General features: G+C 41.8%; 3 protein-coding genes and 2 long non-coding RNA genes across 5 annotated transcripts; 2 read left to right on the top strand and 3 right to left on the bottom strand.

The window, feature by feature from the left end:
- Positions 1 to 1300: 1300 nt before the first annotated feature.
- On the bottom strand, positions 1301 to 8409 carry LOC117491181 (cytochrome c oxidase assembly protein COX20, mitochondrial; the record flags this gene model as incomplete). The annotated part of the gene is given in 3 exon segments (XM_034141044.1): positions 1301 to 1364; positions 3127 to 3241; positions 8261 to 8409. Coding segments are annotated over 3 exon segments (209 nt in total), but the record flags the coding sequence as incomplete, so codon positions are not given.
- Positions 8410 to 9945: 1536 nt separating this feature from the next.
- lhb (luteinizing hormone subunit beta) lies at positions 9946 to 16336 on the top strand. Its single transcript, XM_034141042.1, has 4 exons — positions 9946 to 9962; positions 10448 to 10546; positions 14605 to 14723; positions 15906 to 16336. Exons 2-4 carry the CDS (start codon positions 10462 to 10464, stop codon positions 16137 to 16139), a joined length of 438 nt encoding a protein of 145 aa, XP_033996933.1. The 5' UTR covers positions 9946 to 9962; positions 10448 to 10461; the 3' UTR covers positions 16140 to 16336.
- A 32143-nt stretch (positions 16337 to 48479) lies between these two features.
- LOC117491184 (NLR family CARD domain-containing protein 3-like) lies at positions 48480 to 71273 on the top strand. Its single transcript, XM_034141046.1, has 8 exons — positions 48480 to 48494; positions 48552 to 48650; positions 49398 to 49677; positions 59628 to 61392; positions 61479 to 61652; positions 64809 to 64982; positions 70271 to 70317; positions 70483 to 71273. Exons 1-8 carry the CDS (start codon positions 48480 to 48482, stop codon positions 71040 to 71042), a joined length of 3114 nt encoding a protein of 1037 aa, XP_033996937.1. The 3' UTR covers positions 71043 to 71273.
- Positions 71274 to 93131: 21858 nt separating this feature from the next.
- Positions 93132 to 94058, bottom strand: LOC117491178. Its single transcript, XR_004556745.1, has 2 exons — positions 93884 to 94058; positions 93132 to 93487 (listed from the first exon to the last, which is right to left on the bottom strand). It is a non-coding gene; the product is annotated as an uncharacterized LOC117491178 (long non-coding RNA).
- Positions 94059 to 140759: 46701 nt separating this feature from the next.
- LOC117491177 lies at positions 140760 to 141642 on the bottom strand. Its single transcript, XR_004556744.1, has 2 exons — positions 141509 to 141642; positions 140760 to 141115 (listed from the first exon to the last, which is right to left on the bottom strand). It is a non-coding gene; the product is annotated as an uncharacterized LOC117491177 (long non-coding RNA).
- Between the last annotated feature and the right edge of the window lie 2537 nt (positions 141643 to 144179).

Raw genomic sequence — 144179 nt, 5'->3', positions numbered from 1 at the left:
ACTTCTTACATGTTGAACACAAATACCTGTACTTTCTACTTCTTACATGTTGAACACAAATACCTGTACTTTCTACTTCTTACATGTTGAACACAAATACCTGTACTTTCTACTTCTTACATGTTGAACTCAAATACCTGTACTTTCTACTTCTTACACGTTGAACACAAATACCTGTACTTTCTACTTCTTACACTTTGAACACAAATACCTGTACTTTCTACTTCTTACATGTTGAACTCAAATACCTGTACTTTCTACTTCTTACATGTTGAACCCAAATACCTGTACTTTCTACTTCTTACATGTTGAACACAAATACCTGTACTTTCTACTTCTTACATGTTGAACCCAAATACCTGTACTTTCTACTTCTTACATGTTGAACACAAATACCTGTACTTTCTACTTCTTACATGTTGAACACAAATACCTGTACTTTCTACTTCTTACATGTTGAACACAAATACCTGTACTTTCTACTTCTTACATTTCCCAAACAGGCTGGTTCCTTTAGTTTGAATGTGTGTTTGGTGGCGTGATCATTATTATTTAGAGTCATTGCGTGCCTATTGATTTGAACACGATCCGTGTATCCATCATTTCCTGGTCTTCTCTAAAGAAGAGGGACCAATGAAAACGTTGTCATGTTGCCGTTGTTCAGCATGGAAACATTCATTAGCTAACAATGACATTATTGTTCTATTAATATAAAGGGAGGTCAGGTACTCTTTAAAACAGCTGCTAGTTATGGGTACTTTTTACTGAAGTACATTTCAAAGCCTCTTTACTTTGACTTGAGTAAAGAAGTTTAGTCAGAACTTCTACTTTCACCAGAGTATTTTTAAAAACGAGTATCTGTACATCTACTTGAGTAAAGGATGTGTGTACTTTTGCCATCTCTGAGTATAGCACCTTTCACAGAAACATGAATACAACAACAACAACATGAGGCAGGAATGAAGGTTAACATGAAAACAAAACAGAGAGCACTTAGAAACAAAAGCCAATGTATAAAGATGGGTCTTCAGTTGTTTTTTAAAAGACCCAAGTGACCTACTGGCGATGTAAGGATGGAGAAGGTCACATATGATATACTCCGGTGCATTGTGTAACTAGGATGCAAAAATAAGTATTCCCTTAGAGTTAGGTACAAAGAAGTGGTGGATGCTTCATGAAAGGCAGGGTTTTCTATCAGTAAACAGGTTGTTTGTTACGGTAGGTATACAAGGGAAAACAAGCAATAGTTACATCTGATTTAAAGGGTATAGATGAAGGATGAGTCATCATGAAGACCTACCAGGACCCGAGGGTGGTGAACATGAATCCTGCAAATCCAACGTCAAACGACCTCTTGACCCGACCTGAAGACACAAAGAAAAACTGAGAGACCAACGAGGACAGACTACTTTAAAGAGTCCTCTCCTGCTGATGTTCAGGTGTATATCAGTATGTAGTGTCTCTACTTTAAAGAGTCCTCTCCTGCTGATGTTCAGGTGTATATCAGTATGTAGTGTCTCTACTTTAAAGAGTCCTCTCCTGCTGATATTCAGGTGTATATCAGTATGTAGTGTCTCTACTTTAAAGAGTCCTCTCCTGCTGATGTTCAGGTGTATATCAGTATGTAGTGTCTCTACTTTAAAGAGTCCTCTCCTGCTGATGTTCAGGTGTATATCAGTATGTAGAGTCTCTACTTTAAAGAGTCCTCTCCTGCTGATATTCAGGTGTATATCAGTATGTAGTGTCTCTACTTTAAAGAGTCCTCTCCTGCTGATGTTCAGGTGTATATCAGTATGTAGTGTCTCTACTTTAAAGAGTCCTCTCCTGCTGATGTTCAGGTGTATATCAGTATGTAGTGTCTCTACTTTAAAGAGTCCTCTCCTGCTGATGTTCAGGTGTATATCAGTATGTAGTGTCTCTACTTTAAAGAGTCCTCTCCTGCTGATGTTCAGGTGTATATCAGTATGTAGTGTCTCTACTTTAAAGAGTCCTCTCCTGCTGATGTTCAGGTGTATATCAGTATGTAGTGTCTCTACTTTAAAGAGTCCTCTCCTGCTGATGTTCAGGTGTATATCAGTATGTAGTGTCTCTGCTTTAAAGAGTCCTCTCCTGCTGATGTTCAGGTGTATATCAGTATGTAGTGTCTCTACTTTAAAGAGTCCTCTCCTGCTGATGTTCAGGTGTATATCAGTATGTAGTGTCTCTACTTTAAAGAGTCCTCTCCTGCTGATGTGCAGGTGTATATCAGTATGTAGTGTCTCTACTTTAAAGAGTCCTCTCCTGCTGATGTTCAGGTGTATATCAGTATGTAGTGTCTCTACTTTAAAGAGTCCTCTCCTGCTGATGTTCAGGTGTATATCAGTATTTGGTGTCTCTACTTTAAAGAGTCCTCTCCTGCTGATGTTCAGGTGTATATCAGTATGTAGTGTCTCTACTTTAAAGAGTCCTCTCCTGCTGATGTTCAGGTGTATATCAGTGTGTAGTGTCTCTACTTTAAAGAGTCCTCTCCTGCTGATGTTCAGGTGTATATCAGTATGTAATGTCTCTACTTTAAAGAGTCCTCTCCTGCTGATGTTCAGGTGTATATCAGTATGTAGTGTCTCTGCTTTAAAGAGTCCTCTCCTGCTGATGTGCAGGTGTATATCAGTATGTAGTGTCTCTACTTTAAAGAGTCCTCTCCTGCTGATGTTCAGGTGTATATCAGTATGTAGTGTCTCTACTTTAAAGAGTCCTCTCCTGCTGATGTTCAGGTGTATATCAGTATGTAGTGTCTCTACTTTAAAGAGTCCTCTCCTGCTGATGTTCAGGTGTATATCAGTATGTAGTGTCTCTACTTTAAAGAGTCCTCTCCTGCTGATGTGCAGGTGTATATCAGTATGTAGTGTCTCTTCTTTAAAGAGTCCTCTCCTGCTGATGTTCAGGTGTATATCAGTATGTAGTGTCTCTACTTTAAAGAGTCCTCTCCTGCTGATGTGCAGGTGTCTCTACTTTAAAACCTATAGAACTAAAGGAGAGGGAAAAACACCACAAATCAGAATAGGGCCTCTTTAAAGTTGAGTGCAATAAAATGCCCTACATTTGCAGAGAAAAAAACCACACACAGTTCAGACTAAAAATAAGCCTCACTGGTGGTCAGGAAGTGGATCAGGCCGGCACCGACTGCCCCCCCCGCTCCGTGCAGGATGGCCTCTCTGGCGCACGGCGTGTTTTTAACATCCAGGATCCCCAGCAGCCGGAAACCCTGAGGACAGAAACAGACCGTCAAAGTGACCCCTTTAAAAGGTCCCCTATTATACTGTTTCTCATCAATATATCACAGGTCTCAGATATATCCAGAACCTGTCTCTGATTGGCTGAAACACCAAACAGATCATTGCAGCATCCCAGAATCCCCTCTGTTTCAGCCCTGTTTCCAAAGTGCTGATTCTCTGTCTTGTTACTTTAGATGAAAATAAGGAGCCCCTCCCCACGCCCCTCTGAGAGAGATTTGGTTAAAAAGAAGTCAATGGTGCTCTAGGAGGAGATTCAGGTGATAAGGGGGGGGGGGTTACCTTGGTTGCTGATTGGCTAATGGTTACACAAGCCAAAACACCGTTATGACATCATAAAGTGGCCAAAATCTGATCAGCTCATTTTCAGACAGGTTTTTATAGAAATGGATCAGGACAAAAAGAGAGAGAATGTTTTTTCCTGAAACTTTCAGAGTCTCTTTCCACAGAGGGGACACATGTTGATGTAGAAGAGACATGAAGAAGAGGGGACACATGTTGATGTAGAAGAGACATGAAGAAGAGGGGACACATGGTGATGTAGAAGAGACATGAAGAAGAGGGGACACATGTTGATGTAGAAGAGACATGAAGAAGAGGGGACACATGTTGATGTAGAAGAGACATGAAGAAGAGGGGACACATGTTGATGTAGAAGAGACATGAAGAAGAGGGGACACATGTTGATGTAGAAGAGACATGAAGAAGAGGGGACACATGTTGATGTAGAAGAGACATGAAGAAGAGGGGACACATGTTGATGTAGAAGAGACATGAAGAAGAGGGGACACATGTTGATGTAGAAGAGACATGGAGAAGAGGGGACACATGTTGATGTAGAAGAGACATGAAGAAGAGGGGACACATGTTGATGTAGAAGAGACATGAAGAAGAGGGGACACATGTTGATGTAGAAGAGACATGAAGAAGAGGGGACACATGTTGATGTAGAAGAGACATGGAGAAGAGGGGACACATGTTGATGAAGAAGAGACATGAAGAAGAGGGGACACATGTTGATGTAGAAGAGACATGAAGAAGAGGGGACACATGTTGATGTAGAAGAGACATGTAGAAGAGGGGACACATGTTGATGTCGAAGAGACATGAAGAAGAGGAGACACATGTTGATGTAGAAGAGACATGAAGAAGAGGGGACACATGTTGATGTAGAAGAGACATGAAGAAGAGGGGACACATGTTGATGTAGAAGAGACATGAAGAAGAGGGGACACATGTTGATGTAGAAGAGACATGAAGAAGAGGGGACACATGTTGATGTAGAAGAGACATGAAGAAGAGGGGACACATGTTGATGTAGAAGAGACATGAAGAAGAGGGGACACATGTTGATGTAGAAGAGACATGAAGAAGAGGGGACACATGTTGATGTAGAAGAGACATGAAGAAGAGGGGACACATGTTGATGTAGAAGAGACATGAAGAAGAGGGGACACATGTTGATGAAGAAGAGACATGAAGTGGATTTTACAGAATAGGTGACCTTTAAATCATATCAACTCTGGAACTCCAGTCACATCCGAAAGGTCAACACTCTTGAATCCTTCAACTCACTTATTCACTGACCTCTATATGTTTATATAAGTGTATTAGTATTCTGGGTGTCAGTGATCTATTCCTGGTGTTTGTGACCCAGATACAAGAGTGCATTGATTTGGAGTCATTGGGTCACATGACATGGAAACTATTGATGTCATAGGTCTATGGAAGCTATTGAAAATAACTAATTGTTATCCATTGAAAAAAACATCACATTTTTTGCTTCAGGTTCAAATAAAAACAAGCGGCAAACTCTGGGGCAGAGCCGGGAAGCCCATAAGGACGTGCCACAAACTGCAGTTCATCTAGTGGCCAATAGGGGATGGCTGCAGAAAGGAGCTATTTCCATAGACCCCCATGTTAACATGCCCAACTTTACAGCAGAAATAAACACGTTTCTACCCCTGGGTGCCATAACAATTATTCTGGATATAGTTAGATTCCACCTTCATGACTATGGATTGGGGAGTGAATTGTTTTATAACGCACCCCTTTTAGTTATATTAGGTCTTAATGTTTTTGCATAAATTAGGGCGTGGTCCCTTTGATGGACGGGTGACTGCGGCTTCTAGCTTTCTGTCCCTCTGCTAGCTCCGTTAGCTCTGTTAGCTACAGGGGCTCGGCTGCGAGGCTGATCTGGGGAACACAACTTGAACTCGGACGTGTTTGTTGTGTTGGTGCCTGGTGGAGTATTCTTCATTTAAATATCGGAGTTATCTTATGCCGCCTCGGCTCCGCCTCTTTGCCCTTATTTGGATCAGGCTGGAGTTAGGCTCTGACGTCACTGTCGAGACGGCAGCGGCCGACTCCGCCTACTAAGGGCTTCTCAGCAACTCTGCAGAAACCTATGGGTTACGTCACGGACACTATGTCCATTTATATATACAGTCTATGGATACAAATAGACGAGGGACTAAAATCCAATAAACTGAGGTTTGTCCCACTTGTCAAGAGAATAGAAAAATACAAAAAACACTTGATTTTGCTGAAATATATTTATACTATGCAATGCACATCATGAGAACATCTTGTTAAAATTATAAATCCTACACATGTTGAACATTTCCTCTCCATGCTACCTCTTTTTAAATCAGCACAGCTCTCTCTTTAAATACAGTATATAGTATTTATCATATTTAAATATTGTTATAATAGTTTTTTAAATAGCTGTCATAACATGTATTTAATTTAATTTTGCTACCTATTCTTCTAGCTGTGTCTCTGTAAGCACCTCATGTAGCAAAGCAAATTAATTATGTGTACTTGGTGATAAAAAACATTTTGATTCTGATGTAATGGTCTCACTAAGAGATAGAGCCAGTCATAATAATTATAAAGAGGTATCACGTGTAAGTGTCTGCATTTATGTGTTTGTATATGTGTGTGTGTGTGTGTGTGTGTGTGTGTGTGTGTGTGTGTGTGTTAATATTGCACAACAAGAGTGTTATTTAAAATGCAGAATTTACTGTATTCGCAGCGACTGGTTCACATGAACAAATAAGACTATTACATATGATGAAAGTGTGGGATTCCCATGTCAATATTCATATAAAATAGATTGTTTTTCTGCCATTTGGTGAATAATTACCAAGTAACAGTGACTCAGTTGTTTCACTACAACCTTAAATCAACACATATTTGAGTGTGATTTGGTTCACTTGTGATGGCTTTGCTCAACGTTAATACACACTAATATCTCGAATTAGCTAAGACAGCTAGAAATCTGTTAAATCTCATACTTTCTTGTATTTGTTCTCTAAAAGTGGGGGAAATATTGAAAAGTGGAGTCTTGTTGAGCACCAGTGTGACAAGGGGAATTCAATTAGTCCCAAAAGAACCCGGACCCATTTCTACTTTTGGGGAAATTAAGGGGAACATCATTTAGACTAAATAGACCACATTTCTGACAAGTAACCCCCCCCTAGTGTCACATATCTGAAAAGTGACGTACAGTATGTGTCACATTGGGCTTTAATGGTAAAATAACTCTTATTTATAACTTCATTAATGAGGATGATTTTTTGGTTTAAATTTGTTTGAATTGAAGAATAAGAAGATATCAACTCAATATAATTGAATCAGCTAAATTAACGGAGCAGATCATAATCATATTTCTAATTGTGCATATAGGTCACTCCGGGTTTACTGTAAAAGTGTAGGGTTAAAGTCCCGGGTTGCGGTCCAGTAGTCCATTTAGCTTAGGAACCTTCATAACCGAGTGAAATGACCCGGAAGTCCCTCAGTGGCAGCCATGATAAGTGCCGTTAGAATTGTCTAGATGATAGGAAAGGAGGTTTCAAACTTCCTTTATAACCTCCTTTAGCTTAGGAACTACTGGACCTCCCTCACCGAAAGGAGAGGAGAAAATGCTGCCCCACAATGCCTTGCGGCCGCAGCATTTACCGTCACACAACAGTCGGCCGTTCAAGGAGACAATCGATTATGACCGAGAAATGATATCATGAAAGTTACGGTGCTTATTAAGCTTTTTAAAAACGTATGTGGTAACTTGCCAAAGTGCCGGTGTCACAGCGATGTTTGTCTCATTTGTTTCATATCAATTTGATCAAGAAATGTTTCCACAACAGGTTCAATGTAATAAAGGACATGTTACGTAAGCATTTTAATTCTTAAATGGCTTGAATTTTGTAGCTCGTTCGGTCACATGTGTTAGTCTGGCACATGGACATCTTGGACATGTTGTCATGGGAACACAAAGTCACATGACCAGGACCCCCCAGACTGTTCAGTGTGGGTCACTGAGGGACTTCATGAGATAACAACAAGGCTTAAGCTGTATAAGGAACCTTCCAGAACATTTAAAGTTCATGTGACACCCAATGGGTCCTTATGGGTTAAGTTAAGTTTAGGTGTGAAACTAGAATAAGAAGTACTTAAGTAAAAGTAATCAGGCACAAACAGGAAAATGTAATTAAAGTATTAGGTGGAAAAGTGCTTATTGCGGAGGAAAAACTTTTGAATTGTAGTGAAGTAAAAGTATGACATTTCATTCACATTTCTTTCCACCTCTGTACATCACCAAGACTGCCTTTTGTTCAAGACCAGAATACACGTATTACTGCATGTAGTTTCTTTGATAACCAAATGAACTTCCTTCGTGTATATTACAAATATTTAACATTGAAGTTGTTTTAAGTTAACATGAGCTGTGCTTCTGTTATCTCTGAACACAGAAGACAGACACACAGATGGTAAACCAGATCTGTTTGAATGAGCTTTAGGTTATACATATCAACTTTTATATTAAGGTGATGTTAAACTACTAAACCCTGAACAACGAGGTGATCTGTATGAATGTTTTGATCCGTTTCTGGACGTTTTCCGGTGTTTTTGACCTTCTAGAATCGCCTCTATATTCTAAAACACTTCCTTAAATCATGAATAAAACAACAGCTGAATGAGACACTCACCTTCTTGCTCTCCTGCTCTTCTTCCGCCATTACCCCCGCTGTGTTTGTATTATTTTAATACGTTTACAATAAATGTTTATCCAGCAAAGCTCAGAAAACCTTCAGGTAAAAAGCATTTTTCGTAACACATTGGTCACCACGCATGCGCAGTGCATGCCACATCGGTCCGTCCGCTTTTATGTCCGACTCAAAATGACGAATGATTAGTTCCGGATTTGAAAGCTTCGTCGAAACTTTGAATTTCTTTAAGAGAAATGTATATTAAATAACAGAAATATGTTAGTTATTATGTTTGCTAGACGGTAGTGACGTCCTATGTCTGTATTGTGTACTTTGTTCCCATTTATTTCGTGTTTTGTGTGTGTGTATTTCTTATTTGTATGTTTGTTGTCTGGATTTTAAAGGGTTATTCTAATCTTACATAAAAATAAACTAAATAACAAACAATAAAAGCAGTTTAGCTTTTGCCAGACAGCAATAGTTTCCTTGTGTCTGTATACCTTATTCATTTTCCATTTGTTTTAGTTTTTTGGTGTGTAAATGTCATATCTTTCATTTTTTTTAAACTTTTTTTTGTTATTCTTATTTAATTCAAACAGTTTGATTCAGTTTCACAGCTTGCATTTCCACCTTGGGAAGTGAAACACTGTGATCGAGACAATACACATGGTAAACACGCAGTTAAATGGCCAGCAGGAGCATGTAGCAAGTACTCAGTGAGGTAAAGTGGAGGTTAAGATATATCAAACTAACTTTAATCAATTGCAGGTAAATATGAAATATAGTCGTATATTTTTCTTAATAGTGAAATAAATAGCTGTTGTTGACAAAGAATTACTAACAAAGCACTTATATACTAATAAAGGACTGGCTTATCTAAAGCTAGTTGAGTACCACTTGAAATGTGTTGGCTCTATGAAACCTGATGTACTTATATGATTCTTCTTATGATACTTAGTTTTCTTCAAGTTTGTATCTTCTTGGTCGAATGCACGTATTGTAAGTCGCTTTGGATAAAGCGTCAGCTAAATGCAATGTAATGTAATGTACAAGAGAGGGAGTTACACAGTCACAAGATGGAGGAATAGAAAGCAGTATTCAATGTTTACTTCAGATTAGCTCCACGTCAGAAATGATCATGCTTGTCATATGTCTATCTCCATAGAGGCTGAATCATCATGTTAATCACATAGCTATCATATGCCTCAAACAGTCCTGATGCTCTTCTAGGTAATCATACATCCTGTCATGTACACAGCTACAGTTGGGATACCTTTGTTATCATGTATTTTCATATTGGAAGAGGACATTCAGTATTTTCCCGACATGAAGTAAAAAACGACAACCTTGATCCTCTGAACAACAGGATCAAATCCACTAATAATGAACAGGAGGAAGTGAGTGTGTCACGTTGACCATCCGCAGCAGATTAAACCTGACATCCTGAACACAGGTAACCAGGTGATGACGTCCGATATGATCCACTTTCATCCTGGATACAGAGTCTTTTCTGTGGTATAAAAACCCAGCAGGAGAGCCAGCATCAGAACCGCCTGCAGACACACACAGGTGAGTCTTTGACAACAAGAACCAGCTTTTAATACATAGATCTGGATTTGGATTTATCTGGATGATATTTTATGTATTTCTCTTTGATTTAGAAGTGGAGAAAGTGGGATAAATCCTGCAGGCAATAGTAAGAGTAATTAATCTTTATTTAAATGATTACAGTGTTGAGAAATAGTCGTTATAGCAGGTATTGCATAGGATATACTTAAAAACGTCGATACTGAAACTTAATTAGTGAGTTACTTCAGGTGAACAAGGTACATTATGTTATGACTTAAACTAAGGCTAATATATTTTTGTTTTAAATGTTATTAATATGTTATGTTTAAATGTGAAAGTGGGTAATTCTGTGATGCCTTTTATGGTGAATTCAGGAGAAATCTACAGAAACAAAGTTAGTAAAATAAACATCTAAGCGTTTATATTGACGTTTTCTTTCCCCTGTTCTGATAGAAGATATTAAATGGATGCACAAGAGCCCAAACTCTCAAAATGTAGAAGTGCATCTCGTCTAGTAGACACTTTAATAATGCTTTAAGGATGCCAGGTTGTTATTTTTATGGATGCCAGGTTGTGTGTTTTCACCCTTAACAGACTGCAGTTTTGTGTTTGATGAAGTCTCCTGCAGGACGATGGCTGTTCAGCTCCGAGGAGTGAAGTTCTCCTTCTTGCTGAGTCTGTTTTTGGGAGCTTACATTTGGCCCCCGGCTCCTGCAGGTAACTACAACTCATTTGAATTACATTTATAATATTATATTATACTGTGAGTGTCTTTTGAAAGTCCCTCTGAGTTGTTCACTCTGGGCTTTGAGCAGATTCAATGTTCTATAAAAGAAAATAGCACGAACAATAGTTTGTGAAATACATTTTTATTTTTCATTTTGTTCTTTAGGACTTATCGCTCTTTGTAAGTCGCTTTGGATAGAAGCGCCAGTTCAATGCAAAGTACTATAATGTCATAATGATATGGATAATGATAGGAACATTTAGCAGGTACAGGCCCGGCTCCAGGATGAAATGACTGAGGGGGCTGTTAAAGAATCCGAGGGGGCGATTCTTTTTTTCACAACAACGAAAAATACTGGCAATGTAATGAATACATTAATAGATGGCTGCACTTTGGTTAACAGACTAACATTGATTTCCTCAATTTATACATTGACAGGCTCTGTAACAGATTTACTTACTTGCTATCTACTCTAGTCCTGTCAGGATTGATTTTTTATTTTCAGGGTTGAATGTTCAAACCAAGGCCTAAAACCTGGCATTTCATAGCCCTGACCCTAACCCTAACCCTGACCCTAAGCCTGACCCTAACCCTAACCATAACATAACCCTAACCCCCCTACCCAGGAAGAGTAAACAGTTATGGGTTAGATAAAATGCATTGGGCAGAACTACTTATATTCCCAAATCCCCTAGCTATCCAGCTAGCCGACAAGGCCTCCCCACCCCCAGTACCTGCTGTTCTAGTAAATGGTGGTTATGACTGTCCCCCCTTACCCTCACTTACCCCACCCCCCCAAACTACCCAGGAACAGTAAACTGGTATGGCTCTAACCTTTCCTTCCCCTCTCACCTAATCCTAATTTTCCAAATTTTAAATCCCTCCAACCTAACCCCTCCCCCTTCTCTCTATCCTAACCCTAACCCCTCCCCCGTCTCTCTATCCTAACCCTACTCCCTACCTCAAACCCCTTTAACTTCACTCCTATCTTCTTTCCTAACCATAATCTATTCCCTTCCCTTGTATCTAAACCTTCACTCTTCCCTCCCTTCAATGTAACCCTTCCCTTCCCCCCATCCTAACCATAACCACTCCCCACCTTCTTACCTAATCCGAACCTTCTTCCCTCCTGAATTTAAACCCTAAAAACCTCTCCTACCCCTTAGTATTATTTTTGTCACTTACAATCAGTACTCTCTTTTTCTCCATTTCCTTATTGAATCCCCATCTTTTCCTTCCCTACCTTATGATATAGTTGTTGTATCCACGTGTCCATAACCATGCCACAGACATTACCCTAAATAAGGTGAAATACTCTCTAAGAACAGCATTGGTTTTATTAAATTAACCGAGATATGAAACATGTGCCCGTGCCTCTCCCCTGCCACCACAAGATGGTGACAGGTGACCTCTATGTGGGGGAAACGCGCAATGAGATCAGCCTCATAATAAAACAACACCGATACAGAATTAGAGACGGGGACTGCACGAGCGTTTTATACAACCATTTTAAACTCCATGGCCTCCAGAATGTGCAGTCTATGGGCCTGGAGAGCAGCAGCGGCTGGAGCACGGCTCAGAGGCGAGCGGCGGAGCGGAGGTGGATCCATCGCCTGGGCACCATTGACCCGGGCGGATTAAACGAAAAGTACAACTGATGGGTCCACCTCCCACCACTCAAACATGTTTTAATAACCTCAACAACCTGTATGATCTCCTCTCCCCCCAGTTTCTCTCCCCTGCAGATCGGTGATTTTAATCTCCTTCACCCTCCACGTATTTGATCAAATAGAGATTTTTATATTTATTCCAAAACAATTAATTTTAGTGATCCTCCTCATCTGGACTTTTTTTACTGGTGTGCTCCATTTTTAACGCATGTTTTTAGCACTATCTTATTTATCTTAATGGTGTTCATATTTATGTTTTTATCACTTATTACATGTTTTATCCCTTTAAAGGTGGGGTAGGTAATTTTGGAGAAACCAGCTCGAGATCGCTCAAATTTGAAAATACACAGCCGGAACAAATCTGCCTCTTCCTTACAGAGCCCCTCCTCCAACACCCACGAACGCGCACATGACCAATGAGGGCACGAGATAAGTTTGTGCACAGATGGAAGGCTGACAGGCAGGTAGGCCATCCAGTTATTTTAGCCGGGCCGGCTAAAATGATTGGTCGTGCTTTTTACAGTAGGCTTCCACAGATGATATTTCTTTATGGATTTTTTGTCAAAGCACTTCAGATATTCATTGCTATCGGGATGTTAAGAGCATTCCATGGAATATAACAAAAAGTGTATCTCGAGCCGGTTTCTCAAACTTACCTACCCCACCTTTAAAGTATATATGTGCATGTTTTTACCTTATGATTGTAATCAAAGCCAATGAGGAGTGATCCTTTTATTTATTTATTTATATTTATTTTAATTAATTTTATTACCTGGAGGCCAGAAAAACCACCCGCAGAGAGAAACTCTTCACCGACCTGCCACCTTTTTAAATAAACAGAGCAATCTAAACACCTGTCCTATGGAATCTTTTAAACTTACCCGACCTTGCTCTTAGTGGTTTTTATTTTCCAGTGACATCTAGTTCATTTTTATACCATTTTACTAACCCGGTGTGCCCCCCTTCCCTCTTTTACTTATTATCATTCTTATTATTATTAGTTTAATTATAACACTCCTTTTACTTTTAAAATGATTAATAATCAATTAATTAGTTTCAATTATTGGGGAGATTGTTTTAATTCTACTTATTTTATTATTGCACTTGTGTTTTAATACTTGCACTTTCACTTTTAAATGTATTTTATTCATGGTTTTAACTAACAGAACTAGAATCACTTTGAATCAACCATTTTAGATCCCCTTCTCATTTAAGGTCTTTTACTGATTCCATTGGGACGAGCTCCGCGCACGCGCACACGTGCACACACACACACACACACACACACACACACACACACACACACACACACACACACACACACACACACACACACACACACACACACACACACACACACACACACACACACACACACACCCCCCTCCAGAGACCCTGGGTTGGCGAGATCTGCTTTTTAACAGAAACAGGCTTTTAGTAGGGCTATGTTTATGGAGTCTTTTAATGTTTTTTTTAAACACTCATTTACCGAGAGCCAGTGCACCACGCAGGCCCTACGCTCTTCCACAACCTAACCCCTAAGTGAGTAATATATAAACCAAATGTAATATTGGATAAAATACTACACCAAATGGACAGACACAGATTAAAAATAAAAAGAAAGTCCCCTGGTTTGTCTCTAGAGTCTAACTGCCATGAGAAAAATCAAATCAATGTTCCAAAATCTGTCACTAGATGTCGCTCATTGTACCTATACAGTTTATTTAATACATAACATATTATTATTATAGTAAAAGGGCTCGCTTCAGCAAAAACCTGATCCATACAGGCAGCCCTAAATAACAACAAGTAACCATCATGTGTGGTGCTATCTGTAGTTGTCTGTCTTGTGTTTTGTTGATTTCTCAAAATCTCAGAATTCTGACTTTTTCTCAAAAAATCTGACTTTTTTCTCAGAATTCTGACTTTTTCTGAATACTTAAACATTTTAATAATCACTCGTCACCGGCTTGAGCTTCAATCTCAGGATCCATGTATCTGTGATCCTCTCCAGAATGGAAGTAGTCATCACATACAGAGCATCAACTAGTTCCTGAACAGTGTCCTTCACATGCTGATATCCAAGAGAGGGAGTTACACAGTCACAAGATGGAGGAATAGAAAGCAGTATTCAATGTTTACTTCAGATTAGCTCCACGTCAGAAATGATCATGCTTGTCATATGTCTATCTCCATAGAGGCTGAATCATCATGTTAATCACATAGCTATCATATGCCTCAAACAGTCCTGATGCTCTTCTAGGTAATCATACATCCTGTCATGTTCTCAGCTACAGTTGGGATACCTTTGTTATCATGTTACTCTCATGTTGGAAGAGGACATTCAGTATTTTCCCAACAACCCTCTCCCTCCTCAGTTGCCTTCCAGCTGCCTCTCTGTCAGCTGGTGAACCAGACGGTTTCTCTGGAGAAGGACGGCTGTCCGAAGTGTCATCAAGTGGAGACGACCATCTGCAGCGGACACTGCCCCACCAAGGTACTGTGGGGAATAGTGGGATAAAGTCGCTCTATGCAAGTCAATGGGACTCCCTGATAGTTGAAAATCGACGCTAAAGGGCCCCCACTGCGTTGATAGTGACGCCAAGGGATCCTGACACATAGGACGAGTTGGGAGTGACAATGTGTAATACATATACATTTGCTTGACAAGAACTGAAAAAATCTTCGTATTCTCCACAAAAATGTGTGTTATAGTGAAGTAAAAGTCGTGATAGAGGCTTGCTTGTCAACATCCGGGTATTTCTGCACTGGTGGGCCATGTTAACAATACAGTGTCACAATATCAATCGATCCAGCAGAGCAATAGCCTAGGCAAAACACAGAAGATCAACAAAAGATATGACATAAAATGAACTTACCAAAGCTGAAGTCAACTTCATTCATTTTCTTTCCGTTTTACTGATTTTAATCGCTATACGCTGCTCTCTCTCGTCTCCTCTTTACACACTACACTTTTCGTGGCACACGTACTTACAGCCAATCAGCTCTCTGAATTATGTGAGATGACGTTTGATGGGTATGGCAGCACAGTGCCCCTATAGTGATTATTTTATTGAATAGAAAAATACTCTGAGCATGCGCAGTGTAGTTTTTACAGCACCCATTCACTTAGACAGTGAGAGAGAGGGGCTGGATCGGGGCTTGACCCACGTCGCTCAAAACGGCTCAATAGGCACAATGTGGACACTGATTAGAAGAACACAGACTAAAACAGCAATGTACAGACGAATCAGATGACTAAACATGATCTTAATATATATTTTAAGATGTATATGTATATATTTTTTAAATTATTATTTTAACTACTTACTGCTGACACTAGGTGGGGCTGTGCCATTGAGTTTGACACCCCTGCATTAGAGGCTCTATTGAAACCAATGAAGATATACATATCAGCAGAAGAAGATAAACAACACGTGCAAAACAGTGAATATATTCGGAAAATGTTCGGATGTGTAATAGATCATTTGTTTATATATAATTTGTAAGTCAATAATATTTGTGTTTATCAATTTGATACTGCTTAAGTTTGCACAGTATCATAATTCTCTTGTTTCATGTCATTATTATTATAATTTTTTGTATTATTGTTTTACAAATCAAATCAAAGAATTCAATCAAAAATATGTAATGATTTAATATCTGCCCCCCCCCCCAGGACTCTGTCATCAAGTCCCTGTTCAGCAAAGTGTACCAGCATGTGTGCACGTACGAGGACTACCACTACATGACCTTTGACCTCCCTGACTGCCCCCTCGGCATCGACCCGACCGTCTCCTACCCGGTCGCTCTGAGCTGCCACTGCGGCCGCTGCAGCATGGAGACGTCCGACTGCACCTTCGAGGGTCTGAGGCCCAACTTCTGCATGAACGACATCCCTTTCTACTACTAGAGTCACAAGAACTGCATGAACGACGTCCCTTTCTACTACTAGAGTCACAAGAACTGCATGAACGACGTCCCTTTCTACTACTAGAGTCACAAGAACTGCATGAACGACGTCCCTTTCTACTACTAGAGACATCAAAACCTGTAATAAGCTGAGGAAGAACTGTGTGAGTGTTCAGCATCAGCTGAGGTGAATAAAGAGTGTTACGTGTATCAGTGGAAATGTGTATTTCCTGTTTCAAGTTTCGAGGATTTATTGTCATGTGCACATTAGCAACAGAGTAGATATGACTCCTCCAACAGAGCAACATGAATATATATAGGATATAAAATTAATAAAACTGATAAAATAGTGCATGAACGACATCCCTTTCTGAATCATTAGTTGCAGCATTTAATAACTGGAACATGCACACACTGAATGACATTTAGCTGCATCATAAAACGATTAAAAATGATTCTACTGACACCAAAAACCTGCATGAACGACGTCCCTTTCTACTACTAGTGTCACAAAAAACCTGCAAAACGCTGATGAAAAACGTTATGTGATGACTTTCAAAGAGAAAAGCAAGAACACTCGGAATAAAGTATTATTATTATTTTTTTTAATGTTTTCGGATTTCACATCGCATAAACACCATATCCCAACGTGCATTGCGGCTAAAACATCCAATCAGCGAGCTGAGGATCTTTCCTACGTCTGTTTCCGGTATTGTTCCTGTAATGAAAGTTCACATTTATGCTACATTGAAGGGTGGAATTGACTACACATCTTCAGAAACATAATTTGCTTCAGATATATACTGTAACTCATAGCAATATTGTAACCATTAAGAAAAGCCAACTGCATTAAAAACCCAGTTAACAAACACAAAGTTTTTTCCTTCAGTAATGAAGATGTAATTCCAATGAAGACACACCTGGGGTCGCTGTTCAGTCTGTTACGCTGAGCCATGCATTGTCTGGAACGTAAAAGGGACGAAGAAGACAAAGTGAAGTGACGTACTTCCGGTTCAATGTGAAAACATTCCCAGTTAAACCATAGATATATATAAAAGCATATGTTTATATATATCTATGAGTTAAACAACATAAACAAATCGCTTAATAAAAAGATAAAACACTGGCATGTAATTGACGTTTGGATTAAATAGAATGGTTTTGAATAATAGATGAGAGTAAAATCTACGTCACAGCCCCACCCACTTTTGGGGAAACCAACGCTGTCATTTGAACGGCGATCAAGCCTGAAGCCACAGAGCTCTTCTGCTGTCCTTAGAGGAAGTTTGAGGTGTTTGAGGTGCAATAAACGACACAGCAGCTTTTTGGCATGTTAAAACTCTGCCTCGCAGCTGGCGAAATTACAGCCTCGCCTACTGATTTTAATTTAACCATAGGATATCAAGCCCGATCGTCGATTTCAAATGTGTGCTCTAAAATGATATTAATAAATGACTATTATCATTATTATAAGCTAGAAAAGAAATGTCAAAGATAGGTAGAAAGCAAACGTATTTAAGATATGTTCAGAACAAACGTAACGTGGGACAAAAGACGTTTCTTGTTAAACGTAATTGAGAATGCTGTATGAAACGACTACAAACAATATTGTGATTATTAAGCATTAACCAGCATAATAACGGATTTGGTCAACTGAAAAGTCAGCCGCCAGCCAGCGCGAAAATAAGTTTGCTCTAAAATGATATTAATAAATGACTATTATCATTATTATAAGCTAGAAAAGAAATGGCAAATATAGGTAGAAAGCAAACGTATTTAAGATACGTTCATAACAAACGTCATGTGAGAGAAAATAGGTTTCTAGAAGATATGTAGAAAATAAACGTATTTAAGATATGTTCATAACAAACGTAACGTGGAAGGAAATACGTTTCTTGCGAAACGTATTTGAGAATGCAGTTTAGTTTTGCGGGAACGTAATTTCTAGGAGACAGGGTTGCACAGTTTGTTCAGAATATCAGTATGAGAAAACGACACCCTCTGACCTTAGACCCTCACATCGTACAAGGAAAAACTTCCAGAGAAAAACCCACATTTCAAAGGGAAAAATGGGAGAAACCTCGGGGAGAGCAACAGAGGAGGGATCCCTCTCCCAGGATGGACAGAAGTGCAATAGATGCCGGTGTCAGTACCATATGTGTTCGCCCTACCATCAAGCCCCCAGGAAGTGCGCCGGACTCTGATGAAAATATTCGTGCTGGCCAAACGGCGGTACTACACTTCCTTTTGGTTGCCAGGCCCGGAAACACTTTTTCCCATTGACTTACATGGGGAAAGAGTGGTCTGTAAATCGTTGGATAATTTTTTTTAAACTAAATAAACTACCCAGTATGAACACTTGTATAGCCCTTATTAAAAACATTCGTTCCTCAAGTTGTAAAATGTGCTAATAACGTTATTCTGAGAGTTATTTCCCTCTGCATTATGAACGCGCATCTAACCCACGGGACCGCGCCGCCCGGCACGTTCATGTTACGTGTTCAGCACTACATGAGTTTATCTTTACCCATGGATGCACAATAAGAACGGACCCATATCGCCTTACTGCCAGCCCACGGAGCTGTAATAATGGATATATTGCACATGTTTGCTGTAATTCATCATTTGTAAAATATTATACTACATGGGCTGTATGATTAAATCTTGTACCGTAAATGTTGTATTAAATAAAGTTAATATTACCGACGTAGATTAACGTCCCTGTAGCTTCTTATTGCACTAAGAAGCTTATTGCACTGTGTGTGTATGTGTGTATATATATATATATATATATATATACAGTGCAATAATTATTTCATGCTAAATGAAGCTCTGTTGCTTGGATATCACTAGATCCTGTTACAGCGTAATATAAAAGTACATAACGATTGATGTGTAAATTAGCATAATTACTAGCTACCCGCTAGCTGCTAACTGCAGCCTCGTTAATATCAAATCTATCATAACAAACATTACCATGCTGTCATGAACGTGCGGTGCTGTTACGTGTACGCAAATTGACGTGCTTGATGTGAACGAGCATTTTGGGGGGCATGGTTAAAGTTGCGCATGCGCTATGAGCGCACATACGGGTACTTCTCAGGCATGCCGGGTAATCTGTGACGTTTCGCTCTCTCAAAAGTTGGGCCATTTTATCATCATGCGCGAATGAGCAACTCTCATAGGAATGAATGAGGCCCCGCCTCCCACGCTGTATCCAGTTCTTATTATACATCCATGCCTACCATATGTGTTCGGGGTCCGTCGCTTACCAATGACGTCACCCATTGTGATTGGCTGTACGGAATCGTAGTAATCAGCAGCGAACCGCTTCAACACGTGTATTTCAGTGTATTCACGGCATTCATTTTGTTATTCTACAGTATTGTTGTTTTATAGTTATTTGTTAATGTAACCCAATTTGTGTTCTTTGAAATTGAAAAGGATATCGCATTGTGTTTGTTACATTCATTGCAGTTGTATAGGCTATGTGTTAAGTGTAATTTGGCATGTCCTATTTATGGACATGCTTTTATTTTGAAGGAGAGTTAGCGCAGTTGACAGGAAGTTGTTGTTGCTTTGGAAACAACGTGACAGAGATTAACGGAGAAAAGTAATATCTACATATAAAGACGGAGAAAGTAAACGATAACGTTTATGGTTAAGTGTTAGCACCCCCCGAAGAGGCACAAGCTCTTACGTTGATATTGGAGATTTCAATAAATTCAATTTGAAAAAAAAACGGGGAAAAAAAAACAAAAACGAATATCTGAATAACGAAATTGAAACCCGAATAGTACTCCAACGAACGAATATTCGGATATTTTGGTACAGTAGGGCTGTACCCGAATAATATAATAAAGTTATAGTAAATAATAACAAATTCCAGTGTTAGAATTCCATAATTCCATATTCATAAATAAAATGATATGCAAATAACATTTTCTTGGCTGTGGACTTGTACTCTACATAATTATGTTGAGCTCATGGTAATCTAATTCAATAAACAATAACTGCAATGAACAGATAGCATTTTCTGACTCGTAAAATGATTGGATATGGTGTAATTTGGCAAATGATTCTGTGTTGAAAAATGTATATCTTTAAAAACTGCGTTGGTGTATTAGGGCGGGCCATACTAATTTTTCTTGTAAATCGATCGAGAGGGGTGTTCAAATAACGTATTTTGGTGTGTAGAACACAAATCTATTTAGATGCTTTTATTTTGAAGTTGTTGCTATGGAAACAACATGACGGAGAAAAAAGTAATATCTTCTACATATAATAACGGACAAAGTAAAGAATGAAGTGTATGTTTAAATGTTAGCACCCCCCGAAGAGGCTCAAGCTCTTACGTTGAGTCTGGAGTTTCAATACATTCGGAATTTGACCGTGTAAAATGTCCTCTTGGGTTACCGTACAGCCAATGCGTGACGTCATTGGTAAGCGTAACGGACCCCGAACACATCTGGTAGGCCGAACACATATGGTACCTACACCGTGTGTAAATCGAAGAGATAATACATTTTACAGCGTAGGTAGACCGCATGACAAATAAAGAAGTGTAATGTAAACATTTACATTATTATTATGATTATTTAATATATAAAGACTATATATTATTGAATTACAAGATTAGATATACTTTATTTGATCTAAAATATTGAAGTGTTCAAATGCTCTTCTAAACAAAACTGAAAGTCCATGAAAAGTTGTCTTTCTGTATTTGTGAATGAAGCGCCATCTCCTGGTTAAATCCTGAAATTGAAAATCTGGCAACGCCCTCTTGGAAAATAGTGGGAGGGCTTAACATTCCCAGATGCTGGTCTTAGGCAGGTAGCAGGCAGGTAGCAGGCAGGTAGCAGGCAGGAAGCTGTAAACTGGAGTCTGAAATAAGCTGCTACATCTGTATATAGAGTCGTTATTCATTTGTTTTAAAGCTCAATAAATAACAAAGAAGACCTTTGACCGGCAGTTTTCTAATTTTGTCCGGAAGATTTAAACTTTAACGGACATCTTGACCGGCGAAAGAAACTGAAACTGAAACTCTGCCTTACGGTCCCCTCGTTCCTTGGAAGAGGCGGAGAGGTGGGTGTTTGTCATCTGCTGGTGGACTAACCGGAGAGAATTACAGTGCTTGCCTCGACGGGAAGGGATTGCATTGAATTAAAGCAGCGGGAGCAAACGCTTGCCTCGGGGAGGGAGAAAAAAAGCCACAGCGGAGAATAAACAGAAGGGTAACCATGGTAACCATGCGCGGGAAGTCTTCTTCGCTGCTTTTGTGGCAGACTACAGCGCCACTTACAGGACTGGCATATGTACTACAGCGTCTCCAGCACTTTCGAGCGGCAATGGCCGTGGCTGTCTCCTCCTGATTGGTGGAGTTGGCCCAATAGCCGTAGCGCCACCGTCCTGACGTCAGGACAGTGTTCAAATCTGGATCCGTTTTTATCAGATCCGTTGCAGCCCCTTTTTTTAGAGATTTGGGTATGGAGGATAATAGAGAGGGTTGTGTTTTTTGACACTTGGTGAGTTCCCTGGAACACCGGGGACACATATTCATGTATAAAAGACGTACAAAAGTGCATTTTGCATGATAGGTCCCGTTTAAAATAAGTGCTTAAACATAGTTAACATTGCAGGAAAGCAATATATTAGACGTTAAGTACTTTGTCAGGCTTAATATTTATCTGTAGTTACAAATTTCACTGTGTGTGTGCTGTGTGCTCTGCATGTGTGACCATCAAAGAGGGTTTCCTCCCTCCATATTCATCTTCTATACCCCCAAAGCTTTTTTCTTATTCAAAAGAAGACCTTAACCTAAAGTATTCTTTAATGTGTAAATAAAGCCTTATTAGTTTGTCTGTTTTGCACATCCTCCTATTAATATCTAATAGTAAAATTATAAAATGCAATAACGTGCTTTAACCAGTAGGTGTCCCTTTCTATCAGCTGTGCACCGTTATGGCGTAAATACAGCCTATCTACCAATTGGATCAAATATAAAAGTCAGCCGAATTAGTGTTGATACTGCAAGGAGACGTATTGTGTGAAAAGAAATGTAAGATGTTGTTTAATTGCTTATATATTTAAGATCCACGTCAAGTTTTCAGTTTTGGCTGCAGTTCCTGTTTGTCTAGAAGTCTTGTCATCAGGGCTCTATACATAGAGTTAACTACGGCAGATATATAATATTTAATGCAGCCGAAACGTGTATTACAATGCCGTTATGTGATGACTTTCAAAGAGAAAAGCAAGCACACTCGGAATAATGTATTATTATTATTTTTTTAAATGTTTTCGGAATTCACATCGCATAAACACCAAATCCCAGCGTGCATAGCGGAATATCAGTATGAGAAAAACGGCATCATCTGTCCTTTGACCCTCACATCGTACATGGAAAAACTTCCAGAGAAAAACCCACAGTTAATATACACACATTCCTTCACATTTAAATTTAAATTTACATTAAAGTATTTTGTGAGGCCTTCTAACATGTTTTTAAATATAACTACGGTTGTAGTTGAAGAGTTTGTAAATTAACATGAACCGAAGCTGTTGCCTGTTGCAATATACAGTCTATGGTTGCTACAGAGGATTGTGGGTAATGTAATGTCTTCGGCCATCCAAAACTCATAGAAAACGACTTGTTTCTCAGAATTGAAGGGGAAAACGTGACAAAATCATTGTACACTAAAACCTATCAATGTCGTTTAATTAACAAGGATAATCTGGTGTTTTTGAGTTGATGAGTAGTGCAGATATCACTGTCAAATCAATCGACAGTAAGGGGAATACTTACTTCCAGGTGTACAATTCTCCGTTATCCAATGGGAATGGACGCTCACATTGCCTTTAACAGCCTCCGACACAAACGAATGCCGTGCTTCCATGAGCGTCAAATCCCGCCGCAGATGGGAATACATTGCAATCAGTTGAAAGCTCTTTGCGTCCGTTTATGAAGCTGAAGGAGCCTCGGAGCGTCCCAACTGCACGCCTCGGGACCCTGACCAAGCGTCGCTCCTGGACGTTTATGGAGTGAGAGTGTCTTGCCAGAGTGGGTTTCTCCCCTGGTAAGTTCTCTCAAATTGGTTTTGTTTTGACTGTCTTTTACTAAAACCAGCTGGAGTGGGCCAGTTGAGGTTAGATTTAAATGTCACAACTGAAGTGGGCCAGTTGAAGTTAGATTTAAATGTCACAACTGAAGTGGGCCAGTTGAGGTTAGATTTAAATGTCACAACTGAAGTGGGCCAGTTGAGGTTAGATTTAAATGTCACAACTGAAGTGGGCGAGTTGAAGAGATTCTAATGTATTTGATTTCACACCCGGTAATCCATGAGGATTTTCCTCTGAATTCCACCGGAAGAGGTTTTTAATACAACTCAAGAGGGACAGTTGAAGAGAGTGTGACAAAATAAAATAAGAAATGTAAAACTGTGAATTTAGGTTTCATATTAGTAATCAACCACAGCATGATATGTTTTGTATGATTGTCATATTGTAACGAGAGAAGGTAAAAACCCTGTACAAGTGTGGACCATTTTCTTCAAATAAAATCATCCTACCTTTTTGGATTGGGATAACTTAAAGAAATCTGCGCTCTCCTCTCCTGCTTAAAAAGTAGGATTGCACAACTGCCACACTCACCCTTAGGTAGGGCCACACCTCATTACTGATACCAAAATCCTTCGGGATTGCTTAAACAGATTTAGCGTGTCGTCTGAATTGAAACAGCAGTTATTTGAACCTGGTTCTTCAGGAGCAACACACTCTCACTCCCTAAACGTCCAGGAGCGACGCTTGGTCAGAGTTTGTAAATTAACATGAACCGAAGCTGTTGCCTGTTGCAATATACAGTCTATGGTTGCTACAGAGGATTGTGGGTAATGTAATGTCTTCGGCCATCCAAAACTCATAGAAAACGACTTGTTTCTCAGAATTGAAGGGGAAAACGTGACGAAAGCATTGTACACACACTAAAACCTATCAATGTCGTTTAATTAACAAGGATAATCTGGTGTTTTTGAGTTGATGAGTAGTGCAGATATCACTGTCAAATCAATCGACAGTAAGGGGAATACTTACTTCCGGGTGTACAATTCTCCATTATCCAATGGGAATGGACGCTCACATTGCCTTTAACAGCCTCCGACACAAACGAATGCCGTGCTTCCATGAGCGTCAAATCCCGCCGCAGATGGGAATACATTGCAATCAGTTGAAAGCTCTTTGCGTCCATTTATGAAGCTGAAGGAGCCTCGGCGCGTCACAACTGGACGCCACGGGACCCTGACCAAGCGTCGCTCCTGGACGTTTATGGAGTGAGAGTGTGTTGCCAGAGTGGGTTTCTCCCCTGGTAAGTTCTCTCAAATTGGTTTTGTTTTGACTGTCTTTTACTAAAACCAGCTGGAGTGGGCAGTTGATGTTAGATTTAAATGTCACAACTGAAGTGGGCCAGTTGAGGTTAGATTTAAATGTCACAACTGAAGTGGGCCAGTTGAGGTTAGATTTAAATGTCACAACTGAAGTGGGCCAGTTGAAGTTAGATTTAAATGTCACAACTGAAGTGGGCCAGTTGAGGTTAGATTTAAATGTCACAACTGAAGTGGGCCAGTTGAGGTTAGATTTAAATGTCACAACTGAAGTGGGCCAGTTGAAGTTAGATTTAAATGTCACAACTGAAGTGGGCCAGTTGAGGTTAGATTTAAATGTCACAACTGAAGTGGGCCAGTTGAGGTTAGATTTAAATGTCACAACTGAAGTGGGCCAGTTGAGGTTAGATTTAAATGTCACAACTGAAGTGGGCGAGTTGAAGAGATTCTAATGTATTTGATTTCACACCCGGTAATCCATGAGGATTTTCCTCTGAATTCCACCGGAAGAGGTTTTTAATACAACTCAAGAGGGACAGTTGAAGAGAGTGTGACAAAATAAAATAAGAAATGTAAAACTGTGAATTTAGGTTTCATATTAGTAATTAACCACAGCATGATATGTTTTGTATGATTGTCATATTGTAACGAGAGAAGGTAAAAACCCTGTACAAGTGTGGACCATTTTCTTAAATAAAATCATCCTACCTTTTTGGATTGGGATAACTTAAAGAAATCTGCGCTCTCCTCTCCTGCTTAAAAAGTAAGATTGCACAACTGCCACACTCACCCTTAGGTAGGGCCACACCTCATCACTGATACCAAAATCCTTCGGGATTGCAGATTTAGCGTGTCGTCTGAATTGAAACAGCAGTTATTTGAACCTGGTTCTTCAGGAGCAACACACTCTCACTCCCTAAACGTCCAGGAGCGACGCTTGGTCAGGGTCCCGTGGCGTCCAGTTGTGACGCGCCTAGGCTCCTTCAGCTTCATAAACAGACGCAAAGAGCTTTCAACTGATTGCAATGTATTCCCATCGGCGGCGGTGTTTGACGCTCAGGGAAGCACCGCATCCGTTTATGTCGGCGGCTGTTTAAAGGCAATGTGAGCGTCCATTCCCATTGGATAACGGAGGATTTTACAGCCGGAAGTAACTATTCTCCTTACTGTCGATTGATTTTACAGTGATATCTCCACTACTCATCAACTCAAAAACACCAGATTATCCTTGTTAATTACACAACATTGATTAGTTTAAATTGTGTGCAATGCTTTTGTATTTTTCCCCTTCGATTCGGAGAAACAAATATTTTTTCGGAGTTTAGGATGGCAGAAGACACTACACTACCCAGAATCCTCAGCTATTGTTTAGGACTACACCATGTGCTTTGTTTGACAAACCCCGTGATTAGTTCTCAAGCTCTGTGATTGGTTGACCTCCAACTGCATTCCATATGAAAAAAAACGTTTCGTAAAAGATAAAATCATACTTTATTCAGCAGTGCTTGCTTTACTCTTTGAAAGTCATCACATGAATGCATTGTAATGAATGGTTTGGCTGCATTAAACATTACACATCTGTCGTAGTTCTTTATTTATCTACAGAGATCGGGCCTCAGAATAGACCGGAAACTATTCTTTTACCGTTCTGTTTTAATTTCACAATAAAGTTAGTAGTAATATTTTGTTTTGATATTATTGTTTTTTATTAACTACTAGACCGCTGGGTCATGTTAAGACCATCTTTTCTGTGTTGCTGTGGGTTTTTTACATCGCTTTTGTGTTACAAATATCAAAACAATAACAGAATATATCCATCGTAAACTAAACCAGAAACAGCAGTATATTTTATTTTGTTAACACTGTAAACTTGACAGCTTTTTAACCCGCACCTCCTACTGGTTAAAGCACGTTATTACACGTTTAGAGTAATTGCAACGCAGGTAGATTGTGTTGCTTTTTAATGACTGTTTAAAATGCTTTTTTCTTGATGTCTTTCATTTTTGTAAAGCACTTTTGAATGTGTTATATTTTATGAAAACATTTAAATATTAAGAGTATATACAAAATAGGAGGAAAGTAGAAGGTCAATGATAGAAATATAGAATAGAAAATATCAAGAAGATACTGTAAATGGTATCTAGAATAAAACAGTTTAGTGCCGGATGTACAAAGATATTAATAGGAGGATGTGCAAAACAGACAAACTAATTAGGCTTTATTTAAACATTAAATAATACTTTAGGTTAAGGTCTTCTTTTAAATACATGTAAGCAAAAAGCTTTGGGGGTATCTATATTAAGCCTGACAAAGTACTTAACGTTTAATATATTGCATGGTTTGTTTTGGGACTTGACAATCAACTTTCCTGCAATGTTAACTATGTTGAAGCACTTATTTTAACCGATATTATACATATTTATTATACTCTTATAAGATGTATTATTTGTCTAATATATCATATTCAAATCACTTGTATATAGACTCTTATTGCTTTTTACTATTTTACTATTTTTCTTTTTGTATTTACTTGCACTATTTTTTCAGTGTATCTGTTTTATTGTGTTGCACTGTTGGAGGAGCCTGTGACCTAAGGGGTGGGGGGGTGGGGGTAGGACACGTTCGAGTCTTGATTTGGATAGTGTGCCGTCGATGGGTTTCATTCCATTTCAAAGTGCTGTTTGACGCGGTGTAAACTTTGCGCACTGCCACTCCAACATCCAATCACAGAGCTTGAGAACTAATCACGGGGTTTGTCAAACAAAGCACATGGTGTAGTCCCAAACGATAGCTGAGGATTCTAGGTAGTGTAGTGTCTTCTGCCATCCTAAACTCCGAAAAATATTTGTTTCTCCGAATCGAAGGGGAAAAACACAAAAGCATTGCACACAATTTAAACCAATCAATGTTGTGTAATTAACAAGGATAAACAAAAAAGGCCATTAAAACAAGCAGGCTGAAGAGAGACAGAGGAGCGGGGAGGAGGACAGTCAAGCAACTAGAAGCTGCCACTTAATCAGGTCATGTACACCCACACGCACACACAGAGGGAGTAATGACCATTTCAGACACCGACTCTGACGACAAAGACGTCAACATTAATGATAACACTGGAACATTAGACAAAGAATTCGAGATTTTGGAACTAATCACAGTAGATAGGATACTATCACAATCAGAAACAACATTTGTAACAGGAAGTACAAGGAGAAGAGATTATTTTCTTATGTGATCCAGGCGCATGTCAAACTGACATTTTAAACACATTGATCAAGAAATAATGAAGGACATGCAAATGCACCTGAAGGAGAGAAATCTTAATGGAAACTATGCACACATGTAAGCCTATGGGGAAGCCCAGAAGCCTATTTTGATATCTAGCTATATTGAGCCATATATGTCTCAACAGGAGGAAAATGTTGAATCTTATTCAAAACTGGTTAGAAGCATTAGCTTTACAAACTACAGAAGAAAACACTTTTATTTTATAATAATTATTATATAAATCCTCAGTGACAGTTTAGACCAAAAAGAGTCAAAACACCTGCACTGAAATATCCGTATTATCTGCCAGAGCCCAAATAATTTGTAAGATAAGGGAATGCTCTGGTTTTCGGACAAAATTAACATGGGATCACTCCCGTCACTGGACGTACTTCGTCTCACTGGAATAGTAACGGTCATAGTGAATATAAAATCGTCCCCATGTATCCGGCCAATGACGGGAGAGTTTTGAAAGAGACAAAACACTGTTCCATACATTTAAAAACACTTAAACAATTAAACAATGTTTACCCCAGGATTCAGGCATCTTCCCTGGCTTGTAAAGTGCAGTTATGCGCCTTGGAGGTATTGCACTATTTACAAAATGTATACCCAGGATTATGGCCCCTTCCCTGGCTTGTAAAGTGCAGTTATGCGCCATGGAGGTATTCTCCAGATCCCTCTCCGCATATAATATACAGCCACCGGATAGTTAGGAAGTCATTCTGCCAGTTCTGTGTAAGGTGGCACATCCCTGATCCTACCATAAATGTCCAATGCCTGTATAAGCGGATGGGATCTTTGTCCACGAAGTAACTGTGCTGCTTACTCCTGAAAAGGTGGCACATCCCTGATCCTACCATAAATGTCCAATGCCTGTATAAGCGGATGGGATTTGTGTCCACGAAGTAACTGTGCTGCTTACCAAAAGTAGCGTGCTGCTTACCAGCTTACCAAAAGTAGCGTTTCAGCCACCGGCTGTCGGACTAATGACCTTCAGCACTCTGGAGAGCTACATTGTGAAATCTTGCTACTAATCCATAACTTTTGATAACAAGCTCTGTTCGGTTCAGGCCTTTCTGTACCCCCCCATTTCCACGTATCCCGCATCCAATGGTACCATCGCCGAGTCTCTAGGACCTCGGGGAGCGGAGCGGAGTTACGGCAGAGGGTCAGATTCTGAAAATACGATTTGAGAACAGGGCTCTGATCAGGGCTAAAGTCTTGTTAGAAACTGGTGAATCTGTTTAAATGCAGGCAGCAGAGTCACTGCTTTTAGCAGGGTCTCAGAGAGCCAGAGACTCAGGGTACAGCACCTCGCTGTCTTACCCAGAAAACAGGGCTCTGACCAGGGCTAAAGTAACGTTATAAACTGGTGAATCTGTTTAAATGCAGGAGACCTCCAGCAGAAGTCCCTAACAGTGGGACTCTGGTTATTTCACACCTCCAGGGCGGAGACCGGGAAAATCACCTATCTCTGCCCGCTCACAGAGCCCCCAAGGATGGACTAGAGACCTCCAGCAGAAGTCCCTAACAGTGGGACTCTGGTTATTTCACACCTCCAGGGCGGAGACCGGGAAAATCACCTATCTCTGCCCGCTCACAGAGCCCCCAAGGACGGACTAGAGACCTCCAGCAGCACTCCCTAACAGTGGGACTCTGTTTATTTCACACCTCCAGGAGAGACCAGGGGAAAATCACCTCTCTCTGCCCGCTCACAGAGCCCCCAAGGACGGACTAGAGACCTCCAACAGCACTCCCTAACAGTGGGACTCTGCACCTCCAGCAGAGACCAGGGGGAAATCACCTCTTTTTGCCCGCTCACAGAGCCCCAAGGACGGACTAATTACCTCCAGCATGGGCCCCTAACAGTGGGACCTCCATAACCTTGCACACCCTGAGTCCCCGGGCCCCCACAGTTAAGCACTCCCCCACGGACTAAACACAGGTATTCACACCCACCAGAACCTCGTGCCCCTGGTGACCCTAAAGGGGGTGGATTTTGTGGTGCTTCTATGTCTGCCCATCAGCATCCATATTCGTCCTTCTTCACGGCACCACCCCCCGTTCTGTGGAGGGTATTCTCGTGCCCCTGGTGACCCTAAAGGGGGTGGATTTTGTGGTGCTTTTATGTCTGCCCATCAGCATCCAAATTCGGCCTTCTTATTGGCACCACCACCCCCCCTTCCGGGCTGGAGGTTCAAACACTTTAACTTTTGTTCACCCTCCTCTGGCTTACACCTCCTCCGCCAACACTTGAGCGCTCATCACAGGGTTCAGCACCAAGGAGAGTGCCTCCCCGGTGCTGATGGAAAGTGGCACTTTATCTGCCCCTGGTAACCATCAAGGTTATTGTTTTTTTTTTATTTTTTATTTTATTTGAACAAAAACCACAGTACACACAGCCTAAAACATCAACTATTTACACGTTGCAGTAACAAAAATCACAGTACACACAGACTAAAACATCAACTATTTACACGTACTACTGCTGCTATAACAGTACTACTAAATTTCTTAACCTACGTTTTAAAGTGCAGTTATGCGCCCTGGAGGTGTTGCACTATTAACAAAATGTATGCCCAGGATTCTGGCACCTTCCCTGGCTTGTAAAGTGCAGTTATGCGCCCTGGAGGTCTTGCACTATTAACAAAATGTATGCCCAGGATTCTGGCACCTTCCCTGGCTTGTAAAGTGCAGTTATGCGCCCTGGAGGTGTTGGACTATTAACCAAATGTATGCCCAGGATTCTGGCACCTTCCCTGGCTTGTAAAGTGCAGTTATGCGCCCTGGAGATATTGTACTATTTACAAAATGTATACACAGGATTATAATAATAATTATATACACGGTATACATATTCACAATGTTTCAGGGGACCAAATTAGGCGTCTAATTCTTACGGTGCACCAGGGCAAACAGGTTGAGTCCACGGCCCCTGCCCCATCATCAGGAGTGTCAACCAGCCCCGGTCCCGACTTCATTGGCCTCTTTCCCTCCCGCTTCCGCTTCCGCTGCTGCTGCCGCTCCAATGACCCATCAGGTGAAGATGATGAAGCAGTACTGTTATAGCAGCCCTCTTCGGAGGTCTCCCCATCTGACAGCGGTAGACATCCTTCTGATGATGATGCAGCTGCTGCCGCATCTGATGACGCCCTGAACATGGAGCGGATTCTCAATGCCTCCTTTATTCCTGGCGCATTCGCGTAGAACCGGTCCGCCGTGGTTACGTCGTGACACATAAACCTGGCGAGAATCGACCGGCTTTCTGGATCTTGGTGATGCTTGATATTGTCAGCCAGGGCAGTGCACAGGATTGTGAAGGTGACGGCTGTTTCTAGCCCAGCATCAGCCCATGCCCTCTTCAAGTGAGCGTTCAGGTTCTTGGAGGCCCGATTCCCCCTTGTGAAAAGGAAGAATTCATTCTGAGGACCCAGCAATGCCTCTTTAATCCCCATCCACCGCATGACCCAGCTAAACTCCTCTACTGTAAGCGCCAGCTGTGCTTCGCCATATGTCTTGGCCGTCTTGTGATCCTGCACATGGATGATGTAGCCCTCAGCAGTTCCCCTTATGGCTGCCTCTAAGACCTCACTGTTTTTCATGTTTGCGTACACGCCCGTACGGTGGCCATACAGGAGGCTCCAATGGAGGGTGAGATAGCCATAGAGAAGCTTCTGGGTGGTTGAGGTCGGCGTGCCGGCCATCAGGTCGAGTAGCTCCGGGATGCGCTTCTCAGCGGCTGCCATGGCGGCGAGAAGCTCCGCCTGGCTCGGCAGACGATCCAGTTTGTTCCTCTTCACCTTAAACTGATGTAGAGTGACTGCCTTATTCAAGTGTTTCATGTTGGCTTTCACCTCTCTCATTATGTGGGTCATATCAGACTGGGTGAGCTTGCACCCCCGGGGCTTTGACTCAGACATGTACCCCATGAACTGGTGCACATTCTTCAGGAAGAACTCTGATGTTGTGACTGCCCGGCCCGGCTTTACAATATACTCGCTCCAGCCACGGATCATCTTCATGTTTCTTAGGAACAGCCAGTCTGACAGGCGGTTAACACCATGGGCCATGTATACTATGAAGTTCTTTATCCGGCTGATCTTCGACACAACATTGTCTTTCTGTTTTACTGTCGGAGCGACACCCAAACAATGATCCAAGTATGTCTGAAGGTACGCCTCCATGCTTCTAGGCAACGTGATTTCACGCATGGTATTCCCCCGTCCACACCCAGTGGACCAGTAATTTGAGGGAGAGGGCAAGTCATTAGCCAGCTTAGAGGCACGGGTCTTCCGGCATACAGGGGTCTCGCTACCGGAGGCTACTGCAAACATGAGAGTTTCCACCGGGCTTTTCACAGGGGTCTCGCTACCGGAGGCTACTGCAAACATGACAGTTTCCACCGGGCTTTTCACAGGGGTCTCGCTACCGGAGGCTACTGCAAACATGACAGTCTTCACCGGGCTCTTCCCAGGGGTCTCGCTACCGGAGGAAACTGGTAATATGACAGTCTTCACTGGGCTCTTCACAGGGTTCTTGACCGGTCTCTTTCCACCGGAGGCTACTGCAAACATGACAGTCTTCACCGGGCTTTTCACAGGGGTCTCGCTACCGGAGGCTACTGCAAACATGACAGTCTTCACCGGGCTTTTCACAGGGGTCTCGCTACCGGAGGCTACTGCAAACATGACAGTCTTCACCGGGCTCTTCCCAGGGGTCTCGCTACCGGAGGAAACTGGTAATATGACAGTCTTCACTGGGCTCTTCACAGGGTTCTTGACCGGTCTCTTTCCACCGGAGGCTACTGCAAGCATGACAGTCTTCACTTGGCTCTTCACAGGGTTCTTTACCGGTCTCTTCCCACCGGAGGCTACTGCAAGCATGACAGTCTTCACCGGGCTCCTCACAGGGGTCTCGCTACCGGAGGTTACTGGGGACTGCATGACAGTCTTCACCGGGCTCTTCACAGGGGTATTGCTGCCTGAGGCTACTGTGTTTATGCCGGAGGTACTTGGGATTGCCAGGCCCTTAAATCGTATACATTCGTCCTCTTTCTCAAGAACAGCAGCACTCTGCTTCCTGGGTTTTAGCTCCTTTTTCAGCCTGGAGCGCAGGGTCTTCACCTCATCATTGAGGGCATCCTTCTGAGCCCTCAATGCCACATTTTCCAGCATCACCTGCCTGCAGTCCTCGTTGTCACACTCGGTATGTGGGGAGAAGGGTGGAGGGTGCCCGGGGTATTCCTCCTCATTGTCTATATCCAATGATGTAGCCATTCCAATGATGGGGTTAGTCTCACGGAGGTCATGGAGCAACTGCAGTGCCACACTATGCTTCAGCCTTGCCATGACCTGCTGTGCCTCATGTCGGGACAACTCAGGGTGGTCATGTTTTACATGACGGTCCAGTCTCTTCCCAGCGTACGAACACCCAGCGATGGGACAGGGTTTGGTCCGAACATTTATCCTTCCACTGGCTATTTTCAGGAGGATTCCCCTCTCCTCCAAGTTCCGCACTGCATGCTTGTGCTTAAGGTGTTTGTTCAATGCCAGATAGAAGGGTCTGCACACCGGGCATTCAGATGACATCCTTACTGAAACACACATAATGAATTTGATCAAAATTATGTTATAGTTCTCCGTTTATATGCGTTAGCGTGAGCGGTGGTTGCGACACTGGGTCCGATGCATCAATTCATGGTGCATGGACGAAGGGAAGTATTGGGTTACCACTGGGTCAGATGGTCCCACTTCCGCACCAACGCGGGGCTGGTGATGGCAACATTGGGTCCGATGCATCAATACATGGTGCCCCGACCATGAGAGGGTTTGGGGTACCCCGGAACCAGGCACCACCCCAGCAGGAAACGGGTTGTATGGTCAAAGGAGGAAAGAGTGATAGAACCGGGGTAAAGCAAAGAAAGTGTCCGACAATAGTGACTTGTGAGGCGGCCAGAGAGTCTGTCATATCTCGGTCCTATCCTCCAGGCAACGCTGTGGCCAAAACTGGGCTAAAAACTAAAAAAACTAAAAAATATTTCATCCAGGGAAATTTGGGTGAAAATGAAAAAAAAGTACCCGGAAATAGTGCTTCATTAGCCAGCAGCAGTCCCCTGTCGACTCATGTGACATTCCTCCAGGGTTACATAGAACCAGGGTGTGGGGTCCGAGCCATCTCCGAGACATCTCTAGTCCGTGTTGATAATGGGGGAAATGTACCCCAAAATAGTCCTTCATTAGCCAGCAGCAGTCCCCTGTCGACTCATGTGACATTCCTCCAGGGTTACATAGAACCAGGGTGTGGGGTCCGAGCCATCTCCGAGACATCTCTAGTCCGTGTTGATAATGGGGGAAATGTACCCCAAAAAAGTGCATCATGACTCAGCAATCATCACACTCAACTTTGGTGAGAACCGGGCAAAGGGGTCAAAATGTAAAAATTATACCCCAAAATAGGGCCTCATGACCCCGCAGGAGTCCCCCGCGGACTCCCCTGACATTCTGACATGGTCGAAATCATCCAATTCAACTTTGGTGAGAACCAGGCAAAGGGGTCAAAATGTAAAAATTATACCCCAAAATAGGGCCTCATGACCCCGCAGGAGTCCCCCGCGGACTCCCCTGACATTCTGACATGGTCGAAATCATCCAATTCAACTTTGGTGAGAACCAGGCAAAGGGGTCAAAATGTAAAAATTATACCCCAAAATAGGGCCTCATGACCCCGCAGGAGTCCCCCGCGGACTCCCCTGACATTCTGACATGGTCGAAATCATCCAATTCAACTTTGGTGAGAACCAGGCAAAGGGGTCAAAATGTAAAAATTATACCCCAAAATAGGGCCTCAAAATCGGGTAGAGTCACCTGGAAAGTGCCCTCGCATTCCTCCATGGCTCAAAATGTTGAACTTAAACTATTTGGAGAACCAGGAAAATGTAAAAAATACGCCCCAAAATAGTGTCTCATAATCGGGTAGAGTCACCTGGAAAGTGCCCTCGCATTCCTCCATATCAAACTTAAAGTATTGGGAGAACCAGGCTGGGGGGTCTTGAGGCACAAAATTAGGCCCACTCAGAGTGCTTGGTGAGCGGATACATTCTTCCATGATTTCCAACAGCCGTTTTTTTTCTGAGTGCACCCAAAAACTGGGTTTCCGATTTCGTGCGGACGGTAGTTTGAAAAGTATGGATGAATCTTTTTGACAGAGAAGTGGAAATGAAGCCCAGGTACTTTTTCCCCTTCTCCGTTGTACCAACCATCGGAGAAGGGGAAAAATCGGCCCGAAGCCCAGAACACTTGGCCACTTCTCCCGTTGGCACTCTGTCATTTTTTTGACAATTTTTCAAAACTTCATTTTTGATTATTTTAAGATATAATTAAGCGTTTTCTTCACTTTTTTTTGCTTTCCACGGGTGGGGGCGCCTGGCAGGCCGCCTATGAGCACCCAAATTCGGCCTGGATCATCCAGGATTTGTGGGCTAAGCTCCATAAACTGAGTAAATCACCCAGAGAGGTCACCTTTCTAGCCCAAATATATAATACAAATACATTTAAATAGTAAAAGGTGCACTTGTGCTCTGCATTACCCGGAATTTTATTTTCATAGCCCCATGATAGTGATTAAAAATCATTTTCATGGGAAAAAGTGTTAAAACGCCTGATTAAATTATATGCAGGACCCCAGTGAGCTCCAGACTATGTGCATTGTGTTGGGGAACCATATAAATGATAGAATAAATGCATTTAAATGCAAAAATAATGATTTAATTTTAGGGGGACAATTGTGGAGAGGAGCCTGAAAATGACTCTGCAGCAGGCCGCCTATGAGCACCCAAATTCGGCCTTCTTCACGGCACCACAACCCCTTCTGTGGAGGGTATTCTCGTGCCCCTGGTGACTCTACAAGGGGGGTGGTTTTTATGGTGCTTATATGTCCGCCCATCAGCATCCATATTCGGCCTTCTTAACGGCACAACCACCCCTTCTGTGGAGGGTATTCTCGTGCCCCTGGTGACTCTACAAGGGGGGTGGTTTTTATGGTGCTTATATGTCCGCCCATCAGCATCCATATTCGGCCTTCTTAACGGCACAACCACCCCTTCTGTGGAGGGCATTTCTCGTGCCCCTGGTGACTCTACAAGGGGGGTGGTTTTTATGGTGCTTATATGTCCGCCCATCAGCATCCATATTCGGCCTTCTTAACGGCACAACCACCCCTTCTGTGGAGGGTATTCTCGTGCCCCTGGTGACTCTACAAGGGGGGTGGTTTTTTATGGTGCTTATATGTCCGCCCATCAGCATCCATATTCGGCCTTACTTAACGGCACAACCACCCCTTCTGTGGAGGGTATTCTCGTGCCCCTGGTGACTCTACAAGGGGGGTGGTTTTTATGGTGCTTATATGTCCGCCCATCAGCATCCATATTCGGCCTTCTTAACGGCACAACCACCCCTTCTGTGGAGGGTATTCTCGTGCCCCTGGTGACTCTACAAGGGGGGTGGTTTTTATGGTGCTTATATGTCCGCCCATCAGCATCCATATTCGGCCTTCTTAACGGCACAACCACCCCTTCTGTGGAGGGTATTCTCGTTGCCCCTGGTGACTCTACAAGGGGGGTGGTTTTTATGGTGCTTATATGTCCGCCCATCAGCATCCATATTCGGCCTTCTTAACGACACCACCACCCCTTCTGTGGAGGGTATTCTCGTGCCCCTGGTGACTCTACAAGGGGGGTGGTTTTTATGGTGCTTATATGTCCGCCTATGAGCACCCAAATTCGGCCTGGATCATCCAGGATTTGTGGGCTAAGCTCCATAAACTGACTAAATCACCCAGAGAGGTGAAAGAGGACACATTGACCCAGCAGTAAGTGCTTGAAACGTGGGTAAAGGTGTGTTAAACTGTGGGGTAACATGTTTCAAATGACAGCACGGTGCTGCTTGTTGGCAGGCTGACTCAGTTCACTTGTCTCACACACACCCAGGGGGGGAAAGATAACACTTGTACCCAGGAATAAGTGTTTGAAATGCGGGGAAAAGTTGTTTGAAATAGTATAATATCTCCAGGGCGCATAACTGCACTTTACAAACCAGAAATAATGTTTAAATGGTCGGGGAAAGTATTTTTAAATGTCTGGAAGAGAGTTTTAGACAGTCATTTTGCACGAAATCATTTAACATAGACGCTCTCCTGAAAATGCACAGAATATGTGCTTTTTCAGGAGACCGTCAATGTTAAATGATTTCGCGCAAAATGACTGACTAAAACCCCGGAATAAGTGTTTGAAAGGCGGGGAAAAGTTGTTTAAAATAGGCTGATACCTCCAGGACGCATAACATGGGTAAAAAGTGTGTTAAAAGGTCGGGGAACATGTTTCAAATGACAGCAGACTGGTGGTTGTTAGCAGGCTGGCTCAGTTCACTTGTCTCACACACACCCAGGGGGGGAAAGAGGACACATTGACCCAGGAGAAAGTGCTCAAAACGTGGGTAAAAGTGTGTTGAAAAGTGGGGGTACATGTTTCAAATGACAGCACACTGCTGCTTGTTGGCAGGCTGACTCACTTCACTTGTCTCACACACACCCAGGGGGAAGAAAGAGGACACATTGGAGCACACATTGACCCAGGAAAGAGTCCTCGAAACGTGGGTAAAGCTGTGTCAAACAGTGGGGTAACATGTTTCAAATGACAGCACACTGCTGCTTGTTGGCAGGCTGACTCAGTTCACTTGTCTCACACACACCCAGGGGGGGAAAGATAACACTTGTACCCAGGAATAAGTGTTTGAAAGCGGGGAAAAGTTGTTTGAAATAGTATAATATCTCCAGGGCGCATAACTGCACTTTACAAGCCAGAAATAATGTTTAAATGGTCGGGGAAAGTATTTTTAAATGTCTGGAAGAGAGTTTTAGACAGTCATTTTGCACGAAATCATTTAACATAGACGCTCTCCTGAAAATGCACAGAATATGTGCTTTTTCAGGAGACCGTCAATGTTAAATGATTTCGCGCAAAATGACTGACTAAAACCCCGGAATAAGTGTTTGAAAGGCGGGGAAAAGTTGTTTAAAATAGGCTGATACCTCCAGGACGCATAACATGGGTAAAAAGTGTGTTAAAAGGTCGGGGAACATGTTTCAAATGACAGCAGACTGGTGGTTGTTAGCAGGCTGGCTCAGTTCACTTGTCTCACACACACCCAGGGGGGGAAAGAGGACACATTGACCCAGGAGAAAGTGCTCAAAACGTGGGTAAAAGTGTGTTGAAAAGTGGGGGTACATGTTTCAAATGACAGCACACTGCTGCTTGTTGGCAGGCTGACTCACTTCACTTGTCTCACACACACCCAGGGGGAAGAAAGAGGACACATTGGAGCACACATTGACCCAGGAAAGAGTCCTCGAAACGTGGGTAAAGCTGTGTCAAACAGTGGGGGTAACATGTTTCAAATGACAGCACACTGCTGCTTGTTGGCAGGCTGACTCAGTTCACTTGTCTCACACACACCCAGGGGGGGAAAGATAACACTTGTACCCAGGAATAAGTGTTTGAAAGCGGGGAAAAGTTGTTTGAAATAGTATCTCCAGGGCGCATAACTGCACTTTACAAGCCAGAAATAATGTTTAAATGGTCGGGGAAAGTATTTTTAAATGTCTGGAAGAGAGTTTTAGACAGTCATTTTGCACGAAATCATTTAACATAGACGCTCTCCTGAAAATGCACAGAATATGTGCTTTTTCAGGAGACCGTCAATGTTAAATGATTTCGTGCAAAATGACTGGCTAAAACCCCGGAATAAGTGTTTGAAAGGCGGGGAAAAGTTGTTTAAAATAGTCTGATACCTCCAGGGCGCATCACTAAAAATGTACAAGCCAGGGAAGATGCCTGAATCCCGGATACTTTAGGTCTGTCACTTAGGGTGACCGCACCACTTCGACGCTCCCGAGAGCGGACGTCCATTGTTTGTAAGGCACCTAAGAGGGAGAAGATAAAAACAATAGAGAAAAGACAGCAGAAAATATGGCTAAACTGTTGAAAAGAAAAGAGATCACAAGTGTTGTTGTTCCCCCTACACAGAAAACAACTCACCCCACACAGCCAGTGAGACCAGAGGCCTGTACTACGGAGCCGGATTTTCCTAACCTGGATATGTTTGAGTTAGCCGGTTGGCCCAATCCAAAACATACGCGCTCTGGCTAAGCTGTACTACGACGCTGGTTATCAAGTGGATCGCTCAAGCCAGCCGTGTCCTATCTAGTTAGGTGCGCGTTCACATTAAATGGGTGGTGTCTGGAGCATTCGACAAATCACAAACATGGACAAGCGTACTGACAGCGCAGCGTCATACTTCCTGAATGAAAAGTCAACTTTAATATTAGTCAAATATGAAGAAGTTAAACTTTAAACATCCATGACTTAAACACTTTATCCAGGATCAAAGCCACATAGCTGCACCTGCAAGGTGAATACAGCTGGTAAAAGAAAAAGCATTTGAATGCGTACATTAACAGGTTTATGATATCACTGCCCCGTCCAAGACACGAGTGGATCTGACTTTAATTACATTTGACTCGAGTGTTTCGTCAACTTAATGTGTTGCTTAAAATAATACTTCTGCATACAGTATGTGACATTGTGAGTGTTGCACGGCCAGATACGGCTCAAGAAGCTGACTCAAATAAGGAAATATATGATACATTATGATGTGATATGATATGAATGATAATGGGACACATCGACGTCTGCACTCACAGTGCCGCGGACTGTACGTAATGTTACTCTGATCCGGTTACTTATGTTGTGGCAGATATTTAAGTAAGCTTTCTTAACGCTAATGTTATAATAGTCAGATTGCTCTGAAAATGGGAGGGGATATTCTATTCATGTTCACGTTCACACAGTCAGTTGATTTTTGCCGGCCGTCTTTCCTGCAACGGCAGTTTTTCTGTATTTCCTCTATCCTGTAATATGACTTGATAGCTTTAAACTCCGCACACGGAGCTCTGATTGGTCAGCAGGCGGTGCTTTCACTGAGTTGATCTCTTAGCCTGCAACCTAACCTCCTCCCGAGGAGGTTAGCCGCTCAGCATAAGTTACCATGGAGATCTAGCCCACTAAAAAGAGAACTAGCGTCGTAGGACCGGAAAGCCCGAGTTTTCCCTGAAGTCAGCCGGCTAAGCGAAAATCCGGCTTCGTAGTACAGGCCTCAGGACAGTGGGTCTTCATCTGAGTGATGAAGAGGAAAACCTGGCACTCGCCTAAGTGGGAGGGTCCCTACCAAGTGCTCCTGTCTACACCAGCTGCAGTTGGAGGAGCAGAGATACCATCCTGGATACACCTGACTGTGGAGCTGTTCAGGCCTAAAGACAGAAACTCGACTCTGCTGTGGTGAAGTCTGGCTACAAAGGCAGGTGTCACCAATAGGGCCACTTGTCTCAAACCAGTGAAGAGATCAACAGAACCCAGCAGAACTAGAGAGGGACTGTTAGCAGGAGAACAGTGACAAGTCTGAGCGACAGAAACTGGCACACCATGTACCAGCCAGCACATGATAGACCAGGCATCCTCAAAGTCCGGACCCCGGTCCGGATCCGGACCGAACCACAACTGTCTCTGGACTCTGAGCAAATTATACTTTTCATATGTATTATCTGTATTATCTGTGTTATCTGCGAAACATCGCCACAACGCAACGAGTCAAAATTCTCCGCTATGTCCACTGCATACAGCGCTCTGCATGTCAGACTGTTCCGCTGTCTGTGTGTGTCTGTCAACGCATTGGTCCAATCACATTCAGCATCCCGTCAGCGTTTTTTCCCCCCACCAACAGTCTGCGAATCAGAGGCACAGTAGGGCGGGTCTTCGCGGAATGCGGGTGGGAAAAATGCATGTGTGTTTAAAAAAAAAAAGTCAGAGCGAGAGTTAACAGCTCATCTAGTTGCATCTGTACTGTAGCTAGTAGCCTAGTTTCACCTACTGGGGTGGCAACTGCCACCCTAAAAATAGGCCTTGCCACCCCAGCTGCCACCCCAGTTGGCAGCTTTGTTTTGAAATAAAAGTTGTGGCTCATCGGACATTTATGAGAGAAAGTCTCTAATGTCCGAGTGCAAGTGAATGCAGCACAAGATGCACGTCTTGTAACCCCTCCCCCGGACCTGATTTCATTTGAACGGTATGGCGTAAAACGAGAAGCATTCGGACCCAAGTACTGAAGGAATGAGGTATTTGCGGTCTACAATGACAGAGAAGAGACTGTCAAGTTTGGCTGTACTCAGCATTGAATCAAAACGCACTAAAGCTGTTGATCTTAATAAGTTTGTGAGGCGTTTTGCTGAACAAAATGGTAATCGCCGCATTCAGCTGTAATAGACATGTCAACTTGATGCTCTGCTCACGGATGAGCATACACAACTGTTAAGATGATGACCTTACGTGTGTAAATATATTTTTTTCTTTGTGGGGGTCTGCCCCCAAAAAAACTGTTTTAAGTCCTGAGAAAGTCAAATAAGACGGTGTGTAAAACTACACTGCCCAGCCAACAGAAAGTAACCACTTTGATTTAACTAGGCCAGTAGGTAAGGGCTTTCCACTGGATAATAACTGAAGTATAAAAGAATGCATGACTGAAGTGATGGAGACCATGTTTGAAGGCAAACAAAAAGAGGAAATAACAGGTCAAATCAAGCAAATCCCCCTCTCAGAGTCCACAGCAACCAGAAGAACATACATACTGGCTGGTGATTTGATTAATCAGCTTTGTGATGGAATAAAAAATGCACAGTGCATTTCCTTAGCTGTGGATGAGTCCACTGACACCACTGACAATGCTCAGTTGCTGGTGTTTGTGAGTTTTTATGATGAGGCAAAGGGGGAGTTTGTTGAAGATGTGTTGGGCCTGACGAACCTCAGTGGACACACAAGGGGGCAAGAAGACATTTATAAAGCAATAATGGGAATGCTGAATGAAAGAGGGTGCAGCTGCCTTTATTCATAACTGTGCAGCTCTTACACTGCGACTCTGAGGGATCAAGCACAGACACAATAACAATGAAAACTACTGCATACAGATTATTTTTGTTTTTGCAATCTCGTGTTAAGAATCTTGTTGCAATTGTTTAAAAGTTTGAATGACCGTAATAAACGGACCTTTGTCTTATTGAAAACATTTTTTTGGACCTTTAAGATTTGTATTTGAGTACCCCTGTGATAGACCATGGCCCCCCTTCAGGAGCCCGGGGCTGTGGTTTAAGGGGAACTTCATGCATATTTTTTAGCTATAGCTCTCTTGATAGTAAAACCATTATTATTGGGGGAGACTGAGACCCTTAGACAGCGAAAACTTACATTTGAAACCAATGCTACTGAGACTCCACCCATAGCAACTAACAAATCAGATTCACAAAACAGAGTCAAGAGAAGAATCGTTAAATAGCCCAGCCAAGATCACAACATGATGGACATCAAACTTTAAGGCTAGAAGACCCGAGGAAAAGGACCCCAGGGGTCCCTAGCACCCTAGGCACCACCTGCTTATCCCTAACAATACAGCCCCAGATTGCAGAGTGACAGGAGGCGTTACAAGGCCTTACATCCCTTTCAGAATAATTGACTGAGAACACAGGAATTGATGATCCTTTTTGCAGGATGCTCGAATCCTTGTTTGAAAAATTTAAGAATCTGGCCCAGTCCCTATTCACATCCCTACTATTTACCAGACTCATTGAAACAGCACTCACTAAACAAAACCTAGTGAAGTACCAACCCTTGCCTCAACAGGATACACACAACGAAGATGATGGAGGGAAAGGGGGATCGGCTGACTCCTCCCCTGGCTGTGAGCTTTCACTCATGGCTTTGACTGACGAAGCAGAAAACATTGGACTATAACGGCATAAGGACTGACATGAAAAAGTGAACAATCCGATTGAAATTGAAACATTAAAATGATTATGCCTTACATTTATGCTGAGCTAATTGATTGAACATTATTTATGAACATTTTCTATTTTCAATTAAGTTTTATACTGAGTATAAACAGGAGCGTTATGTTGGGAAAACGTACATTATTTAAGCCAAACAATTATATGTTTTGCTATCACACTACTTCTACATTCTGCACTTGTTTTATTTGAATTTAAAACATTTTTTAAATACTGTTACTGTACCTATTGTTTTCCACCTGGAGGGGTACTTTTTTTAATTGTACATTGTGTAATTGATTTGTCTAATATGTTATGCATGCCTCTTAATTCATATGTATTCTCTTTACTTTGCTGTAACTATGTAGATGTCCCCTCTGTTGGACTAATAAAGGTGTTCTGATTTCTTATTCCTGACTTGCCTCATCACATGAGTCAGTGGTGATCTGTGTCAGAGGGTCAGTTAGTGGACAGCTAGTAGAACTGCAACCCCTCTCACACCGACTGGGTTTCAGTCACTCTGATGTGTTTTTACAAAAAAATTATTCACAGTAACCCCTGTATTCCACCGGGTCCGTCTGCGGCGCGTTATGGCTGCGCTGCGCCGTGCGCAGCCATAACGCGGCCATAACGCGGCCATAACGCGGCCATAACGCGGCCACTAGTCAATGCGTGTGTTTCCACCAGACGCACCGCGTCACGGCTCAGAAGCGTCTCGGCGCTGGGCTCCGCTAAAAATACGCGGCTGGTCTATTTTTGATGGAGACGCGAGGCGTTGCATAGCGTCGAGCAGGTGGAACGGTCAGAGCATCTGTTCCATCCCCAAAATAAACTAATTTTGCAGTATCCCTATACAGCAACACATCTTTGAATAATGTTGTTTATAACTGGACTATTACAATTATTATTAACTTTTTCTGTACAAAGTAGCCTTACTTTCTTGTATAAGTACAAATGTCCAGGAAATATGCCCAAATCAAGAAAAACTGCGAGCCGACACGCAAGACACTCCGCTTCTGAAACGCGCCCGGTGGGGTTTGACGCTGATGGAGGTGTGAACAAAACCACGGCGCAGACGCACCCGGTGGAATCCAGGCGTAAGGTAACACTCGGTCTAGAAACAGAGTATTTATCAGCAAAGGCATTTGGTTGAATAAAACAGACATCAATGATAGTAAGTGCTAAAGACAAAGACAGATATCACTCTCTCATAATATAAGTTTGTCTTTGTCTAAAGGTTACCCCTGAGTGGAAAACTACTGCGGCACTTCAAACGCCCCCTCCCCCCCATTTCCTCTGCAGCTAATAGGGGAATTGCAGAGTTCCTCTTTCACGGAAGTCATACTTGCGACAGTTGGTGTTAAAACTGTTGCGTAAAAAGCAAAGGTAGCGGAACTGCAGACGGACTCAGGACTGAAGAGGAAGAGATGAGCAGTGTTTCTGTGAGCAGACCTGAAGAGAGTCTGTGAGTAGACCTGTAGAGAGTTCAGCAGGTGAGAATCCCCCCACAGGAATCTGTTCCATCATCAGGATCACTGTGATCACGTTGACAGAGTCACTGTTTACCTGGACAGGACACATGTTTCTTGATGCTGATTCTAAACATCTGTCTGAAATATTGTGTAGGGTTTCTCTCTGAGTGAGAGCAGAATGAGTTTAGAAAGATCTCCATGTACTGTTGTCAGTGTTTCAGGTAGAACTAGAAAATGCATTTCCTGCAGAAAATGCGTGCGAATATTGTAAACTGTGAACATTTGTGGCTGAATTTAGCTGAAAATGCAGAAAAAGCAGAATATGTTATTAGCTGAATGGTAGCTGCTTTTAGCTACAAAAATGCAGAAAAAGCTTAATATTTAAAAGAAAAGGTTTAAAAAAAGGTATAAACAACAACATGTATAGCCTTGATGTCCTGAAATAGCTGAATAATGTAATAGTTGAATGGTTTCTGCAGCTGAACATAGGCTGAAGGAATTAAATATCAGATGTAAGTAGTAGTGAATGAATTTGTATTAAGATGAGAAAAGAAAGTAAAAAGGCTTGGGAAAGCAGCAGAATATTTGAACTGCAAACTTTTGAACTAACTTGATGGTGAATTATCTGTCGCCATGGCAACAGCATTTGATGACACCCCATGATACGCTTAGATGTGTTGATGGCTGCATCGTTACCAAACCTGTGAAGTTTTGGGCCATTTCGAGCATTTTCACTGAAGTTATGAGAAAACCGTGTTTCATGGTGAGCATTGTGTTGCCATGGCAACGGCATTTTAAGAAATCTCAAAACTGTCCCGTAGATGTCTTCACGGCTGGACTGTGAGCACACATGTGAAGTTTGAGCACTTTTTGAACATTTTCATAGGAGTTACATTAGGAGGTTACATTACTCTCTCTCTTCTCTTGATCGCCCTCTCTCTTCTCTTGATCACCCTCTCAATCTTCTATCACCCTCTCTCTCTTCTCTTGATCGCCCTCTCTCTCTTCTCTTGATCGCCCTCTCTCTTCTCTTGATCGCCCTCTCTCTCTTCTCTCTCTCTTCTCTTGCTCGCCCTCTCTCTCTTCTCTTGATCGCCCTCTCTCTTCTCTTGATCGCCCTCTCTCTCTCCTCTTGATCGCCCTCTCTCTCTCCTCTTGATCGCCCTCTCTCTTCTCTTGAACGCCCTTAATTGTTACAGCTCAAATGCATTGCAATGCAATGTTAAAAAAAGACTTTAAAAAGCTGAATGTTTTAAAAAGTATAACATATTTTGAAAAAGTTGAAAGTTTCCCATCATGTGCTGAAAAGGCTGAATAGTTTGATATTTGAATGGTTTCTGCAGCTGAAATTAGGCTGAAGGAGTTAAATAAAGATATTAAATGTAAGTAGTAGTGAATGAATGTTTACAAACACCTGTGTGTGTAAACCCAGAGATGAAAGGTTACCATGGTGACGACTTATGACGATTTACCAACTGCAGCACTGAGTCCCATTAAGAATGCATTGAGGATTATATCTGACAATTTTGCCATCTGTTCAAAAACTATGGCTCCTATCAAAAAATTACCAGACCGTGAGCATCAGGGAACCCCAATGAACTGATATATATTGTTTTTTTTGGTTTTGTGTGTAAAATGTGGAGATGGGAGCAGTTTGTCTGAAGTGTACCTCTCTCTGTTCTGAAGAAAGTTCCAGAAAGATTTAACATGGGAATCAATTGGGAGCTAGGTGGACTTTTTGTCTCTTCATGCCCTCAAGAGGCATTTTGTTTAATATTTCTTCTTAATTCTTTTTTTATTTTCCAACCTAGGAGAGGTTTTCCTACATTTTTCATGAAAACATATGTCTGAGGAGTGTAGGGTTTGGGAATTATGGCAAGTTTAAAACATTTTTTGGGGAAAATTTGAAGCAATGACGCACTCTGTTTTGAGATCAAAGCACTCTACCAAGCTCCAAACTAAGTTAAATATCTCAAGAAGTGTAAAAGATATCAAAAATAAAAGTCAAGTTTGAATAGCTGAAGGTCTTGTGATCATTTGAAAGTTGGAATGAAGTGTCTAGCTGAAAGTATGTGGAAGGAGTAGCATTTGGCGCAAAGTGTAGGAAAAGAGGATTTGAAGGCATCTCCCATTGACTTCCATGTTAAAAAAAGAGTTTAAAAAGCTGAATATTTCAAGAAGTATAAAATATTTTTAAAGATTTGAAGGTTTCCCATCGATTCCTGAACAGGCTGAATAGTTTAATATTTGAATGGTTTCTGTAGCTTAAAATAAGCTGAAGTTATGGAGTGCCAAAGTATTGGCTGAAATAACTAGAAAATGCATTTCCTGCAGAAAATGCGTGCGAATGCTGTAAACTGTGAACATTTGTGGCTGAATTTAGCTGAAAATGCAGAAAAAGCTGAATATGTTATTAGCTGAATGGTAGCTGCTTTTAGCTACAAAAATGCAGAAAAAGCTTAATATTTAAAAGAAAAGGTTTGAAAAAACATGTATAGCCTTGATGTCCTGAAATAGCTGAATAATGTAATAGTTGAATGGTTTCTGCAGCTGAAAATAGGCTGAAGGAGTTAAATATCAGATGTAAGTAGTAGTGAATGAATTTGTATTAAGATGAGAAAAGAAAGTAAAAAGCAGCAGAATATTTGAACTACAAACTTTTGAACTAACTTGATGGTGAATTATCTGTCGCCATTAACACTTTCTCGTTCTTAATATATGCTATATTTAGGGTCGATATGTGTTGAATTTACTTTACTACAGCAGATCACTGTGACCGGATATAGTTTTTTCGGCTTAGTGAACGTGTGTCTCTTCCTCCGCGGCTCCTCCGTGCAGAGAGTTTGCAGCGGTGTGTGTCAGCAACGTGCAGTCAGGGGAGGCACGGATTGGCCGTCGGGAGAGTCGGGACTTATCCCGGTGGGGCCGCTGGCCAGCTGTGAGTTCTGGAGAATCACAGAACGGCAGGACGCCAACGGCACGGTTCGCTTACGGCCGACAACAGCCCCCCCCGTTGACAATTCACGAGCATCTAACTCTCTCCCCCCGCCCCGTCGCACCTTCTAACAGAGCCCCCCCACATATCAAATCCCAATTTAACCCCTGGCCTCTGGAGCAGCAATTGAACAACTAAGGGTTAATTTGCAGGATTGATTGCTTACTTAGCCCTATATCAGTATATAGCATGAATAATAATCACACATCACTCATATTTGTTATGAATAATCATTTATCATTTATTAAATAGTAAGTCGCTTTGGATAAAAGCGTCAGCTAAATGCAATTTATGAAAGCCTCACTCAGGATTCTTTTACCAAGTGTTTTTATTGCTCTTGGGGCATTAAAAACAAGATTTTAACTTTAGTTTTTTATATAATATCTGCATTTTCTCTTTTGAAAAACTAAGTCTTAGTTTGACCATAGTTATTTAATATATAAAGACTATATATTATTGAATTACAAGATTAGATATACTTTATTTGATCTAAAATATTGATGTGTTCAAATGCTCTTCTAAACAAAACTGAAAGTCCATGAAAGTTGTCTTCCTGTTTTTGTGAAGGAAGCGCCATCTCCTGGTTAAATCCTGAAATTGAAAATCTGGCAACGCCCTCTTGGAAAATAGTGGGAGGGCTTAACATTCCCAGATACTGGTCTTTGGCAGGTCTTAGGCAGGTAGCTGGCAGGTAGTAGGCAGGAAGCAGTAAGCTGGAGTCTGAAATAAGTTGCTCCATCTGTAAGTGGGCTATACAACACATAAGCATGAAAAGTAAATTAAGTATTATATCAAACATTACAAATGTTGTTCCCATACATTTGAACTGTATTATAACTTAGTTATGAGGGAACATATTTTTCATATTTCAATGATATATAAAAAATACATTTCTTATCAGTTCACAAAATACCTTTTTAATTAAAGTCCGGAACATGTATAACGTACATATTTTAAGCCAAACAATTATATTTTAAAGAAGTTTTGTGTGCTGTGATAAACTGTGACACACTAACACATATCTTTCGGGGTCAACATACTGAGTTTCTGTGTGGTTCTGGGGCTGTGGGGAACATTCTGGGCTGATCAGTTCCTGTTGAGGCTCCAACAAGGTTCCTCAATATCTGAGAGGAGGGGCACTACCTGTTATGTAAAGCTTGTGGTAATGAATGAGCATGTTGTTGTGTTTGTGTGAAGGTGGAGGCTCTGCTATGGATCAGTGTGAGGACAGAGAGGAGGAAGCCCCCCCCTCTAAAAGCTCTGGGGAACATGACAGCCAGACCGAAGCTCAGAGGTGAGATCTCCAACTGTCCATGACTCTTCTCCATGTCACAGCTCAGCACTCATTATTCACTCAAAGCTCTGTGTGTTGTGTTCAAGTCTAGAGCAAACACCTCATTCTGCTGGACCTGGACGTGGACCTGGTCCTGAACCTGGATCTAAAGAGTGTTTTGGATCTGGACCTGAACTCAGCTCTGTGTCCAGTAACCAGCTTACTGCCAGAGACCAGAACCAGGTGTGTGGTCGCCGGCTGGTTCACTCTCTTATTTCTCTCATGTTACTTATTTGTACCAGTAGGTAAACCTGGTTTGGAGAAGTAAGAAAAGGTATCCATTGTGACACATGCTTCATACAATATGGACAACAGACACATCTTTAAAAAGTCCCCAGCGCTCCAGAACATCCACAAAGCTTTTTTTAAACCTCTTGGTTCTACACCTTTAGGAAGATTGACCTCCGGCCCAAAGGAAGAAGCTGAAATTCAGGTTGCAGGGGGTGGGAGGCTGTCTAACTCCATGTTTAATCCTTGATTAAACATGGAGTTAGACAGCCTCTGTAACTGTCTGATGAGCAGGGACTCCAGGTTTAGCTGTGACTCACCAATCAGTCTGCTAGACCACTTTATGATCTGACTGAGACAGTTTCTGGTCTTTAAAGTCAGGTTACCAAACCAAGACATTAAAGGAAAAGACAGTGACTGTGCTGACTGTCTTCAAGTTTAGGATTGACTTTCTGACTGTCTTTCGTGAAGTCAAAGGTATTAAAACAAGTTTAGAACCGATTAGGGCATTTACTAACTCGACATCTGAATTGAAGCCATCCAAAGTCACATGGCGGCTGTTCTTTGAATCCTGAAGTCCTGTTATGGTTTTCAAAAGTAAAAAATACAACACAACAATATATAGTTCTGTAAGATAAAGAATGTCTTTCTTGGTATCTTTGCTCTGCAGGGAGAAAAGATGGAGACACCTAGAAAAGTCCTATTAAGAATTTTACAAAGTTTGGGGGAAAAGGACTTTAAAGAATTCAAGTGGACCCTGCAGGAGGAGGTCCTAGGATTCCCAGGAATCCCAAAGAGTCAACTGGAGAAAGCAGACCAAATGGACACAGTGGATCTGATGCTTCTGTACTACTGTGTAAACACCATCAAAGTGACCAGAGAAGTTTTGGGGGAGATAAATCAGAATGATCTAGTAGAGAAATTATCAAAAATCCCATCAGACCCTAAAGGTAGGTCTTTAAAAAACGGAGTGTGCCAAAAGATAACTTTTTTTTTTCATAGCCATGCATCATGTTTTTAGACTCCTGATATACCCCTCAGAGAACCATCACCTCCACATGGTGTCGGGGTTGAGGTACCCCTGAAAGCAGAGAGGTCAGGGTCACTCGTTTCTGGCAAGGTCACCCTGTTGGTCCCAGGTGAGGGGATGTAAAACCTTCATAGATCAGCATTTTAGGAATCCAATTACCTTTCCTGGATTAGGGAGAGTGGAGTTTGGTGGAATTGTCCAAAATATATCGCCTTTCGTCTCTTCCTAACCACTATTCCTTAACTTCACATATTTGGATTAATGATAAGAGGATTCATCAGGACTTAGGAAAAGAGACTGCTGTGCTTTGAGAATCCGGCAGCACTGACACTATCCAACATCATTATGATGCGCCAGCCGATGTTATTAAGAAGGAGAAGACTCTTTATTTCATCCCAAAGGGGAAATTCACCTCAGTTGTTCACTCGGTTGTGGTAAAACACATTACAATACACACACATGCACAGGACAGGTGAGAGAGGTCTGAGCAAAACAGGTGGCCAGTCTGTCCAGCGCCAGGGAGCAGTTGGGGGTTCTGTGCCTTGCTCGAGGGCAGGAGGTGAACTCGCACCTCTCCAGGAACCAGTCTACACGCCGTATTATTTTGGCCCGATTGGGACTCCAACCGGTGACCCTTCGGTTCCCAAGACAAATTCCTACAGACTACGGCACTAAAACACTCTGCTGCACTGCAAAAACAGCCCTTCCAAAAACAAGCAAAATATTCTTGAATCAAGTCAGATTTTCCTGTATCAAGCAAAACAAATCTGCCAATGGGGTGAGCCAAATTAGCTTGGCTAGAATTCTTAAGACTAGAGTTGAAATAGCTACTGAAAGACCGTAATGGGCCTTGAAACTAGACATGTAAGCACATTTTGCTTATTACCAGCAATGATTCCTGAATTATTTAAGAAAGAATAACTTAAAATGAGTGGTTTGGTTGAGTTGATTAAGAATATATTTCTTAAATTAAGATTTATAATTAGCAAAGAAAGCTTACAATAAGAATCATTGGCTTTAATTGACACAATATATGAGTGACTTTGTCTTAAACTTAGAATGTAAATCTTAAATTAAAGGGGACCTATCATGCAAAATGCACTTTTGTACGTCTTGTATACATGAATATGTGTCCCTGGTGTTCCAGGGAACTCACCAAGTGTCAGAAAACACAACCCTCTCTATTTTCCTCCATACCCAAATCTCTAAAAAAGGGGCTGCAACGGATCTGATAAAAACTGATCCAGATTTGAACACTGTCCTGACGTCAGGACGGTGGCGCTACGGCTATTGGGCCAACTCTCCACCTATCAGGGGAATGTGGGGTTGGGCCACGGCCGGCCATTGCCGCTCGAAAGCGCTGGAGACGCTGTAGTACATATGCCAGGCCTGTAAGTGGCGCTGTAGTCTGCCACAAAAGCAGCGAAGAAGACTTCCCGCCCATAGTTACCATGGTTTCCCTTCTGTTTATTCTCCGCTGTGGCTTTTTTTCTCCCTCCCCGAGGCAAGCGTTTGCTCCTGCTGCTTTAATTCAATGCAATCCCTCCCCGTCGAGGCAAGCACTGTCATTCTCTCCGGTTAGTCCACCAGCAGATGACAAACACCCACCTCTCCGCCTCTTCCAAGGAACGAGGGGACCGTGCAGCAGAGTTTCAGTTTCTTTCGCCGGTCAAGATGTCCGTTAAAGTTTAAATCTTCCGGACAAAATTAGAAAAGTGCCGGTCAAAGGTCTTCTTTGTTATTTATTGAGCTTTAAAACAAATGAATAACGACTCTATATAATAAAACACGGAGGACGGAGATCTCTTTTTCTCCCCCTCTTCTGACAGCCCAGCAGCTGATCAGAGCACGTCTCCCCTCTCCTGCAGGGGGGCGTGGTCAGCAGAATCAGACCCGTAGACAGCAAACAGCACATAGAGCGAAATGAGGCATGGCTAAAATGCATGATCTGTTTGGTATTTTGAAAACAGAAACGTATAAATATACCTTATATAGGTATGGCCCTACAATATATCATTTAAATATAGCATGATAGGTCCACTTTAAGTTTAAAAATCAGCAAATAAAGCTTACAATAAGAATACAATTCTTTAATTGGCATAATATATAAGTGCATTTGTCTTAAATTAAGACAGCAGAAACATTCTTATTTTTGGTATGTGTGTGTGTTGTGTATACCACACCACAATTACATTACATTACATGTTACTTGTTAGATGTTTTTATCCAAAGCGACTTACATACTCAGGACTGTGGGCAATCCCCACAGGAGCAATTTGGGGTGAAGTGTCTCAGGGACACAACGACATGCTGACTGCAGTGGGGTTTGAACCTGTGCTCCCCTGATCCCAACATCAATGGCTATAGAGTGTTGCAATGACGCGTCCTAAAACCCGGAAGTAAGCTGCTGGTTCCCTCAACAAAAAAGCAATGGGATTTCTCCATGGGATTTTGGAAAATAGCTCGAAATAAGGTCTGTGGAAAACGAACCTGTTAGATAAATGCACCTTTTGTTTAGCCGGATAATATCCATAATATCATTAATCTATCAATCAGTAATCTATCGATTCGATTTATGATTTCGAAAATTATAAAAGTAGGGTAGACATGTGAAAACTGAATAGACACACTGCAAAAAAGGCATTTTAAGAAAGTAAACAAAACTTGTTTCTGGGAAACAATTCTTATTTTTCGCCTAAAAAGTCAAATAAACTTGTTAAGAATGTTTTGCTTAAGAAAAGTATTCTTACTTAATATAAGATAGCATTTTTTTATTAGAAAAAGTAAGATATATGTTCTCAAAGTAAGAATACTTTTCTTAAGCAAAACATTCTTAACAAGATTATTTGACTTTTTAGACGAAAAATACGATTTTTTTCCCCAGAAATACGTTTTTTTACTTTCTTAAAATTCCTTTTTTTGCAGTTTGCATTGGCTGGGAATCGGACCCGGGGGACCAGGCGAGAATTCTACCACTGAACCACCAATGCTATATTAACGAGTTTCTCCTGGTGGGACATTGGAGATATGTACTGTAATACAAGTGGGTGATGCTAAACGCCAGTGTTGGGGAGGGGATGGATCAGAGGAATGACCAGAAAGTCATCAGTGGGCTCTGAAATGGCAGTGAGTCCTTGAGTGCTACGTTTTCCCAAGAAACGGACAATTCTGTTTGGAATGAAGTTTGTCCTGCCAAACTGTCAGATATCCCAGGAGGTGTAGTCATGGATGAACCACGGCTGTTTTCCACAGTGTAGGTTGGCTGCTGACTCAGTCTCAGGATGTTGAATGGGACTGATGCACACTGAGTTCAGGAGGCAGAGCTGAGGGCTTGGAGAACAGCTGTTGTTGCTCAGGTGGTCAGAAGCGGCCACAGGGACACACTGTGGAAGTTTGTCCTGACATAAGATTGGACAGTTGTGATTGAGATTCCTGTTCAATGTTGAATGGAGGCAGACAGTGTCATTTTCCATGTTTTAAAGGGGACTGTAGGGTAAGCTCTAAACATCAGAGGAGCACATTGCTGCTTAGGTGTAAGTAGGCAACATTTGCGTGTAGTTTACTACAGTATGACCATGTGTGTTGTGGTTGTTGCAGTCCACTTGTTGGTAGTCACTTGTGTGTTGTTGCTTTCATGTATTTAATTGTAGCAAATTAGTAGTTTAGTGTGCTCATACCGGTTCGTCAAGTGAGCTTGTTTAGTAGTTTAGTGTGCTCATACCGGTTCGTCAAGTGAGCTTGTGTTGCTGGTTTCCTGCATCCATCACAGTAACTTGTGCATATGGTTGGAAGATCACATGGTGTCCATTTTTGTGTTGTGGTAGTGGCAGTTCACTCGTGTTGGATCATAGTGTTGCTATTAGTGAATGGCAGCAACTTTGTAGTTGGTCTACTTGTGGTGATCCTTTAGATCTGTGGCTGTTGCACTCCACATTGTGTTGGACATGTCTGTTACGGTTTGTGTGTTGGTAAACGCAGTAATTTGGTTTGGCTTTGTAGTTTGTTTGTCACCTCATGGTGGTAGCCATTTTGTTTCATTGATTTGGCTACTTGTGTGGTTGCTGCTCATTCTGTGTGGCAGCATCTTAGTTGGCCCTGTTCTAGAGTTTGAATATATCTTGTTGTTCCACATTTGACCCAGGTTGACACCTTTTGTCAGCAGTCCTTAATCTGTTGTCTGATAATGCAATTCATATATTGATATATTAAGTCTGGTGTGCTTAAAGGGGACCTATCATGCAAAATGCACTTTTGTACATCTTTTATACATGAATATGTGTCCCCGGTGTTCCAGGGAACTCACCAAGTGTCAGAAAACACAACCCTCTCTATTTTCCTCCATACCCACATCTCTAAAAAAGGGGCTGCAACGGATCTGATAAAAACTGATCCAGATTTGAACACTTTACTGACGTCAGGAAAGTGGCGCTACGGCTATTGGGCCAACTCCACCAATCAGGAGGAGACAGCCACGGCCATTGCCGTTCCAAAGCGCTGGAGACGCTGTAGTACATATGCCAGGCCTGTAGGTGGTGCTGTTCTCACTGAATCTGCCCTTGCAAAAACAGGGGTAAAAAAGTGCAATTTGAGCGAAATGAGGCATGGCTAAAATGCATGATCTGTTTGGTATTTTGAAAAAAAAAAAGTATAAATATGCCTTATATAGGTATGGTCCTACACTATATTATTATAATATAGCATGATAGGTCCACTTTAAGTTTATTAGCTGCCTTGCATACAGCCTTGATAAAAGTCACTGAAATTCCACATTCATTTCAATGAATAGAATAGTATGGTGTTAGTTTTCAATTTATTCATTGTTTTAAGGGTGGAGGTGTTACGGCTGTATGCATTCCCTGTTTCTTTTTCCCTTTGGTTCCTCTACCCAGGTGTGCTGCATTGCTGTAACGAGGTTCAGACGAGGTGCACCTGGGGAAGGAAGTGCTTAAAAGCTCCAGTGCAGCAGCAAAAGAGAGAGGCCTCTGGTGTGGGGACTGCTGTGTTTCTGCCTCTCATCCTAGGATGGATACTTAAACATTTGATGTGTTGATTATAATAAATCCTATGGATTCGATGATTTTAAAAGGTGTCTTTCGTGTTCTATTTGGGTCAGTGGTGGAATTTTGTTAGCCCCATAGGGCCATTTTAAGGGTGGGGTGTAACACAGCTGACGCCAACAGGCAGGAACAGGGAGACAAAACACTGAGAGCACAGCAGCCAAGGTTACAGGTGCGTGTGCTCAGTCAGGACAGTATGAACTGATAAACTGGGTCAAAGTTATGGGCCTTGGAAAATATTTCCCCAACAGACGGGTTATTACTGTGACCCCCCAGGGTGACTTGTAGATGGTAGGCTACTGCAGGAGTGTATTGCGACACATTAACCCCGGGATTCCACCGGGTCCGTCTGCGCCGCGTTACGGCTGCGCCGCGGTTTTGTTCCGACCTCCTACAGCGTCAAACCCCACCGGGCGCGTTTCAGAAGCGGAGCGTCTTTCATGCAGGCTCGCAGTTTTTGTTGATTTTGGGCATATTTCCTGGACAGGCTACTTTGTACAGACAAAGTTAATAATAATTGTAATAGTCCAGTTATAAACGACATGAATCAAAGATGTGTTGCTGTATTTTAGTGGTAAAAAAATGCATTCATCATCATAATTATTCTATATATATAATTTACACAGTGCCTGTAAACCGGAGGAGAACGCTGGCATTTCTCCTCCTACTTGAAAGACTACGGAGGGATAGGGTCTGCAAAATTAGTTTATTTTGGGGATTGACTGGATGCTCTGACCGGTCCACTTCCTGCCCGGCGCTATGCAACGCGTCGCGTTGCGTCGAAAATAGACCAGCCGTAACGCGACCGTAACCCCTAGATTCCACCGGGTCCGTCTGCGGCGCGTTACGGGCGCGTTACGGGCGCGTTACGGGCGCGTTACGGCTGCGCCGCGGTGCTCACGGCGATCGCAGCCACTCTAGTCACAGAAGCGTCCCAGAAGCGGCCCAGAAGCGGCTCGGCGCAGGGCTCCTCTAAAATTAGGATCGAATCCTATTTTTGTCGGGGCACAGCCGTAACGTAAGGTCGGGCAGGCAGGAAGTGGAACGTTCAGAGCATATATAGCATATATATATATATATATATACACACACACAAACTAATTTTGCAGACCCTATCCCTCCGTAGTCTTTCAAGTAGGAGGAGAAATGTCAGCGTTCTCCTCCGGTTTACAGGCACTGTGTAAATTATATATATATAGCAGGGCTTCTCAAACTCCGGACCAAGGTCCGGATCCGGACCGAACTGCAAATCAATCCGGACCGAACCCTGTGTCCCATTATAATTTTTTTTTTTTTATTATTAAAAAAAGAATTCTGATTCTGATAAATTAATGTACATCATTGTGTATGCGCGTCTTGTGTCTGACGCATTGTGAGAATGAACGTGCATATATATGTACTTGTGTGCGAGCGTGACACGCATTGTAGACCGCAAGTTAACCGCAAGTTTACCTTGACTTTCTAATGCTTCTAATGCCTTTTTTGCCGAGGTTCAAGGCATTGGCTACAGACAAACAGTGCCATTTCTCCCACTAGTTCAAGCCATCATACTGTATGTATGTATTGAATGTGTGTGTGTATATTACAGGGGCGCCGTTTGCCGACAGGCAAGGCAGGCAAGTGCTTGGACCAGAAGGGGGCCCCCAAAGAAGGTAGATTAAGAAGGTCCACAGCAACGACAACATGAAACACCCTTTAATTTACTGCAACGACATGTCGGGAAAAACCCTCAAGGGGGCCCCATGCATAGAGCGCCGTAAGAAACATTTTCTTAATTTCAGCTTCGTTGCTCCGCTCCGGGGGGGGGGTGACTTTACCGATCCGGACCAGTGACCTTGTATAAAGTTCACAAGTGGACCTTTAATAAAAAAGTTTGAGTACCCCTGATATATAGAATAATTATGATGATGAATGCCACAATACCACTAAAATACAGCAACACATCTTTGATTCATGTCGTTTATAACTGGAATATTACAGTTATTATTAACTTTGTCTGTACAAAGTAGCCTGTCCAGGAAATATGCCCAAATCAACAAAAACTGCGAGCCGGCAGGCAAGACGCTCCGCTTCTGAAACGCGCCTGGTAGGGTATGACGCCGGAGGAGGCCGGACCAAAACCGCGGCGCAGCCGTAACGCGGCGCAGACGGACCCGGTGGAATCTAGGGGTAATGCAGCCGTAATGCGGCCGTAATGCGGCCGTAATGCGGCCGTAATGCGGCGCAGACGGACCCGGTGGAATCTAGGGGTACCCCTATCCCGTTTCTATCATTGTAGGCAACTGTGTAATGCATATTTCCTATAGTAAAAACACTTTTTCTAAACCCTTCTCTTTTAAACATTTTCACTTATAAGAAGCTTAAATATTATTTAAATGATTAAGCGGCACGCCGCAATGAGTGAAATGTAATGTTATACTGCATGTTATTTAGTTTTGGTTCACAATATATTGATACATTTAGAAACAAAGAGCATACAACGGCAGAATATGGAATAATGAGCGAACACCTGATGTGTGTCTGTGTGGTTGGACCGCAGCCTGCTGTCCTTTTTAGCCGATCTAGCGAAGTGAGTGGCCGTGCGTAAAAGGCACTGGTTCTCTGACGCGGCACTTTTCAGAGGCTGCAGATTTATCATTAGGCTACTTCCTTCTGATACTGCAGAGCTTTCATGAGCTGAAGGAACGTTTCATACTAAAGCAGCTGGGCAGCAGATACTGTTGCTTCACACTCATAAGCTTTGCTGATTTGGGCTGGAGAATGCCTGCGTCAGGGTGCGCTAGTTGCAAATGGCACGACATTTTAGCTCTATGTTTCTTAATAATTTTTCTAGATAGTTAGTCTCAATATGAAATGAATTTGTGCGGCAGGTATAACATTAGGAAACTGCTGCCTGGTAAAACGAGGGAGAAAAAACAATCCTATCATCTTTCACCTGTGTGTGCTCATACAACATGGCAATTGGCAACTATGATATATTATAAAAACGTTGACGATTAAATAGGAGAAAGTCTTTTCAGTTTTACGAAGGCTGTGCAAACGTTTAGTTTAAAATGTATAACATTTCTGAACAAAAACATCAACAGTAAACAGCGAATGTAGCAAGGAATACAATAGAAAAACATTGATTACTAACACATGTCTCCAGTCTATTTCTCTCCATAGCTATTGCATGAACTGCGCTGCATTCGTGTGTACTGAGAGCATAGTCGATTATGTTTCCAGTCCCTGTAACCGTGGCGACTGAATGTATCTTCTCCGCAGGCCGCGCCTCTCTCACTAAAATGCCGGTACATTTAACAAAACACACTGTCCTTGCTAATGCTATACTCCAAGAATGTGTACTTGTCATACCAGTGGGCAGCGGAGCTCCTTTTCTTTTGTCCGAAAAGTGTCTGAGGGTACTTTATGTGCTTTGGCTGTGTAGCCGCCGGGTCATCTATGGCTGATAGGTCCGGCACTGGGATGCTATTCTCTGTTGTCCTGCCAACGGATGCTACGTCCCGCCGCGGGGGCACAACATTAAATAAACTCTTGTTTCCCTGAGACGGCGCCTGCTGCGGTGGTTCCGGCGGTGGCGACTCTGTTCTTACTCTTTTAAAAAACCTGAACATCGATTGTTGTGACATCGTTAGTGAGTGCGGTATATTTTTTGTGTGTGTCCAGTCCACTGTCCTCCTTCATCTGTGCAGCGCGTGGCCACGAAACGTTCTACGATGTGTTTGCTCCCGCGCTTCGACTATGAGTTCGGTCCAATCATATTTTACGTTGATAGAAGCGGAAACACATGTTTGCGCTTATTTTATTATTTAATTGCTAATTTTGATAATCAAAAATAAAAATGTTGGTAAACTATATTTCTCCCAGTCAATTTTGATCAATGAATGGGTGGGCCCAGTGACAGAGTGGGTGGGCCTAGGCCCAGTAGGCCCACCCATAACGCCGCGGCTGGTCCACACCCTCAGTGGGTGTTGGGATCTGCTGGTATCATGCCTCGTCTCCCAGCAGCAGGAATAATGCCTCACACCAACAGTGTTTCAGGGCCGGTTCGGAGCTGGAGCTTGAAAAGCACCGGGTTTTCCTGTTCACACCGCAGCGGAGCAGCCTCTTAGCTCCGGAATCCGGTTCGTTTCAAGCACCAAAAAATTGTCCGGCTAGAGCAAAAGCACCGCATACGTCACGCTTACGTCGAGGCGGGGGCAGGGGCGGGATCAACTCCTGAACAACAACAAAAAGCCCGCGTTTTATCTAGTTTGTACACAACGATGGAGAAACTTAACAAGCAGCAGTGGTCCACTGACGAGACCAGCTACCTACTGGGAATCTGGTCTTCCGAAGAGGTACAGAGGAAGCTGGAGCACAATCGGCCATTGTTGTTGTTGTCGGTGTGAGCTGTGAGGGGTTTCCGCGCGGTTTGACTTTATTAAGCAGGCACGCAAACGGTTACGTCATGACGCAAACGATGACGCAATGACGCAGCACCAGTCGGACTCTGGGCGGTGTGAAAAGAGCCGAAGCTAAACCGAAGAACCGGTTCTGAACCTGAAAAGTTCTAGCACGGAGCTTGAACCGGAGTTGCGTTGGTGTGAATGAGGTATAAGAGTCAGTCAGGTTTAGGGCCATGGTTCACTGTGGGAAAACTGATGGTTCTCTCTGGGGTGGAACTTATACTGGACAATGTACAGATAATTATGCAACAAGATCCAGTGACTTGATATAAGGAAAATAACCTGCTATTTTGTCAGAAATGGGTCCAATTAGAAGGAAATATTTTGATGTGTCTTTAATGTAAATATCTTTCTTATTCATTCAGATATTCTCACTAAGTGCCAAGGTAAACTCAAATCAAACCTGAAGGAAACATTTGAAATTATCAAATTTATGGAAAAATCTGAACCCCTAAATGAAATCTACACGGAGATCTACATCACCAGGGGAGACACCACAGAGGTCGTCAAGGAACATGAGATCAGACTGATCGAACAAGCATCCAGTAAACCAGACGGACCAGAAACAACCATCAGACAAGAAGACCTCTTTAAAGGCCCACCTGAAAGAGGTAAACTAATCAGAGCAGTGATGACAAGGGGAGTGGCTGGCATTGGGAAAACAGTCTTAACAAAGAAGTTCACTCTGGACTGGGCTGAAGGCAAAGCCAACCAGGACATCCAGTTCATATTTCCATTACCTTTCAGACAGCTGAATGTGGTAAGAGAGAACAAGTACAGCTTGGTGGAACTTGTTCATCACTTCTTCACTGAAACCAAAGACGCAGGAATCTGCAGGTTTGATCAGTTCCCGGTTGTGTTCATCTTTGACGGTCTGGATGAGTGTCGACCTCCTCTGGACTTCCTCAACACTAAGTTCCTGACTGATGTCACAGAGTCCACCTCAGTGGATGTGCTGGTGACAAACCTCATCAGGGGGAAGCTGCTTCCCTCCGCTCGCCTCTGGATAACCACACGACCTGCAGCAGCCAATCAGATCCCTCGTGAGTGTGTGGACATGGTGACAGAGGTCCGAGGGTTCACTGACCCACAGAAGGAGGAGTACTTCAGGAAGAGATTCAGAGATCAGGAGCAGGCCGGCACCATCATCTCCCACATCAAGACCTCACGAAGCCTCCACATCATGTGCCACATCCCAGTCTTCTGCTGGATCTCTGCTTCAGTTCTGGAGGATATGTTGAAAACTGAGGGAGGAGAGCTGCCCAAGACCCTGACTGAGATGTACATCCACTTCCTGGTGATTCAGTCCAAAGTGAACGTCAAGTATGATGGAGGAGCTGAGACAGATCCACACAGGAGTCCAGAGAGCAGGATGAAAATGATGGAGTCTCTGGGAAAACTGGCTTTTGAGCAGCTGCAGAAAGGCAACCTGATCTTCTATAAGTCCAACCTGAGACAGTGTGGCATCGATATCAGAGCAGCCTCAGTGTGCTCAGGAGTGTTCACACAGGTCTTTAAAGAGGTGAGAGGAACTTACCAGAACAAGGTGTTCTGCTTCGTCCATCTGAGCGTTCAGGAGTTTCTGGCTGCTCTTCATGTCCATCTGACCTTCATCAACTCTGGAGTCAACCTGATGGCCCCCTGGTGGTCTCAAGTCTTCAGAAAAAAAACTAAACATCTCTACGAGAGTGCTGTGGACCAGGCCTTACAGAGTCCAAACGGACACCTGGACTTGTTCCTCCGCTTCCTCCTGGGTCTTTCAATGGAGACAAATCAGACCTTATTACACGATCTGCTGACACAGTTAGTAAGTGGCTCAAAGACCAACCAGAAAACAGTGAAATACATCAAGAAAAAGATAAGAAAGAACCCGTCTCTTGAGAAAAGCATCAACCTGTTCCACTGTCTGAATGAACTGAATGATCGTTCTCTAGTGGAGGAGATCCAACAGTACCTGAGATCAGGAAGTCTCTCCATAGATAAAATGTCTCCTGCTCAGTGGTCAGCTCTGGTCTTCATCTTACTGTCATCAGAAGAAGATCTGGACGTGTTTGACCTGCAGAAATACTCTGCTTCAGAGGAGGCTCTTCTGAGGCTGCTGCCAGTGGTCAAAGCCGCCAGGAAAGCTCTGTAAGTGGAGATGAAACTACATTAACTAGGAACAGTTTGAGACATGAGAATAAAACTCTTTGTGTTCACTGCTGATCTTTCCCCAGGCTGAGTGGCTGCAACCTGTCAGAGAGAAGCTGTGAAGCTCTGTCCTCAGTCCTCAGCTCGCAGTCCTCTAGTCTGAGAGATCTGGACCTGAGTCACAACAACCTGCAGGATTCAGGAGCAAAGAAGCTGTCTGCTGGACTGGAGAGTCCAAACTGTGAACTGGAGACTCTCAGGTCAGAGTTCAGCTGATATGTAAACTGTCAGAATGGTTTTGTTCAGCCATTTATATTGACTAATTTCGAGTTTTATCAAATTAGAATAATAATACATTTCGATTTTCCATTAGCTTGTTGTTTTTTTTTCTTCTCCATCAAAACAATAAACCACAAAATCATGATAAAAATCTGATTATATTTTAAGACAGATGGCATCAATTTTCTACATCTCAATGTATCTGATTGATTGACAAACACAAACATGCACAGACAAACAGATGGTAGCATTTGACAAAGAAACTAGAAAAGATTGTATGATGGAAACCTTGCGCTCGATCACATTTAATATTAAAGGAATTTTGTCATGTGTTAATTTCTTTCAAGGTTAACTGAGTGTAACCTGTCAGAAAGAAGCTGGGCAGCTATGTCTTCAGTCCTCAGCTCCCAGTCCTCTAGCCTGAGAGAGATGGACCTGAGTAACAACGACTTGAAGGATTCAGGAGTGAAGCTGCTGTCTGCTGGACTGGAGAGTCCACACTGTGAACTGAAGACTCTCAGGTCAGAGTTCAGCTGATATGTAAACTGTCAGATTGGTTTTGTTCAGCCATTTCTATCGACTAATTTCCAGTTGTATCAATAGAATAATGATATACTGTATTTCGATTTTCCTTCGGCTTGTTGTTTTTTATCTTCTAAATCAAAACAATAAACCACAAAACCCAGATAAAAATCTGATTATATGTTAAGAAAGATGGCGTCACTTATCTACATCTCAATGTATCTGACTGATTGAACACAAACATGCACAGACAAACAGATGGTATCATTTGACAAAGGAACTAGAAAAGATTGTATAATTGAAACCTTGCACTCAATCACATTTAATAGTAAAGGAATGTTGTCATGTATTAATTTCTTTCAAGGGTAACTCACTGTAACCTCTCAGAGAGAAGCTGTGAAGCTCTGTCCTCAGTCCTCAGCTCCCAGTCCTCTAGTCTGAGAGAGCTGGACCTGAGTAACAACGACCTGCAGGATTCAGGAGTGAAGCTGCTGTGTGCTGGACTGGAGAGTCCACACTGTGAACTGAAGACTCTCAGGTCAGAGTTCAGCTGATATGTAAACTGTCAGTGGTTTTGTTCAGCCATTTCTATCGACTAATTTCCAGTTTGATCAAATTAGAATAATAATACATTTCGATTTTCCTTTGGCTTGTTGTTTTTTTCTTCTTCGTCAAAACAAAAAATAAACCACAAAACCATGATAAAAATGGGATTATATTTGAAGACAGATGGCGTCAATTATCTACATCTCAATTATATCTGACTCATTGACAAACACAAATATGCACAGACAAACAGATGGTAGCATTTGACAAAGGAACTAGAAAAGATTGTATGACTGAAACCTTGCGCTCAATCACATTTAATGTTAAAGGAATGTTGTCATATTTATTCATTTCTTTCAAGGTTAACTGAGTGTAACCTGTCAGAGAGAAGCTGTGCAGCTCTGTCCTCAGTCCTCAACTCCCAGTCCTCTAGTCTGAGAGAGCTGGACCTGAGTAACAACAACCTGCAGGATTCAGGAGTGAAGCCTCTGTCTGCTGGATTGGAGAGTCCAAACTGTGAACTGGAGACTCTCAGGTCAGAGTTCAGCTTTTTGTTTTCAAGCAATTAAATTATTGTCATTATCGTGAACTGAGGCACAGGACACAGGACCCAAATGCAGGACTCGGACACAGTTGTCCAAAAACAAAAGGTATTTTAATAACGGTTACTCCAAAAATCAAAGTCAACACTTCACGTGGAAAACATTTTCTTTTCTCAAACAAATCAAAATCACACTTTCAGTGGGAAAAAGGGTTTTCCAAAAATCAAAACTCAATTGACAAAGAGGTACTTTCTCAATCTAAAGTTCAGGAGTCAAAGGGCTCAGGTTCTCACAGCATGGAACATAACGAACTGACAAGGGACAAAGAAACACAAGGGCTATTCATAGGTGAGGGGGATGGGCACAGGTGAAAACTATCAGGGCAGGGCCAAGCAATCTCAAGGGCAGGAAGTGTGGGATCTGGAATGAGAGGGAAGAGTTACTTTCAAAATAAAAACAGGAAGTGACAAGATCAAAAATAGATAACTTAACTAGGGCTGTCAAGTTTACGCGTTAATAACGCGTTAACGCAAAAAAAAATTAACGCCACTAATTATTTTAACGCGATTAACGCATGTGTATTTTTTGTCCTCGGCCGCCCCGTAGTTTCAGAGCGCATCGAGTTTAAAATACCATCTACAAGCTGATGCTGACAGCCCCGCTCCTGCCGCCCGCTTGTGGCAGACCACACTTCCACGCTCCCCGGCAGGCCCGGACTGGCCATCGGGAGGACCGGGAGGGTGTGTGTATGTGTAGTGCGAGCGAGGCACACTTTACGTGTTGTTGTTGTTGTTGTTGTTGTTAGCATCTGGTGCTAGCTAGCTGCGCTAACGGATATAAGGAGCTGTTTCAATGAAAACAGAGGAGCGACATTTCGCCGACAACTGCGCCGAGCACTTTACTTTATGCAGGTAGCCAGACAGTGGGACATTGTACGAAAAGTCAGCACACTCACCACGGATAGTGCGCGCAACATGATTGCAGCGTCCAGGCAGCTCCCGTTCGAGCATATATGCCTTAAGCTGCACATAGCTCCAACGATCCATCACAGTGTCTCCACATTCTCTCACACACACACACACACAGTATTGTATTATTGTATGAGAGGTTCCAGGTTGAATTGAGGCAAATATTTGTAATGTTCAGAGGTTGTTGTGTTTAATATTCATGAGAATATTTGTCATTGTTCAAATGATAATAAACAAACATATAAAGCATATTTGTCCACTCATATGTTAATAAGAGTATTAAAAACTTGAAAAATATCCCTCTAAGGTACATTTAGAACAGATAAAAAATGTGCGATTAATTTGCGATTAATCGCGATTAACTATGGACAATCATGCGATTAATCGCGATTAAATATTTTAATCGACTGACAGCCCTAAACTTAACATAACATAACTGTGGAGCCACAACAGTCATCCAGCTTTTTGTTCATGCTGATGAAGATGGTCAACCTCTGTATGATTTTCCTGCTCATGTGACTTTTTAAAGCACTGAGTTTACTGTATTCCCTGGTTCCAGTCTGTCAGGCTGTCTGGTCACAGAGGAAGGCTGTGTTTCTCTGGCTTCAGCTCTGAGCTCCAACCCCTCCCATCTGAGAGAGCTGGACCTGAGCTACAATCACCCAGGAGACTCAGGAGAGAGGCTGCTTTCTGCTGGACAGGAGGATCCACTCTGGAGACTGGAGACACTCAGGTATGGACAGACTGACTTCCTCATAATTTTCTAATTTAATCTCCTTCATCTCTGGTCTTCCATCATGAAGGACGTCTCATTTCCCTTGAATATGTTCACTGCAGTAAGTTAACCTTGAAGTCTTATTACATGGAAACAGCCATTCTTCTTCTTCTTCTTCTTCTTCTTCTTCTTCTTCTTCTTCTTCTTCTTCTTCTTCTTCTTCTTCTTCTTCTTCTTCTTCTTCTTCTTCTTCTTCTTCTTCTTCTTCTTCTTCTGTCTTCCTGGTAACCTCAGTTGGGGAAACAAGGGTTTAAAGGTCCTGGGAGTTTGGTTGGGGTCTGAGGACATGGTGGCGCAGAACTGGGAGGGATTGCTGGGAAAGGTGCAAGCAAAATTAGCCAAATAGAAATGGCTGCTACCCCAGCTGTCCTACTGGGGAAGAGTTCTTGTAGCCAACAATCTGGTTGCCTCATCTCTGTTGCACAGACTCCAGGTGTTAACCCCACCGCCGGGCCTCATGAAACAACTGCAGCGGCACCTCGTGGATTTCTTCTGGTCGGGTCATCACTGGGTGCCAGCATCTGTACCTACCTGTGGCGGAGGGGGGGCAGGGCCTTGTGGACATTACTGCGAGGACCAACCTGGTCTCACCAGAATGCGTGACTCCACCACGACTCCTTAACACCGCAGTGCGTGGTGGAGTCACGAACTTTGCTACATTTAACAACCCCAATGTAAAGTGAATGAGGCTCCTTTGTCGTGGTGCACACACGCATTTCTACAACGTCCAGCAGTGAGGTTTTATTCTATAAAACGTTTTTAAAATCTACTGTATAGCTTGTAGTAACTCACGGGAGGCTTCTTTTATTTTATTTGTATTCATAATAATTTTTATTTTTCGTCAGAATGTATTATGGTGCATTATTTACCAATTTTTGTTCTCAAAAAACAATGCATTGTGTGTAATACAATTGTGATTTTTATTAAATTAGTTCGTTTTTAAGTAAGGCCAGAGCTTCAGCTGTGTCAAATAGATTGTTCCCTTTAGTTAACGTTATTTAAAAGATAATTATATTCCTATTTGATCATGTCCCCTTTATTGTATTACGGACCCAAAGAGCGATGTGAGCGTCCATTCCCATTGGATAACGGAGGATTTTACACCCGGAAGTAAGTATTCTCCTTACTGTCGATTGATTTTATTTACAGTGATATCTGTACTACTCATCAACTCAAAAACACCAGATTATCCTTGTTAATTACACAACATTGATTGGTTTAAATTGTGTACAATGCTTTTGTATTTTCCCCTTTCGATTCGGAGAAACAAATATTTTTTCGGAGTGTTTGGATGGCACTACACTACCCAGAATCCTCAGCTATGGGACTACACCATGTGCTTAGAACTTGTCCTACCCCCCCCCCCCTTAGGTCACAGGCTCCTCCAACAGTGCAACACAATAAAACAGATACACAGAAAAAATAGTGCAAGTAAATACAAAAAGAAAAATAGTAAAATAGTAAAAAGTGAAATAGTGCAATAAGAGTCTATATACAAGTGATTGGAATATGATATATTAGATAAATAATTTCTAAGTAGCAGCCAGATGAATGTTATGGATGTTGTTTCTAAGTTCAGGTGTTTAATAGTCTTATGGCCTGTGGGATGAAGCTGTCCCTGAGTCTGGTGGTTTTAGTCCGGATGCTGCGGTACCGCCTGCCAGACGGCAGCAGACAGAACAGTTTGTGGCTGGGGTGATGGGGGTCTTTTATAATCCTGAGGGCTTTCTTTAAGGTTAACCTGGTATCTTTACTCCACTACATTTATTTTAGTTACTTTACAGATTTGGATTAATGATGTGAAATATAAACAACCCTTAAATCAGACTTTAGTTACACCTGAGTAAAATTCAGTGAAGGTGATTGTCAAGTGCCAACAATCAGGCGAGATATTTGGTAGTGGGTGCTTGAGAAGACTAAATATTTATCTGCAGATCTCTATAAAGTATATTCATTACTCGTTATTCTCTACTAATAGTTAATTAAAAACTGTATATAATGGCTATTTTGCACATCCCTTTCAAGATTTCAAGATTTTCTAAGGTTTATTGACATATCATATACACAACTACGGTGTAGTTATGCAATGAATGAAAAACTTGGGTCACAGGTTCCTCAACAGTGCATTACAAGACATCTATCGATATCTGTGTACCTCCACCATTAAACATATTCTGCACATTTCTTATACTATCTACATACATCTTATAAGAGTATAATTAATATGTATAATATCAGTTAAAATAAGTGCTTCAACATAGTTAACATTGCAGGAAAGTTGATTGTCAAGTTCCAAAACAAACCATGCAATATATTAGACGTTAAGTACTTTGTCAGGCTTAATATCTGTAGATACCCCCAAAGCTTTTTTCTTATTTAAAAGAAGACCTTAACCTAAAGTATTCTTTAATGTTTAAATAAAGCCTTATTAGTTTGTCTGTTTTGCACATCCTCCTATCAGGCACTAAACTGTTTTATTGTAGAGATCACTTACAGTATCTTCTTGATATTTTCTATTCTATATTATTTATATCATTGACCTTCCACTTTCCCACTATATTAAGAGTATGTACTCTTAATATTTAAATGTTTTCATCAAATATAACACATTCAAAAGTGCTTTACAAAAATGAAAGACATTAAGAAAAAAGTTAAAAAGCTGTCAAGTTTACAGTGTTAACAAAATAAAATATACTGCTGTTTCTGGTTTAGTTTACGACGGATATATTCTGTTATTGTTTTGATATTTGTAACACAAAAGCGATGTAAAAAACCCACAGCAACACAGAAAAGATGGTCTTAACATGACCCAGCGGTCTAGTAGTTAATAAAAAACAATAATATCAAAACAAATTATTACTACTAACTTTATTGTGAAATTAAAACAGAACGGTAAAAGAATAGTTTCCGGTCTATTCTGAGGCCCGATCTCTGTAGATAAATAAAGAACTACGACAGATGTGTAATGTTTAATGCAGCCAAACCATTTATTACAATGCATTCATGTGATGACTTTCAAATAGTAAAGCAAGCACTGCTGAATAAAGTGTGATTTTATCTTTTACGAAACGTTTTTTTTTTTCATATGGAATGCAGTTGGAGGTCAACCAATCACAGAGCTTGAGGCAAAGCGGAACAATAGCTGAGGATTCTGGGTAGTGTAGTGTCTTCGGCCATCCTAAACTCTGAACAAATATTTGTTTCTCCGAATCGAAGGGGAAAATTACAAAAGCATTGCACACAATTTAAACCAATCAATGTTGTGTAATTAACAAGGATAATCTGGTGTTTTTTAGTTAATGAGTAGCAGAGATGTAAAACATAAATTCGTAACTAATGCACCATAATACATTCTGACGAAAAATAAAAATTATTATGAATACAAATAAAATAAAAGAAGCCTCCTGTGAGTTACTGCAAGCTATAAAGTAGATTTTAAAAACGTTTTATAGAATAAAAGCTCACTGCTGGACGTTGTAGAAATGTGTGTGTGCACCACGACAAAGGAGCCTCATTCACTTTACATTGGTGTTGTTTGCGTGGTGCAGACACGTAAATGTAGCAAAGTTCGTGACTCCACCACGCACTGCGGTGTTAAGGAGTCGTGGTGGAGTCACGCATTCTGGTGAGACCAGGTTGGCGAGGACTGCTGCTTTTAGACTGCAGGCAGCTCAGCGGCTGCTGTATGGTGCCTCTCCCTGCTGGCTGGATATAGCCCGGCTGTTGCTCTGGAGGTCAGGGGGCTTTGGTTTTGATAAACACCTGTTTCTGCTGAAGGCCCCTGCGTACAAGATAACTGGACTTGCACCTTTTTACTGCTCAGTCATCAATGCCTGGAAGATTCTGAGTTTTACCAGACCACCAGACCACCCGACCCCCGGCCTGGGATGTGGCTGTTTGAGGAGCCACTGTTTGACACTGGTTTTCTTTCTGGAACCTTTTTCTCTTCGGCCACCCTAAAAAATACGTTCATTGAAGCGGGAGTGGTAAAACTTGGCCATTTGACAGGGATCTCCACAGAAAAACTGGCTGAGGTGACGGGCATTCGATCAACCCGTGTTCTGGAGACCCTGGTAGATGAGGTGTGGCTGTCGCTGTCGCCATCCCACCGGACTTTTGCTCTGGATGCAGACCTGGCTGACCTGTGGAGAAAGGGACATGATTATGTTTTTCCTGCCTTGAGTGTGGGTCCTGCGGTGGGGGAATGGAGAGAGGAGGATGGTCTCCTGCTATCACTGGGGTCTCTAACACCTGGAAAGTTCAGCTCCTGCAATGGGAAGAAGCTATACCTTAGCTGCGTAAAGGTGCTAAACCTCAGCTCGCTCGCAGGCGTCAGAGAGTCGAGGTGGACGGATGTGTTTGGCTTGGGCTTTTCCCCTCAGGGCAGCTGGCGGATCCTGTATAAAGCTCCGGTTGAGAAACGGATGGCTGATATCCAATGGAGAGTTATACGCGGTGCAATAGCCACTAACAAATACAGAGCTCATTTTGACCCAGGCACAAGGGGGGGCTGTCCGTTCTGTTTTATGGCAGGAACATTGGAGCATTTAGTGGTGTCCTGTCCCAGATTGGCTAGTCTTAAAAAAATGTTTACAGGGGTGGGTGGAAGGGTTGGGGGAGGTTTTCTCCATACCACTTTTTGTCCATGGCCCCAAATACATCCTGAAAAAGAGGGAAACCCTTGTATTGATCAATTTCTTGTTTGCTAATCCAAAATTAGCTATCTGGAAAAGTAGGAAGAACCAACTTGCTGGAGTGGGATGGACGGATGTAGTGCTCTGTCTGAGGGGGCTGGTGGCAGCGCGTCTGAGGGTGGAGCATGCGTACTATACGCTGATCAATCATCTGCAGGGGTTTCTGGATGTGTGGGCTGTTGGGCAGGTGCTGTGCTCACTGGGGAAGAAGGACTCTCTAATATTGAAGTTTTAAAGGATAGGTGTAGTTTTTGTTTTTAAAGTGTGTAAAAGAGGATGTTTTTAAATGAGTAAAATGCTTCAAATGATATTTATTTGGTAGTCATGAAAATCTGGTTATTTATTTATTTGATTGTGTAATGTATTAGGTTTATTCCGACTCATTTGCAGGGTGGGTGTATAGTTAAAACAAATGCAAATAAAATGTGTTTTAAAAATCAAAATCTACCGTGTCTCTCTGTCCCACGGACAGACTGAGCTCTGCTTCAGGTTGAACAGCAGCTAGGACTCATGTTGGATAGAAAATAATCCTGACTGTGTTTCTTCCTCCAGGCTGGACCATGGTGGAGAGCAGAGGTTAAAACCAGGTGTGAGGAAGTGTAAGTGTGGATCAGTCAGCTTCTCTCTAAAGACAAAGATGATGGAGGTGCTATTTATTCATTAAAACATGACTGATATCTTTTAGCTTTATAGAAAGATCACTGACAGAGAGGAAAGCCTTCAGGTGGGTCTGATGATAAACTGCTGTCTGTGTCTCTCATCAGATTCCTGTGAACTCACCCTGGACTCAAACACAGCACACAGAAGACTCAAACTGTCTGAGAACAACAGGAAGGTGACACGTGTGGGAGAGCAGCAGCCATATCCTGATCATCCAGAGAGATTTGACCACTGGCCTCAGCTGATGTGCAGAGAAGCTCTGACTGGTCGCTGTTACTGGGAGGTCGAGTGGAAAGGAAGGGTTTCTATATCAGTGACTTACAGAGGAATCAGGAGGAGAGGAGTCAGAGAGGACTGTGTGTTTGGAGGGAATGATCAGTCCTGGAGTCTGGAGTGCTCTGATAGAGGTTACTCTGTCAGGCACAATAAGAGAAGAACAGACATCTCCTCTTCCTCCTCCTCCTCCTCCTCCTCCTCCTCCTCCTCTGGTAGAGTAGCAGTGTATCTGGATCATCCTGCTGGCTCTCTCTCCTTCTACAGAGTCTTCTTTAACAGACTGATCCACCTCCACACCTTCAGAACCACATTCACTGAACCTCTCTACGCTGGGTTTGGGTTTAGGCTCCGGTCTGATGGTTCATCAGTGTCCCTGTGTCCTCTGTAGGAGGAGACCACTTCCTGTCCTAGGGTTTAAATGTTGGTGTTTTGAATCGAGGCTTCTCATTGGTTACCATGTGTCTCACTGATTGTGTCTTTACTGTAATAAAGTTTTCTTAAAGCAACGTATTAAAGCTGATACTGAAGACTGTAGTGATCGCAACAAGTCCTCCAACTCATACGACCAAATGTGTCGTTTGTTCAAGCGCTTAATACGACCTATAATTAAGTTTTCGCCCTCTAGTGCTCCCGTTGAATGCAAACGTTACAGATGGTCGACTTTTAGAATCCACGTCCAGTCGATATGTAGGAACTATAGTTTGAATTATATTACGCAGATGATTTGAGGTTTCGACAGGAGAACGTGTATATGCGGTAGCTTCCATGTAAAGTTACGGGTTGAAAACAGTATTTCCGGTCTCTGCGTTTTCATAATAAAACCAATGATCAAATGATTTAACAGTGATATCTGCAGTACTCATCCACTAAAAAACATCAGTTTATCCTTGTTAATTATACGACATTAATTGGTTTAAATTGTGTACAATGCTTTTGTGTTTTTCCCATAGGTTTTTCTCTTTCGATTCTGAGAGACACATTTTTTTTTCAGAGGTTTTGATAGGCTAAAATCACGCCGCAATGAAGGTCGGGATATGGTGTTTATGCGATATGAAATCGGAAAACATTAAACAAATATATAATAATACTTTATTCCGAGTGTTCTTGCTTTTCTCTTTGGAAGTCATCACATAACGGCATTGTAATACACGGTTCGGCTGCATTAAATATTACACATCTGCCGTAGTTCTGTATTTATAGAGCCCTGATGAGAAGACTTCTGGACAAACAGGAAGAACTGCTGCCGAAACTGAATATGTGACGTGAATCATAAATATATCAGCAATTACACAATATCTTACATTTCTTTTCACACAATACGTCTCCTTGCAGTATCAATACTAATTCGGCTGACTTTTATATTTGATCCAATTGGTAGATAGGTTATATTTACACCATAACGGTGCACAGCTGATAGAAAGGGACACCTGGTTAAAAAACGTTATTGAATTTTTTTTGTTGAAATGATGTTATATTTGATAAATTAAGAGTACATACTTTCATAGGGGGAAAGTAGAAGGTCAATGATAGAAATATAGAATAGATAATATCAAGAAGATACTGTAGTGATCTCTAGAATAAAACAGTTTAGTGCAGGACGTCCAAAGATATTAATAGGAGGATGTGCAAAACAGACAAACTAATAAGGCTTTATTTAAACATTAAAGAATACTTTAAGTTAAGGTCTTCTTATGAATAAGAAAAAAAACGTTGGGGGTATGTACAGATAAATATTAAGTCTGACAAAGTACAATCACCTTCCCTGAATTTGACTCAGGTGTAACTAAAGTCTGATTTAAGGGTTGTTTATATTTCACATCATTAATCAGAATCTGCAAAGTAACTAAAATAAATGTAGTGGAGTAAAAATACCAGGTTAACCTCTGAATTGTAGTGGAGTAGAACAAAGTAGTAAATGCTGCTGTAACAAAAACATTTCCCAACTTGGGATCAATAAAGTATATCTTATCTTATCTTATCTTAAGATGATCGATGGCTACTGCCATATTTGCAAAATGTGCCTCTGAACCTTGACAAGTGCATATTTCAGGCTTATCAATGAACAACAGGAGGGGTCACAGACATAAGACCAGCTGTTAAATAAAGCTCTTCTGACCTTAGCTGTCATGTGGGTATATTAATGATGCCCATTATGGACACAAGCCATTTTCACCCATTTATTAATTATATGTTTTAAATTTGATAACACCACTGTTTTTCCTATCGTAAAGCTTTAGATTAAACTTTTGTTTATTTTGTTTGTTTTTATTATGCCTCCTGTAGCACCTTGGGATTGCTGTTAGCAATGAAAGTGTGCTGCAGGGGGGGCTGTCTCCCCCTCTTCAGCACCTGGGAGCTCTCCAGGGTGCTGGGGAGGAATTGTCAGTCTTCTCTCTGCACCCTTTCCCCTAAAAATGAATTTTAATCAATACTTTTAGATGTAAATGGTTTATTGTATCATTGCTATGGGTCTATGAAGCAATCAGACTTTTACCACACTGCAGAGATGGAGTACTCGAGTCCTGGACTCGGACTCGAGAGCCGATTTTCGGGACTCGTGACTCGACTCGGACTCGTGCACTGATTGACGCGACTCGTGAATTCTCGCGCACAATGACTTGGACTCGGACTCGGACTCGTGAATTCTCGCGCACGATGACTTGGACTCGGACTCGGACTCGTGAATTATCGCGTACGCTGACTTGGACTCGGACTCGGACTCGTGAATATTTCCCCCCATGATGACTCGGACTCGACTTGTACATTGACGCTCCGACTTGGACTCGGACTCGGACTCGAGCAAGTTTTCTATGGAGTCTGATGTCCTCTATCCTGGCGTGTGCACCGGCTGCGAGGCGAGTTCACGTACTGGGCCCCGCTATTCCAGTCTAAAGATGTCTAGAGACACACCCCGCATCGTGCTGTATGCTTTCACACATTCTGCTTCCACATTGGAAAAGAGCAGCGCAAAATGCTCTATGTGGAAACAATATTGAAGAGAAGGCTCCGTAACACATTACTCTAAACATCGAGTTCAGACATATAGGCTGTCTTGAACACTATCATCTGAGTAACGTGATCTAATCAATACATAAAGATTCAGCCGATAACACGAAAGCATATGGCTACTTAACATGCAGAATGACTTCATTTTGCATGCTAAGTAGCCATGTGCTTTCTGGGGCTAAATCTTTATCAGTAAACCGATTTAACCGGTAAAAGTTCCTTCAAAATAAGAGTCCCGATCTTATTACTATCAAAATAAAATTGCAAAACGAAAACTTTACCATAGGAAAATATTGGCATACAAATATAATCACTTCTCTAAAAGGTAACTAATTTTAAACATAGTTTATTTATATATAATAATAATAATATTAATATTAGTAATAAGCTTTATATTTGTATAGCACCTATTACAAGAATTGTAGCCAAACTGGCTTCACAGCAGTTCAATAGACAGATTAGTATAACATGACAGGATAAAAGCAATGTAGAGGAGCAGCTACATTTCAACACATATATCCACGAAGATTAATACATGAAGACTTGTGACTCGGACTCGACTCGGACACTCCTTGGGTGACTCGGACTTGGACTCGGACTCGAACACAGGTAATGATGGCTCGGACTCGGACTCGACTCGGACATTCCTTGGGTGACTCGGACTTGGACTCGGACTCGAACACAGGTAATGATGGCTCGGACTCGGACTCGACTCGGACACTCCTTGGGTGACTCGGACTCGGACTCGAAGAGTGGTGACTCGAGAGTGACTTGGACTCGTGAATTGGTGACTTGACTACAACACTGCCACACTGTTATCAGAGGTTTAGCAGACTTGTATCAGACTGTTAGCACTCTTTCCCCCACATTTAAACTACTGTTCCTCCCTTAGAAAGTGAGGTGCTGCAGCCTGTTCTCTGGGTACACTCTGTCCCCATTTAAAACCCTTGTCAGTGAGGTGCTGCAGCTTGCTTGTCTCCCATCACTCTGCCCCTATTAAAAAACACTTTTCCTCCATTTAAAATAGTTGTTCTCACTTTTAAAATAGCTTCTGCCCTAGAAATGATTTGTAATCATCATTACCATTATTTAGGGGCTGCATGAACACTCCTGTATCTGAATATGAGCTTAGCTGCACTGGGTACCATTTAATGACACTTTCCTCCCATTTAAAACACATTTCCATTGTGCGGAGGTTTGTCCAATGGCACGAAGCGTCCACGTTATTTGTGTCCAAAAAGAGGACGTTTCCCGAACTACTACTAGAGTCACCAAAAACATGAAGCACGCTGAGGAAGAACTGTGTGAGTGTTCAGCATCAACTGAGGTGAATACAGAGTTACGTGTATCAGTGGAAATGTGTATTTCCTGTTTCTAGTGTCGAGGCTTTATTGTCATGTGCACATTAGCTACATGTAGATATGGCAATGAAACACTTTAACACCTTTAATATACTGAGGGGTTTCCATCTGGAGGGTTAAACCCCTTTAGCTCCACTTTTCAGATTCCTCTTTTCTTTTTATTAACACTCTTTTTATTGTCATTGTTGTAAACATTCAGACATAACATGCTGTTAGAGCCATTTGTATTTCATCATTATGGTCTGAATGTTAGGCTTAGCCAGGGCTGGACTGGGACAGCAAATCGGCCCTGGCATTTAGACCCAGACCGGCCCAAATCCATAAAACAAACGAATAGTAGCGGTTCCTGACAAGAAGAATAACTCAGTATAATTTTAAAAAACGCTATTATTATCCTTTTTACGTACCAGGGGCAAACAAAACTAATACATATCACAAGTATGTGTAACTATCAATCATTAGAAATTAGATCTTCAAACCCTCTCACAAAGCGAACAGTGACCGAGCACTAATAGGGGGGTCTGGTGGGGTATGCCCCCCCCAGAAGAAAAGTTTTCAAAATAACCCCTTAAATGATGACTTCTATTGAATTTAGGGGGGGGGGGGGACCCTATAGTGCCCTGCCTCCCCTTTCTATGACAACACAATAGAGATAGGACCAGATGAGTCTACAGGATGAGTCGACGGCATCTTTTTTATATACATTGACGCTTTCATTTAATTTTTCCATCCTTTTTTTAATCGCTGTAATTGTATTGCCTTTTTCATCTGTACACACGACACCTATTGCACGTCTGTCCGTCCTGGGAGAGGGATCCCTCTTCTGTTGCTCTCACAGAGGTTTCTTCCTACTTTCCACTGTTAATTGTGGGGTCTGTTTTGGGGAGTTTTTCCTTGAGCGCTGCAAGGGTCTAAGGACAGAGGATGTCGTACCTGTACACACTGCAGCCCTCTGAGACAAATTGTAATTTGTGATATTGGGCTATATAAATAAAATGTGATTGATTGATTGACGCACGCAAGGGGCTATAGTGCAAGTCTTAGGCGGCTGGTTTCTCAGAACCTCACAGAGCACACAGAACTGAAGGAACACAGGCTTAACCAAAAATACTATCCACTGTCTCTATTTTTTTTCCTGAGAATAGGTTTGAAAGAGACAGATTTAAATGTACAAAGAGAGTTGAAGCAACATTTGACAGAAATCCCACATAAATTACAAAAGTACACAACTAGCAAGATATATATACTGTATATATATACTGTACACACAAAGTAACTTATATACTAGACTGAAATAACTAAAATGAATGCTTGTTGTGGAGAGGGGCACTATGTCCAGCGTCCATTCCTCTGTGTGTGTGTGTGTGTGTGTGTGTGTGTGTGTGTGTGTGTGTGTGTGTGTGTGTGTGTGTGTGTGTGTGTGTGTGTCTGTTTGCATGTGTGAGTGTAGTTGGGGGGCTTTGGGAGAGTCAAAAAGGATGCAGGTGACCTCTTTGGTCCCTGATAGAGGTCCATACAAATAGGCATTGACATAACAATACCACACAGTTAATGGTCAAAACTACATGTGTGCCTCAATTTTTTGTATCTATTTCTATATTATTCATTCAATTATTATTATTGTCAATCAAAACTACCACAAAAAGCTGACTATAAACATTTTGTTCAGGTCCCAAAAGACCACTGTTGCCCTTATAACCACATACGTAAATAAACTAAACAAAACAAGCTGCCAGCTGACAGTAATTGTTCATGAATGATGGTTAACAAAATAATGACATTCTTTCAATGAGACAACGTATCAGAGTCCCATTAAGCTATATTTTAACTTGCCAGGGAAAACCTAAAAAAGCCAGCTTACTAGCTTGTAGGCTAACGAATGTTTCTCTTATAATATTTGTCTTATTAGTGCTTCATCAAGGGGATATTAATGGGTTCCAGAACTACAGAGTATCATAACCTTAATAATAATCTTTTCCTAATTTTCTTAGCTTCTGCTTACCGCAAGTTCTCCTCCCTCTCCCCACTCACGCTGATCTCTCTCCCTCTCATCATCTTCCTCACCACCAATATCGGCCACGGGTGCTGAAGATGGACCTGCACCCATGGGCGTCGCAGCCATTATATGAGGGTGGGACAAGTCCCCCCCACTTTTTCAAATGATTAGTTTAGACCCCCCCACTTTTACTATGCGGAAAGTCCGTGAATCGGTCTATCCACTCGCCGCACTTTGTAGAGCGCTGTGTCAGTGCTTCACTATCAAATGAAATCCATTCCACTTGCTTATTGAGAGAATGCCCAAATCAATGAAACTCCGTACCATGTTTTCACTGCTACTTTGTACCAAGGCAGATTCTCACATAGCGCGCGCATGTTCAAGGAGTGTTGTCATAGTTGGACAGCTCAGATCTGTTGTATGAAGCGATGCCGGTAGCAGAGGTAAGGCACACACACCAAATGTTCAGGAAATGGTTAATACAGCGAAAATCAAAGCTGACGATCTCTTGGTTTGATATGTTTTCTCCCCCAGACAACATGGACATAAGAACATTTTTTTCAAAGAAGAGGAAAGTAAGTCATCAGCTGGTAGCAGTTAATCAGTTAACAGTGATGGCGGCGTCTCACTTCTGGAGAGGAGTTTCGTCTTTATGTCATGATAGAGAAATACAAATACTGAATAGTTTAGATGAGAAAAAGGCATCGAAATGCCAGGTTACTAGTATTTATCATGTAAACAGGGAACATGAATAACCCGATCTCTCTGTGCTCATGTAAACACCATATCCCCAATATGATCATAACCAGGATAATACTCATACACGGCTTACTGATGTCCATGTAGAGACGCAGTCAGTGTGTTTTACTGGAGCCTCAGTTCGATAAGAGATTCTTTTCTGAGTTCTTTAACTTAGGTATACTCTCTCTCAAAATGGTAATGTGCATTATGTTTTAATTATACTTCTTATCATTCAGAAGCTTTTTGTGTGTGTTTATATTTTACTGAGTGCTTATAGGCTATTTCCATCCCAGTATTCAGTTAACTATTTATTTTCTGTGCACATTACATAGAATATTCTACCTACTGCTTGGGACTTTGAGTCTTCAAAATGTCCAATGTCACAGACTGCGACTTACTTTAGAGTCAGTTGTATTTACATTCAGTATGACTTGTTATGATTCAATGTGAAAGAGTATACTGCTCAATAAATAATTATCACTTCACCACCTCTCTTGACATCTAGGCCCTTGAGAGTGAGTCAGAGGCAGAATACAGGGACAGTGGAGAGAGGTCCATTGCTGAGGTGAGTGATGAAAGGGAAATGACAGTTGAGAGTAAATTGTGATGTGGACTCTCATCCCAGGATTTTAAGGAAATCAGTGGGGATATTGAACAGGAAACATTTCAGTCAAGGGGCATCATATGACCAATATAGACAGAAGAGCAACATTTATTTGAACATTTAAGTCAATGATACCATTCCTAGGTGAACTTAACATCCGTATGGAGTCAGATCAGTCTCAATATTAATAAATGCTCACAGAAGGATTCACAAATGTATTTTGCGATTTATATATAAATGACTCTCCACAACAATATCTCTCAATGCACTCACAAATATTTATTGTTGTATATAAATGTACAAAAAATGGGCATTTAAACTGCTTTTTATTAATTCAAAGACGGCTCTGAATTAATAATCAAATATGTTTCCTTTCTTTACTACTGGATGAAATTACAAAATGTACCCATCATTTTCCTCATGCTAGTATAGCCACATAAAAGTATCAAACCACCTGTTAAAATGCACCAGAATACAGGAAATCTATATATTTTTTCGCCCCCACACCCCCCGTTAAAGATGTCCCCCCCACATTCAGGATGCTTCCTACGCCCATGGATCTGAACATGTTGATATCTTGAGTTTGCTGCACAGGAAGACATTGATCTGATGGTTAGAGTTGAGGGGGTCCAGACACCAGTTTGGGGGACTGGGGCTGTGATGGAGAGAGGTGTTCTACCAATGGAAGGGTAGGGGGTTTGATCCCAGCCCCTGCAGTCAATATATCAATGTTTACTTCATTTCATTTCCATCTTTATTTCAAACAGATTAAAAAAACTAATAAAAAATAGCAAATGTGAAAAACAGAATAGCGTATTGTTAGAATACAGTATTTATCAATATTCATAATCATATTTATATATTCAACAAAAATGTTCATTTTCATAATAATAATAAATCCTATGTGTCCGAAGGGAGCAGGAGGAAGCAGATGCTTATTGATCCCCCTTACTTACTGCTGATCAATGATTATCCTTTCAATCATTTCTGCAAGTTATTCCTACTTACATATTTACATTTATACATTTACAATCATTTCTCCTCTTCAATCTCCTTTCTTCATTCTCATACTTTTCCAAAGAAGTGTTTCTGTGCATCCTTCAAAGTGAATGCTATGTGTGCTTTGTTTGAACTCCTGCTCCAAGCCGCTCCATGAAACCCCCCCCCACAGATTGTTCTGCTCTTCTCAGAGTTCTTCTGACCTTGACTTGTTTCAGATGTAGACCTCCTCTCAGATGATACCCCCCTCTCTGTCTATGAACAACGTCTGTAGTTTCCTAGCAAGTAGATGATGTCTTGCTCTGTACATGATGCAGTTTGAAATGTAACCAGATCAGTAAACTTCAGTGTGTGTGACTTCAAGAATAATGAATGAGTGTGTTCAAGATATCCAACATTATTGATTACTCTTAGAGCCCTTTTTTGTAATGTGCATAACGGCTGCAGGTTGGTTTTGTGTCTCCCCAGATCTCCACACAGTAACTCAGACATGTTTCTTGTATGTATTCATGTCTTTAACAGGGACAGTGCACATTCATTAACATTGTTCAAACCATGAACCACATCTTCTGTATTATTGATAACATTATCTTTGTCCACAAGAAACTCAGGGTAACCTGAACTCTTTGCTCCGTCTCTAACGATACTATTTAATACCTTCCATAAACCTTTCATATCATTCTGATTATTCTCTAGTATTTGATTATAGTATTCTTTCTTACATATTCTCATAATATGGGTTCATTTATTCTTATATCTGTTATATTTATTTTCTGCTTCTGAAGTTCTATATTTGATGAATTGTCTATGAAATGTTCTGCTTTCAATAAAGCTAAGTGGGGACTTTTGGCTTTTCTTATTATTCTAGCTGTGGCGATAGTTCTAGGTGTTTAGTTCAGATTTGGACTGCTTCAACAAGCACTACTGTACATGACAACATTATGTTTGTTCCTGATTCACCTTTAAGATGATTTGGCTGGCCCTTAAACTGCTATGGCTAATCTGAAAATGCACATGTTTCTTTTTGGGTCATGGGTTAACAAAACAAGAGAGTTAAACACATGTAGAAATGTAAGGAGGGAGAGTCCTGTTGTTCAGGGGAGATGGAGAGGTTGGCTTCGGTAGATCAACATGATTCCTCCTCTCCAAACTTTGCTAAAAACCTTTATCCATAAAAGCTGCTTAAGAAAACAATTATAAAGAAAATGTTCCAAACTCCTTAGAGGGAGATTTCTCCTTGTTTGCCTCTCCTCCTTGCTGCAGGCTAAGCACCGGATGTTGATGTGGTTTGACATGCAGCTCCGAGATAGAGATCAGCACCCCCGCCTTTACATACTCTCACTACTCTCTGGACCTGAGACAGTGACAGTACGTAATGGAGAGACAGAGCTTTACCTCTGAGAATGCTTCATCCCAGTCAATACAAGAGATCCTGATTGGAATCATTTTCACTATTTATTGATTTAGTTTTGATTACCCCAAAGTCGTTAAAGAATGGGGATTTGTGACTTTGACCTTTGCCCCATTTGACTTATTAGAAACTGGCAAAATGGCCTTATCAATCGGCCAACGCTGAGTTGTTTATTGATTTATCCATTTTCAGCAGAAAGGAGAGTTCAGTTGTGTTATTAGTTTCTTCCTATCAGGGAGCAGTTCAATAAGTAGAATCATGTTAGAAGCTTTTTAACTGCTAAAAGTCATTAGAATAGGTTTGCTCACTTTGGAGATTTTGACCAACTCCTTTTGTATCTGGTGTTTATCCAACTCCTGGTTGGTAGTAATGAATTTAAAACCAAGTAGATGTAACAATATGTTTAAGAAAATGTGTGATATTTACTATTGCAATGTTTCAGTCCCTTTATAGACGTTCTGTTGAGTGATGGTTAATAATAGACACTCATATCAGAGAGAAGAGTTAACTGATCATTTGCTGCCAGCATCTAGGAGGGGTCTCTCACTGAGACTCTGCAGTAATGAGAGGGAACCACCTCGCTGGTATGTGACAGAACATTTAGAACATTATTTTGACATTAGTCCTAGGGAGCTTGGGGAAGGGTCTCCCTCTCCTCCTCCGGCTAAGAAGTCTAGGACTTCTGTGTCTCCAAACTGATCTTTTGCAGCAGCTGACCAGACGGGCCACAGATGAGAGAGGGCTCCAGAACTGCTGTGGACCTGACCTGCTGACATTGTGCCTTTAAGAGTACAGAGAGTATCTTCATTAATTTTAAACATCATTTTACGTATACATTTAAAGAAATGTAGGAGGTTTCCTCGTGAGTGTTGTGCAAACACTGACACCTCTTCCTAAGATCTGTATCAACCCTCAGCAACAGCGTCTCATTGGTGGACCGAAAACATGACATTTTTATCTCATCGTCAGTGGAAACTTTGAAGGGTTAGAGTTATCAAGTCATCTCTGGGTTTGGACTGACCTCAAAGCCACATTCTTCGTGTCTGGACTTCTGATCTGAACATGTTGATATCTTGAGTTTGCTGCAAGTGAATTGAAGAACTAAGCTAAGGAAATCTCTCTAACAAAAACATGTTTGTAAATGTTCATGATGTAATACAAATGTTTGAATAAATGACCCTTTTTACTGTGATATGTAACCACTTAAAGGTCATTACTGGTCTGCTCTGAATATACTGTTAACACTGAATGAATGTAGCAAATATAAATAAGGTTTGATATTGTCAAAAAAAATATAGAAGCAATCTCATGGAGTTTTCAGTTTGAGAGATGTAATTGCTGTTTTCTATTTTCTTGGCAACTGAGGAAAGTTCATTTTTTGAGCAACAGGATACGCGTTTGAAAGTTTATTTGTAGACCCTTGTTTTCTGAAGGTACTCTATTGAAGGTCAACAATGATTTGTAATGCTAAGAAATAGGAAACATGTGCTATCTCAACATCCTCACACACATGAAGGTTATTTTCCAAGGTTAGCTTTGTAATAAATTACAATATAATTTTCCACAAATCTTGAACCATGTCACCTCAGTGTATTCATGCCAGTGATACAGAAGCACAAGACACACAACTCAAATGCACTATTTGAGTACATTTTCAATACTTTCCATTTCAAGCTACTTTAAATACTACTACTCCTCTACATGTTGTGATATAACATATCATGTTCTGAGGTTTGGCCATTCTGCATAATGAGGATGATCTTACATGCCCATATAAACAAATGTAAGGTGACAGTAATCGTAAAGAAAAGAAATAAAATACAATGGCAAGGCAAGTTTATTTATACAGCACCTTTCAACAGCAGGCAATTCAAAGGGCTAACATGGAAAACATTAAGAGCATTAACAAAATAAGAAAAAACATTACATGCATTTAAATCAGTCATTATAAGCAAAGAGAAATAAACATAAAACAAGCTGATAAATAATAGCAAAGGTATAAAATACATGTATTTCCTGTCCAGACTCTGTAGAAAAACACCCATATTGAACATTTCTCTGATATTGCATAAAGATGACATTACATTACATTTCACTTGCAGACACTTTGATCCAAAGTGATTTACAATAAGTGTTTTCAACCGTGAAGAATCCAATTAAAAAAGTGATTATCTTGAAAGTACTTTAGCTTTAAATAAGCCAAAGTATTGTACGTGCTACTGCATTGGCTGAGAAACTCCCTCTGGAGGGAACACAGGGATTTCAGCTTTTGCAGACCATATGCATGCACTAAAACCTATATAACACACTACAGCAGGGGTGTCCAAACTTCTTTCACCGAGGGCCACATACAGAAAAATATAAGAATGGCTGGAGCACTCACTAGAGGTATTCTGCCTCATAAGTTAAAGGTCCCATGTCATGCTTTCCCGGTTATGACCCGTCCCCTTGTGTGTTCTGTAGCTTCTGCATGTAAACGGTCTGCAGAGTCACAAACCCTCAAAGTACACCCTGTAGCGAGTAAAACTCTAACACAGAAAAGACCTATCTATGCTGCCCCAGAACGCCTCGTTGGAGATTTTTTATTTTTCCATTGTGTTCTTCCTGAGTACAGTGACGTAACGATACCCAGGTCCCAATGGACCAATCCGTGGAGCTCCTCACACACACACACTCACTCAGCCTTATCTTTTCTCAGCCTGGCTGTGACTTTGTGTGTGTGCTCAGGCTGAGTTCAGGCTGAGCTCCACGGTGTCTCGCTGTCTCGCAGACCCCACGCAGCAACCAGGAAACGACACCAGTAATCCAGCTCACACTGTCCGCTCCTCGACTTTCAAAGGGCGGAGCAGCGAGCCCCGCAACGTCCCGCCAACACGGCACCCAGACCCCACGCAGCATTCTCATCTGTTTGTCATTACTGGTGTCATTTTCTGGTTGCTAACAAACGCCATTGTAACACATAATCACTGATGTTCAGCTGTAACGGTGGTGGACTCATCAGAACAGAGTGGGCGAGCTGACCAATCAGAGCACAGTGGGCTCATAGGGAGGGGGGGGGCAGGAGCTCCAACAAGGCGTGTAGGATAGGGATGTTAAGATTCACCGATTCGCATCGGTGCACCGGCATAAACGTTCAAGATGCGAGTGCACCGGTTGAAAGAGTGCACCGGTTGAAAGAGTGCACCGGTTGAAAGAGTGCACATCGGCTACAGTTTGGGTTGAACTCGCGATGCATCGATTGTAGCGTCTTTGCATCGGTAAAAAAACGATTCATTCATATAATATCCCCTCATCTTGTCAGCACTCAGCAGAGACCATCTTTGATCTTTGCTTCGCACTACGGAGGCAGAGAGTCTCAGTTATCAACACACATGGAAGTCGAGGAGAAAGAGAAACACAGCGCACTGAAAAATACCTACAAATCAAACATTTGGCAACATGGGGTCTGCGGCTGAAAAGAGAAACCTGAAAGTTAGACATATGAGTGAAATCACTCAGTGAGGTGTTCTGTCAGTGAGAGTGGTGTTTAGTTTACAACAGCCTGTGACTGCCAATAATAGTTTAAATGCCTGCCTTACAATTGTAAGCAGTTATGAAATACCTGTTTGTGAAAAGTTATTTTCTTTATTGTTCCTATAGAAACCACTGCTTTCTGCTCACTGGTGAGTTAGCCTATGAATGAGTGTGAAGCACATCAGGCTGGCAGCTGTATGTGCATTGCACTATGGTAGTTGTTATTTGCACATTGTTAATCCTGGGCATCCTTAAATTGTTTAACTGTGAGGTGTTATACAATTGAACTGTACTCTGGAGACAGAGAACACTACTACACTTGTGAAAAGGCCAGTTTGTGAAAGGTCCAAGTGTTTGGTTTTTTTAAGGTAAAAAAGAAACAGCATGATGGGATGTGCAGGACTAGTAGAGAGAAGCAAATATGTGAAGCACTTTTTTGCCTGGTGTTTCAAATGTATCGTTAATGTATCGTATCGTTGGTAGCGTATCGAGATGCGCATCGTATCGGCCTCAGTGATGGAGATGCACATCCCTAGTGTAGGACAGAGAGTGAATACTCATAGAGAGATGCTGTATGAGAAACCAATGTGAGTTTGGAACATTGAACAATGTAAATCTATTCGAGTAGACCTCAACAATGGAATTATGATCAGTAGAAATGGCCATGTCATGGGACCTTTAAGTTATAAGTTGGAAAAGTCAATCCAATGTAGGTAAATTATTCTTGATACTTGAAAATGCTGTAAGAAACAAACCGCTCACAGCTCTCCAGAGGGTTTCATTTGTTGTTTTGGCAGCTAATCATATAATTTTGGCATTACGATCAGAAATGATTGTATTTATAGGAAAACCTGCCTTTCATGAAGCAGGCAGTAGCCTTTAAACCAACAGTGAAACACATGAGCACATACTACAGTTTAAAAAACAGAAATACAATCTGATCCTTTTCCAACAAACACTATATGCTCTTTTGTAGTTCATACAGTACATGGATTAAGAGCACCCAAAGCCTATGCTTCGTAATATATAGTGTGTTGATGTATTGTCTCCCTGTATCCCTGCTGGTAATCCCAATGGTTTCACCAAGTCCTGAACTGTAGGCCTGTCCCAGTGTCTGGAAGCTACTGTGAACCAGTGAAGGGAGCATTGTGGGAACACTTAAGGATGCTCAGGACCAGTTGGACTTTTGCTCCAATCAAAGACGTTTAATGAAGCAAAAACAAAACAGCAAAATGTGTGCAGACCCTCCAGTACGTAAGGAGTACCTTTTACGAGATGATGAGGTATATATATGTTTTTAAAGGTCACCTATCATGCAAAATGCACTTCTTGATGTGTTTTATACATAGATATGTGTCCCCGGTGTGAAAGGAGACTTTGTTTCCTCGTGAGTGTTGTGCAAACACTGACACCTCTTCCTAAGATCTGTATCAACCCTCAGCAACAGCGTCTCATTGGTGGACCGAAAACATGACATCTTTATCTCAACTTCAGTGGAAACTTTGAAGGGTTTGAGTTATCAGGTCATCTTTGGGTTTGGACTTACCTCAAAGCCACGCTCTTCTTGGTTAGACTTCTGCGGTGGGGAAACTCTGGGTGACGGCCTGGAGGGAGGCTGGACCCCTCTGAATACACAACGTATGTACGAGCAGCAACGCATGCTTTTTAACAATCTGAAACTTCAATAAAATATAAAATAGTGCATGAACGACGTCCCTTTCTACTAGTGTCACCAAAACATGAAGCACGCTGAGGAAAAACTGTGTTAGTGTTCTGCATTGCTGTGTCAAATGTTCCTCTAATCATTTAAATCATAAATATAGATTATGTCTCAGACTGATTGCCTTTTACTCGGTTACATTGTAGTTTTAGTCACACCAAAACATGAACTACAACATCGAATTTAACTTCGATACAACCAAAATTAATATCTACACTGTAAAAACTGTTGCTTTGGTAAAACTTAAAAAATATGTGTCAAGTAATTCCAAGCAATTTTAAGAGTTTAGTCAACTTTTGCAATTTTTGAGTTGGAGAAATTTACTTTTTTTAGTTTTCCTCTACTCAAGAATGTGTTACTTTGCTAAAACTTAAAAAATATGTGTCAAGTGGTTCCAAGCAATTATAGGAGTTGGGTAAACTCACTAATGTGATTTTCTCTGCATATGAAAAGATGAGATGAGCCTACAATTAAAAGCCCAGATATTAAGTGTAACCAATGCAAATAACAATCTGCTAAGAACCACACGAGAATAAAGTAAATTATAAAACACAATTGAGTTGCCGGAACCTATATACGACAAACTCTTCCTGATTTTCATCCAACCCTTTAAATATTTGATAGCATTGAAACATTGCAGATTAAACAAATACATTTAAAAAGGGAACGTTATGGACATGTTAATACATTTTATTAAAATTTGATTATTTCATATTTGATTAAACAGTTGTCATAAAAGAGTAACAAGTTTGTTTAAAAGCACAACACATTAACATACATGGAGACACATGGTTATTACTTGATGGTTATAACTGCATCTGGCTCTTGGGCAATGTATCACTCGCTGTGCATCACGAGCCTGTTGCACTTCGACCTCTGCTGTTCCCTGTAAATACAAATGAAACACTAAATTGAGTACAAATCAGGACACACCATGTGTTTTCCTCAACACAAAAATGAAATCCGTCTTGAAAACATAACGAGCCAGTTTACATTAGCTGTTAACAGACGGTAACAGAGGTGCTATTCACATGCATTACAAGGGGTTTAAGCCATCAAAAAAAGGCTGGTTTGCAAGAAAATGAACCAAATAGTCATGATATTGATATAGTTCATAAAATGTCCAACTACTTCTTTTTAACCCCACCTCATGCTCAGAGATTTATATAAAGTGGCACATGGGTCCTAGAATAAAAAGAACAGACGATTATTTCAACTTTTATCTTGATAAGTGAGAGCGCAGGCCAGTCTACATGAATGCAGGGCAAGGCACGTTTCTGTCCAAAGGTTCCATGATGGAGTCGATAATGTTTTATCACTTTGAGTGGTGACATGCTGCATAGTTAACATCTCCATCCCATCTGTGATTCAAAAAATAGAAATGGGTACGTTTACCTGATGCTCATTATATTAGTATGTAAACATAACACGTCTTGAATTAACCTCTGAAACAACAACTAGTCTGACACACTCAAGGGCTTACCTAATGTGAACCTGAAGTCCATAGCAGGAGGCTAAATGTCTTCAACAGGAGGTGTGACTGTTTTCTGGAGAGGCAAATGAAAGAACAAAATGGTTACATGATGACAATGTAACAATCATTTCAGTAGAATTCATTAAAACATTTAATTCAATTAATGGAATCAAACATTAAAACACAAGTATCATTTAAAACGGTATTGTATTTATATACATTTATAAGGATGGCATTGTTAGATACCAGTACAATTCCATGATTCTCTACACAGCAGATCCTAATTACTTCAATATACACTCCTTTATCTCGTTTGCATACTGTCTAATATCTACTTTATGTTGTAGTAAAACATCTCCTTAATAAAACTGTATTTATTGATATTTCTCGCTAAAGAGTGCATCTTACTGGACTACATTGAACACATCTTGCTGACGTTATACATGCATCCTCGCCCAATACACACTTTTACTGAATTGCGCCTGAATGCACCTTAGCTGAAGTCACCTCCGTCACTTTCTACTGAGAGCTAACGTTAACTCTCCTGCAGATTCCAACATGGATGTGCATCTATAGCGTTGCATAAGCATGAAAAATATAGTTTGCACTTAATTTTGTATAATAACAACTCGATGCTGTAATTGCAGACTATGAGTTTAAATTGGGTACACTAAGATTGTAGTGTAGTGCCGAGAGATAGGAGTCGGAGGCGGTGCATCGAAGGTGCAAATGGGAACTTTAATGAGCAGCAGAAACGGACATGTTGTCGGGTCGCAGCCCAGGAAGAGAAGAGAAAGAAGAGAAAGGAGGGCACACAGTAGGTACACAGGAGGTACAGTCAACATGTGTGTCCGTGCGGAACAATACCCCCAACCTGTAGTTCCATGAGTGAATTATGATAAACAGTGATCACTACACAAGCCCCCCCAGAATTCAACCATGGACACAATCCTCGCGTCCGGGAGGAAGCACCACAGGGGCCGAGGAGGGTGGGGTCGCAGGCGAGGGCCGGGGCATGGAACGGGCCGTCGGAAGAGGGCCGCAGGAGAGGGTAGGAGCCCTAATGAGGGCGAGGGCATCCCCACCGGAGGTGGGGGGCGGGCCGGAACGGGCCGCCGTCAGGGGGCCGTAGAAAGCAGGGTCGCTGTGATGCGACGTGGGGACGGGCGTGAATATCCCGGTGGTCCTCAGCCGGGAGGAGCGCTGCCCGGCCGCAGGCAAAGGCACAGCGGCGGCGGGCATGACGTCCTCGGGAGGAAGGAGCCGTGTCCCCGGGGGGCAGGAGCAGCATCCCCGGGAGGAAGGAGCCGTGGACAGGGGAGAGGTCAGACGGGGCGCCGTCCGAAGCCGCCGTCGAGGCGAACCGTGAGCCGCGGTCAGAGGAGAGGCCAGGCAGGGTCCGGGAGTGCGCCACCCACGGGCCGATGAAGGCGTGGGCAACTCCGAAGCTGCTGCCGAGGCGAAGGAAGAGGCCAGACAGGGTCCCGAAGCGCGCCACCCACGGGCCGATGAAGGCATGGGCGACGTCCGAAACCGTAGAGTCGAGGCGAGACGGGGTCCAGAAGCGCGCAACCCACGGGCCGAAGAAGGCATGGGCGACGTCCGAAGCCGCCGTCGAGGTGGCGAAAAAGCGAGAGGGTCCACACGAGGCCGACCAGACATGGTCGAACCTCCTCTCAGGCACCAGAAAAAGCTCAAAAGGGTCGTCCTGTCCACGATTAAAAACAGGTGGGCGAAATTGCGAGAGGATCCACACAAGGCCGACCAGACTTGATTGAACCTCCTCTCCGGCACCACAAAAAAAAAGGGGCTAACAGTCGGATGTTGATAGCCAATGGATGTCATTAGCCGCTAGCTGCTAGCCGCTAGCTGTCGTGGCTAGCCGTTCTCGACGGCCGTTAGTCGCTGTCGTCGTCGTCGTCGGCCCCGGAGCCTCTGCTAGGCGGCGTGCCCCCACCAGGGAAGGTGCTGCAGCGTGTAGTGGCAAGCACCTCAGGGGTAAATCGCCGGGCGGCCAGGAAGAACCGGCTAGCTTCTTCGGCCAAAGCGCGGGGCTGAACACTAGCCGTGTTAGCTAGCGCAGCCTGGACATGCAGCCGCATGCCCCGAAGAAACAGCTCCACGAGGTAGAAGTTGGGTTCTTCCACACCCAGCAGATCGTGCATCGTCTCCTCGTAGTCGGAAGGCTTGCTGTCTTCCAGTGCCGAGACGATGCGGGAATGGTGGGCGACGTCCTCAGCCATTCCGTGGGGCGCACCGAGCCTCAGTCCGTGTGCGGTATTCTCGTTTGAGGGCGTGGCATGACCGTGGCGTTGACAAAAGCATTTTTATTACGTTTTCCAAAACGTATTTTTAAAGATAGTTCAGAAAATGTGATATTAATTTACAAATTAATGAGTTCTTAAAACATGTTCTCATTGTTGCTTAAGTGTTACTTATTTAAACGCACATTGAAAAAAACCTAATTTAGGGCAAGTAAATTACATAAAAAAATTGAGTTTTGTTGACTTCACCATCGGAACTGTTTTTACAGTGTAGGTCGTCTCTGATACCGAGCTCCGATGCTGATAAGGCTCCGGAAAACGGCCGTCCTACCTTTAGAACTAAACCCCCCAGAATCTACACGCAAGATCACCGTAATCTGCTTAGGGGGGCACTAACAGCGTGGCCTCTAACACCAGCTGCCCGTCGTATCACTTATTTCAGGCACTAAAGTGTCGGATGTCCGACAGCCAGGATAGCAAAACGGAGTGTGTAGTGCAGTAGGTGTTGGTGAGCTGGTAGAACCCCAGAGCAGTATCTAAACTGCCCCTGGAGGAGAAACCCCGTGTCGTTGAGAGACCCCTTGGTAATTAGGGCAGCTTCAGGACCCACAATCCCTAACCCCCTCTTTTCATCCCCAGTTATGCCAATTAAAACAATGCAAATGTAAAATCAAACATAGCCAGAGTCAAACACTGATATCACAGCAGTGATATTACCACATCAGCAGAGCACGTCATATTTCAGCATCAATCAAAACCACATCAACCACAGTAACCAATATGAAACTACAGCTTATCCTTAGCAGGTTTTCTATTCCCCTCAAACAATTTCAAGTCCAAATGATCAACTAATGTCAGCCTTTTCCAAGGAAGGGTGTTCTTACCTCACCCTAAGACCAAGCAGAGACCTTCAGAGACCACCACAGAGACCATTGGGTCGAAAATAACAAAATGAAGATACAAAATGGTTTTACAAGGACACAAGGTCAAAGTACAAAAGCAATAGGTTCCCAAGTGAACCCCCTAGAGCCGTCTAAAAGAGCCCAGGGCCCAAAATAAAGCCTCAAAAAAGTCCCCAAACTCTAAAGATCTCTCGTTTCCCTCATCTTTTATAGTCTCTCCCCTCCTCCCTCTCTGCATCAGGTGCTTTCCCCTTTTCTATCTTTGAGGGAGAAGGAGGTCACACAGGTTCAACTCTTACTTAATGAATCAATTAAACATGTCAAGTGAAAATTAAACAAATGAAGACTATAGTAATGATATGCAATAACAAAAAAGGGAATATGAACGTTTTTATGAAAGCAAAACACATTTTCAATGTCATGTTTAGAATTGAGTTTTTCTCTTAACTTCAAAATGTAACAAATATGCAAACTTTATACTTTCATTTATTAACAGAAACAAACTTAACACAACTGTCACTATTGTCTCTGGATGTTGGACCTAAAATCATCAAGTCTGTACACAGTTCACTCTCATCCTGTGTGTTGTCCTTAATCGTTGTAACCGTTGTCAAGGTGTCAAGGTGTCAAGGATTCAAGGTGTCAAGGATTCAAGGTGTCAAAAATCACAACGCCTTCTGCTTTGCTTGCACCTTCTAAAATGCATAATGTGCATAGGTCAAGAGTTCAGGATGTTCTGTCTGGTTTCACATGTCGGATAATAAGACCTTATTGAGACAAACATCCTTTCCATCAAACCAAATTATAATCATTTGTTATCAATGGTAAGCTGAACAGAGGTAGGTGAGGTAAAAGTGAGGTCTGTCACGGCCACTTGAACAGCAGGTCTGTCAACAACAGGCTGAAGACACAAACATGGACATAACAATACCATATAGGAGATGACATTCCCACCTCAGACAACAACTAAAGAAATAAAGATAGTCAGTCGGATCACTTCAACATTTCACAAACAGAAATAGGTTGACGACCAAAAACCACCAAAAACACAACATGGCATATTTATAGTTCCTTTAATCCGACTCTTCCTTAGAGCTCATTATTTCCCATCATGGCGTGTTCAGCCTTTCAGTTTTGGTGGCAATCATCTTTTCCAAAAGAAACAGTATTTTGAATCTACTCTTCAAACACCTTAAATTAAGATTACTCCTTGGTTGAGTTTAAAAAACATGTCTTTTATCCAGAAGAATAGTTGTATTTATTAACTGTGTGCGGTCTTCATCTAAAAGCCCAAATAACATATTAAAGTGTATAAATGTAAATTCAATATTGAGTGTCTTCGGCCCATTTTGAATCTTAGACGACAGACTTGCCACATGTGGACAATAACTACATAAATGCATCTGGTCTTCCTCTTCCTCTTCCTCATCACAGAATCGACATCATGGTGATGGTTCAATATTAAAGAGTTGTTTTTTGTGGCGGTAATCTTGTCAAAAAGCTTCAGTTGGAAAATTCTTGAATACGAATAAATTGTTGTTTTGTATATAGTTCTAAAAAATGGTTTCCATGGTATCAAAATATTAAAACCATCTTCCCAGAAAGAGCAGAGCGTACGAGGAAAAGCAGAAAGTGTATTATATATGTATTGCCTTTTAATCTTGTCAGGCTTATTATTCCAAATACATTTAAACATTTGTTCAAAGCTTTTAAAAAAAGACGCCTCTGGGGAGGGAAGTGCAATGAAGAGATCAACAAAGTGAATCAAAGAGCTTTACTTCATGTGATCTCTCCCTGTAATGACAGAGTCTTCTCTTTCCAAGGTTTTAGTCTTTTCTCAGTTTTCTGCATTTCTCCCTCATAATGTTCCGTAACTAGATCTTTGAGATGATCTTGAACCATTACACCATGAGACTGGAGCTGAGCATTGTGTCTGAAATCTGTACCTCTCAATGTTCCTATTCTCATAATACAGCATTTATAAAAGTTAGGCCTTAGCCCAGCTCATTCTGAACAGTGATTTAAATCACCTATGAGGGCATCTAATGAAGTTTCTTCAGGCTGCAGAAAGAAAGCTGCATCATCTGCAGATAATGTTACTTTAGTTTCAATACCATTTGATCTGAAAGCTGTTATGAATTGTTTCTACTTCTGAGAGCAAGAGTTTCAAAGCATAATAGAAACAGATCTGGAGACAGTGAGCCCTTGACGTACGCCTCTGGACAGGCTGAAGCTTTTTGATACATATCCATCATGAACTATTTGACTGGTAGGTTGGTTATATAAAACCTTCACCCACTGTATCATTGTTTCCCCAAAGTGAAAGAGTTGAAGGGGTTTTGAATGAAACCCCATCTTACTGTATCAAAGGCTTTTTCAAAGTCAGCAATAAATAAAAGCCCTGCTTTTTCATCCTCTTCATGATTTTCTATCGCATCGAGAAGATGGTGAATATTATCTCCAATAAAACGCCCTTTTATAAAAACCTGTTTGATCATGTTTTATTATATTCACAATAACTATCTTGATTCTCCGTGCAATACATTTGGACAGAATGCGGGTATCACAGCAAAGTAGAGTCAGTGGTCTCCAAAGCTTCATACAAACAGGACTCTTGTAATGCCCCTCTGGGTCTTGCTTCAGCTCCAATGTGATGATGCCCTCTTTCTGTGTGTCAAGTTCTTCCGGGTTTTGGCCTGTATTCAGTGTTTTGCCCAAACTTGAGAGGCTGGAGGGCAACAGAGGACGCTTGGACAACTCAGATTCTTTCTTTTTGTCTTTATTTTCTGTTCAGCAGTTATTTACAAGACACTTTTCATCGGATTCTCATCAGGTTGAAAACCTTCAAACACAGAGGACAAACAAATGTTAGCACACATGCAAACCAAATCACAAACATGTTGTATGCCTCATTGCATTATTTCTAATAATAATAATAATAATAATTCAGTCACATTCCATTTTCAGGGTATTATAATTCAAATGATAAATTGTGAGTTATTCTACAAAACATCATTAACTTGAATGAATTAATAAGAAAGTCTCTTTCTCTACTTGAAACCAAGCAACCCAGAAAACCTCAGTGAACACCATCTGCGCTGTCTAAAAATATACACTAAACAAAACGGAGCGCACACAAACCACGCTGCGTAAAAGCCGTCGATTGCGCAACAGCACTCTCACACAATAAGGCAACAGATCAAGAACGCAAAACGCAATAAACAACGGAGAAACATACCGACGGCGTCTCTGGAGCCTCACACACACTGTCGCCAACTTCTCCCTCTGTGGCTTTAGGAACAAAAGACCGGCCATCATAATTCCTGCCCCTTTTGTTGCCGTGTTACCGGAAGCGGCATTCATATTTTGTAATAACAGCTCGCTTCTCATTAAGAAAAGTAGACTACGCTATTCAAAATAAAACGAATACCCCCCTGGTATTGAACAATACTATCACAATCATTCATCCACAGAAAACACACTGGACGCTGCACTCAGAAACCAGAGGAGACTGTGAGGTCCACCGTACGGACCACTTTTGGACAAAATGTCCTCTCCATTAAAGGCAGCACATTGTGGAACAGCCTCCCAACTGAGTTACGGGATTGTCCCACTCTCAATATTTTCAAAGGTCAACTAAAAGAATGGTTAAGAAACAAACAGACGTGCAATCACCGCTAAATGCACTTTAATACAGGGGTATCTCCTCCTGCACTTTATATATCGTAGCTGCTACATTGCACTGCCTTGTGGTAAATGCTTGTATGCTGCTCATGCTCTTTCTGCATATCATGTATTTCTGTTTGCCATGTAGGCCTATATAAATGTTATGTTCATAAATGTTGTATGTGACGGGACTACGGATGGAAATTAGCTCAAAGCTAAAATCCGGCTCATTTGCATTTAAAAGCATTATTTTATTTAAAATGTTCATTAATGTGTAGCCTACTGTCCCGGTTCAAATAAACGATTAAATAAATAAAAAATAAATAACCTAAACGAAAATATGTATTTTGTTGAAGGGGGTAAATTGAGCCAGTGGGTAAATTGAACCACCCCCTGTAACCAGGCAACGCCTTATAGTTGTAATCACGTGACCAGAAATTTTGCAAGCTCCTCCCATTTCTCATTGCCTGTGAAAGAGAGATGCTCATTGTGGTCTGGTAAGTAAACATTTTTACAAAAAAAAACGTTTTTTGCTTGTCAAAGTACATTTTCTAGATGTCAGCTATATCGGCTGTCATGTCAAAAAAAATGTATCCAGGTTTAAACAAATATATTGTATATGTTGATGTGTTGGCAGCGTATTAAACCATGTGAATCATTAAGCTAAAGATGACTCTGAATTTTAATGCTAGGCTATTTTTTCTAAAATGGTGGCTATGGGGTAAAGTGAACCGTGGGCCTTGGGGTAAGTTGAGCCAGTTTTTCAAATGGAGAAATGAATGAAAGTAGGCCAAGTTGATAATAAGAGCTCATTGTCGGCTACATTTAAAGTTGAATTTACCCTGTGTTTGATTGGTAAGATGTATGAAATGGATCACCATTTGTATGATTACTTTTCCTTTTATTAACATGTTAAAAAAAAATCAATCAATTCAATCGAAATTTATATTAAAAATATTTGAAAAACTAAACTTGTAATTGGTTTGTTATTTATTGTTTAAAGTTACCTTTAAGATTTATTGTAGGTATGCCCAGGTTTGAACAGGTATGCCCAAGTTTGAACAGTGGTTCAATTTACCCCCTGACCTGGATCAACTTACCCCTAACCCGCCACAACATTTTTATTTTTTTAGAAGTAATATTTTCACTGCCCTTGATCAAATATTAATTCTTATCATTGCCATTGATAGGAGACATCCTGAATTATAGGTGTGTGCTTTCATTTTTACTATGTGTCATTTCTCCTTGCTTAGAGGACAGCATAACAAAAAAATGGCTCAACTTACCCCACTCTCCCTACAAATAATTATTTATCCGTCCGTTTGTCTCAGATATTATTATTTTTCTTTCAATATTGACTTTCGTCTCGACACTGTGTCTCTGATCATATTACTTGAGTAAAGGAGTAAGGATGCCAACAGAGCTTTTTTTATTTCTGTGAGGAAAGTCTTATAAACTTCGACAGGCATCCCGTCAATCCCTGGTGATTTGCCAGGAGCGAAATCATTCATAGCATCCAGTAACTCTCCTTCTAAAATGTTTCCTTCACAACTTCATCTCTGATCTACTGACAGTATCTGATCATCATTCTGTTGAACAAATACATCAATATTGGATCCTACAGGAGACTCCGGAGCCTTCTCCAGAGCATATAAGGTTTTTAAATAATCCACCTCTCCAGATAATGTTTCCTGTGGAGATGTAAGTAAAGAACCATTTGGAGTAAACAAGCTGGTAACGATCAACTATCAAAAACAGCTGTGTTAAATAAACGCACGAGGGCTTCTTGATATGAAATAATATTATAAAGGAAAAACAGAACTGATAAACGGACAATCTACTCTTTCCACAAAATAGTCCCCTCGGAAGTGTATTTACTACTGTCTCCATCCACACATTCACAACATAAACAATGACAGGTTTTATACGTTATTCAATAATATTGACAGTTTTCCAGCGAAACACAAACAAAACTCAACAAAAAGTCCGCTCTGCGATAAACAGAAATGGTCTTTACTGCCTAATCCAGGCCGCTATAGTTCATTGACAAACAAAAGGCTGTTGCTCCTGCGCCCGTCGGCAGCAAAACACGGAAATGTTTGTAGGCCTATTTAGGCTATAATCCACAAAAAAGGAAACACGATGATCGGCGTGGCACAAAGGAGCGATCTCACCCTGTGTTGAAGAGAATCTCTCTCTCTCTCTGTGCGCGTCCTCTCCACGGAGACGTGCTTCCAGGTCGGTCGATGCAATATCCACATTCAGTTACTTCCCCGTTGCATTTGAACATAATGTATACATGCTGAGGAAACTTCAATATCCCGCTGAATACCCGCATTCCCCACACACACGCTTCCTCCTCCCGTGAGAACCAGCCCCTGGCGTCCCGGTGACGCGCACACTAAAAAGTCTCTGGGCGCGCGACAGGTGAATATGCAGATGAGGCTTGCAGACCCACACCCTCAAACCGTACATAACAGTGGACATTGCAGTTGCGAGGATAATCTACATGTATCAAAGTTCATTTCATTTCATGATAAACAACAAGCCTTAAACCTTTTCCCCCTGCCACTACAGTTTAGAAGAAACTCCTTAAATCAAAGTGCGGGCGTCACGAGCTCACGAGGGGTTCTTTGGCAGAATCTCTTTGGTTGAGTCTTAAAAAATGATAATATTATAATTATTAAAAACACAAAACAGCAAGAAGGGTCTTCCCGGTTTGATTGGTTATTTGTAATCTTTATTATACAGACACTTGATAACTGATAGATATATATACCAAGGTATGAGAACACATGATATAACACTGACACCATGACAGATACAGGAGTTATGAAATGCATCAAACATAAATCACATTCTTTCACATCGAATTAAAAGAAAATCACAATTATTTGATTTGAAATAAAACATCAGAATAAAAACACAGGATTAAAAATAAGGGGATTAAAATCATTGAATGTGAAAGCGATGTTTAAAAGGTTGATAAGTGAACATTTAACAATATCTATGAAAACAACACGGAGCAGAGCGGAGCAGGGATCCTAACATCACAAGTCTTTACAAAAAGAGCAAAACACACATATATTTACAATATACAAGAATATATTCATACAAAACTAAATATATGTTTATATTAATAACAATATCTTTATTTACTTTCAACTTTTAAAACCCTTTTTTCTCTGTATTTTGGGATATTTATATTTTGGGTGTTTATATATTTTATTTACTTTCTGAAGTTTCACCTTTTCTATTTTTAAAATTGTCAAATAATTCATCAACCAAAATAATAATAATAATAATAATAATAATAATGATCGTACATGTTGCCGTTGGTCTCTGTAATCTCTCTCTCTCTCTCTCTCTCTCTCTCTCTCTCTCTCTCTCTCTCTCTCTCCTCTCTCTCTCATCTCTCTCTCTCTCTCTCTCTCTCTCTCTCTCTCTCTCTCTCTCTCTCTCTCTCTCTCTCTCTCTCTCTGTCTTTCTCTCTTGTGATCAGCCATTTGGACATGTCAGTAAACTTCTAATATGAAATGTAAAAGCCACTTCCTCCTGACTCTGAAGCGACCCAACAACATGCAGCAGTGTTGTTTGTCTGTTAGTCTGAAGTACATGTTGTCTTGTTGCTTTATGTTCCTCTCAGAGAACCAGAGTGTGTAGTTCACATGTTCAACACTCTGGAACAAAGACGGAGGTCATTGGCTTCCTCAATAACTCTGACTCTGTGAACCCTGTCTATATATAGTTAGGAAACTAGTGGACACAACAAAGGGGTTTAACCCTCCAGATGGAGACCCCTCAGTATATGAAAGGTGTTAAAGGGTTAGTTGGATTATAAGGGGAAGTTTGTGGAGGTTTCATGGACTTCTTTCAGAGAGAGGAGAGAGGAGCCAAAACCACTGAGGCTCAAACTGCATGAACGACATCCCTTTCTATTTCTAGAGTCACCAACAACTGTGTGAGTGTTCAGCATCAACTGAGGTGAATACAGAGAGTTACGTGTATCAGTGGAAATGTGTATTTCCTCTTTCAAGTTTCAAGTGTGGAGGATTTATTGTCATGTGCACATTAGCTACAGAGTAGATATGACTCCTCCAACAGAGCAACATGAATATATTTAGGACATAAAACTAATAAAACAGATGAAATAGAGCATGAACAACATCCCTTTCTCTCCGTTAGGGCTTTCTCCAGTTCACAGTCCACTTAAGGTATTTAAGGTATTTGCATTAAGGTATATCTCCACACTTTTCCCCCTGAAAATGATTTATAATCATTATTTTTGCATTTAAATGATTGATGTTATCATGAATATGGTTCCCTAAAACAATGCACTCTGGAGCTCACGGGGGTCCTGCATATGCTTTAATCAGGCAGGTTTTAACACTTCTTTCCATGAAAATGATTTGTAATCTCTATCATGGGGCTTTATAAATCCACCCCGGGTAATCCGGAGCACATTTGCACCTTTTACTATTTAAATGTATTTGTATTACATATATTTGGGCTCTAAAAGTGACATTTCTGGGTGATTTTGTCAGTTGATGGAGCTTAGCTAACACATTCTGGAGGTTCCAGGCAGACTATGGGTGCTCACAGGCGGCCTGCCGGGCGCACCCACCGTGGAAAGAAGAACAAAGTGAAACAAACGGTTAAATATATTTGTTTATATTAAAAAACGAATACAAAAGTGACATTTCTGGTGATCTTGTCAGTTTATCATGTCTCTTTGTTTGCAGTTCTCTTTGCTTCTTTCTCAATGATCAGACTTTTGCTCTCGTTTGCGCTCCCTCATTTTTTGTTTGTGATTCTGACACAAACGTCCCAGGTAGGCGGGACTTTCAGGGGTGCGTCCCCATTGGCTACTCAGTTTTTGAGTGACAGCTCACTACACCACAGATCATACAGTGCAACTCATGCAGCACACTCCGGAGTCCTCTCGGCCACGTTAGTGTTGGTGCCTCCTGGAGAGTTTCATGAACATATCGGACTCATCTTATGGATTGCTGTGCATTAGACTTGTGTTGTGTAGTTTATACTTTATTCCAACTTTAAATATTTTAATACCTGAACACACTGCTGCTGTCAAATAATTTAAAGTTTTCCTTTGGGTCAGAGAGGGGCTGGGACCTCCAGCAGGAGTTCTGGAGGTTCCAGGGCCGAGTTTGGGTGCTGACAGGCGGACTGCCCCCCTCCATGTCGATGCCCAGCCGCTGGGGGTGCTGCAGGGGGGCTGTCTCCCCCTCTTCAGCACCTGGGAGCTCTCCAGGGTGCTGGGGAGGAATTGTCAGGCTTCTCTCTGCACCTTTTCCCCTAAAAATGAATTTTAATCAATACTTTTAGATGTAAATGGTTTATTGTATCATTGCTATGGGTCTATGAAGCAATCAGACTTTTACCACACTGTTATCAGAGGTTTAGCAGACTTGTATCAGACTGTTAGCACTCTTTCCCCCACATTTAAACTACTGTTCCTCCCTTAGAAAGTGAGGTGCTGCAGCCTGCTCTCTGGGTTCACTCTGTCCCCATTTCAAACCCTTGTCAGTGAGGTGCTGCAGCTTGCTTGTCTCCCATCACTCTGCTCCTATTAAAAAACACTTTTCCTCCCATTTAAAATAGTTGTTCTCACTTTTAAAATACCTTCTGCCCTAGAAATGATTTGTAATCATCATCACCATTATTTAGGGTCTGCATGAACACTCTTCTCCGATCAGGAGCTGCAGCACCGCCCGGACTGTGTGTGTGTGGTGTGTGTGTGTGTGTGTGTGTGTGTGTGTGTGTGTGTGTGTGTGTGTGTGTGTGTGTGTGTGTGTGTGTGTGTGTGTGTGTGTGTGTGTGTGTGTGTGTGTGTGTGTGTGTGTGTGTGTGTGTGTGTGTGTGTGTGTGTGTGTGTGTGTGTGTGTGTGTGTGTGTACAGACACAGAGTTTAGTTCACAGTGAGATTTACTCAGCAAGTGTGCAGAGCAATGTTGATTTAAAATAGCAATTTGAAGGTTGGATATTTGTAAAAACTTGTTGTGTATATATTAATCATTTAAGATGTAAATGAACTTAGTTGTAGTACTTTCTATTTGTATTGTGTCATTTGGCTTCAATGTGTGCATTTGATTCAGATAATGGAGCAGAACTTTAGGGCCTCATAGTATAGCCCTTAAGGTCAAATAATGAGATCCCCCCCTCACACCTCCAAACAGAGCCCCCCCCCACATATCAAATCCCAACGTAACCCCTGACCCCATACAACATAGACCCGCATACGCACTCAAATGTGTGCAGAGTAGTTTCTGAGCATATAACACACATCTCTCCATGGGGGCAATCATCTGACTTGAATCATGTAGAAAGATATCTATGTTTATCTCAGCTTACATAACAATTACTTCAATAAAAGAGAGAGAGAAAATGAATAAGAATAATACATTATAATCATAATGTCCTGAAGTGTGGCCTCGTTACAAAGAGAAGCATCTGATAGGAGGGAAAGGATTCATCATTTCATCGACTTTGTGGACGTGACTTTAGAATATGAGTTAGTCATTTGAAAAGCTCTGTTGTAAATAATAATATTATAATGATCACAAAACAGCAAGAAGGGTCTTCCAGGTTTGATTGGTTATTTGTAATCTTTATTATACAGACACTTGATAACTGATAGATATATATACCAAGGTATGAGAACACATGATATAACACTGACACCATGACAGATACAGGAGTTATGAAATGCATCAAACATAAATCACATTCTTTCACATCGAATTCAAAGAAAATCACAATTATTTGATTTGAAATAAAACATCAGAATAAAAACACAGGATTAAAAATAAGGGGATTAAAATCATTGAATGTGAAAGCGATGTTTAAAAGGTTGATAAGTGAACATTTAACAATATCTATGAAAACAACACGGAGCAGAGCGGAGCAGGGATCCTAACATCACAAGTCTTTACAAGAAGAGCAAAACACACATATATTTACAATATACAAGAATATATTCATACAAAACTAAATATATGTTTATATTAATAACAATATCTTTATTTACTTTCAACATTTTAAACCCTTTTTTCTCTGTATTTTGGGATATTTATATTTTGGGGTTTTTATATATTTTATTTACTTTCTGAAGTTTCACCTTTTCTATTTATTAAATTGTTAATGAATTTATCAATAATAATAATGATGATGTTACATGTTGCCGTTGGTCTCTCTCTCTCTCTCTCTCTCTCTCTCTCTCTCTCTCTCTCTCTCTCTCTCTCTCTCTCTCTCTCTCTCTCTCTCTCTCTCTCTTGTGATCAGACTCAGATGTTGTGTTTGCATGAATTTCTAACATCCAGTGTTTAAATCCTGTTTCTGAGCCGCTGTATGAAAGAGGACGAGGACAGAGGGAAGTGAAATGAACAGATGCATATTAAGTGTCCCGTGTTCTGGTCCTCAGGGTCACAGTGACTACAGCAACACAGAGCATCAGCAGCAGAACACTGAGCGCTGAGCATCTCACTGCGTAGAAGGTGGAGTGAACCCCAAAGGGGTCTCTGTACAGGAGGGTCTTGGTTGAAAACAGACACTGACCATTGCTGTCAAAAACTGCACACCAATACTCTCCTGTGTCTTCCAGAGAGACATCAGAAATCACCAATCTCCCATCTCTGTGGCAGCGCACATTGCTCCTGATCTGATTATCATATAAAATAATGGTTCTTCCTTTGGTTCGGTTCGACTTAAAGAACCAACGATGATACCGACCCTTTTCCCAATCTTTGCATCTGAGAGTGACTTCTTCTCCCCCTGAGAAGAGCTCTACAGCAGGGGGGGGGAATTTGGGGCACACCAACAGCCAATATCTTTTCACAGTATTTAAGGTTTTACAAAAGTGCCAACCTGCGTGATTTACCGTTACCGATGTTAACACCAGAGAGTAGTTCTGGTCCATTACACCCACAGACTGGTTATGTTGTTCTAGCTGATTGTTGTTTAAGTCAGTATCCCAATTTGGAGGCTTCTCTTTATTGAAAACAGAGACAGGGCACTGCAGCACAGCCGTGTCTTCAACTGAGAGATAGATCACCTCAAAGTACAGCTCAAACTCTACAGGGTCACTGCGAACACACTGCTGTTGGTTCATCAGCAGACAGGTGTATCCTCCGAGGTCAGCTGTTGAGAAGTTGGATATACGTAGAGCTGATGTGTTCTTCACCACTTGGTATCTTCCTCTATCATTGTCCATCACTGATGCCGTATCGTCCCCAAAAACTCTGGTCCATGTTTCCTGTTCATATCGATAATCCCGTTTGAGCCACTGGACATCCAGGTGGTCAGCTGCTCCACGACAAGGCAGGTCTTTTGTTTCTTCATCTATCATGTATTCACCTCTGGGCCTGTCTATGTCAGCACAAACAGTAAGTGTGATGTTTCTCTCATGAGTCACTTTGCCCTCAGTCCAGCACTCCTCTTGGTACAGGCCGGAGTCTGAATGGGTCAGGTCGTTGATCTTGTAGGAAGAAGTATCGGCCACGCTGACGAGTCGTTGCTTCAGGTCTTCAGGTACTGAGGAGTTCTGGGGCCAGAGGTCAGAGGTGTTCCACATGACCAGCTTCTCCTCACCAACAGATCTGGAGATCAGGCAGGAGCCGGCCTCCTCTGGGAGCTCGAAGGTGAGAGAGTCGTTTTCCTTTTGGATGACGATGAGTTCTTCAGCGTGAATGTTGCTGATGAGAGCAAACAGCAGCACGGAGAGCTCTGAGACTGCAGCCATTCTGCTCGGAGGTTTCCTCGTGAGTGTTGTGCAAACACTGACACCGCTCACTAATAAGATCTGTATCAACCCTCAGCAACAGCGTCTCATTGGTGGACCGAAAACATGACATCTTTATCTCATCGTCAGTGGAAACTTTGAAGGGTTAGAGTTATCAAGTAATCTCTGGGTTTGGACTTACCTCAAAGCCACGCTCTTCGTGTCTGGACTTCTGATCTGAACATGTTGATATCTTGAGTTTGCTGCACAGGAAGACATTGATCTGATGGTTAGAGTTGAGGGGGTCCAGACACCAGTTTGGGGGACTGGGGCTGTGATGGAGAGAGGTGTTCTACCAATGGAAGGGTAGGGGGTTTGATCCCAGCCCCTGCAGTCAATATATCAATGTTTACTTCATTTCATTTCCATCTTTATTTCAAACAGATTAAAAAAACTAATAAAAAATAGCAAATGTGAAAAACAGAATAGCGTATTGTTAGAATACAGTATTTATCAATATTCATAATCATATTTATATATTCAACAAAAATGTTCATATTAATAATAATAATAAATCCTATGTGTCCGAAGGGAGCAGGAGGAAGCAGATGCTTATTGATCCCCCTTACTTACTGCTGATCAATGATTATCCTTTCAATCATTTCTGCAAGTTATTCCTACTTACATATTTACATTTATACATTTACAATCATTTCTCCTCTTCAATCTCCTTTCTTCATTCTCATACTTTTCCATAGAAGTGTTTCTGTGCATCCTTCAAAGTGAATGCTATGTGTGCTTTGTTTGAACTCCTGCTCCAATTCAAGTCCTGCTTTCCCCAACATTGAGATAGTCTTAGCCAGTTCAGTCAGACAACTCACGTGTTCCTTATATGTTTATTAGCAACATATAGATTGAGTTTGGCGTCTAGGCTCGGGCCTCATCACTCCACAGATGAACATAGAGCATTGAGTGATGATTAGATCACTACCCCCCGAGCTTACAGGTGGAAGCTGGGGTGGTGGGGGGGCAGGCGAGCAGCAGCACGTGAACGCATCAGCAATGTGACAGAGCAGCAGCATGAGCGAGGCAGAGGCAGCAGACCTGGCAGCTTCAATAGAGCGGCAAGTTTAGGAGATTGTGTTTGGTTGGATGTGAGAGAGACGCGTCACGTGTTCATGTATCATTGGTGCTCCAGTTGACTGCCTGAACTAGCTCGCAGGCTTCGTCCCAGTTTAGCTTTGACATGATGGATATGAGGTTTCCAGCTGATGTTGTGCTCTGAAACCACACCAAGGAACTTGTTCACATATACTCTTTCTATGTTTATGCTGTCTAGGATTAACCTGAGGATTTGTTTGATGTTTTCCAAAGAGCATAATCTTTGTTTTGCTTATATTTAATGATCATGTGTTCTCATCAAACCAATGTTTTACTTTCATCATGTCTGCTGTTATTACCTCCATTAGCTGTTTCAAATTGTCACCAGAACAAAACGTATTAGTATCATCTGCAAATAAAATACATGTCAATATATTTGATACTCTGCAAATATCAAATTGTTTTCTAAAAAATATAAACATATTTGTTCCTAATGTCAAAGAATGCCACCTTCACAACAACTGCTATAAAAATATGATATATTCTGATTTCTTTCCACTTTAAAAGAGTCAATCTTTTAAAACTACTCCCGCCTGACATATACATATGAAATATGAATTATATTTTGGGGGTTTTAACCCTTTAAATGCCAGTTTGTTGAAAAAATTCCACTGTTTTTTTATTGAAAAAAACAAAAAACTGGAATAATTTCCATAAAATACATTTTAATGAATATTTGATTAGTATTATTATTAGAGCCTGAAATGGGTCAAGGGTTGGCAGCAACAATGATTTTGATGCATCATTATTTTTTCTGCAGTGTCAGATTAAAGTTGAAAACTTTAGCCTATAATGATATATGATGATTTTCACTAGGCCGTCTCCTACCACTAGTAAAAGGTGTTTTCCCACTAAATGCCTTTTACCCTCTTGTGGGCTAAAATGAATAATACAAGATCAGTTTGAACCAGAAACACATTTATTTAACAAAGATGAACATTGAATGATGAGTGTCTGGCTGTGAGAGTCCAGCTCAGGTCGAGCAGGGGCTGCAAGTGGACAGACGGTGGACCTTGCATGTGAAGTTCCCACATGTGCAGCAGGTGCTGCCAACTCTTCTTATTCTGGCCATGCAAAAGTGGCACTGCCTCCTGCTCTTCCGTTCCCTGATGAGAGAGGGGCCTGCAGCAGCACCCTGCAGATCTGACACTATTGTTGCAGCGGCTGATGAGCGGGGAAGCTCTTCTTGATGTGTGGGGTCACCAGCATTTCTCCCACCTCTTCAATGAAGAGCCTCCTCCTGTACGGTTTCTGCTGCTGCCAGGATGGCTCGATTGATGTCCACAGGACGTAGGCGTTAAAGTGAAATGTCAACCAGGTTGTGGAAGTCAGGGTCTTCGTAAAGGTGGAGGAGAAGACCGCTCTCGCTCTTGCCTGGAGCAAATTAGGGGGAAGCTCAGGCTTGTTTCGGCGAATTGTGCCAACCAGGGCCAGTTCTCTCCTGAGCAGCTCCTCAGCCAGTGCGCAGGACGTGAACACATTGTCACAGGTAATGATGTGTCCCTGGAGCCCCTCTGTCATCTCCAGGACCACCCTCATCCCCTGGTTGACTTCAGAAGGACTGCCAGCTGCTTAGCCTGTATACACCTGCAGTCTCCAGGCGTAGGATGATTTTACATCACAGTTTGCCCAAATCTTTATACCGTATTTGGCCGGCTTTTTTGGCATGTACTGTTTGAAGCTGCACCTGCCTCTGAATGGGACGAGCTGTTCATCCACGCAGATGTCGCTGTCTGGGCTGAACAGCATCGGCAGGCGGTGTCCACATATCCCAGTCTTTGAGGAAGGCAGCCAGCTTGTCATCACGGCGCCGCGGTCGGGATAGCTTGTGGTCGAACCGCAGTGTTCGGCTGATTGGGTGAAACCTCTTGTGGGACATCGTGGCCCGGAAAATGCTCCGTCCCGATTTCTCACTCCAGAAGCTGAGGGTTGGTTCATTTTTTGACCTGTAGACACCGGCCAAAATGAGCAGCCCCACGTAAGCCTGCAGTTCCTCTGTGTCCATATCTCGCCACTCTGCAATTGACCCATGCAGGTTTGTCATGGCCACAATATGCTGCAGGATGTCATCCGTCAGCAGCAGTGCAAAGCTCAGCAACAGTGTCTCATTGGTGGACCGAAAACATGACATCTTTATCTCAACTTCAGTGGAAACTTTGAAGAGTTAGAGTTATCAAGTAATCTCTGGGTTTGGACTTACGTCAAAGCCACATTCTTCGTGTCTGGACTTCTGATCTGAACATGTTGATATCTTGAGTTTGCTGCAAGTGAATTGAAGAACTAAGCTAAGGAAATCTCTCTAACAAAAACATGTTTGTAAATGTTCATGATGTAATACAAATGTTTGAATGAATGACCCTTTTCACTGTGATATGTAACCACTTAAAGGTCATTACTGGTCTGCTCTGAATATACTGTTAACACTGAATGAATGTAGCAAATATAAATAAGGTTTGATATTGTCAAATAACATATAGAAGCAATCTCATGGAGTTTTCAGTTTGAGAGATGTAATTGCTGTTTTCTATTTTCTTGGCAACTGAGGAAAGTTCATTTTTTGAGCAACAGGATACGCGTTTGAAAGTTTATTTGTAGACCCTTGTTTTCTGAAGGTACTCTATTGAAGGTCAACAATGATTTGTAATGCTAAAAAATAGGAAACATGTGCTATCTCAACATCCTCACACACATACAGGTTATTTTCCAAGGTTAGCAAATATAATTCTCTACAAATCTTGAACCATGTCACCTCAGTGTATTCATGCCAGTGATACAGAAGCACAAGACACACAACTCAAATGCACTATTTGTGTACATTTTCAATACTTTCCATTTCAAGCTACTTTAAATACTACTACTCCTCTACATGTTGTGATATAATATATCATGTTCTGAGGTTTGGCCATTCTGCATAATGAGGATGATCTTACATGCCCATATAAACAAATGTAAGGTGACAGTAATCGTAAAGAAAAGAAATAAAATACAATGGCAAGGCAAGTTTATTTATACAGCACCTTTCAACAGCAGGCAATTCAAAGGGCTAACATGGAAAACATTAAGAGCATTAACAAAATAAGAAAAAACATTACATGCATTTAAATCAGTCATTATAAGCAAAGAGAAATAAATATAAAACAAGCTGATAAATAATAGCAAAGGTATAAAATACATGTATTTCCTGTCCAGACTCTGTAGAAAAACACCCATATTGAACATTTCTCTGATATTGCATAAAGATGACATTACATTACATTTCACTTGCAGACACTTTGATCCAAAGTGATTTACAATAAGTGTTTTCAACCGTGAAGAATACAATTAAAAAAGTGATTATCTTGAAAGTACTTTAGCTTTAAATAAGCCAAAGTATTGTACGTGCTACTGCATTGGCTGAGAGACTCCCTCTGGAGGAAACACAGGGATTTCAGCTTTTGCAGACCATATGCATGCACTAAAACCTATATAACACACTACAGCAGGGGTGTCCAAACTTCTTTCACCGAGGGCCACATACAGAAAAATATAAGAATGGCTGGAGCACTCACTAGAGGTATTCTGCCTCATAAGTTAAAGGTCCCATGTCATGCTTTCCCGGTTATGACCCGTCCCCTTGTGTGTTCTGTAGCTTCTGCATGTAAACGGTCTGCAGAGTCACAAACCCTCAAAGTACACCCTGTAGCGAGTAAAACTCTAACACAGAAAAGACCTATCGATGCTGCCCCAGAACGCCTCGTTGGACATTTTTTATTTTTCCATTGTTGTCTTCCTGAGTACAGTGACGTAACGATACCCAGGTCCCAATGGACCAATCCGTGGAGCTCCTCACACACACACACTCACTCAGCCTTATCTTTTCTCAGCCGCAGCTCCGCGGATTTCTCAGCCTGAACTCAGCCTGAGCACACACACAAACTCACAGCCTGGCTGTGACTTTGTGTGTGTGCTCAGGCTGAGTTCAGGCTGAGCTCCACGGTGTCTCGCTGTCTCGCAGACCCCACGCAGCAACCAGGAAACGACACCAGTAATCCAGCTCACACTGTCCGCTCCTCGAGTTTCAAAGGGCGGAGCAGCGAGCCCCGCAACGTCCCGCCAACACGGCACCCAGACCCCACGCAGCATTCTCATCTGTTTGTCCTTACTGGTGTCATTTTCTGGTTGCTAACAAACGCCATTGTAAAACATAATCACTGATGTTCAGCTGTAACGGTGGTGGACTCATCAGAACAGAGTGGGCGAGCTGACCAATCAGAGCACAGTGGGCTCATAGGGAGGGGGGGGGGGGGCAGGAGCTCCAACAAGGCGTGTAGGACAGAGAGTGAATACTCATAGAGAGATGCTGTATGAGAAACCAATGTGAGTTTGGAACATTGAACAATGTAAATCTATTCTAGTAGACCTCAACAATGGAATTATGATCAGTAGAAATGGCCATGTCATGGGACCTTTAAGTTATAAGTTGGAAAAGTCAATCCAATGTAGGTAAATTATTCTTGATACTTGAAAATGCTGTAAGAAACAAACCGCTCACAGCTCTCCAGAGGGTTTCATTTGTTGTTTTGGCAGCTAATTCCTTAAAACAGGAGCTTCAGGTTTCTGATAATAAGAGGAAATATGAAGGGTATATTTCAAGGTTGTTATGTAAATGTGTTATTGGACTTTTTCTTATCAACTCAGATTTGTTAGAATATGTTTTCAACTTTAATTGACTGAATTTATTTGAAAATTGGGCTTATTAACACATGAATACTGTGTAATATATTTGAACATGTATATTCAAGAAGTACAATATAAGACAAGCAGAAGTTTATTATACTCATTATACTTTTTTAATTTGCTGAGTGAGGGCCGATTCAAAATGGTCCGCGGGCCGTAGTTTGGACACCCCTGCACTACAGGAAAGGGAGCAAAAAGAAGAATAGGACCCCTTTAATGGTATTTCTTTTGGGGCTTTTAGTAGAAAGGTATTCAAGGAACGGTTTTATAAGATGTATTAAAACTAGGACCATTTTTCTCTAAGTCTAGACCCACCTAATGTCTCTGTTGGGATGGAAGGAAACTTATTATTAATGTATTAAGTTCAGCTCCAGTGCAGTATGGATTTAGAAGTGGTTGTAACACCGCCTAAAAAGAGGTTAAACTGAGACGGAGAAAAGTCTCTCTGTCTTCAGCTGCATCTCTCTCATTTACAATCATTCATAACACTGGATACCAAAAGTATTTACAAAACAAACTTAAGGAACACATACGAGTAACTTCAGTAACCTAATCTGAGTCTCACAATATAAAAGTAATGTAACCTGATTACTTTGGGATGACCTTTTATCAATGACATGTTTTTTACTGAAGTGTATTCTGTAAGACAACAGAACGATGTGACCTTAGCAAAGAAGAAACAAAGACATTTAGGATCAGAAATGATTGTATTTATAGGAAAACCTGCCTTTCATGAAGCAGGCAGTAGCCTTTAAACCAACAGTGAAACACATGAGCACATACTACAGTTTAAAAAACAGAAATACAATCTGATCCTTTTCCAACAAACACTATATGCTCTTTTGTAGTTCATACAGTACATGGATTAAGAGCACCCAAAGCCTATGCTTCGTAATATATAGTGTGTTGATGTATTGTCTCCCTGTATCCCTGCTGGTAATCCCAATGGTTTCACCAAGTCCTGAACTGTAGGCCTGTCCCAGTGTCTGGAAGCTACTGTGAACCAGTGAAGGGAGCATTGTGGGAACACTTAAGGATGCTCAGGACCAGTTGGACTTTTGCTCCAATCAAAGACGTTTAATGAAGCAAAAACAAAACAGCAAAATGTGTGCAGACCCTCCAGTACGTAAGGAGTACCTTTTACGAGATGATGAGGTATATATATGTTTTTAAAGGTCACCTATCATGCAAAATGCACTTCTTGATGTGTTTTATACATAGATATGTGTCCCCGGTGTGAAAGGAGACTTTGTTTCCTCGTGAGTGTTGTGCAAACACTGACACCTCTTCCTAAGATCTGTATCAACCCTCAGCAACAGCGTCTCATTGGTGGACCGAAAACATGACATCTTTATCTCAACTTCAGTGGAAACTTTGAAGAGTTAGAGTTATCAGGTAATCTCTGGGTTTGGACTTACGTCAAAGCCACGCTCTTCTTGGTTAGACTTCTGCGGTGGGGAAACTCTGGGTGACGGCCTGGAGGGAGGCTGGACCCCTCTGAATACACAACGTATGTATGAGCAGCAACGCATGCTTTTTAACAATCTGAAACTTCAATAAAATATAAGATAGTGCATGAACGACGTTCCTTTCTACTAGTGTCACCAAAACATGAAGCACGCTGAGGAAGAACTGTGTTAGTGTTCAGCACTGCTGTGTCAAATGTTCCTCTAATCATTTACATCATATATATAGATTATGTCTCAGACTGATTGCCTTTTACTCGGTTACATTGTAGTTTTAGTCACACCAAAACATGAACTACAACATTGAATTTAATTTCGATACAACCAAAATGAATATCTAGGTCGTCTCTGATACCGAGCTCCGATGCTGATAAGGCTCCGGAAAACGGCCGTCCTACCTTTAGAACTAAACCCCCCAGAATCTACACGCAAGATCACCGTAATCTGCTCAGGGGGGCACTAACAGCGTGGCCTCTAACACCAGCTGCCCGTCGTATCACTTATTTCAGGCACTAAAGTGTCGGATGTCCGACAGCCAGGATAGCAAAACGGAGTGTGTAGTGCAGTAGGTGTTGGTGAGCTGGTAGAACCCCAGAGCAGTATCTAAACTGCCCCTGGAGGAGAAACCCCGTGTCGTTGAGAGACCCCTTGGTAATTAGGGCAGCTTCAGGACCCACAATCCCTAACCCCCTCTTTTCATCCCCAGTTATGCCAATTAAAACAATGCAAATGTAAAATCAAACATAGCCAGAGTCAAACACTGATATCACAGCAGTGATATTACCACATCAGCAGAGCACGTCATATTTCAGCATCAATCAAAACCACATCAACCACAGTAACCAATATGAAACTACAGCTTATCCTTAGCAGGTTTTCTATTCCCCTCAAACAATTTCAAGTCCAAATGATCAACTAATGTCAGCCTTTTCCAAGGAAGGGTGTTCTTACCTCACTCTAAGACCAAGCAGAGACCTTCAGAGACCACCACAGAGACCATTGGGTCGAAATGTACAAAATTAAGATACAAAATGGTTTTACAAGGACACAAGGTCAAAGTACAAAAGCAATAGGTTCCCAAGTGAACCCCCTAGAGCCGTCTAAAAGAGCCCAGGGCCCAAAATAAAGCCTCAAAAAAGTCCCCAAACTCTAAAGATCTCTCGTTTCCCTCATCTTTTATAGTCTCTCCCCTCCTCCCTCTCTGCATCAGGTGCTTTCCCCTTTTCTATCTTTGAGGGAGAAGGAGGTCACATGGGTTCAACTCTTACTTAATGAATCAATTAAACATGTCAAGTTAAAATTAAACAAATGAAGACTATAGTAATGATATGCAATAACAAAGGGAATATGAACATTTTTATGAAAGCAAAACACATTTTCAATGTCATGTTTAGAATTGAGTTTTTCTCTTAACTTCAAAATGTAACAAATATGCAAACTTTATACTTTCATTTATTAACAGAAACAAACTTAACACAACTGTCACTATTGTCTCTAAAGCTGGCTACACACCAACCCCATTTTGGGAGTCAGAGGCAGTCGGGCATTCGCGGCGCCCTACTCAGGTTGGTGTGTCCCGCACCGTCGTCTCTTTACGGCACCTTTTCACACCTCCCGCGGCCGGTATCAAATTATTAAAACCATCTTCCCAGAAAGAGCAGAACGTACGAGGAAAAGCAGAAAGGCCTCTGCTCTGTAAACAGCATTTATACATTATTTTATTTAGTTTCATTTCCGATAGCCATGTCTGACTTCTTGTAGAAGGTGCACAGACCTGCTGTCGGTTTCCATCTTTTTTTAATGTACGTTTCCAGTTAGTTGGAACATCTGAAAGCAGCTGGTTAAACTGAAGGAAGTCACATATCTGACCAAACATACAGCAACAATGATGGTATGAAAATAAATGACCTGTGCTATCTAATGAGTCCTTTATCAAAATGATTCCCTTTCTCACGAGTCTTTCCCAGAATAGTGGTTTCCCATCTATTCAAACTTCAGAGTTCAACCATATTCATTGATGTTGGATTTCTTCTCGTGTGTCTGGGGGGTCATACTGGAAGCTCAACCAAGCCTTCAATGCATCTTTAACAAATGGTGAGATGTCTGCTCATCTTTCTTTGAACAACCATCAAAGTGCTGAGATTTTAATTGGAAAAAGGGAAACAGTTTACAGTCAAAAAATAAGGTCCCTGAAAATAAGTTCTGACTTGTTCTCCAAAGGCTGTTATGGTATATCTTATTAATCCAAGATGCTTTTAAGGATGAATTCATTGCTGCCAAATGTTTGAAGTTTAGTCCACCATGTTCAAGTGTATTATATATGTGTTGCCTTTTCATCTTGTCAGGCTTATTATTCCAAATACATGTAAACATTCGTTGTTCAAAGCCTCTGGGGAGGGAAGTGCAATTAACCCTTGAGTTGTGTTTGAAAGCTGTTACTGTTCATGGTGCTCGCGGGTACATTTTGACCCATGATTTATTTCAGTCCAAAACACTCAAAAAGAATGACTATCATCCAATATTGTTTTAACTACATCATAACTAACTTATTATGCATTCATAACCGTACAATCCTGTTGTCATTTAATGCTATGGCCCAAAACACATCACACCACATATTGCACACGTGCATGTGTGAGTTCAAGTTCAAGTGTTAGTGCACATATTCTTTGAGAAAGGTGGAGTTCCCGTGGGGGGGGAGGGGGGCAGAGGGAGGGGAGACCAGGTGCATGTAGCAAACAAATTATGGTTACAGTGGATGAAGGGGGGGGGGGAGGGGAGGGGTGTCTAAAGTCAAAGATGAATCTTGATTCGGACAGATTTGACCCCGAGTCACCCAAAACAATTGCACGTGGGATGGGGAGAAATGAAGGACCTGCGAGTCCCATCTGGGACTTTTTCTGTTCAGAGCAGTTTTGTCTGCTAGTTCAATATAGGATCCAATGCATTCTGTTTTTGGAAAAATGAAGAAGACATTTGTGAATTATTTACGGCTAAAAATGTTCAATGCTTTCAATAAAGCTAAGTGGGGACTTTTGGCTTTTCTTATTATTCTAGCTGTGGCGATAGTTCTAGGTGTTTAGTTCAGATTTGGACTGCTTCAACAAGCACTACTGGACATGACAACATTATGTTTGTTCCTGATTCACCTTTAAGATGATTTGGCTGGCCCTTAAACTGCTATGGCTAATCTTAAAATGCACATGTTTCTTTTTGGGTCATGGGTTAACAAAACAAGAGAGTTAAACACATGTAGAAATGTAAGGAGGGAGAGTCCTGTTGTTCAGGGGAGATGGAGAGGTTGGCTTCGGTAGATCAACATGATTTCTCCTCTCCAAACTTTGCTAAAAACCTTTATCCATAAAAGCTGCTTAAGAAAACAATTATAAAGAAAATGTTCCAAACTGCTTAGAGGGATATTTCTCCTTGTTTGCCTCTCCTCCTTGCTGCAGGCTAAGCACCGGATGTTGATGTGGTTTGACATGCAGCTCCGAGATAGAGATCAGCACCCCCGCCTTTACATACTCTCACTACTCTCTGGACCTGAGACAGTGACAGTACGTAATGGAGAGACAGAACTTTACCTCTGAGAATGCTTCATCCCAGTCAATACAAGAGATCCTGATTGGAATCATTTTGACTATTTATTGATTTCGTTTTGATTACCCCAAAGTCGTTAAAGAATGGGGGATTTGTGACATTGACCTTTGCCCCATTTGACTTATTAGAAACTGGCTAAATGGCCTTATCAATCGGCCAACGCTGAGTTGTTTATTGATTTATCCATTTTCAGCAGAAACGAGAGTTCAGTTGTGTTATTAGTTTCTTCCTATCAGGGAGCAGTTAAATAAGTAGAATCATGTTAGAAGGTTTTTAACAGTCGTGTATCGTCCGCCAAAGTGTAATAAGGATTTCATAAATGACTTTTCTGACTTTCTGTCCGGGATCATGGTGAAATATGATCGTGTTTTGATCTCCGGAGACTTCAATGTCCATGTGTGTTGCGAGTCCAAACCTCTGGTTAGGGACTTTTTAAATCTCCTTGATTCCTTTGGTCTCGTTCAGTCCGTGGCTGGCCCAACACACGAAAAAGGACACACTTTGGACTTAGTATTATCGTTTGGACTGTCTGTATCTGTGGATGAAATATGTGCAGCAACGCGTATCTCAGACCATTTACCGGTTCTGTTTACAACCTCCATCCCTTCCGCAGGAGTCGAATCACGTACCCCGGCGCGTCGTCTGCGTTCGATTAACCCCTTGACTGCCTCACAGTTCTCTGATGTTTTTAATGCTTCTCCGATCTGTAAATTAGATGTGAACTGTGCTTTTAATGCTGATGAGCTTATCTCCATGTTTGACTCGACATGCACACTAATACTGGATTCTGTTGCTCCTTTTACGCTTAGACGCACCAAAGTTCTATCAGAGCCGTGGCTCAATGACTGTACTCGTGCTCTCAGACGCACCTGCAGGCGTGCAGAGAGAAAATGGAAAAAGGATAAACTCCATACCTCCCTAGAAATCCTTCGTGCTTGCCTTTCTGACTGCAGACGGCAGTCAAAGCAGCCAAAACAGAGCACATTTCTCTGTTCATCTCCAAAAACAGCCATAAACCTCAGGTTCTTTTTAATGTCCTCAACTCGATCATTAATCCCTGTGATGTTTCTTCTATTGTCCCATCGACTACTCTCTGTTATAAGTTTCTTACATTTTTTATTGAAAAAGTATCTGCTCTTAGGCTAGCCCACGCTACCCCAGATCCTGCTCCTTTTCTGTGCCCTGCTGTCCTCGACCACTTTGAGCCTGTATCCCTCTCTTCTCTCTCGGATGTAGTCAAGCACCTGTGGCCGACAAACTGCACCTCAGACAGCATTCCCTCTAGCCTTCTCAGAGATGTTTTTGATTCAGTTGGAGCAAGTATTTTATTACTTTTAAACACCTCTCTTAGCTCAGGATGTGTCCCAGCTGCCTTCAAACATGCCGTGGTAAAGCCACTACTTAAAAAGAAAAATCTCGAACCCTCCATTCTCGCAAATTTTAGGCCCATCTCCCAGCTACCTTTTTTATCAAAAGCCCTGGAGCGAGTAGTCTACGCCCAGCTGCAGTCTTTTTTAACCATCCATGGAATCCATGAAAAGTTTCAGTCTGGCTTCAAACCCATGCACAGCACTGAAACAGCCCTTTTAAGAGTTTTTAATGATCTGCTCCTAGCCGCCGACTCAGGTAGCCCAGCTGTCTTGGTGCTGTTAGACCTGACAGCTGCCTTCGACACTGTGGACCATAGCATCCTGTTGTCACGGCTTGAACAGTCCGCTGGCATCACAGGCTCTGCCCTTGCATGGTTCAGGTCCTACCTGACAGACCGTAGCTTCTCGGTACAGCTAGGTGCCTTCTCCTCTGCCAAAGCCCCTCTTACCTGTGGGGTTCCCCAAGGCTCGATTCTGGGCCCCATCCTTTTTCTACTGTACATACTGCCCCTAGGTTCAATTCTCACAAAACATAATATTCCCTTCCACTGCTACGCCGACGATGTACAGATCTATCTGCCTCTCAAAGCAAATGTCAAACACTCACTACAGCAGTTGATGGACTGCTTAACAGAGATAAAATCCTGGCTGAGCAAAAACTTTCTGCAGCTAGTCCAAAACGCAGCTGCACATTTGCTGACTGGCCACAAAAAGCGTGACCACATCACCCCTATTCTGGCCTCATATACTGGCTTCCAGTTCGGTTCAGAATATATTTTAAAATCCTTTTATTTGTTTTTAAAGCACTAAATGGGCTGGCTCCGGCCTATATAGCTGAACTCCTCCAGCGCTACACCCCAGCCAGAGCTTTAAGGTCTGCTGACCAGCTGCTGCTGGTAGTGCCCAAGACCAGGCTTAAAACCCGAGGGCACCGAGCCTTCACAGCAGCTGGCCCGAGGCTCTGGAACATTCTGCCCCTCCATGTGAGGTCGGCCCAGACCCTAGGGGTTTTTAAATCTACACTAAAAACACACTTCTTCTCTCTGGCCTTCTAGTTAGAGCGGAGCACGACTCCTGACTTTTCCTTGTGTTTTTATTTTATTTTGTTTTTTATATATATCTGTTGTAATTTATTGTCGTTTATTGTGATTGTAGTAATGTGTTTTTATTACATGTTCAGCACTTTGGCTCGACCAAAAATCGCTTTTAAATGTGCTAAATAAATAAAACCTGATTTGATTTGATTTAACTGCTAAAAGTCATTAGAATAGGTTTGCTGACTTTGGAGATTTTGACCAACTCCTTTTGTATCTGGTGTTTATCCAACTCCTGGTTGGTAGTAATGAATTTAAAACCAAGTAGATGTAACAATATGTTTAAGAAAATGTGTGATATTTACTATTGTAATGTTTCAGTCCCTTTATAGACGTTCTGTTGAGTGATGGTTAATAATAGACACTCATATCAGAGAGAAGAGTTAACTGATCATTTGCTGCCAGCATCTAGGAGGGGTCTCTCACTGAGACTCCGCAGTAATGAGAGGGAACCACCTCGCTGGTATGTTACAGAACATTTAGAACATTATTTTGACATTAGTCCTAGGGAGCTTGGGGAAGGGTCTACCTCTCCTCCTCCGGCTAAGAAGTCTAGGACTTCTGTGTCTCCAAACTGATCTTTTGCAGCAGCTGACCAGACGGGCCACAGATGAGAGAGGGCTCCAGAACTGCTGTGGACCTGACCTGCTGACATTGTGCCTTTAAGAGTACAGAGAGTATCTTCATTTATTATAAACATCATTTTACGTATACATTTAAAGAAATGTCGGAGGTTTCCTCGTGAGTGTTGTGCAAACACTGACACCTCTTCCTAAGATCTGTATCAACCCTCAGCAACAGTGTCTCATTGGTGGACCGAAAACATGACATCTTTATCTCATCGTCAGTGGAAACTTTGAAGGGTTAGAGTTATCAAGTCATCTCTGGGTTTGGACTTACGTCAAAGCCACATTCTTCGTGTCTGGACTTCTGATCTGAACATGTTGATATCTTGAGTTTGCTGCAAGTGAATTGAAGAACTAAGCTAAGGAAATCTCTCTAACAAAAACATGTTTGTAAATGTTCATGATGTAATACAAATGTTTGAATGAATGACCCTTTTCACTGTGATATGTAACCACTTAAAGGTCATTACTGGTCTGCTCTGAATATACTGTTAACACTGAATGAATGTAGCAAATATAAATAAGGTTTGATATTGTCAAAAAACATATAGAAGCAATCTCATGGAGTTTTCAGTTTGAGAGATGTAATTGCTGTTTTCTATTTTCTTGGCAACTGAGGAAAGTTCATTTTTTGAGCAACAGGATACGCGTTTGAAAGTTTATTTGTAGACCCTTGTTTTCTGAAGGTACTCTATTGAAGGTCAACAATGATTTGTAATGCTAAAAAATAGGAAACATGTGCTATCTCAACATCCTCACACACATACAGGTTATTTTCCAAGGTTAGCAAATATAATTCTCTACAAATCTTGAACCATGTCACCTCAGTGTATTCATGCCAGTGATACAGAAGCACAAGACACACAACTCAAATGCAATATTTGTGTACATTTTCAATACTTTCCATTTCTAGCTACTTTAAATACTACTACTCCTCTACATGTTGTGATATAATATATCATGTTCTGAGGTTTGGCCATTCTGCATAATGAGGATGATCTTACATGCCCATATAAACAAATGTAAGGTGACAGTAATCGTAAAGAAAAGAAATAAAATACAATGGCAAGGCAAGTTTATTTATACAGCACCTTTCAACAGCAGGCAATTCAAAGGGCTAACATGGAAAACATTAAGAGCATTAACAAAATAAGAAAAAACATTACATGCATTTCAATCAGTCATTATAAGCAAAGAGAAATAAACATAAAACAAGCTGATAAATAATAGCAAAGCTATAAAATACATGTATTTCCTGTCCAGATTCTGTAGAAAAACACCCATATTGAACATTTCTCTGATATTGCATAAAGATGACATTACATTACATTTCACTTGCAGACACTTTGATCCAAAGTGATTTACAATAAGTGTTTTCAACCGTGAAGAATCCAATTAAAAAAGTGATTATCTTGAAAGTACTTTAGCTTTAAATAAGCCAAAGTATTGTACGTGCTACTGCATTGGCTGAGAGACTCCCTCTGGAGGGAACACAGGGATTTCAGCTTTTGCAGACCATATGCATGCACTAAAACCTATATAACACACTACAGCAGGGGTGTCCAAACTTCTTTCACCGAGGGCCACATACAGAAAAATATAAGAATGGCTGGAGCACTCACTAGAGGTATTCTGCCTCATAAGTTAAAGGTCCCATGTCATGCTTTCCCGGTTATGACCCGTCCCCTTGTGTGTTCTGTAGCTTCTGCATGTAAACGGTCTGCAGAGTCACAAACCCTCAAAGTACACCCTGTAGCGAGTAAAACTCTAACACAGAAAAGACCTATCTATGCTGCCCCAGAACGCCTCGTTGGAGATTTTTTATTTTTCCATTGTTTTCTTCCTGAGTACAGTGACGTAACGATACCCAGGTCCCAATGGACCAATCCGTGGAGCTCCTCACACACACACACTCACTCAGCCTTATCTTTTCTCAGCCTGGCTGTGACTTTGTGTGTGTGCTCAGGCTGAGTTCAGGCTGAGCTCCACGGTGTCTCGCTGTCTCGCAGACCCCACGCAGCAACCAGGAAACGACACCAGTAATCCAGCTCACACTGTCCGCTCCTCGACTTTCAAAGGGCGGAGCAGCGAGCCCCGCAACGTCCCGCCAACACGGCACCCAGACCCCACGCAGCATTCTCATCTGTTTGTCCTTACTGGTGTCATTTCCTGGTTGCTAACAAACGCCATTGTAACACATAATCACTGATGTTCAGCTGTAACGGTGGTGGACTCATCAGAACAGAGTGGGCGAGCTGACCAATCAGAGCACAGTGGGCTCATAGGGAGGGGGGGGGCAGGAGCTCCAACAAGGCGTGTAGGATAGGGATGTTAAGATTCACCGATTCGCATCGGTGCACCGGCATAAACGTTCAAGATGCGAGTGCACCGGTTGAAAGAGTGCACCGGTTGAAAGAGTGCACCGGTTGAAAGAGTGCACCGGTTGAAAGAGTGCACCGGTTGAAAGAGTGCACATCGGCTACAGTTTGGGTTGAACTCGCGATGCATCGATTGTAGCGTCTTTGCATCGGTAAAAAAACGATTCATTCATATAATATCCCCTCATCTTGTCAGCACTCAGCAGAGACCATCTTTGATCTTTGCTTCGCACTACGGAGGCAGAGAGTCTCAGTTATCAACACACATGGAAGTCGAGGAGAAAGAGAAACACAGCGCACTGAAAAATACCTACAAATCAAACATTTGGCAACATGGGGTCTGCGGCTGAAAAGAGAAACCTGAAAGTTAGACATATGAGTGAAATCACTCAGTGAGGTGTTCTGTCAGTGAGAGTGGTGTTTAGTTTACAACAGCCTGTGACTGCCAATAATAGTTTTAAATGCCTGCCTTACAATTGTAAGCAGTTATGAAATACCTGTTTGTGAAAAGTTATTTTCTTTATTGTTCCTATAGAAACCACTGCTTTCTGCTCACTGGTGAGTTAGCCTATGAATGAGTGTGAAGCACATCAGGCTGGCAGTTGTATGTGCATTGCACTATGGTAGTTGTTATTTGCACATTGTTAATCCTGGGCATCCTTAAATTGTTTAACTGTGAGGTGTTATACAATTGAACTGTACTCTGGAGACAGAGAACACTACTACACTTGTGAAAAGGCCAGTTTGTGAAAGGTCCAAGTGTTTGGTTTTTTTAAGGTAAAAAAGAAACAGCATGATGGGATGTGCAGTACTAGTAGAGAGAAGCAAATATGTGAAGCACTTTTTTGCCTGGTGTTTCAAATGTATCGTTAATGTATCGTATCGTTGGTAGCGTATCGAGATGCGCATCGTATCGGCCTCAGTGATGGAGATGCACATCCCTAGTGTAGGACAGAGAGTGAATACTCACAGAGAGATGCTGTATGAGAAACCAATGTGAGTTTGGAACATTGAACAATGTAAATCTATTCTAGTAGACCTCAACAATGGAATTATGATCAGTAGAAATGGCCATGTCATGGGACCTTTAAGTTATAAGTTGGAAAAGTCAATCCAATGTAGGTAAATTATTCTTGATACTTGAAAATGCTGTAAGACACAAACCGCTCACAGCTCTCCAGAGGGTTTCATTTGTTGTTTTGGCAGCTAATTCCTTAAAACAGGAGCTTCAGGTTTCTGATAATAAGAGGAAATATGAAGGGTATATTTCAAGGTTGTTATGTAAATGTGTTATTGGACTTTTTCTTATCAACTCAGATTTGTTAGAATATGTTTTCAACTTTAATTGACTGAATTTATTTGAAAATTGGGCTTATTAACACATGAATACTGTGTAATATATTTGAACATGTATATTCAAGAAGTACAATATAAGACAAGCAGAAGTTTATTATACTCATTATACTTTTTTAATTTGCTGAGTGAGGGCCGATTCAAAATGGTGCGCGGGCCGTAGTTTGGACACCCCTGCACTACAGGAAAGGGAGCAAAAAGAAGAATAGGACCCCTTTAATGGTATTTCTTTTGGGGCTTTTAGTAGAAAGGTATTCAAGGAACGGTTTTATAAGATGTATTAAAACTAGGACCATTTTTCTCTAAGTCTAGACCCACCTAATGTCTCTGTTGGGATGGAAGGAAACTTATTATTAATGTATTAAGTTCAGCTCCAGTGCAGTATGGATTTAGAAGTGGTTGTAACACCGCCTAAAAAGAGGTTAAACTGAGACGGAGAAAAGTCTCTCTGTCTTCAGCTGCATCTCTCTCATTTACAATCATTCATAACACTGGATACCAAAAGTATTTACAAAACAAACTTAAGGAACACATACGAGTAACTTCAGTAACCTAATCTGAGTCTCACAATATAAAAGTAATGTAACCTGATTACTTTGGGATGACCTTTTATCAATGACATGTTTTTTACTGAAGTGTATTCTGTAAGACAACAGAACGATGTGACCTTAGCAAAGAAGAAACAAAGACATTTAGGATCAGAAATGATTGTATTTATAGGAAAACCTGCCTTTCATGAAGCAGGCAGTAGCCTTTAAACCAACAGTGAAACACATGAGCACATACTACAGTTTAAAAAACAGAAATACAATCTGATCCTTTCCCAACAAACACTATATGCTCTTTTGTAGTTCATACAGTACATGGATTAAGAGCACCCAAAAGCCTATGCTTCGTAATATATAGTGTGTTGATGTATTGTCTCCCTGTATCCCTGCTGGTAATCCCAATGGTTTCACCAAGTCCTGAACTGTAGGCCTGTCCCAGTGTCTGGAAGCTACTGTGAACCAGTGAAGGGAGCATTGTGGGAACACTTAAGGATGCTCAGGACCAGTTGGACTTTTGCTCCAATCAAAGACGTTTAATGAAGCAAAAACAAAACAGCAAAATGTGTGCAGACCCTCCAGTACGTAAGGAGTACCTTTTACGAGATGATGAGGTATATATATGTTTTTAAAGGTCACCTATCATGCAACATGCACTTATTGATGTGTTTTATACATAGATATGTGTCCCCGGTGTGAAAGGAGACTTTGTTTCCTGGTGAGTGTTGTGCAAACACTGACACCTCTTCCTAAGATCTGTATCAACCCTCAGCAACAGCGTCTCATTGGTGGACCGAAAACATGACATCTTTATCTCATCGTCAGTGGAAACTTTGAAGAGTTAGAGTTATCAGGTAATCTCTGGGTTTGGACTTACGTCAAAGCCACGCTCTTCTTGGTTAGACTTCTGCGGTGGGGAAACTCTGGGTGACGGCCTGGAGGGAGGCTGGACCCCTCTGAATACACAACGTATGTATGAGCAGCAACGCATGCTTTTTAACAATCTGAAACTTCAATAAAATATAAGATAGTGCATGAACGACGTCCCTTTCTACTAGTGTCACCAAAACATGAAGCACGCTGAGGAAGAACTGTGTTAGTGTTCAGCATTGCTGTGTCAAATGTTCCTCTAATCATTTACATCATATATATAGATTATGTCTCAGACTGATTGCCTTTTACTCGGTTACATTGTAGTTTTAGTCACACCAAAACATGAACTACAACATCGAATTTAATTTCGATACAACCAAAATTAATATCTAGGTCGTCTCTGATACCGAGCTCCGATGCTGATAAGGCTCCGGAAAACGGCCGTCCTACCTTTAGAACAAACCCCCCAGAATCTACACGCAAGATCACCGTAATCTGCTCAGGGGGGCACTAACAGCGTGGCCTCTAACACCAGCTGCCCGTCGTATCACTTATTTCAGGCACTAAAGTGTCGGATGTCCGACAGCCAGGATAGCAAAACGGAGTGTGTAGTGCAGTAGGTGTTGGTGAGCTGGTAGAACCCCAGAGCAGTATCTAAACTGCCCCTGGAGGAGAAACCCCGTGTCGTTGAGAGACCCCTTGGTAATTAGGGCAGCTTCAGGACCCACAATCCCTAACCCCCTCTTTTCATCCCCAGTTATGCCAATTAAAACAATGCAAATGTAAAATCAAACATAGCCAGAGTCAAACACTGATATCACAGCAGTGATATTACCACATCAGCAGAGCACGTCATATTTCAGCATCAATCAAAACCACATCAACCACAGTAACCAATATGAAACTACAGCTTATCCTTAGCAGGTTTTCTATTCCCCTCAAACAATTTCAAGTCCAAATGATCAACTAATGTCAGCCTTTTCCAAGGAAGGGTGTTCTTACCTCACTCTAAGACCAAGCAGAGACCTTCAGAGACCACCACAGAGACCATTGGGTCGAAATGTACAAAATTAAGATACAAAATGGTTTTACAAGGACACAAGGTCAAAGTACAAAAGCAATAGGTTCCCAAGTGAACCCCCTAGAGCCGTCTAAAAGAGCCCAGGGCCCAAAATAAAGCCTCAAAAAAGTCCCCAAACTCTAAAGATCTCTCGTTTCCCTCATCTTTTATAGTCTCTCCCCTCCTCCCTCTCTGCATCAGGTGCTTTCCCCTTTTCTATCTTTGAGGGAGAAGGAGGTCACATGGGTTCAACTCTTACTTAATGAATCAATTAAACATGTCAAGTTAAAATTAAACAAATGAAGACTATAGTAATGATATGCAATAACAAAAGGGAATATGAACATTTTTATGAAAGCAAAACACATTTTCAATGTCATGTTTAGAATTGAGTTTTTCTCTTAACTTCAAAATGTAACAAATATGCAAACTTTATACTTTCATTTATTAACAGAAACAAACTTAACACAACTGTCACTATTGTCTCTAAAGCTGGCTACACACCAACCCCATTTTGGGAGTCAGAGGCAGTCGGGCATTCGCGGCGCCCTACTCAGGTTGGTGTGTCCCGCACCGTCGTCTCTTTACGGCACCTTTTCACACCTCCCGCGGCCGGTATCAAATTATTAAAACCATCTTCCCAGAAAGAGCAGAGCGTACGAGGAAAAGCAGAAAGGCCTCTGCTCTGTAAACAGCATTTATACATTATTTTATTTAGTTTCATTTCCGATAGCCATGTCTGACTTCTTGTAGAAGGTGCACAGACCTGCTGTCGGTTTCCATCTTTTTTTAATGTACGTTTCCAGTTAGTTGGAACATCTGAAAGCAGCTGGTTAAACTGAAGGAAGTCACATATCTGACCAAACATACAGCAACAATGATGGTATGAAAATAAATGACCTGTGCTATCTAATGAGTCCTTTATCAAAATGATTCCCTTTCTCACGAGTCTTTCCCAGAATAGTGGTTTCCCATCTATTCAAACTTCAGAGTTCAACCATATTCATTGATGTTGGATTTCTTCTCGTGTGTCTGGGGGGTCATACTGGAAGCTCAACCAAGCCTTCAATGCATCTTTAACAAATGGTGAGATGTCTGCTCATCTTTCTTTGAACAACCATCAAAGTGCTGAGATTTTAATTGGAAAAAGGGAAACAGTTTACAGTCAAAAAATAAGGTCCCTGAAAATAAGTTCTGACTTGTTCTCCAAAGGCTGTTATGGTATATCTTATTAATCCAAGATGCTTTTAAGGATGAATTCATTGCTGCCAAATGTTTGAAGTTTAGTCCACCATGTTCAAGTGTATTATATATGTGTTGCCTTTTCATCTTGTCAGGCTTATTATTCCAAATACATGTAAACATTCGTTGTTCAAAGCCTCTGGGGAGGGAAGTGCAATTAACCCTTGAGTTGTGTTTGAAAGCTGTTACTGTTCATGGTGCTCGCGGGTACATTTTGACCCATGATTTATTTCAGTCCAAAACACTCAAAAAGAATGACTATCATCCAATATTGTTTTAACTACATCATAACTAACTTATTATGCATTCATAACCGTACAATCCTGTTGTCATTTAATGCTATGGCCCAAAACACATCACACCACATATTGCACACGTGCATGTGTGAGTTCATGTTCAAGTGTTAGTGCACATATTCTTTGAGAAAGGTGGAGTTCCCGTGGGGGGGGGAGGGGGGCAGAGGGAGGGGAGACCAGGTGCATGTAGCAAACAAATTATGGTTACAGTGGATGAAGTGGGGGGGGGGGGAGGGGTGTCTAAAGTCAAAGATGAATCTTGATTCGGACAAATTTGACCCCGAGTCACCCAAAACAATTGCACGTGGGATGGGGAGAAATGAAGGACCTGCGAGTCCCATCTGGGACTTTTTCTGTTCAGAGCAGTTTTGTCTGCTAGTTCAATATAGGATCCAATGCATTCTGTTTTTGGAAAAATGAAGAAGACATTTGTGAATTATTTACGGCTAAAAATGTTCAATGCTTTCAATAAAGCTAAGTGGGGACTTTTGGCTTTTCTTATTATTCTAGCTGTGGCGATAGTTCTAGGTGTTTAGTTCAGATTTGGACTGCTTCAACAAGCACTACTGTACATGACAACATTATGTTTGTTCCTGATTCACCTTTAAGATGATTTGGCTGGCCCTTAAACTGCTATGGCTAATCTGAAAATGCACATGTTTCTTTTTGGGTCATGGGTTAACAAAACAAGAGAGTTAAACACATGTAGAAATGTAAGGAGGGAGAGTCCTGTTGTTCAGGGGAGATGGAGAGGTTGGCTTCGGAAGATCAACATGATTTCTCCTCTCCAAACTTTGCTAAAAACCTTTATCCATAAAAGCTGCTTAAGAAAACAATTATAAAGAAAATGTTCCAAACTCCTTAGAGGGAGATTTCTCCTTGTTTGCCTCTCCTCCTTGCTGCAGGCTAAGCACCGGATGTTGATGTGGTTTGACATGCAGCTCCGAGATAGAGATCAGCACCCCCGCCTTTACATACTCTCACTACTCTCTGGACCTGAGACAGTGACAGTACGTAATGGAGAGACAGAACTTTACCTCTGAGAATGCTTCATCCCAGTCAATGCAAGAGATCCTGATTGGAATCATTTTCACTATTTATTGATTTCGTTTTGATTACCCCAAAGTCGTTAAAGAATGGGGGATTTGTGACATTGACCTTAGCCCCATTTGACTTATTAGAAACTGGCTAAATGGCCTTATCAATCGGCCAACGCTGAGTTGTTTATTGATTTATCCATTTTCAGCAGAAACGAGAGTTCAGTTGTGTTATTAGTTTCTTCCTATCAGGGAGCAGTTCAATAAGTAGAATCATGTTAGAAGGTTTTTAACAGTCGTGTATCGTCCGCCAAAGTGTAATAAGGATTTCATAAATGACTTTTCTGACTTTCTGTCCGGGATCATGGTGAAATATGATCGTGTTTTGATCTCCGGAGACTTCAATGTCCATGTGTGTTGCGAGTCCAAACCTCTGGTTAGGGACTTTTTAAATCTCCTTGATTCCTTTGGTCTCGTTCAGTCCGTGGCTGGCCCAACACACGAAAAAGGACACACTTTGGACTTAGTATTATCGTTTGGACTGTCTGTATCTGTGGATGAAATATGTGCAGCAACGCGTATCTCAGACCATTTACCGGTTCTGTTTACAACCTCCATCCCTTCCGCAGGAGTCGAATCACGTGCCCCGGCGCGTCGTCTGCGTTCGATTAACCCCTTGACTGCCTCACAGTTCTCTGATGTTTTTAATGCTTCTCCGATCTGTAAATTAGATGTGAACTGTGCTTTTAATGCTGATGAGCTTATCTCCATGTTTGACTCGACATGCACACTAATACTGGATTCTGTTGCTCCTTTTACGCTTAGACGCACCAAAGTTCTATCAGAGCCGTGGCTCAATGACTGTACTCGTGCTCTCAGACGCACCTGCAGGCGTGCAGAGAGAAAATGGAAAAAGGATAAACTCCATACCTCCCTAGAAATCCTTCGTGCTTGCCTTTCTGACTGCAGACGGCAGTCAAAGCAGCCAAAACAGAGCACATTTCTCTGTTCATCTCCAAAAACAGCCATAAACCTCAGGTTCTTTTTAATGTCCTCAACTCGATCATTAATCCCTGTGATGTTTCTTCTATTGTCCCATCGACTACTCTCTGTGATAAGTTTCTTACATTTTTTATTGAAAAAGTATCTGCTCTTAGGCTAGCCCACGCTACCCCAGATCCTGCTCCTTTTCTGTGCCCTGCTGTCCTCGACCACTTTGAGCCTGTATCCCTCTCTTCTCTCTCGGATGTAGTCAAGCACCTGCGGCCGACAAACTGCACCTCAGACAGCATTCCCTCTCGCCTTCTCAGAGATGTTTTAGAATCAGTTGGAGCAAGTATTTTATTACTTTTAAACACCTCTCTTACCTCAGGATGTGTCCCAGCTGCCTTCAAACATGCCGTGGTTAAGCCACTACTTAAAAAGAAAAATCTCGAACCCTCCATTCTCGCAAATTTTAGGCCCATCTCCCAGCTACCTTTTTTATCAAAAGCCCTGGAGCGAGTAGTCTACGCCCAGCTGCAGTCTTTTTTAACCATCCATGGAATCCATGAAAAGTTTCAGTCTGGCTTCAAACCTATATGCACAGCACTGAAACAGCCCTTTTAAGAGTTTTTAATGATCTGCTCCTAGCCGCCGACTCAGGTAGCCCAGCTGTCCTGGTGCTGTTAGACCTGACAGCTGCCTTCGACACTGTGGACCATAGCATCCTGTTGTCACGGCTTGAACAGTCCGCTGGCATCACAGGCTCTGCCCTTGCATGGTTCAGGTCCTACCTGACAGACCGTAGCTTCTCGGTACAGCTAGGTGCCTTCTCCTCTGCCAAAGCCCCTCTTACCTGTGGGGTTCCCCAAGGCTCGATTCTGGGCCCCATCCTTTTTCTACTGTACATACTGCCCCTAGGGTCAATTCTCATAAAACATAATATTCCCTTCCACTGCTACGCCGACGATGTACAGATCTATCTGCCTCTCAAAGCAAATGTCAAACACTCACTACAGCAGTTGATGGACTGCTTAACAGAGATAAAATCCTGGCTGAGCAAAAACTTTCTGCAGCTAGTCCAAAACGCAGCTGCACGTTTGCTGACTGGCCACAAAAAGCGTGACCACATCACCCCTATTCTGGCCTCATATACTGGCTTCCAGTTCGGTTCAGAATATATTTTCCAGTTCGGTTCAGAATTGATTTTAAACTCCTTTTATTTGTTTTTAAAGCACTAAATGGGCTGGCTCCGGCCTATATAGCTGAACTCCTCCAGCGCTACACCCCAGCCAGAGCTTTAAGGTCTGCTGACCAGCTGCTGCTGGTAGTGCCCAAGACCAGGCTTAAAACCCGAGGGCACCGAGCCTTCACAGCAGCTGGCCCGAGGCTCTGGAACATTCTGCCCCTCCATGTGAGGTCGGCCCAGACCCTAGGGGTTTTTAAATCTACACTAAAAACACACTTCTTCTCTCTGGCCTTCTAGTTAGAGCGGAGCACGACTCCTGACTTTTCCTTGTGTTTTTATTTTATTTTGTTTTTTATATATATCTGTTGTAATTTATTGTCGTTTATTGTGATTGTAGTAATGTGTTTTTATTACATGTTCAGCACTTTGGCTCGACCAAAAATCGCTTTTAAATGTGCTATATAAATAAAACCTGATTTGATTTGATTTAACTGCTAAAAGTCATTAGAATAGGTTTGCTGACTTTGGAGATTTTGACCAACTCCTTTTGTATCTGGTGTTTATCCAACTCCTGGTTGGTAGTAATGAATTTAAAACCAAGTAGATGTAACAATATGTTTAAGAAAATGTGTGATATTTACTATTGCAATGTTTCAGTCCCTTTATAGACGTTCTGTTGAGTGATGGTTAATAATAGACACTCATATCAGAGAGAAGAGTTAACTGATCATTTGTTGCCAGCATCTAGGAGGGGTCTCTCACTGAGACTCTGCAGTAATGAGAGGGAACCACCTCGCTGGTATGTTACAGAACATTTAGAACATTATTTTGACATTAGTCCTAGGGAGCTTGGGGAAGGGTCTCCCTCTCCTCCTCCGGCTAAGAAGTCTAGGACTTCTGTGTCTCCAAACTGATCTTTTGCAGCAGCTGACCAGACGGGCCACAGATGAGAGAGGGCTCCAGAACTGCTGTGGACCTGACCTGCTGACATTGTGCCGTTAAGAGTACAGAGAGTATCTTCATTTATTATAAACATCATTTTACGTATACATTTAAAGAAATGTCGGAGGTTTCCTCGTGAGTGTTGTGCAAACACTGACACCTCTTCCTAAGATCTGTATCAACCCTCAGCAACAGCGTCTCATTGGTGGACCGAAAACATGACATCTTTATCTCATCGTCAGTGGAAACTTTGAAGGGTTAGAGTTATCAAATAATCTTTGGGTTTGGACTTACCTCAAAGCCACGCTCTTCGTGTCTGGACTTCTGATCTGAACATGTTGATATCTTGAGTTTGCTGCAAGTGAATTGAAGAACTAAGCTAAGGAAATCTCTCTAACAAAAACATGTTTGTAAATGTTCATGATGTAATACAAATGTTTGAATGAATGACCCTTTTCACTGTGATATGTAACCACTTAAAGGTCATTACTGGTCTGCTCTGAATATACTGTTAACACTGAATGAATGTAGCAAATATAAATAAGGTTTGAAATTGTCAAAAAACATATAGAAGCAATCTCATGGAGTTTTCAGTTTGAGAGATGTAATTGCTGTTTTCTATTTTCTTGGCAACTGAGGAAAGTTCATTTTTTGAGCAACAGGATACGCGTTTGAAAGTTTATTTGTAGACCCTTGTTTTCTGAAGGTACTCTATTGAAGGTCAACAATGATTTGTAATGCTAAAAAATAGGAAACATGTGCTATCTCAACATCCTCACACACATACAGGTTATTTTCCAAGGTTAGCAAATATAATTCTCCACAAATCTTGAACCATGTCACCTCAGTGTATTCATGCCAGTGATACAGAAGCACAAGACACACAACTCAAATGCAATATTTGTGTACATTTTCAATACTTTCCATTTCTAGCTACTTGAAATACTACTACTCCTCTACATGTTGTGATATAACATATGATGTTCTGAGGTTTGGCCATTCTGCATAATGAGGATGATCTTACATGCCCATATAAACAAATGTAAGGTGACAGTAATCGTAAAGAAAAGAAATAAAATACAATGGCAAGGCAAGTTTATTTATACAGCACCTTTCAACAGCAGGCAATTCAAAGGGCTAACATGGAAAACATTAAGAGCATTAACAAAATAAGAAAAAACATTACATGCATTTAAATCAGTCATTATAAGCAAAGAGAAATAAACATAAAACAAGCTGATAAATAATAGCAAAGGTATAAAATACATGTATTTCCTGTCCAGACTCTGTAGAAAAACACCCATATTGAACATTTCTCTGATATTGCATAAAGATGACATTACATTACATTTCACTTGCAGACACTTTTATCCAAAGTGATTTACAATAAGTGTTTTCAACCGTGAAGAATCCAATTAAAAAAGTGATTATCTTGAAAGTACATTAGCTTTAAATAAGCCAAAGTATTGTACGTGCTACTGCATTGGCTGAGAAACTCCCTCTGGAGGGAACACAGGGATTTCAGCTTTTGCAGACCATATGCATGCACTAAAACCTATATAACACACTACAGCAGGGGTGTCCAAACTTCTTTCACCGAGGGCCACATACAGAAAAATATAAGAATGGCTGGAGCACTCACTAGAGGTATTCTGCCTCATAAGTTAAAGGTCCCATGTCATGCTTTCCCGGTTATGACCCGTCCCCTTGTGTGTTCTGTAGCTTCTGCATGTAAACGGTCTGCAGAGTCACAAACCCTCAAAGTACACCCTGTAGCGAGTAAAACTCTAACACAGAAAAGACCTATCTATGCTGCCCCAGAACGCCTCGTTGGAGATTTTTTATTTTTCCATTGTGTTCTTCCTGAGTACAGTGACGTAACGATACCCAGGTCCCAATGGACCAATCCGTGGAGCTCCTCACACACACACACTCACTCAGCCTTATCTTTTCTCAGCCTGGCTGTGACTTTGTGTGTGTGCTCAGGCTGAGTTCAGGCTGAGCTCCACGGTGTCTCGCTGTCTCGCAGACCCCACGCAGCAACCAGGAAACGACACCAGTAATCCAGCTCACACTGTCCGCTCCTCGACTTTCAAAGGGCGGAGCAGCGAGCCCCGCAACGTCCCGCCAACACGGCACCCAGACCCCACGCAGCATTCTCATCTGTTTGTCATTACTGGTGTCATTTTCTGGTTGCTAACAAACGCCATTGTAACACATAATCACTGATGTTCAGCTGTAACGGTGGTGGACTCATCAGAACAGAGTGGGCGAGCTGACCAATCAGAGCACAGTGGGCTCATAGGGAGGGGGGGGGCAGGAGCTCCAACAAGGCGTGTAGGATAGGGATGTTAAGATTCACCGATTCGCATCGGTGCACCGGCATAAACGTTCAAGATGCGAGTGCACCGGTTGAAAGAGTGCACCGGTTGAAAGAGTGCACCGGTTGAAAGAGTGCACATCGGCTACAGTTTGGGTTGAACTCGCGATGCATCGATTGTAGCGTCTTTGCATCGGTAAAAAAAACGATTCATTCATATAATATCCCCTCATCTTGTCAGCACTCAGCAGAGACCATCTTTGATCTTTGCTTCGCACTACGGAGGCAGAGAGTCTCAGTTATCAACACACATGGAAGTCGAGGAGAAAGAGAAACACAGCGCACTGAAAAATACCTACAAATCAAACATTTGGCAACATGGGGTCTGCGGCTGAAAAGAGAAACCTGAAAGTTAGACATATGAGTGAAATCACTCAGTGAGGTGTTCTGTCAGTGAGAGTGGTGTTTAGTTTACAACAGCCTGTGACTGCCAATAATAGTTTAAATGCCTGCCTTACAATTGTAAGCAGTTATGAAATACCTGTTTGTGAAGGTTGTTTTCTTTATTGTTCCTATAGAAACCACTGCTTTCTGCTCACTGGTGAGTTAGCCTATGAATGAGTGTGAAGCACATCAGGCTGGCAGCTGTATGTGCATTGCACTATGGTAGTTGTTATTTGCACATTGTTAATCCTGGGCATCCTTAAATTGTTTAACTGTGAGGTGTTATACAATTGAACTGTACTCTGGAGACAGAGAACACTACTACACTTGTGAAAAGGCCAGTTTGTGAAGGGTCCAAGTGTTTGGTTTTTTTAAGGTAAAAAAGAAACAGCATGATGGGATGTGCAGGACTAGTAGAGAGAAGCAAATATGTGAAGCACTTTTTTGCCTGGTGTTTCAAATGTATCGTTAATGTATCGTATCGTTGGTAGCGTATCGAGATGCGCATCGTATCGGCCTCAGTGATGGAGATGCACATCCCTAGTGTAGGACAGAGAGTGAATACTCACAGAGAGATGCTGTATGAGAAACCAATGTGAGTTTGGAACATTGAACAATGTAAATCTATTCGAGTAGACCTCAACAATGGAATTATGATCAGTAGAAATGGCCATGTCATGGGACCTTTAAGTTATAAGTTGGAAAAGTCAATCCAATGTAGGTAAATTATTCTTGATACTTGAAAATGCTGTAAGAAACAAACCGCTCACAGCTCTCCAGAGGGTTTCATTTGTTGTTTTGGCAGCTAATCATATAATTTTGGCATTACGATCAGAAATGATTGTATTTATAGGAAAACCTGCCTTTCATGAAGCAGGCAGTAGCCTTTAAACCAACAGTGAAACACATGAGCACATACTACAGTTTAAAAAACAGAAATACAATCTGATCCTTTTCCAACAAACACTATATGCTCTTTTGTAGTTCATCCAGTACATGGATTAAGAGCACCCAAAGCCTATGCTTCGTAATATATAGTGTGTTGATGTATTGTCTCCCTGTATCCCTGCTGGTAATCCCAATGGTTTCACCAAGTCCTGAACTGTAGGCCTGTCCCAGTGTCTGGAAGCTACTGTGAACCAGTGAAGGGAGCATTGTGGGAACACTTAAGGATGCTCAGGACCAGTTGGACTTTTGCTCCAATCAAAGACGTTTAATGAAGCAAAAACAAAACAGCAAAATGTGTGCAGACCCTCCAGTACGTAAGGAGTACCTTTTACGAGATGATGAGGTATATATATGTTTTTAAAGGTCACCTATCATGCAAAATGCACTTCTTGATGTGTTTTATACATAGATATGTGTCCCCGGTGTGAAAGGAGACTTTGTTTCCTCGTGAGTGTTGTGCAAACACTGACACCTCTTCCTAAGATCTGTATCAACCCTCAGCAACAGCGTCTCATTGGTGGACCGAAAACATGACATCTTTATCTCAACTTCAGTGGAAACTTTGAAGGGTTTGAGTTATCAGGTCATCTTTGGGTTTGGACTTACCTCAAAGCCACGCTCTTCTTGGTTAGACTTCTGCGGTGGGGAAACTCTGGGTGACGGCCTGGAGGGAGGCTGGACCCCTCTGAATACACAACGTATGTACGAGCAGCAACGCATGCTTTTTAACAATCTGAAACTTCAATAAAATATAAAATAGTGCATGAACGACGTCCCTTTCTACTAGTGTCACCAAAACATGAAGCACGCTGAGGAAAAACTGTGTTAGTGTTCTGCATTGCTGTGTCAAATGTTCCTCTAATCATTTAAATCATAAATATAGATTATGTCTCAGACTGATTGCCTTTTACCTCGGTTACATTGTAGTTTTAGTCACACCAAAACATGAACTACAACATCGAATTTAACTTCGATACAACCAAAATTAATATCTACACTGTAAAAACTGTTGCTTTGGTAAAACTTAAAAAATATGTGTCAAGTAATTCCAAGCAATTTTAAGAGTTTAGTCAACTTTTGCAATTTTTGAGTTGGAGAAATTTACTTTTTTAGTTTTCCTCTACTCAAGAATGTGTTACTTTGCTAAAACTTAAAAAATATGTGTCAAGTGGTTCCAAGCAATTATAGGAGTTGGGTAAACTCACTAATGTGATTTTCTCTGCATATGAAAAGATGAGATGAGCCTACAATTAAAAGCCCAGATATTAAGTGTAACCAATGCAAATAACAATCTGCTAAGAACCACACGAGAATAAAGTAAATTATAAAACACAATTGAGTTGCCGGAACCTATATACGACAAACTCTTCCTGATTTTCATCCAACCCTTTAAATATTTGATAGCATTGAAACATTGCAGATTAAACAAATACATTTAAAAAGGGAACGTTATGGACATGTTAATACATTTTATTAAAATTTGATTATTTCATATTTGATTAAACAGTTGTCATAAAAGAGTAACAAGTTTGTTTAAAAGCACAACACATTAACATACATGGAGACACATGGTTATTACTTGATGGTTATAACTGCATCTGGCTCTTGGGCAATGTATCACTCGCTGTGCATCACGAGCCTGTTGCACTTCGACCTCTGCTGTTCCCTGTAAATACAAATGAAACACTAAATTGAGTACAAATCAGGACACACCATGTGTTTTCCTCAACACAAAAATGAAATCCGTCTTGAAAACATAACGAGCCAGTTTACATTAGCTGTTAACAGACGGTAACAGAGGTGCTATTCACATGCATTACAAGGGGTTTAAGCCATCAAAAAAAGGCTGGTTTGCAAGAAAATGAACCAAATAGTCATGATATTGATATAGTTCATAAAATGTCCAACTACTTCTTTTTAACCCCACCTCATGCTCAGAGATTTATATAAAGTGGCACATGGGTCCTAGAATAAAAAGAACAGACGATTATTTCAACTTTTATCTTGATAAGTGAGAGCGCAGGCCAGTCTACATGAATGCAGGGCAAGGCACGTTTCTGTCCAAAGGTTCCATGATGGAGTCGATAATGTTTTATCACTTTGAGTGGTGACATGCTGCATAGTTAACATCTCCATCCCATCTGTGATTCAAAAAATAGAAATGGGTACGTTTACCTGATGCTCATTATATTAGTATGTAAACATAACACGTCTTGAATTAACCTCTGAAACAACAACTAGTCTGACACACTCAAGGGCTTACCTAATGTGAACCTGAAGTCCATAGCAGGAGGCTAAATGTCTTCAACAGGAGGTGTGACTGTTTTCTGGAGAGGCAAATGAAAGAACAAAATGGTTACATGATGACAATGTAACAATCATTTCAGTAGAATTCATTAAAACATTTAATTCAATTAATGGAATCAAACATTAAAACACAAGTATCATTTAAAACGGTATTGTATTTATATACATTTATAAGGATGGCATTGTTAGATACCAGTACAATTCCATGATTCTCTACACAGCAGATCCTAATTACTTCAATATACACTCCTTTATCTCGTTTGCATACTGTCTAATATCTACTTTATGTTGTAGTAAAACATCTCCTTAATAAAACTGTATTTATTGATATTTCTCGCTAAAGAGTGCATCTTACTGGACTACATTGAACACATCTTGCTGACGTTATACATGCATCCTCGCCCAATACACACTTTTACTGAATTGCGCCTGAATGCACCTTAGCTGAAGTCACCTCCGTCACTTTCTACTGAGAGCTAACGTTAACTCTCCTGCAGATTCCAACATGGATGTGCATCTATAGCGTTGCATAAGCATGAAAAAATATAGTTTGCACTTAATTTTGTATAATAACAACTCGATGCTGTAATTGCAGACTATGAGTTTAAATTGGGTACACTAAGATTGTAGTGTAGTGCCGAGAGATAGGAGTCGGAGGCGGTGCATCGAAGGTGCAAATGGGAACTTTAATGAGCAGCAGAAACGGACATGTTGTCGGGTCGCAGCCCAGGAAGAGAAGAGAAAGAAGAGAAAGGAGGGCACACAGTAGGTACACAGGAGGTACAGTCAACATGTGTGTCCGTGCGGAACAATACCCCCAACCTGTAGTTCCATGAGTGAATTATGATAAACAGTGATCACTACACAAGCCCCCCCAGAATTCAACCATGGACACAATCCTCGCGTCCGGGAGGAAGCACCACAGGGGCCGAGGAGGGTGGGGTCGCAGGCGAGGGCCGGGGCATGGAACGGGCCGTCGGAAGAGGGCCGCAGGAGAGGGTAGGAGCCCTAATGAGGGCGAGGGCATCCCCACCGGAGGTGGGGGGCGGGCCGGAACGGGCCGCCGTCAGGGGGCCGTAGAAAGCAGGGTCGCTGTGATGCGACGTGGGGACGGGCGTGAATATCCCGGTGGTCCTCAGCCGGGAGGAGCGCTGCCCGGCCGCAGGCAAAGGCACAGCGGCGGCGGGCATGACGTCCTCGGGAGGAAGGAGCCGTGTCCCCGGGGGGCAGGAGCAGCATCCCCGGGAGGAAGGAGCCGTGGACAGGGGAGAGGTCAGACGGGGCGCCGTCCGAAGCCGCCGTCGAGGCGAACCGTGAGCCGCGGTCAGAGGAGAGGCCAGGCAGGGTCCGGGAGTGCGCCACCCACGGGCCGATGAAGGCGTGGGCAACTCCGAAGCTGCTGCCGAGGCGAAGGAAGAGGCCAGACAGGGTCCCGAAGCGCGCCACCCACGGGCCGATGAAGGCATGGGCGACGTCCGAAACCGTAGAGTCGAGGCGAGACGGGGTCCAGAAGCGCGCAACCCACGGGCCGAAGAAGGCATGGGCGACGTCCGAAACCGCCGAGGCGAGGGAAGAGGCCAGACAGGGTCCCGAAGCGCGCCACCCACGGGCCGATGAAGGCATGGGCGACGTCCGAAACCGTAGAGTCGAGGCGAGACGGGGTCCAGAAGCGCGCAACCCACGGGCCGAAGAAGGCATGGGCGACGTCCGAAGCCGCCGTCGAGGTGGCGAAAAAGCGAGAGGGTCCACACGAGGCCGACCAGACATGGTCGAACCTCCTCTCAGGCACCAGAAAAAGCTCAAAAGGGTCGTCCTGTCCACGATTAAAAACAGGTGGGCGAAATTGCGAGAGGATCCACACAAGGCCGACCAGACTTGATTGAACCTCCTCTCCGGCACCACAAAAAAAAAAGGGGCTAACAGTCGGATGTTGATAGCCAATGGATGTCATTAGCCGCTAGCTGCTAGCCGCTAGCTGTCGTGGCTAGCCGTTCTCGACGGCCGTTAGTCGCTGTCGTCGTCGTCGTCGGCCCCGGAGCCTCTGCTAGGCGGCGTGCCCCCACCAGGGAAGGTGCTGCAGCGTGTAGTGGCAAGCACCTCAGGGGTAAATCGCCGGGCGGCCAGGAAGAACCGGCTAGCTTCTTCGGCCAAAGCGCGGGGCTGAACACTAGCCGTGTTAGCTAGCGCAGCCTGGACATGCAGCCGCATGCCCCGAAGAAACAGCTCCACGAGGTAGAAGTTGGGTTCTTCCACACCCAGCAGATCGTGCATCGTCTCCTCGTAGTCGGAAGGCTTGCTGTCTTCCAGTGCCGAGACGATGCGGGAATGGTGGGCGAACGTCCTCAGCCATTCCGTGGGGCGCACCGAGCCTCAGTCCGTGTGCGGTATTCTCGTTTGAGGGCGTGGCAATGACCGTGGCGTTGACAAAAGCATTTTTATTACGTTTTCCCAAAACGTATTTTTAAAGATAGTTCAGAAAATGTGATATTAATTTACAAATTAATGAGTTCTTAAAACATGTTCTCATTGTTGCTTAAGTGTTACTTATTTAAAACGCACATTGAAAAAAAACCTAATTTAGGGCAAGTAAATTACATAAAAAAATTGAGTTTTGTTGACTTCACCATCGGAACTGTTTTTACAGTGTAGGTCGTCTCTGATACCGAGCTCCGATGCTGATAAGGCTCCGGAAAACGGCCGTCCTACCTTTAGAACTAAACCCCCCAGAATCTACACGCAAGATCACCGTAATCTGCTTAGGGGGGCACTAACAGCGTGGCCTCTAACACCAGCTGCCCGTCGTATCACTTATTTCAGGCACTAAAGTGTCGGATGTCCGACAGCCAGGATAGCAAAACGGAGTGTGTAGTGCAGTAGGTGTTGGTGAGCTGGTAGAACCCCAGAGCAGTATCTAAACTGCCCCTGGAGGAGAAACCCCGTGTCATTGAGACCCCTTGGTAATTAGGGCAGCTTCAGGACCCACAATCCCTAACCCCCTCTTTTCATCCCCAGTTATGCCAATTAAAACAATGCAAATGTAAAATCAAACATAGCCAGAGTCAAACACTGATATCACAGCAGTGATATTACCACATCAGCAGAGCACGTCATATTTCAGCATCAATCAAAACCACATCAACCACAGTAACCAATATGAAACTACAGCTTATCCTTAGCAGGTTTTCTATTCCCCTCAAACAATTTCAAGTCCAAATGATCAACTAATGTCAGCCTTTTCCAAGGAAGGGTGTTCTTACCTCACTCTAAGACCAAGCAGAGACCTTCAGAGACCACCACAGAGACCATTGGGTCGAAAATAACAAAATGAAGATACAAAATGGTTTTACAAGGACACAAGGTCAAAGTACAAAAGCAATAGGTTCCCAAGTGAACCCCCTAGAGCCGTCTAAAAGAGCCCAGGGCCCAAAATAAAGCCTCAAAAAAGTCCCCAAACTCTAAAGATCTCTCGTTTCCCTCATCTTTTATAGTCTCTCCCCTCCTCCCTCTCTGCATCAGGTGCTTTCCCCTTTTCTATCTTTGAGGGAGAAGGAGGTCACATGGGTTCAACTCTTACTTAATGAATCAATTAAACATGTCAAGTTAAAATTAAACAAATGAAGACTATAGTAATGATATGCAATAACAAAAAAGGGAATATGAACATTTTTATGAAAGCAAAACACATTTTCAATGTCATGTTTAGAATTGAGTTTTTCTCTTAACTTCAAAATGTAACAAATATGCAAACTTTATACTTTCATTTATTAACAGAAACAAACTTAACACAACTGTCACTATTGTCTCTGGATGTTGGACCTAAAATCATCAAGTCTGTACACAGTTCACTCTCACCCTGTGTGTTGTCCTTAATCGTTGTAACCGTTGTCAAGGTGTCAAGGTGTCAAGGTGTCAAGGATTCAAGGTGTCAAGGTGTCAAAAACCACAACGCCTTCCGCTTTGCTTGCACCTTCTAAAATGCATAATGTGCATAGGTCAAGAGTTCAGGATGTTCTGTCTGGTTTCACATGTCGGATAATAAGACCTTATTGAGACAAACATCCTTTCCATCAAACCAAATTATAATCATTTGTTATCAATGGTAAGCTGAACAGAGGTAGGTGAGGTAAAAGTGAGGTCTGTCACGGCCACTTGAACAGCAGGTCTGTCAACAACAGGCTAAAGACACAAACATGGACATAACAATACCATATAGGAGATGACATTCCCACCTCAGACAACAACTAAAGAAATAAAGATAGTCAGTCGGATCACTTCAACATTTCACAAACAAAAATAGGTTGACGACCAAAAACCACCAAAAACACAACATGGCATATTTATAGTTCCTTTAATCCGACTCTTCCTTAGAGCTCATTATTTCCCATCATGGCGTGTTCAGCCTTTCAGTTTTGGTGGCAATCATCTTTTCCAAAAGAAACAGTATTTTGAATCTACTCTTCAAACACCTTAAATTAAGATTACTCCTTGGTTGAGTTTAAAAAACATGTCTTTTATCCAGAAGAATAGTTGTATTTATTAACTGTGTGCGGTCTTCATCTAAAAGCCCAAATAACATATTAAAGTGTATAAATGTAAATTCAATATTGAGTGTCTTCGGCCCATTTTGAATCTTAGACGACAGACTTGCCACATGTGGACAATAACTACATAAATGCATCTGGTCTTCCTCTTCCTCTTCCTCATCACAGAATCTACATCATGGTGATGGTTCAATATTAAAGAGTTGTTTTTTTGTGGCGGTAATCTTGTCAAAAAGCTTCAGTTGGAAAATTCTTGAATACGAATAAATTGTTGTTTTGTATATAGTTCTAAAAAATGGTTTCCATGGTATCAAAATATTAAAACCATCTTCCCAGAAAGAGCAGAGCGTACGAGGAAAAGCAGAAAGTGTATTATATATGTATTGCCTTTTAATCTTGTCAGGCTTATTATTCCAAATACATTTAAACATTTGTTCAAAGCTTTTAAAAAAAGACGCCTCTGGGGAGGGAAGTGCAATGAAGAGATCAACAAAGTGAATCAAAGAGCTTTACTTCATGTGATCTCTCCCTGTAATGACAGAGTCTTCTCTTTCCAAGGTTTTAGTCTTTTCTCAGTTTTCTGCATTTCTCCCTCAAAATGTTCCGTAACTAGATCTTTGAGATGATCTTGAACCATTACACCATGAGACTGGAGCTGAGCATTGTGTCTGAAATCTGTACCTCTCAATGTTCCTATTCTCATAATACAGCATTTATCAAAGTTAGGCCTTAGCCCAGCTCATTCTGAACAGTGATTTAAATCACCTATGAGGGCATCTAATGAAGTTTCTTCAGGCTGCAGAAAGAAAGCTGCATCATCTGCAGATAATGTTACTTTAGTTTCAATACCATTTGATCTGAAAGCTGTTATGAATTGTTTCTACTTCTGAGAGCAAGAGTTTCAAAGCATAATAGAAACAGATCTGGAGACAGTGAGCCCTTGACGTACGCCTCTGGACAGGCTGAAGCTTTTTGATACATATCCATCATGAACTATTTGACTGGTAGGTTGGTTATATAAAACCTTCACCCACTGTATCATTGTTTCCCCAAAGTGAAAGAGTTGAAGGGGTTTTGAATGAAACCCCATCTTACTGTATCAAAGGCTTTTTTCAAAGTCAGCAATAAATAAAAGCCCTGCTTTTTCATCCTCTTCATGATTTTCTATCGCATCGAGAAGATGGTGAATATTATCTCCAATAAAACGCCCTTTTATAAAAACCTGTTTGATCATGTTTTATTATATTCACAATAACTATCTTGATTCTCCGTGCAATACATTTGGACAGAATGCGGGTATCACAGCAAAGTAGAGTCAGTGGTCTCCAAAGCTTCATACAAACAGGACTCTTGTAATGCCCCTCTGGGTCTTGCTTCAGCTCCAATGTGATGATGCCCTCTTTCTGAGTGTCAAGTTCTTCCGGGTTTTGGCCTGTATTCAGTGTTTTGCCCAAACTTGAGAGGCTGGAGGGCAACAGAGGACGCTTGGACAACTCAGATTCTTTCTTTTTGTCTTTATTTTCTGTTCAGCAGTTATTTACAAGACACTTTTCATCGGATTCTCATCAGGTTGAAAACCTTCAAACACAGAGGACAAACAAATGTTAGCACACATGCAAACCAAATCACAAACATGTTGTATGCCTCATTGCATTATTTCTAATAATAATAATAATAATTCAGTCACATTCCATTTTCAGGGTATTATAATTCAAATGATAAATTGTGAGTTATTCTACAAAACATCATTAACTTGAATGAATTAATAAGAAAGTCTCTTTCTCTACTTGAAACCAAGCAACCCAGAAAACCTCAGTGAACACCATCTGCGCTGTCTAAAAATATACACTAAACCAAACGGAGCGCACACAAACCACGCTGCGTAAAAGCCGTCGATTGCGCAACAGCACTCTCACACAATAAGGCAACAGATCAAGAACGCAAAACGCAATAAACAACGGAGAAACATACCGACGGCGTCTCTGGAGCCTCACACACACTGTCGCCAACTTCTCCCTCTGTGGCTTTAGGAACAAAAGACCGGCCATCATAATTCCTGCCCCTTTTGTTGCCGTGTTACCGGAAGCGGCATTCATATGTTTTTAATAACAGCTCGCTTCTCATTAAGAAAAGTAGACTACGCTATTCAAAATAAAACGAATACCCCCCTGGTATTGAACAATACTATCACAATCATTCATCCACAGAAAACACACTGGACGCTGCACTCAGAAACCAGAGGAGACTGTGAGGTCCACCGTACGGACCACTTTTGGAGAAATTAATGAAAGTAGGCCAAGTTGATAATAAGAGCTCATTGTAAGCTACATTTAAAGTTGAATTTACCCTGTGTTTGATTGGTAAGATGTATGAAATGGATCACCATTTGTATGATTACTTTTCCTTTTATTAACATGTTAAAAAAAAATCAATCAATTCAATCGAAATTTATATTAAAAATATTTGAAAAACTAAACTTGTATTTGGTTTGTTATTTATTGTTTAAAGTTACCTTTAAGATTTCTTGTAGGTATGCCCAGGTTTGAACAGGTATGCCCAAGTTTGAACAGTGGTTCAATTTACCCCCTGACCTGGATCAACTTACCCCTAACCCGCCACAACATTTTTATTTTTTTTAGAAGTAATATTTTCACTGCCCTTGATCAAATATTAATTCTTATCATTGCCATTGATAGGAGACATCCTGAATTATAGGTGTGTGCTTTCATTTTTACTATGTGTCATTTCTCCTTGCTTAGAGGACAGCATAACAAAAAAATGGCTCAATTTACCCCACTCTCCCTACAAATAATTATTTATCCGTCCGTTTGTCTCAGATATTATTATTTTTCTTTCAATATTGACTTTCGTCTCGACACTGTGTCTCTGATCATATTACTTGAGTAAAGGAGTAAGGATGCCAACAGAGCTTTTTTAATTTCTGTGAGGAAAGTCTTATAAACTTCGACAGGCATACCGTCAATCCCTGGTGATTTGCCAGGAGCGAAATCATTCATAGCATCCAGTAACTCTCCTTCTAAAATGTTTCCTTCACAACTTCATCTCTGATCTACTGACAGTATCTGATCATCATTCTGTGGAACAAATACATCAATATTGGATCCTACAGGAGACTCCGGAGCCTTCTCCAGAGCATATAAGGTTTTTAAATAATCCACCTCTCCAGATAATGTTTCCTGTGGAGATGTAAGTAAAGAACCATTTGGAGTAAACAAGCTGGTAACGATCAACTATCAAAAACAGCTGTGTTAAATAAACGCACGAGGGCTTCTTGATATGAAATAATATTATAAAGGCAAAACAGAACTGATAAACGGACAATCTACTCTTTCCACAAAATAGTCCCCACGGAAGTGTATTTACTACTGTCTCCATCCACACATTCACAACATAAACAAAGACAGGTTTTATACGTTATTCAATTATATTGAGTTTTCCAGCGAAACACAAACAAAACTCAACAAAAAGTCCGCTCTGCGATAAACAGAAATGGTCTTTACTGCCTAATCCAGGCCGCTATAGTTCATTGACAAACAAAAGGCTGTTGCTCCTGCGCCCGTCGGCAGCAAAACACGGAAATGTTTGTAGGCCTATTTAGGCTATAATCCACAAAAAAGGAAACACGATGATCGGCGTGGCACAAAGGAGCGATCTCACCCTGTGTTGGAGAGAATCTCTCTCTCTCTCTGTGCGCGTCCTCTCCACGGAGACGTGCTTCCAGGTCGGTCGATGCAATATCCACATTCAGTTACTTCCCCGTTGCATTTGAACATAATGTATACATGCTGAGGAAACTTCAATATCCCGCTGAATACCCGCATTCACCACACACACACTTCCTCCTCCCGTGAGAACCAGCCCCTGGCTTCCCGGTGACGCGCGCACTAAAAAGCCTCTGGGCGCGCGACAGGTGAATATGCAGATGAGGCTTGCAGACCCACACCCTCAAAGCGTACATAACAGTGGACATTGCAGTTGCAAGGATAATCTACATGTATCATAGTTCATTTCATTTCATGATAAACAACATGCCGTAAACCTTTTCCCCCTGCCACTACAGTTTAGAAGAAACTCCTTAAATCAAAGTGCGGGCGTAACAAGCTCACGAGGGGTTCTTTGGCAGAATCTCTTTGGTTGAGTCTTAAAAAATGAGCCGTGCACTTTTCCCCTTGTTCCATCCATGTGGCACGGGATCTATGAATTACCATTTACACGCTCAGAGTATAACTTTTCCAGTTCTAGTTGTGTATTTGTCATCAAATCAGTTGTTTCTATGGCAACTGCTTTTCATCCAACGTTTGAGTCAATTCATTCCCCTCCTCTATTACACTCTTCTCCTTTATCAAATACTGTTTTGTTTCCATGACCCCATCTTAACAGCATGTCCTCTGAACACACACTTAAAGGCTTCCCAGACGTCGCGAGGGTCCCATGAATTGTCATTATTTTGAAACAAATCTTTGATTAATTCTTTAGTTTTTTCATTAAAATCCGTATCATTTAAAAGTGATAGGTTGAATTTCCAATCCCCCCCCTCGGGGATATTCTGCTGTGATAACTTGCAGTGTTACTATGGCATGATCAGATCTTAATCGCTCACCAACACTACATTTTAATACTT

This window comes from Trematomus bernacchii, unplaced genomic scaffold (assembly GCF_902827165.1).
Source record: "Trematomus bernacchii unplaced genomic scaffold, fTreBer1.1, whole genome shotgun sequence".
NCBI lineage: Eukaryota > Metazoa > Chordata > Actinopteri > Perciformes > Nototheniidae > Trematomus > Trematomus bernacchii.
The sequence above is the reverse complement of the archived record's forward strand: the minus strand, read 5'-3'. Positions and strand labels throughout refer to the sequence as shown.

Excerpts from the sequence above, each read along its gene's own strand:
- lhb (XM_034141042.1), top strand. The coding sequence starts at position 10,462 with ATGGCTGTTCAGCTCCGAGGAGTGAAGTTCTCCTTCTTGCTGAGTCTG. Across the intron at positions 10,547-14,604 it reads TTGGCCCCCGGCTCCTGCAG|TTGCCTTCCAGCTGCCTCTC; the intron begins GTAACTACAACT and ends CTCCCTCCTCAG. Across the intron at positions 14,724-15,905 it reads GCGGACACTGCCCCACCAAG|GACTCTGTCATCAAGTCCCT; the intron begins GTACTGTGGGGA and ends CCCCCCCCCCAG.
- LOC117491184 (XM_034141046.1), top strand. Across the intron at positions 61,393-61,478 it reads AAAGCCGCCAGGAAAGCTCT|GCTGAGTGGCTGCAACCTGT; the intron begins GTAAGTGGAGAT and ends ATCTTTCCCCAG. Across the intron at positions 70,318-70,482 it reads AAAACCAGGTGTGAGGAAGT|ATTCCTGTGAACTCACCCTG; the intron begins GTAAGTGTGGAT and ends GTCTCTCATCAG.